Source organism: Lagenorhynchus albirostris, chromosome 10 (genome assembly GCF_949774975.1).
Source record: "Lagenorhynchus albirostris chromosome 10, mLagAlb1.1, whole genome shotgun sequence".
In the NCBI taxonomy this organism is placed as follows: Eukaryota; Metazoa; Chordata; class Mammalia; order Artiodactyla; family Delphinidae; genus Lagenorhynchus; species Lagenorhynchus albirostris.
The window spans coordinates 42,839,261-42,955,128 of record NC_083104.1 but is presented as its reverse complement, the minus strand read 5'-3'; the positions used below and the strand labels follow the sequence as shown (position 1 = coordinate 42,955,128).

The window sequence follows — 115,868 nt, the reverse complement described above, 5'->3', positions numbered from 1 at the left end:
CTTCATTATTCTGATGAGAAAACTGAGGCATGTAGAGTGAATAAGAAGCTTGTTCAAGGCGACGTAACCAATAAGTGGCCCTGACAGAATTCAAACCCAAGCAGTCTGGCTCCAGTGCTTAAGCTATATCACCACTGTAGCACACAGAAACGGTGTGATTGAAGTTGAAGGGAAGGTACAGAGTTTTTCTCGTTATGACCGGCGATCTTTTACTATCCATTTCTTCTCCTCTGGAGACAATGCATGTCTTCAAAGTTCTTACATTGTGGAAACATCCTCTACGTGGGAGGTGCTATGCTTCCTCTCTAAATTTAACAGCCTCAATTCTATGTACTCTGTTCTCTAATACTTTGATGTAGTTTCAATCCTTTTATCATTTTCTCCCTTCTTCTCTAGGCAAACTCTGGTTAATCTATATCCTCTAGCATCTGGCACCCAGGGGGCAAGAGAGGGACTATCCCCTCCCTTTGGACAATATATCCCTATTAACGTAGACTTCAAGTGTGCTAGTCAAACAGTGGTGGTATCAAGAGGTGACAGTGAGGGTGCTGATTTAGTCTTCCTTAATCTCCATCAGTCCCCCAACCCAAGCCACCCTGAACGACCATACGGTCTAACTAAAAGCATTGTATCCTCTGTGCCATTACAGCTTCAAGTCTCCTTACCTCCATCCCATACTCTAAGCTCTTTCTGTATTTTAATATCACTTTTGGAGCCAAAACACAATGATGGCTTATACTCTTTTTCTTTTCCCCCCAGCTCTATTGAGGTGTAATTGACAAATGAAAATTGTATATATTTAAGGTGTACAGCATGATGGTTTGAAATACATATACACTGTGAAATGATTCCCATGGTCAAGTTAATTCTCACATCAATCACCTCACATAGTTACCCTTTTTTTCCTTTTGGTATACTGAGAAAACTTAAGATCTACTCTCTTAGCAAATTTCTAGTATGCAATACAATATCATTAACTACAGTCACTCTAGTGTGTGTTAGACTCCACAGAACTTATTCATCTTATAACTGAAAGGTTGTACCCCTTGACCAACATTTCCCTAATTTTCCCTCCCCACCCCCTACCCCCAGCTCCTGGTAACCACTGTTATACTCTCTGGTTCTATGAGTTTGACTTTTTTAGATTCCACATATAAGTGAGATCATGCAGCATTTATCGTTCTGTGTCTGGCTTATTTCACTTAGCATAATGTCCTCCAGGTTCATTCAAGTTATTGCAAATGGCAGGATTTCCTTCTTTTTCATGGCTAAATGATATTCTATTGTACGTATATACAGGACGTTTTCTTTATTCATCCATTTATGGACATTTAGGTTGTTTCCTTGCTTTGGCAATTGTGAATAATGCTGCAGTGAACACTGGAGTGAAGACATCTCCTCGAGACTGTGATTTCATTTCCTTTGGATATATATTGAGTAGAGGGTTTGCTGGATCACATGGTTGTCTGTTTTGAATTTTTTGAGGAACCTCCATATAGTTTTCCATATTAGCTGTACCATTTTACCTTCCCACCAACAGTGTACAAATGTTCTCTTTGCTCCATACCCTCAGCAACACTTGTTATGTCTTGTCTTTTTTTACAATAGTCATTCAAATAGGTGTGAGGTGATATCTCATTTTGGTTTTGATTTGCATTTCCCTGATGATTAGTGATGTTGAGTACCTTTTCAGGTACCTGTTGGTCATACATATGTCTTCTTTGGAAAAATGTCTACTCAGGTCCTTTGTCCATTTTTTAATTGGGTTGTTTGTGTTTTTGCTATTAAGTTGTATGAGTTCTTTACGTATTTTGGATATTATCACCTTATCTGATACATGGTTTGCAGATATTTTCTTCCATTCTGTAGGTTGCCTTTTCCTTTAGAAAGAAGAAAATGTAAACTAAACTATAGTGACAGAAAGTAAATCAATGGTAATCTGGGGATAGGGGAAGGGTTGGTAAAAAGGGCAGATAAAGGGGCATGAAGAAACTTTGGGGGATGGTGGATTTGTTTACTATCTTGATCGTGGTGGTTTTCATTTGTAAAACCATCAAGTTTTACAAGTGAAAAATATATGTCTAGGGACTTCCCTGGTGGTCCAGTGGTTAAGACTCCACGCTTCCAATGCAGGGGGCACAGGTTCAATCCCTGGTTGGGGAACTAAGATCCTGCATGCCGTGTGGTATGGCCAAATACATACATATATATATATATATTTATATATATATGCCAAAATTTATCAAATTGTACTCTTCAAATATGTGCAGTTTGTGGTATGTCAATTATACTTCAATAAGCCTGTTTAAAAAAAAAGCCCTTGAGTTTTTTGAATCTAAATGGAAGTCTCAGTATGCCTCTGGAGCTCTTATTTTAGCACTAAATCTGAAGGGAGAGGCTGCTGGGGAGACACATCAAACAAAGGTGATATCTTGCCTGGATGTGTAGAGTGGCTGCCTCAATATTTGGAAAGAAACCTTGGGATAAGAATTGGGATAACTCCTTCATTACGGAAAGACAAAGCTCAAAACATTTCAAGACATCATCTTGTATAGCTCCTCATTATACAGATAAGAAAACTGATGCCCAGAGATTGGTTGTGATTTATACCAGGTCCATGATTGATAGTAGGGCAGGTTTAAGGACAAAAAGATGAGTGGACATGGCCAGGGGTTGGGGGGCTGCTCCCTATGAGCAGGGACTAAGTCCTCTGTCCCTTCTCCCCACCCCCGCAGTAGTTACTCATTGCATAGTCGTGACTGCTTAAGGGCCGTCACGCCTTTGAGTGGGTGGTCTTAGCTCCCGTTCCCCACCCCCGAGAATTAGTGAGAACCAGGTGGCCACTGAACACTCAGTATCCTGACCTGCAGTCTCTCCCAGGGCCTCACCCTTCTTCTGCCTCCCAGGGGAGGGCTCCATCCTGCAGCCTGGAAGATGGGCTTTTCTGCACCCCAGACGCTGCCCCAAGAGGCAGGAAATGCCAGGCACTTTCCTTCTCCCTACAGACCTTGTGAGCTCATTCTGGTAAAAGTTTAATGCCTAAAGTCAATTACACTTAAGAATGCTCTGCTGAGCCCCACAGCTCAGTGGCTCTTTTCTCAGAGCCACTGGGGCCTGTAGCTGCCTTCCTGCTCCCTTGATGAGATGCTGAGAAAACTTCCCTGCCCTTCCTCACAGTGCAGCGGGGGCCTGAGCTCTGCTTTGCCACCAACTTGCTGTGTGACCTTGAGCAATGCCCATGCCCTCTCTGGGCCTCACTTTGACACTAACAAAAAGGAAGCTGAGAGGGCATGCTCAACTTGCTCACCCTTGCAGCCCCTCATCTCTGGGTGAGAAGAGCAAGAACAAGAGGACACATCAAGATTGGAGGCCTGAAGGGGAATGGTCAGGAGCAGAAATGCCCAAAATACCCTGAATGGGCTCTGAAGTGCAGCCTGCAGCCCCAGCCAAGTCTTGAGGTGACTGTGGCCCCTATGAACAGCTTGGTGACAACCTCATGAGAGTCAGAAGCACCCAGCTAAGGCACCCCCAGATTCTCATCCTGGAGAAACTATGTGAAATCATAAATGTATATTAAGTTGCAAACTGTTGGGGTAATTTGTAACACAGCAATGGGTAACTAAAGCAACTGCATCCACAGTCTGTAAATAGTCCTTCATTCAAGTTTCCTGAACCACCTGAGGAGGATTCTGCTTTCTGACTAGTACAAGGGCTCAAGGCAGCAGCTACTCCACAACTGGCATGGAAAATATTCAATATCTGATGGCTTTTCTCCCCAAGAACAAAAAAATAACATGGGACTTCTATTTGCTCTAGGACTTGGCTGCTGTGGCTGTACTGATGTGCTCCATATGAATATCTTCTGACCCATTCATCAGATCTGGGCTTCTGGGGCAGAGCTGCTGTCCTTAGTGAGGGCCTTGGACAGGGAGAGCCTATGGATTGAGGAGGGAATAGGGCCAGGGGAGCGGAGGAGGGCGGCGGGCGGGAAGGGAGAAAAAGGAAGTGAAAGGCAGACAGATAGGGAGCTCAGAGGCAGAATAGAAGATTCAGGTCTGAGTTAGTCCACAAGAACCCAGGAAGACATCTTCCCGGTCTCCACCGGCTCATCAAATGGGATCAAGATGAGAGCCAGAGAGAGTCCAGTACAGGTAAGAGTCCCTGGACTGGCAATTCTGTGTGGTTAATTTAGCATTTCTAGGTGAGTTTTCTTCAAGGCGCTAAATCCTGACAGTGTTGGACTCTCAGCCTCACCGTGATGTCTGTCTCTGCAAGCCAGCATGGGCCCCTCAGAGAGCTCCGGCCTAGAGAAGACAGCGTCCCCTCCGTGGGCGGGGCACTTTCCTCCCTGCAGTCAGCCGGCAGCCTCATATTACTGCGCGGGGGTGGGGGTGGGCCCCCGGGTGCCGCCGCCCCCACCCCCCGGGGCCCCCGCTTTGTACAGCTGAGCAGCGTCGGGGCGCCCTCTGTGAGTCATTTCCTGTTATTCTCCTCAGAGAAGTCCTGCCATTCTTTAAAGCAAGATTTGACATTTTTACAGGACTAACTTCTGGGGCCTTTTTGTCAAGAAAAGAAGCAGGGATACTTTCTTTTATATTTACAAAGCCATTAATTGGCTTCTTTATAAAATTAGACTCCATTATAAGCTCAATCAGAGTGGGAGCACAGCTTTATTTAGTCCAAAACATCAAACAGTCTTAAAGGATTCTTTTAAATAACGAAGTGCTCAGGGGCAAGAAGACTAGTGAGGTAGGCTCCGGCCGCCTTCTCCAGCTGAAAGCCGGCAGCATTGACTCCGTGATGCATCTGCTGTTCACCTGTGCATCTCAGGTGTGCCCACCTCTGCCCTGGAGAGGGAGAAGGGCAGGAAGGAGGGGTGGTCCAGAGCCATCACCGGAGCGCTGCCTGCAGCTGCGCTTCTGGCTCCAGGGACCCATCCAGCTCCAGAGAAGTGCCTGATGAGGAACCCCCAAGTCTGATGCCGGCTCCAGACCTAGCCCAGGCACCCACAGTACCAGCCGCGTGGCTCACCACCCTGTGTTCTGCCAGTCACTGAGCTTTCAAAGGGAGTTTATCTCCCCTCAGCCCAACCCAAGAAACTCCAGGAATCAGTGGTCTCCCATCATCCACATCACAGGCTGGGAACCTGGGACCAGTTGCCTAAATGACTTTGATTTCTCATTTCAGAGCACACAGAGCGTCTAGTGCAGGGTTTCTCAAACTTTAGCGTACAGATGCCTCACCTGGGGAGGTTGCCAAAATGCAGACTCTTCTTCAGTCACTCTGGGTTTGGGGGGACTGCTGAGTTTCTGCATTTCTTCCAGGGTAATGCTGATGCTGTTGATCAAGACCATACTTTGTAGAGCGAGGATCTGGTGCAAACCCTTCCTGTAAACGGTTGGGAAGACCGAGGCCACAGGGGGAGAGTGACTTTCCCAAGATACTTCATCAGGCTGGAGGAAGGGTCTCAGGTGAGCACATCTGTCTCCTGTCACCTGGCCTCCCTTGTGATTCAATCCCATGGCTCTAGAGGGAAGTGCATCTGAAACTTTAATGCACCTGAATCACCTGCGGCCTGGTTAAAATAAAGATTCAGTAAGGCAGCAGGGGGACTGAGAATTTTCATTTCTAGCAAGCTCCCAGGTATGCCAGTGCTGCTGGTTCTTAGTGGTGAGGCCATGGACATCATACTTTATGAGGTGCTGTTACATGCATTAGCTCCTCTGAGGCTCACAGCAGCCATGGGACATGGTCAAGCCAAAGGTATTTATTCTCCCCCAACATAGGTGCTTTCCTACCTGAGGCCAGCCCAGAGACGGGCTGTGCTATTGAGGCTGCTGCTAGAAAGAGTTTAAGAGCAGGGCCAGGCTCACCTCAGGCTTCTGATGGTCAAGCCACTTACAGCTTAGTCTCTATGAAAGTGTTCCCCAGGGCTATCCTTAACTACTGGGACTGAAGTAGCCAAGGCAAAGTAAAGTTGTGGCAGAGGTGGTGAGGGGCTTACCCAATATCCACTCTCCTCTTTCGTTAGTAAAAGAAATCTGATTTTATTAGAGGTGTCAAAGTGCCTACCTTAAAAAAAATACGGTTTTAGGGCTTCTCTGGTGGCGCAGTGGTTGAGAGTCTGCCTGCCGATGCAGGGGACGCGTGTTCGTGCCCCGGTCCGGGAGGATCCCACATGCCGCGAAGCGGCTGGGCCCGTGGGCCGTGGCCGCTGAACCTGTGCGTCCGGAGCCCGTGCTCCACAGCGGGAGAGGCCACAGTGGTGAGAGGCCCGCGTACCACAAAAAAAAAAAAAAAAATACGGTTTTAAGTGCCCACCTTAAAAAAATACAGTTTTAATTCTACCTTGAACCTAGGAGTAGACTTGCTCTAAGTTCTGGCCAATGAGTTATTGGGACATTGCTGAATGAGGCTTCTAGATAAGCTCCTTAAAAGAGGGGGCTAAATCAGTTGATATATGCCTTTTTATCCTTTACCACCTCCTCCTCCTACCTGCCTGGAATACAGATGTAATGGTGGGGCTTCAATAGTCATCTTGTGACCATGAGGCGAACTAAAGAATAGAAGCCACATCCTCAGGATGGCAGAGGAGAAAGATAGAAAGAGTGTGAGACCTGAGGGGATCATGGCTCTGCTGCACTAGCTCTGAACCACCTACTTCTGCACATCACATTACGTTAGAGAAAAAGAGATGCAGATTCTTTAAGCCAATCTTTAGCGAGTCTCTGTTTCAAGTGACTGTGGGGAATTTCTAACTGATACAATGGTTCTGTCATCAACTTTGAAGGGTGACACAACATTTCCTATGTATTCCATTCCCAGAATGAAATAATAGAATTTAAATTGAATTTAAAATGACCAGAAATAGATAAATTTGAACCAGAGAGGGTGCCGCTGGGTCTGTGAGTGCAGTCTTCTCCCAGCCCTGTGCCATCCTTATTGCAAGGACTCTGCTGCTGTCTCTGGGCCAAAAACATGGCAGACAATGGCAGCTGCATGGGTCTCACATCCATGCTACCCAATAGTAGCGGGGTGACCTTGGACACAGTCCTCAGTCTCTCTGAGCTTTAATCATTTTAAAAATGAAGACAATAATGACCATACCTATTTCATGAGGCAATTATGATCCTTAAGTGAGATATGGCTCAATTAGTATTAACATTGCTATGTGTTAAGTATTTATTGATGTATATTGTTAGATTTCGAAGGGATTTGATGGGGATACAAAGATGACAAAAGAGTAGTCCGCTTCCCCCAAGGAATCTCCAATCTCATTCCTTTAGTCTTCATTCTTTGACTCTTGTTGCCTGTCTTTGATTGTTAGGAAATCATTTGGATGCTGCCAGAGAAACAGCTCTGCATCCTGGGACCCAGCCCCACAAGCATCTGGATGGACATTCTCCTGAGAGTCCATTTCCCAGGGTCCCTAGGGACTCTGCAAGGTGAGTTCTGAACGGGTTTCTCTAGTGTTCTGGACAGTGCAGAGGTCTTTAAGAAACTGGTCACCTCAGTGTCTTGCCTGGCCTTTCCATTTTGTCTTAGAAAAGTTTGTCCCTAAGTCAGTTTCCTTGGCATTAGAATGAGAAAGATAAAACCACTAGTGACTCAGGGCTGCTGTGAGAGCTCAAGGAGGCTTGTAGGTGAGAGATTGGGTGTGCTGCCCATCACCCGGGGACAGTCAGTGTCCGTCCTCCTTCTGGTGAGTCTGCCTGTGGGTCCTGGCCGCATGCAGCCCTCCTCTGCATCTCTCTGGCTGAGGGTCCACCTGCCAGGCCCCCCTGCAGCTGCCCAGAAGGTTGGTCGTGGAGAAATGCAGTAGCCCCCACGGTGCTGGGCCTAGAGGAAAAGGAAGAAGGGGGAGTCACATGAATAATTGCAGCAAACTGACACTTACCCAAGTAAATGGGTCACTCCCTGGCAAGGCAGTCAGGGCAGCGCTGCCTCTGATGTCTGACTGTTGAGGCCCATCTGTGCCCACCCCAGCACTGCTCCCCAGAGAAATACCTGCATAAGGGAACCTTTCCTTCCCTCTTTTCCGAGAGCTGCCTCGTTCTGCTCCAATGCCTGGTTGGGGCTGTCCCGACACCAGCCAGGTCAGGAAGAGCCCCCCAGGTACGGGAAGGAGGGAGAGCATGGTTTGGGGGCCAGGACCAGCTTCCTTCCCATGCTCTCTCTCCACCCTGGTTGTTTAGCCATGGCCAGAAGGACACATACACACACTTGCTTTTCCCAACCAGGGAGGCTCCCAGGTGATGGCTGAAGGGTTTTGGGAGTGAGTTCAGGGGACGACCCAGAACTTGCTTAGAACATTTCATCAGAGGAACCCGGGAGCCACTCTTGGTCCTCCTGGCCATCCCAGCCCCTCGGATGTCACTCGGCAGCTCCCTTCTCACTCGCAGCTCCACCACCTTTGTCCTCATTTCATTCTGGGAATTAAGTGCAATAACCATGTAAGCCTCTTGGCATGTAATAAGCAGTGTCGGCTGGATCACTGTTAGTGTTGGTGCTATTCTCCCTGCTTTCACCGTCTGTCATGGCCTCAGCCTTCCTCCTTGGGTCAGAACAGCTCACTGGAGAAGTCAGTGCTGACCATGTCCCTGCCCAGGGCAGGGTGCACAGCTGCCGGGTCTCAAAGAAATGCATGAAAGCACTCCCCACTTTCCTAATGGCTCATGGATAAATCTCAGTCAAGCACTGTAGTTTTAATGCTGCTGAGGGAGCGGTCTCTGGATCTTCTCCCCCGACACTGCATCTGGTGGCCACCCATTCCCATTCTGAGCTTGATGGTGAGAGCTGGATGCTGTGGTCCACGCTTATCATTAGAGGGGGGAGGACGTGTGAAGCTGCCCACTGGCCGGGCACCAGAGCTCTGGGCTGGGCTTTTTATCCGATGTCGAGGGAGAACAGGCCTCCCAATGCTGACAGGGGTTACCTTGGTGTCTGAGAATGTGTGCACATATGTATGTGTGTGTACGTATGTTTCCCTAGGGCTTCCAGATCTACCACACATTTTCTGATGAAGTACATGGTAATTTTATGGTTAGTAGAACCAAGTAAATTATAAGATATAGTTGGAGCAGAGGAACCAGGCCCACATCAGATGAGAATGAAAAGAGCAGGGCCAGTGTGGGAGTCATGGGTGTGGGGGATCTGTTCCTGCCCTGGAACCTGCCTGCTGTGTGACCTTGGGCAAGTACCTTCCCCTCTCTGGGCCTCTGTTTCCTCATCTGTGAAACAAGGAAACGGATTAGATGAGCTCTTGGTTCTCTCTAGCGTTGACATTCTATGATCCTCTCATTCTGGTGGAGACACTCTGGATCTCTTTTGGTCCCGTTACTTTTCAGACAGTTAGGAAATATGCTCCCTGGCTCTTTCTTGCCTTCCAGGGCTGGGTGACCCTGCATATTGTGCCTCAGGTTCCAGAGACCTAAATACTCCAAGGGAGCTGGTAGGGATAGACCATTAAACTCTGCAGTACAAACTCTCAGCTTCCACCAAATCACCAGCTTTCACCTGTTCCTCCCAAGCCCCTACCCAAGGAGGAGGTACAGCAGCGTCCCATCACAGGCCTGCTGGGCACAGATCACAGAAGACCTCCCCTCCCAGAGCAGAAGGCATGGAGTGGGGCAGGATCAATGGCCTGGGTCTAAGAACGAAGTGAACATTCCCTGGAACTAGGAAGGGGATTTTCTTGAACGATAGAGACCTCAGTACTTTGTGCACTCTCTTCAGTTTGGCTAGGGAGAAATTTTGAGCTAGGGGTAATGAGGGTGTTCAGAGGTCAGGGCAGAACCAGAGCAAAATACACTTGTGATGTTCAAGGGAAGTTGCGTTCCAGGCCCTAGGTGTCCCAGCCCTGGCAAAAGATGTCTTACCAAGCAGGGCACCAAGCAGTCAGTTGCCACCTTCAAGAGACCATGCAGGTTTAAACAATGAGCATGACCATGGTGACTGGTGCAGGTGCAAGGCCAGGGCACCTTCCCAGATGCTCCAGACCTTGTAAGGAAGGCCTGGAGAGATCACTCGCTCCTGGGAGGAGGTAGAGAGAGGAAGCACTCCAGGGATGACTGAGATGAAGTTCTCATTCCTCGGAGGGATGGACATATGTCATTTAATGTCAGAAAAATAAAGTCATATAGCATTACTTGAGTTATAGTGCAGTAAAACCCCTGCTTGCTACATGCTGATCCTCAAATGGTCTGAAACAGGAGGCAGAACTGACATCAGTCATCTCCCTGCAGAAGATCCTTTGCCAGTCTTGGTCCATCTCACTGAACATCCTCCACCATCCTCGGCCAGGTATCCAGGCCCCAGTTCCCTTCCACAGGAGTGGCACCCACTGTGGACTGGTTTGTGTCCCCCGAAATTCATAGTTTGAAACCCTAACTCCCAATGTGGCTGTATTTGGAGATAGAAGATAATTAAGAAGATAACCAAAGTTACAGGAGGTCGTAAGGATGAGGCCCTAACCTGAGAGTGCTGGACTTCTTATAAGAAGAAGAAGAAACACCAGAGATCACAAGTGCACAGAAGAAAGGCCGGGTGAGAACACTGTGGGAAGGTGGCTGTCGACAGCCAGCAGGCGAGCTCTCACCAGAAACGCAACCCTGCCAGGCTTGATCTGGAGCTTCCCAACCTCCAGAACTGTGAGAAAATAAACTTCTGTTGTTTAAGCCACCCAGCCTGTGGTATTTTGTCATGACAGCCCACGCTAATACAGTATCCAAAGTCTAGTGCTTGACACGCTGCATCGGAATCATCCAGAGTGAAATGCACTTGTGAAAAATGCAGTTTCTTGGAATCAACTGCAAACCTAAAAAAAAAAGAAGAAGAAGAAGAAATCCCTAGAAATAGGGCTCTGGACTATACATTTTAGGATCACCCCTGGCAATTTTGACAGGGGCTGCTGGACAGGATACTCCTGTGAATGACATTTGGCTGCCCCTCTGCTGGTCCATTGCTGGGTCTCCATCCATCCTCGCTCTCTACCCTCCCCATCCAGAGGAGCCCAGATACAGCCCTGCCCCTTCCAGGAAAGCTCCAGCCTGTTCAGCCTGCCGTGACCCCCACTCCAGTGAAATCCTTCAATGAATTTTCTGCTCTGAGTGCCAGGAAGCATACCCTAGGGAGATCTGAGATGGTTTGTCATGTTCCAGTCATTTCTGACCAGTGAGAGGGGTTGTGGGCCAGGATACGCCTTTCTCCTTTGCATTAACAGCTGTTTCTCAACAGACACAGTTCCCACCCATCTGCCAGCTGCCCTTCTTCAGCTCAGCTCCAGCTCTGCTGTTTTATTGGCCACAGATGCAGACAGGTTGTTCTAGAATTACATGTGACAAGTGCATGAACCTTCACAGCCAAAACTGTGAGTTTGTTGAGGGAGAGGTCATCTGAGTGCCTCCCCTGGAACGCCAGCTCCATGCACAACTCCTGATACAGAGAGACTCGGTCCCAGCTGGTTCACCACCCCAGCCTTGCTGACCAGCACCTGTCTTCATCTTTCTCCCAGTGGTTGGGTCACAGGTCAGAAGGGCACCATCTCTGGCCTGGGAGAGTAGGTATCTCACTGCCCCTCACAGGAAACTGTCCCTGACCCAATTCTAATCTTATTCTGACTATTGAAGTAATTTCTTTTCACCGTAGAAAACCTGGAAAGCACAGGAAATTAACTGCATTGTTAAAAGTACATTTTCAGAAACCTCCTCTACCAATGCAACTTCATTTGTTCAATCATTCATTCAGCAAATACTTGAGCTAACAGTTCTTTCCCTAAATAAGCATTAGAGAGGGAGAAAATGAAGGTCACAGAGCAATTCTCTTTCTGCACGGAATCACTAACATCATTTTTGATTTAAGATATGTAGTTTATTTCAATTAAATATATATTATACTGAAATGCTCCTTGGACTCGTATTTCATCTTGGATTGAAATATCCATTAACATCCATTCTGTATTTCCTTTGTCCATTTAGATTAAGTTATATTCAGAGCTCCCGATTCTCCAGGGCCTGGCATAGCTCTTAGAGCACACCCTGCTTCTTCCAGCCCAGCTCTGAGTTTTTCCTCCAGCCGAGGACTAAGAGGTTTGAGATCCCAAATGTTTTCTCTTCTTATAAGAATTTCTTCAGCCAACTTCTACTGAATCCATATCAGGCAATGCATTCTCCTCTGAACAGTGTTTTGTAAAGTGAAATGCCATTGTCTCAGGCTGGTGCTTTCTTATGTCACTGCCATCGCTGATTTAGGCATCTTTTCTTCTACCTATTTTTTTTCTCTTACTTTGAAATTATGAAAGTAGTTATCAATTATGACTCTAAAACAATTGTCATTTTAATGAATGTGCATCTATTTCAGAGATAATGTGAGCAACAGTGCACTTCTCCTGCCAGCACCGCCCCCATCCAATCCTATTGTAGCAAGGAACTCAGGGTACAAAATAAAATCACACCTCCTTTAGTATTCAAATTCATGTAACTCCAAGCTCTGTTCTGTTCCCTTTGAGGGGGTCTTTCTTCCCCAGTGCCACTGGTTCATGCAAACTTCAAGAATCTCAATGGTGATTTCACTGTACTTAGTTCATCCAGCCAACTTGGAACCCCAGGGGAAAAGTCATGGTATCAATCCATTTCCTCCCAGATGACTCCTAGACCCTATGCAAATTGTCCCTCTTTCATCCCAGGCACCTTCCTATATCAGGAGTTTTGGTGGGACGTGGTTCGATGAATCTCAGGCCTGCAGAACCCCAAACCTCCCAAACAAATATCCTGTTATACCTTCCCATAGAGCAATGGGCACTCCAGGTCCTGAAGGGCGTCCTTAGTGCCTATGCCTTACCCCCTTGGGTCTCAGCTAAGCTCCAGGATTTAATCTTGGCTTTAGCACTTTTTAGCTGTGTAAACTCTGGGACTACCTCTCTGATACCAGGCTTATTATCTGTAAAGTCTGCACAGAAAGCATATTGAAAATGGCAGCCACTCCCAGTCATAGCTCCTGGAGCAGGAGGGTCATTTCTCACCTGCCTGAGTCAACAGCGGCCAGCCTTGGGAGAGGGGCCCTGCTTGGGAAGCCGATCTCAGAGTCTCAGAAAGCCGGTTGCTGGGGAGGAGGGGCCCGTGGAAACCACCAAACCAGTGCTCCTCACAGCAGGGCCAGGACCTGCTGCTTGTTAGGAACGGAGAACATGACCCACCCCCGACCTCCCCACCAGAGTCAGAACCGCTGGGGTGGAGCCCAGGAATCTAGTTGAACATGCCCTCCAAGTGATTCTAATGTACACTGAGGTTTGAGAAACACGCTCTAAACCATCCCATCTCATCTTTCCCCTACTGCCACCTCCCTGGCCTTTTTACACCAAGGAACCCCGAGACTCAGCCACAGGAGACCAGGTGTCCTGAGTAGTCCCCAGTGGGGTGCCACTCAGCACTGCCTTCTAAACCTGCTCTTAGACCCCCTGTAATGGTCACCAGGCCAGCTCATCTAAACTGCCCTTTGCCCACAACTCAAACTCCCCCTCTCAAGATTCTGCTTCCGAAGCTCGTCTTGCCGTGGCTTCCAAAACAACCAGGCCCCACATCCCAGTAGCTCTGCATGACTTTCCTCTCCTTCCTGCTGAAGCCCACAAGACTACATCCTTCTCTAATCCTGGCCCCTTTACCTGAACTCTCTCTCAATCCCCTCAACACCACGGTTGAGCAGACAGACTAGTTAGGTTCAAGTCCTGTTCCGCAATGGCTGTGTTACTCAGGCGAGTGACTTAATGCATTTGGGGCTCTATTTACCGCTCTATGAAATGGAGGCGACAGCCTCTGTCTCCCAGGGCTGTTGTGAGAGTGAGATGATGTCCGGGCATAAGCCCTCGCCTGTACTGGCCGCTCAGTAAATGGGGGTGAGCATCTTGCTAAAGAATTAGCTGTCAGGAGGTAGAGAAGGAGGAACAGAGTCCACCTCACAGACGGTGCTTACAAGGGAAGAGAAGGGGATGCAAGCACTGGAGGAAGATTACCAAGTGAGTTACATTTCAGGTCCTCAGTGCTTGGCTCCCCACTCCTCCTCCACTTTGACTGAATGGAATTCTGCTTATAAATCCGACAAGTGCATTTCTCAGTGAGGGTATCTTTTCTTTTATGTGTCACTGCTCCACTCCCTAGACCCCAAGGAGAGTCCCAGGCCCTAGCCATGGATGCTTGAGTAGGCAGTAGGTGGCTGGGGAAGACGTGCTGTAAGCCTCACCCTGGTACCTGGGGCTCCTGGCAGGTAGCGACACCTTGTGGACTGGCCTGCCCTTGCATGACTGTCGCATCGTCGTCCCTCAATCTTCCAGCGCAGTTGTGGGAGCTGCAGTGAAGAAGGAGGCCATTCCACCTGGAGGTGAGACATTCTGCACAGGGACCAGACTCTGCCACTTAGGTGCTGGGGACCTGGTCATTTACTTCACCTCTCTGACGTTTGCAACCTCCTCTTCAAAGTGGGATAATAGGTGTGCCTATCTCATAGGATGAAATGAGATGATATAAGTAGAGTGTGAAGGCCTGGAGTCTGCACACATGTCATAGGCACTCAGTAATGATAGTTATTTTTGCTGTTATTATCATCTCCCTGACTCGGGAGGCACCAAGCCTGAGAGGACTTTCCAGACCTCTTACTCCAGACCCATCAATTTTCCAACTGCGAGAGCTGCCCAGGACGAAGTTGTAGATGTAGGCGAGGTATGAACTGTGCACAAGTCCCCTGCACTGAGGACCCACCGCCCAGCTCTGGCAGTGCTGGAGGCAGAGGCAGCTCCCACCTCTTGGGACAACCTCAGCGGCAGGCAGCTGCCTCCAGGTCCTGCTCTTCTGGGGATGGCCCAGCTCTAGCGACCCACTAAGGGGGGGTGTAAAAACCTGGCCACCTGCCTGATGTAGGACGCCTCTGACGTGCATCTGAGTTCCAGAGGTGCCCATGGGTCGATCACAGCTGACCTTTCCTCCTGCCTAATCCTGCCACCGCCCCTTCCTCACAGGTGCTGACCCAGGGCTCTCCTCCGTAGGCTGACCTCCCTCCCTGAGAGTCTTCCTGACCTGTGGCAGGAGGTGGGCAAGGCATCTGTCAGCGGACGGCCATGTCTCCCGGCTCCTGGTTCCTGCCATCTCCACGCAAAGGTACAGAATTGACGCCTTTGGCCACACCTGGTGGGTAGGAGGCCCCTGACTCTGAAAGATTAGTCACAGCCTCTGCGACCTCACCAGAATTTCTGCAGCCACCTCACTGTCCTCCCCACTGCTAATCTCCTCCTCCTTAAATCGGTCCCTTCACAGCATCCTTGGTGACCTTTCTAAGTCCAGCCATGTTGCTTTCCTGTGTAAAATGACTCCTCTTTCCCTATAAGATATAGCCCGAGCTGGGCTCAGTGCCGGGCTCCTGCCCATACCCCAGCCATGCAGCCTCCTCTCAGCTCTTTCCCCAACACCTGGAACTTTGGTATTTCATACAGCATATTCTTTCCTCTTACATTATTGCAGGAGCCCCTTCCTCTGTTTGGAATGCCTCCTGCTCCCCTTCTGAAATGTTTCCCAGAATTGAGCATCCCTCCGGCTTCTTGTTCTTAGTCCCACATTGCTGGCCCCGATGCACTGTCATTGCTAGCTTGATGGACTGTCTTGCTCGCTCCCCTTAAGGGTGGGGACTGTGCCTCAAGTCATCTTGGTGTCCCCAGGCCCTGGCACAGAGGGAATGCCCTGTACATGACACAGCCCCACCGGGCCAAGTTCTTAAATCCACCTTCGGCTGAGGGGTGGGTTAAAGGACTAAGGCATCTGAAACTCAATCTTTCTTCCAAAGTCTCTGAGCTCGAGAGGAGCTGCCTGAATTGCAGGGCAGTTCTGATCTGGGGATCTGACTGCAGGCAGCGTGTGCCCACTGCCGTCCCCATGGGAACTGTGTCAGGCAAAGCTCCAGCTCAGAATGAACAGCGTGCCTCGGGCCTGAACCTGGCAGGAGCCGATGTGGGCACAGGACTGGCTCGGGTCACCCGCAGCCCTCACCTCAGGGGGCCAGAGAGGGGCTGCAGCTGTAGGGACCGGGTGGGCAGGTCGCCATGGAAACCAAGCTGCTCTTCTTTCCCTGGTACTTGGAGTTCTGACAGGAAGGCCAGACTCCACAGAGCGCCCTCACCCCTGGGCTCCTCCTCACCCTCTCAGTCTGTGTCCAGGGCACATCACAGGCTGGGGCTCGGAGGAGCACGGAGAGCAGAGGGACCAAGAAAGTGGCAATGACTCTCTCCCACTGCCATGATTCCTGGGGATGGTTACTGCCTGAAAGAGTTGGCTTGTCCAAGGAGCAGTAACAAAAGGAGGCAAGAATCACATCTGGCGAACCTGTGGTGTCAAGAGCCTTAGAGTGGGAGACCTTGTGTTCTCATCCTTGTCCTCATACTTCAGAGCTGGGGGTCAACCTCTCCATGCCCAGTCTCCCCACATGTAAAACAAGGGCCATTTGATCCACCAGATGTCCATCAAGTATCATTATTGAAAGTAAAGTATAAGCTACAAAGCCCTCGACCATGTAAGGAATTGGTGCAATAGCAGGCTAAAAACGTCATCTGTATTCAAAACAATTAGATAAATGAAAGCATGACAACTCGCTAATGGATTAAAAGGAACAATTCCTTTATTCCTTCGATTAGCCTGAGCTTAGTACCTCTCTATCCAGACAGGCATGGTGCCAGGGGCTGGAGACCCAGGATAAGTCCTGGACCCTGCCCTGGAGGGCCTCCCAGGCTCACAGAAAGGGTTTGTGTTGACCTACTTTGTGGCCAGCACTGTGAAGCATGCCAGAAGAGACAGCCACACTTTTCTCAAGGAGCACAAATAAAACTTCTTAGGGCGATGAACAGAAGATATATGAAACACAGAAGGAAAGTAGTAACTTACTGGGGAAGAAGACCTCCTTGGGTGTCTACTGAGGAAAGGAAGGTTCCTGGGATGAAATAGAGATTGAGTTAGAGGGGGTGAAAAATAATTCTCTGGTTGTCTACAGCAAAAGAAATCTTTGCAAAATATGTTACTTTCTGGAAAATAATTCTCCTTTAATACACTAAAAGTGAGCACCCAGGTCCAGCGTGTGTGTGTGTAGGTTTCCCTCACATCAACAAGCAAATCTGGTTTGACACCCAACAAGCTGGGTGTCTTGCAGTTCAACTCAATTCTGACACCATCTATGCAGAGATAGCATCAGATTCCACATGCTAAGGGCTCAGACCTGCAAGACTGCCCTCCCCTTTAGATGCCGATTGCAAGCCCAGGCTGTCACTTGTCCTTCTGACCAACTGGCTGTAGAGCAGGGGTTCCCACCACCCTCTCCTTGGGTTGGATTAATTTGCTAGAATGGCTCACAGAACCCAGGGAAGCCATTTGCTCATGAGATCACAGGTTTATTATGAAAGAATATAACTCAGGAACAGCCAGATGGAAGAGATACCCAAGGCAGGGTTTGGGGAAGGGGCACGGAGATTCCATGCCCTCTCCCAGACCCACTCTCCCAAATCTCCATGTGTTCACCAGCAAAGAAGCTCCCCAAACTCACCCCATCCTTTTGGATTTTTATGGCGGCTTCATTACAGAGGCACTACTGATTAAGTCATTGGCCACTGGAGACTGATTCAATCTCCAGCCTACTTCCCTCCCCAGAGATTAAGGGGTGAGATCAAAAGTTCCAATCCTCTCATACATAGATGGTTCTCCCTGCAACCAGCCGCATCCTTAGGTACACTCCAAAAGTCACCTCATTAACATAGCAAGAGACACCTTTATGGCTCTCATCACTTAGGAAATTTCAAGGGTTTCAGGAGCTCTGTGCCAGAAACAGGGAGATGAAGATCAAATATATATTTCTATTATAAATCACATCACATACATGCACCACAATGTTCAAAGCAGCACTGTTTACAATAGCCAAGACATGGAAACCACATAATGTCCATCGGCAGATGAATGGATAAAGACATGGTGTATATATACTATGGAATATTAGCCATAAAAAAGAAGGAAATAATTCTATTTGCAGCAACATGGATGCAACTATTAAGTGAAGTAAGTCAGACAGAGAAAAACAAATACCGTATGATATCACTTATATGTGGAATCTTAAAAAATGACACAAATGAACTTATTTGCAAAACAGAAACAGACTCACAGGCATAAAAAACGAACTTATGGTTACCAAAGGTGAGGGGGGGGAGAAACTAGGAATTTGGGATTAACATATACACACTACCATATATGAAATAGGTAAACAACAAGGACCTACTGTGTAGCACAGGGGACTGTACTCAATATCTTGTAATAACCTAAAATGGAAAAGAATCTGAAAAAGAATATGTATGTATAATGGAATCACTTTGCTGTGCACTTGAAACTAACACAACATTGTAAATTAACTATACTTCAATTTAAAAAATCTTAAAATCACATCACATAATGCATTCACTAATTTCTTAGCTTCTTATTTTCTGCGCCCCCCTCCCCCCAATTTAGAATGTAAGCTCCATGGGAACAGAACTTCATCTTTTCATTTCTATAAGCTTAGCACTCAACAAAGACACATCATAGGTTCTTTTGAAGCACTAGTAAAATAAGTAAATACAGAATGAGGGCAGATAGGTATTGAACAAATGACTTGAAGAAATGCTTTATATTCTCAGTGATGTGAATTGGTCACAGAGTAAAATCCTGTCATCAGGCCTTAAGTGAGTCCCAAAATGTTCAGTCATGTAGAATGTGTGTTGCATTATCACGTCTCACCAAGTGACCAGGATAAGCCAGCCGCCAAGGAGGGGAGCCAATCACTGATCGCTGTCTGTCTGAATTTGTATTTTCATGGGATACCTCCTCACAAGGCACATTATCGTGGTCATTTTCAGAATTATTTGTTCGATGTCTGTCTCCCGATTAGACTGTGCGCCCTTGGCACTTAGTTGGTACTCAATAAATATGTGTTGAGTGAATGAAAAATTTCATATGAGGGTATAACATGAGTTTGGTTTGGAGAGTCAGGGAATCTATTCTCAAGGGAGTAATATTCAGTCTGAGGAAGAAGGGTCACTAGAAATGAGTAAGTGAAGGGAAGAGGAAGAAATGTATAAGAAAGAACATCTGTAGAGTCTCCGAGCTGGAAGACAGTGTGGTGTTTTCAAGCATCTGTTAAGTGACCCAGTATCACTGGGGCATGGAAATGGGGGTGAGGTGGGGGATTGTCACCCTGAGGCTAAGAGGTCATGAGAGCTCACGAGCTACTTCTAGGATCTGGGACTTGCTTGTAACAGCGATGGGCAGACAAGGGGTTTTCGGCAGAGGTGTTTTCTGATCAGATTCTATTATAAAGAACATCCCAGGTGTTGTGTGGAGAGTGTGGAGTGGCAGTGGGAAAAACGAGGTTCAGAGAAATTGGATGACTTGTCCAAGGACACAAACGTACCAGCAGCAGAGCCCACCTTCCCTGATATCAACCCAGAGCTGTTTCCCCAGACGATGCCGCTTCTGAGAATTCTGAAGCCTGGGCTATCAGCTGGGAGGAGGAAAGAAAGTGGGAAAAGGGTGATTTCTAAAAGCAGAGAGCAGCCCTTTTCTTGCTGTGCAGATTCTGTCACGTGGTGATAATGGCACTCAGTCCTGAATGAAAGGACTCCCTGCTCCCAGCCAGCACTCCCAGCTACTCCCTCTTACTCACCAGACCAGGACTTGCAAAACAGAGATCCTGGGAGATGGAGCCCTAACCATGGTCCTCAAATATTGTCTTAAAGTACCGTGTTTATTGTAGAAAAAAAATTTTTAATATGAAGAGAGTTTAAAAAAAAAAAAGGAAAAAAGAAAAATTACTCATAATTCTACAATATACATACAAACACATAAACTTTTGGTGTCTTACCTCCCAGACAACATTCTCTGCAGATAGCTAGAATAGTTTTATATTTTCATAAAATATAACAGCCTGTTGTTAATGCCTTTGTATGAACATGTTTTAAAATGTAAAAAAATTTTATTGAGGTATAGTTGATGTACAATATAGTGATTCACAATTTTTAAAGTTATACTCCATTTATGATTATTATAAAATGTTGGCTATATTCCCTGTGTTGTACATTATATCCTTGTAACTTATTTTATACAAATAGTTTGTACTTCTAATCCCTTACCCCTATATTGCCCCTCTCTCCTTCCCTCTTCCCACTGGTAGCTACTCTATATCTTTGAGCCTGCTTCTTAAAAACTTTTTGTCACAGAGATTCAAGCATACACCAAACTGGAGAGAATAGTGTAATAAATCCTTACCTACCCCAATTCCACAATTATCTACGCATGGTCAATCTTGTTTCATCTTCACCCTTCCCCTCTTGAGTTATTTTGCAGTAAATCCCAGACATTTATGGGTCGAATGACATCATGTCATTCGACCCATAAATACTTTGGAAGTTTCATCTTTTGAGGCAGTTCAGGCAGTTCAGATGCCATTGCCTGGGTGGACCACAGGCGAAGCATCTTTAAGAGGTTGCCAGGGGCAGAAGAAGTGCCATCCTCCTTCCCTACACCCACGGAGCTGTTGTGATGCCCAAACCCTCTAGCCTCCAGCCTTCCTATGAGCTATGCCTTAGAGCAGGGGTGTTGGCCCTTCTTGGCCTGTCCCTTTGAAAGTTTTGGTTCCTGCAGGGGGAGACCAGCATTTCATAAGAACTGAATCCTGACCTGAAAAAGCTGTTTTTTGTTTGATTTGGGAAATTTTGTGTAAATGAAGTTATAATGCAATAAAACATCCAGCCAGTTTCTTGCAGTATAAACTGGACTTGAGGAATGACTCCCACGCCAGCCCAGGGTGAACCAGGCAACCTCAGAGTAGTCAAGATGGGCTGGGACCCCTCGGCTTCACTCCCCTCTCCCTCTTGGTCCATGGCCATGTGGACAGGTTACTTTCTCCTGCTCTTTTCTTTTACCAAATCTGAGGTCTTAGTCCTTTTTGGTAATTTCATTTCAAACTGTTCTTTCATAAGACCTGATCTATTTCTAAGTATACATAAAGAATAGGAAAATTACTCAAATACATTTTTCAATTAAATATTTTCAAAATACAAAAAATAAAATTTTAAAGTTTTAGTTGGGGAAGGGGAACAAAAATATTTTAATAAATGTGAGTGTTTGTTCTGGAGGCAGAATGTAGAGACAAGGAAGACACCCTGTGAATCCGTGCAGCCCTGCTCTCTGGGGTCAACGGTGGGGAGTTGCCTGTCCGGCTATTCGAGGCAGCCTTGCTCCAGCCTGGGCGGCTACTGTGGACGCCAGAGGCACTGTGATCTAAAGTGCAGCTTCTTTGCTTCCTCAGGTTTCAGCATTTCCCATGAGATCATTTAAAATCACATTTGTTACTTTACCATCTAATCACACATAAGCTTCCCCACCCCCTCCCCACGCCCTGCTTCCATCCAAGGAGAACACTTTCTGGAGCACCAGCAGCCAGGGTGGATCTCGTGACGGGAAAAGGGAATGACACCCAAGAAAGCAGGATTCCTTGCACTTCCAGTTGAACGACAGTGAGGTTCCCAGCAGACAGGCTGAACCACCTCCCTGAGGACAAACAAGTGTAAGTCTTCGCAAAACTGGGGGTCCTGGACTTGCCTCCCCTCCCAGAGTCGCTCATAGCCTCCTGGCAGAGCAGACGTCGGTCAGTGTCGTACCATGCTTGATGTTAAGCTGAACGTATATTCCAGGAGCTCATGGTTTCCAGTGGAGGCGATCTGGGGTAGAAGAGGTGACCTCTCATCTAGAAGACAATCAAGATTGAGCAGCAAAGGTATGACTGTGGGACTCGGGGGCCTGTCTATGGCTAATGGTGTAAAGATTTGTTTGGGGTAATATGGGAAGAATTATAGGCTTTGTCCATGATCCAAAAATGAAGCATGTTTTGTAGGCTGTTTGAATACATGACCTTCCCCAAACACCCATAGTTCTTAGAAAATAGTTACAATTAATCTGTTTGTGTAGAAGACTCTGCTGCTTCCCTTCCTCTGAAGAATCAGGGAAGAAATATGGCTAAATCCAAAAACTATCAAATATATATGCCACATTAATGTCAAGCTTATGCTCTTCAAAGAGTCACATTGATATAAAGAGATGTTTTATTAGCCAGTGTAATTTCAGAAATTTTACCAAAGCTGTGGTAACAGAGGACAAATATCCTAGTAGTATTGATGAAACTTTAAATAAGAATGGACATAGAAAGCAGAGAATGGTCTTTGGGTAGGAGGTGATACACTCCTTCAGAGATAAGCTTTGCCTCAAACTTTAGGCAACAAGTCCTCTTGTTAGAGAAATACGAGTAAGGTTAAAAGCAATGGTTTCTGCTCTTGGTCACAAATCAGAATAACTGGGAGAACTTTTTAGAAGCAGACTCCTGGGACCCACTCGAGGCCTACTGAATCTGAAGGTCTAGGAGTGACTGCTAAGAATCTATAATTTTTTCAATGCTCTCCAGAACATTCTGATGGGCAACAAGGTTGAGGAATGCTTGTTTTAAGATTGTGGTGAAAAAAGACAAACCCAGGTGACCAAGGGTGTTTTCCAAGCTTCAGGGAGAATTCATACATGTTCAGAAAGCTGACAACAGGTCGAACCAAAGCCACCTCTACTTCGTTTTTAGCCCCGAATCTGCAATCCAGAAGAATGACCCATTCAGAAGTTTCTATGGTTCTGGCTTTTTTTCCTCCCATAGTTCAAGGGCACTTAGTGTACATTTGATTCTTGATCATGATTTGCTCTTTGAGATTACCTGATTGGATCAGTACCAGAAAAAGAGAGAAAAGTCTGCTATGAGTTTAAAATGTAGTTTGAGTTGGCTTTCCTGGACTTGCAAAATGCAGCAGGCAGAAGCAATCCCACGTGTGTATTCTGAGTAACAGCAGCCTAAAGGTTGAGCTTTCCAGCCGCATGACATGGGAGGAAGGAGAAAATGATGGTGCGAAATGAATTGCTTTCAGTTTGATAGAAGAATTTGTTTTGAAATAGCAGAAAGTTGGTTTCAAATGTTAGGAGGATTTTAGAGTGGTCTTAAAAAGTAATTTACGGGTTCCCTGTCCACTCACTTAGCAATCAAATAATGGTGATAATAATAATAATGATAATAATAATAGTAACGAACAAGCATTTAATGTGAAACATCAGCAATTTTTTTTGCCCCAGGCATAAAAGTGGATCTTTGCAAGGATGGTTTTAAGAAAATCATCATCAGAAGGAAATGGAAAAAGAGAAGGGTCTGTAATGGTAAATGGTGGATAAAGAGTCTTTCACAAACAAATATTGCCAAAGAAATGCTGTTCTAGGAGGAGAAAAAACACTGATCACTGACTCTGGGTGTGCATTCCCTTGTGTCAGAGCCCAATCACGCAAAAAGACTCCTGAAACATCAGCTTTCTTATGAGCAGCAGCCCCATGGTTCCCATTAGCACCCGCTCCACCCCAGAACAGACCTGTCCTGGGTCCCACATACAAACCAACACCATGAGCTTGGAGTCCATGCCTCCTGGGCCCATGGAAGAAACAATATCCCTTCCTCCTCTGCAATTGCTGTGCCCTTTCTGGTACATTGCTCATTAGAGGGCTTGCCCTTTCTGCATAATCACTTCCTGCCCAGATCTTACCTGTCCTTCAAAGTCCTGGATAGACCTCTTTCTCCCCTAAGGCCCTCTTTCCCCTTCTCTGCTTCTGCCTCACTGTTTCATTTATGTTTCTTTGTATGGTGTATGTCCCCTATTACAGCTCCCACCAGAGTGTGAGTTTCTGAATGGCAGGATCTCAGCATCCTTTATTTGTATACCCCCATCACAACTTTGTACACACTAACAGCTCAGAAAGTGCTTCCTGAATAAAAATCATGGCTTGGGGTTCTGGATCATATGGGAAGAAGATTCAAGTACAATAGCACCTTTTCTCACCTTCCTGCTTCAAGCAAATGTGTTCTCTCCCTTGCCTGCTGGTATTAATTCTGGGAGCTTAGAACTCTTTGTCCTTGGGGAAGATGTCACTGTGGTCCATCTTGCTCATTAGACCCCCATGGTCACTCTTCTTTCCTTGCTATTCATTATCGAGCTTTCCCCTGGTGCTCCAGAGAGGACTAGAGTCATGTTTCATGAACTGGATCAGAAGAGCAGGAAGAGGTCACAGTGACCACAGGCAGGTAGAGAGAACAGTGACTAAGAGCACAGGCCTACCGACGGAGCTGGACCTTGGGTAGTGTCCCAGCTTTGCTGTTTATTAGCACATCAGGAAACTCTCCCCCTTCCTTTTGTTTCCTCAACCGTGAAATGGCCATAATAATACCTATTTCACAAGATGATTGTGAATTTTAAACAGTGGTATGTATAAAGGACTTAGCCCAGCCTATTAGCTACTATTCCTAGTATTATTTAGTCCTATGCCCTCATTTTATAATGAAACTAAGACCTGGAATTTCAGTTTTAGTGACTTATTCTTAAAGCCCACCCATTATTTAAGGTCACATAGGTGGTTACTGTCACGAGAAGCAGGGACCCATGTTGTGAGGTATTCCCCCTGCCACGTGGCACTGACTGGCTTCGAGGTGACAAAAGGGGAGCCCTCTTGGAGTTGCTTTGTTCACATTCTGTAGGGAAGGGCCAAGGCACTCAAAGCCCAGCATGTATGCAACAGCAGATGTGAGCTTGACCTTGCATTAGACACAGTCCTAGGGAAAAGGAGATGGAGTGAGTCGCGGCATTATTATTATTATTATTACTATTATTATTGTTTGAGGGGCTCACAGAGCTGACAGGCAGGACAAATTAGGGATGCTTCAGGCAGAGGAAGGCCTTGTATAGTGGGTGGGCTTTAGATAGATAGAGAAGGGGGGTTTACTGTGCACAGAGGAGGGAGGGGTACAGCGAGGAGACATAGGCAAAGAATCAGAGAAACCTAGAAAGTGCCAACTCTGTTGACAAAAGTCAGAGTAGTGGTTACACGGGGGAGTCTTCTGGGGTGAGGGAAATGTGCTATATCTTGGTCTTGGTACTAGTTACACAGGTGTTTGCATATGTTAAAAAAAAAGCATCAAACTGTAAAGTTAAAATGAGTGCCTCTTATTTACTTTGTGTATGTATATATTACCCCTCCATTTTAAAGAAATCACCAAAAATAATCCCCCCAAAGAATCAGTGTTAATATTTTTATTCTTCACCTTCTGGACAGAACAGATAAGAATAATGACTTAAGTCACCAATAGGCTCTGACCTTGGCTATGTCAGCCTGAAGGCTTTAGTGCCTTATCTGTAGAAATGGGTTAATAATGGGGTCAGCTTGGAATGTCCTGGTTGGCCCACTGGTTCAGTGCTCATCCAGATACTGCACTATATCTCCTGCTCCCATCTATTCCAGTCCTGGCTCTGTGGAACATCAGTATGAGGGCAGGATAAAGGGAATCCTGGGGAAACTGACAGCATGATTGATGGATATCTGGGTTGTTGTCCCAGCTCTGCCTCTTTCTAGTTGGAGGACTTGGGCAAGATCCATTATCCACCTGGGTCTCAGAGTCTTTACCTGTCATCTAGAGACAGTTGTCCTTCAGGGAGATTATATGTTTTGATGTGAAATCAGATGGATTATGTAGCACTTCTGGGTCAACTACTTAATAATTATGTTCCCTTGGGGGATACTACTGTTAACAGCAAACTTAATATATGTTTCCTTAATATATGTTCTAGTCATTGCTTTAAGCACTATAGATAAGCGTTGTTCTAAGCACTTATTTAATCCTCGTGATAATCTCTTAGTGCTCTTATTATGCCTGCTTTATAGATGAGAAAACTGAGGACAGAGGAGTTAAGTAAACTTCCCAAGGTCCCACAGTTAGCAATTTGGTAGAGTAGGGATTTAAACCCAGATAGTCTGGCTCCAGAATCCAAGAACTTAGCCATTACACGTTGCCTGTCTACATACCGGTTTCTTAACCAATGGAAAATATTTCATTATACTGAGGGAGAGGTAAAAATGTGTTAAAAAATTTTAGAGAAATTAAATATTAGATGAAATCACACAGTGCATTTTAAAGATCTGAAACACTAAGCATGCACCATATAGGTTTTAAAATGTGACAATTTCACTGAGACCCCATTTTTACCCAGTGACAGTCCTTCATGCTTTACACTGTGCCAGGCACTGGGGGCCACAGAGCTGTGGACAGAATAAATTTGTTTCTGCCCTCACAGGACTTACAATTGACTGAGGCAGACAGGTATTAAACAAACACACAAATAAATTTAATTATAAACTGTGATAAGTGTCAGGAAAGGAAAGGATTCTTTGGGACATCATCTTGAAGGTACCTAATTTAGAAAGGCAAGATCAAGGAAGGCCTCCCTGAGGAAGTGACATTTACTCAGTGGCCTAAAAGGAGACACACTATTTTTGTCAGAATTTGCCAATTGAAAGCAGGATTTGAGGACCAAGTCAGAATGTGATTTGTGGAAAAAAGATTCCTTCAATGCCAAGAGCCACGCAGCAGCACCAGACTTTCTGAGTACCTTTTGCTTCCCTGGAATAAACTGATGGGCTACATTATATTGGTTGGCATTTACATAATATTCACAGTGCTCTTGCCTTAGAAACTTTTCCAAAACCCATTTCTACCTGTCAGAATTTGTATATATTTTCTTTAGAAACCTAGCAAAGAAAAAGGGGGATTATTATTCATGAGAAGCATGTTTGACTCTAAAATAATTAATGTTTAAGAAGAAGATTAACAGCCATAGAATTGCCTCATGGAAAGAGGCCTCATATAGGTGCCACTGCTTTCAGGAGGTGTTCAACCAAGGCCAGACAGAGAGAGAAAATACTCCAGTGGGAGCCATCAGCCTGGGTGTGAATTTGCATATTCTTTAGGGTCTCTTAGCTCACAGTGCACTTGTGCCTCTCCCAGCTAGAGTATGTGACATTCATATTACGATACATACAGTCATAAAAACACTCTAAAAACAGTAAGCCTTCACCAGTTTCTCTCATCTAGGTTGGTCCTGCTCTTCTTCAAAACCTTCAGGCACTTGTCTTTATGGCTTAAAAACTCCATGGTCAGAACCACATAATTTAGCCCTTATTTTTTTCCAATTATTTCCTAATTGTTAGGATTCTTTTCTCCCTGAGAAGTCTGAAAGGCCCCCAGAGCAAGAAACATGGCTTTTTGTCAAGATGGAAGGGCCTATACCTAGGTATAGGGTCTATACCTAGACCAATTCCCTTATTGTACAGATGAGAAAACTGAAATCCAGAGAAAGATAATACGCAACGACTGAGCAAGGTTTATTATAGACCTGTGGCTGCGGTTCCAGTCTTCTAACTTTTGGCCCAGTCCTCTTTCCTCTGCACCACCTCATCTTCCACAACACCTCAAAGAGCTAAATGCATATTAACCCTTTAGCAATTACTAAGAATGGAAGAATTTCTGAATATTTGACAAAATGAGAAAGAGCTAAGTCTTCCTGACTCACCCTGCAACTTCCAGCAGCTCAGCTGAACACTTCCAGGCTATGGCAGTTTGAAGAGAACCTCTGAACCTTAAAAGGCACAAGGCCATGTTCACATTTGACTGTAGCCAAGAGAACACAGATCTGTCGCCTCTTTCCCTAGAGAGTCAAGAAGCAAAATAAATGTGAAAGGCAATCCTCTTATTCCTCCAGGAGTTGCATCCAGAAGGAAACTGAACACATCAATCATGTCAGGGAGAAATACTTCTACCAGGTGCACGATCAAGCCCAATCCTGATGTTTCCTACTGCAAAGTCAACCTGTCCTTAACTAGACAAAACCTTAGCTTCCTCACAAGATCACCCTCAAAATGAGTCAAAGCCATCGTATTACTTCCAGATTCATAAGACACCAGCACTCATGAAATCTCTAGGTTACTTAAATATACCTGGTCATGTTTTAAAAACTATAAGAACTCACAGCGCTTCTCAGCCTCCCTCACCGAAGAATTCTGAAGGTCTGTTAATGATATACTCTGATAGGAACCTGTTGAAGAGGATAGGGATTCTGTTGGGGAGGGTAATAGAAGTAGGAGAAAGAAGAAAGATTCTATATGTTTTTAATAAAAACTCTATCCACAGCATGAATTCCCTTCAAATTTTGAGTATACTGTAATTTGTATTATCTCATTAAATAAACACTTTTATTTTGGGGAGCTGAGCCATATTAAAAAGTATTCATACACTAAAGGTGGGGGATGGAGAAATAAAGTGGAAACATTATGAGTTTTTAATATTGTGTTTAATTGTAAATGATCTCAAATGTTTATTTAGTTTGTATGCTGAGAACTAGTGGTATGGAATTGAAATAGGTTAAATGGCTATTGGCTATTTTATCACACGTATAATGGGAAATTTTAAAGTTACATTGTACCTTTGCACAGCATTTAGCTTACAAAATGCTTTCACATACATTACTCGATTCTCCCAATAACAGTGTCAGATTAGCAGGGCAGATGTTAGCATCTCCAGTTCACAAATCATAGAAATGAGGGTAAGACAATTCAAAAAAACCTAGTTAGTGTCAGAACCCAAGCTTCCTCCCTCCAATTCCAGTGCTATTTTAACAAAACCACACTACTTCTCTGTTTTGTTTTTGTTTGACTAATTATAACTTGAAGTCTCTAGAACTGACTCAATCCACCATCCTGAGTTTCTGGGTCCATAACACTCCAGATCAGGTGATGAGGAACTTGATTTCTTCCTTACTGACAAAAATATTTTCCTTCATTCTGATTCTGTTTTCAGTGGGTTGGGGTTGTGAGACAAAGACCCTGAAGAAAAGAATATTTTTCTCCTCTTCAGCTTCATTTGGATCTCTGTTCTGTTGGGCAGAGATGTTTTGATTAAATGCTTGTTAGGCACTTTCTCCCAAACTTTCACATTCCTTTCTTCCTTGAATTACTCCTTTCTTCCACTTTATCCCTCACAGAAATTTGATTATTCTCAGCACTATAGCCTGACACACTCATTGAACCCTACAGCAGTTACTCACCAAGCCTGGTAGAAAGCCATTCCCACTCAATTCTCTCACCCATCCCCACAGTTCTTGTTCAGCACCATGGACAGCTCAAGGGCATACTAGGCATTGCCTTGCTCTTTCACCAACGACTGATGGTGTATGTCGTTTTCACCACACTGTAAATACTTTTTGTTGTACTCCATCCCTGGACAACAGATCAGCTAGCTATTATCTCTGAATCATTCGGAGGTAAATTATGCTCAGCAAAGATTCCCATAGCCCCATTCCTTTAGCACCAGGGACAGCTCAGGACTATTCAACTTCAAAGACAACTCAGTGATATTTTTCTGTTGTCCCAGATAGCTGAGGCTCAATCTCTGACTACTGGGCAGGAGCATGGATAATGTGGTCTCCCTTCATCACCAGAAACAGCTTATTGCACTTTCCCAGTGGCATCGCTACTTCAAATTCTATCTCTTCTCTGGATAGCTTACTCACATGTCCAGTTTCCCTGTTGCTCCAATCAGATGCCTAACAATTAAAAATTTCAGGGCAATGGACAGCTCAGATAGACACATATCAGTATCACCAACTATCTAAAATGCTGACACTTTAGGGACTGCTCTAAGTCTTCACTAATATGGCCACATCCCTCAAAACAGGGACAATTAATTCCATATTCCCATTAGCATAGAGACCCCAGCAATATCCCTAGCTAGTGCTAAAGCTAGCTAGGTTGCTCATTACACTAACTAAAGAGCCTAACCACACTCTCAGCACCATGCACAATACAGTTTCACTCAGATGTGCCAATCGCTTGGTTACTATTTCTCAGCACCAGCTTAGTCACATTCACAGCCATGAAATGTCCAACCACATTCTCAGTCCTAGTGACATCCTGATAATATGCTTGCTGTTCCACCAGGCATCCAAGTCATGGAAGCAGAACCTGAAGCAGCTTATTATCATGGTTCTACTTTTTGGGTAGCCCACATAGCTAGTTTAATCATGTTTGTAGTTACACCCATACCCAACCACTCTCTTTCAGCAAATCAAGCAATCTAGTCACATCCTTTCCACCCCATGGTACTTACTCATGCTCACCCTGAATCCCCATGACTAAAACCATTCCCACCCCTAGAATAAGGCTTAGCAGTTCTTAAAACTTCTCTTCCTGCTCTTCTATGACACTGACAGATTTTGTTCTTCTTCTTTCTGGCTATAGCATCTCTGTAATGTTCAACACCTCTTCACCCCCATAGACCTCCAGGTTTCAGCCCTCACTGTTCTTCTTCCACCTTGAAGAACAAATTTTATCCAAATCAGGGTGGATTTTAGGAACACCGGCCTTAAGTTGTTAGTGAACAGAAACCACATTTTTCCCCCAGTAACTTGGAATATGGTCAGTTTCTGCCCACCCTGGTCTCACAATCCAAGTACCAGTGCTTTCTCTTCCCTTTTTTCTAAAACTCAAAACCACTATTCATTTAATAAATATCTGCGGAGTATTTACTAAATGCCAGACACTATGCTATGGCCTGGAGAATCAGTGCTGAACAGGATAAATGTGTTCCCTCACTGAGCTTACAATTTAGTGAGAGAAGTAGAAAAGCAAATAGCAATTACAAATCAGAGGTTTATAGAGAAAACACAGTGAGTTACAGCAACACAAAATGGGAAGCCTAACAGAGACTTCATATGGGGTCAGAAATGGAGGAGTTATCTGAAAACCAACAGTAAAAGAATGAGAGGGGATTAATCAGGCAAAGCAAGGTGGGGGAGTAATTTCAGGCAAAGGAAATAGAACATGGAAAGGTCTTAAAATGAAAAAGAATGGGTCAGACTCAAGGAGAAACTAATAAAAATGGTATGCCTGGTAAACAGTGCTGGAGAGGTAAGCACACAGTTTGGGTTATCCTGAGGGCTGTGGGGAGCTTTAGAAGGATTTTAAATAAGAATATAATATAACCAGATTTGCATTTTAGGAAGATCATTTGGTTACAGTTGGAGAATAGATGAAAAAGGACTAAAGGGGAAGCAAATATACATAGGGGGTCATTGGATGACAGTGATTTAACGACCAGTATGATGGAGAAGCTAAAGAGACATGGAGAAAAGATACTAAGGAGATGGAATCAACAGCACTGGATGTCTTATTGGATGTGGGAATGAAATAGAAAGGACATCATGATGATAGCTATGTTATGGACAAGCACAGAAATAGGCTATTGGGGGCCATTCACAGAGGGAGAGAGTCTTAGAGGAGAGACAGGTACTAGAAAGGGGTGGAGAGATGGTAATAAGTACAGTTTGGGACATGTTGAGTTTGAGGTACCCAGTAGACATTCAAGTGGAGATGCCAAATTTGGGTCTGATCCCCATGGGCATAATAAGAGCTGGAGATAAAGACTCAGGAGTCATCTGCATATACATGAGAACTGAAGCCATGAGTATGGATGAGATGCTCTCAGGAGGTGGTGTCAGACAGACCTGGGATTGAGAGTACCTGTCCTGCCACTTATTAGCTATGTGATCTTGGGGAAGTTAATTTTGCCACTCTAGTTTCTCATTTATATATTAGAGATAATACCTCATAGGGTACAGTGATAGTTAATATGTTAATGCGTGCAAATTGCTTAATCCAGAATCTGGAATATAGTGAATCTCTGTAAATGTTATTATCAGTGCTATCGATGTTATTATTATTATTATCATTATGCAGAATTTTAAAAAGCATAATTTAGAGCCCCTAGAGTCATAGTCACATATGGGAGAAAGTGAGGAAAAGAAGATTGAGTGCGTCAGAGCAGTTGAGGAGAGACTGTGTTTCAAGAAGGAGGAAGTAGTCAAAATAACCAATAACCCCATCAAGATAAGAACTGAGTTCTCCCTGAATTTAGGCAGAAGAAGGTCTCTGCTGCCCTTGCAAGGAGGCATTTTAGTGAGGTAGTGGACACAGATGTTAAGCTGCTAAAACTGAAGAATGACCAGAGACAGTGAGTGGAAATGAGTCCTTTATGAAACTCAGTAGGGAATGGGAGGAGAGAAGAGGGAAGAATTGAATGGGCTATGTACTAAGTAAAAAATTTTAAAGTTGAAGGAGACTTGAGCATCTCTAAAGGCTGATAGGAGGGAACCAGCAGACAAATCAGGAAAGAGAAATGAGGTAGTGAGGGGATAAGATCCAAAACAGAAGGAAAAGATTGGCCTTAGCCAGAATGAGGAGTGATGTTCTCCCTGTTGTGACAGGAGGAGGGAAGATAGAAGGGTGTAGATTGCAGGTAAGTTGGAGGTTTGGGGGCATGAAGTTGAAGGAACTGTGTTTTCTTCGTGAGGTAGGCAATGTGGTCATTGTCTTACTGGAAGGGGAAATGGGGAATAGCAGTCAGGAAAGACAAACAGTATTTGAAATATCAGACTAGAAGAAACTGCTGCCTAGCGAAACCATATGATTCCTAAGTGGCATTGTTGTTCCTCATCACCCCTCAACAGTACAGATTCAGAGAAACCTGAGTTAGACTCATTTAGACTGACCTAGGCTGGGTATTTAGGATAAGGACAAGGGAGTGGTCAAAATGGTGGACCACAGGATCTGATCTGGATATGGAAAGAAGTGTTCAGCCACGGACAAAGAGAAAGCAGCCTGAGGAGTCCAAATGGAGTTCAGAGAGGGGGAGAAGCATTGAAAATGTCAATAAAAAAAGGTTGTGATCAGAAAGTAGGAGGAGACCCAAGATAAAGTAGATCATGTACCAACGTCTTTGATGAATGCAGGAGAGTGCCTGCTACTCCGTGGTCATGGAAATGAGGAGAGAGGGCAGTATGGCTGGATCTGGTGGGGGGCAGGGGGTACAAAAATGATGAAGGAACAAAGACTAGAAGCTCATGGACAGCATAGATACCACCCTGAGGTACGTGGAGTAAGATGAACTGACCAGCCTCCCTCGAGAATGCTGCAGGGCAGTGGGGTCCTGGGGGAGCTCAGTGTGAGTTAAGAAAGGAACTGAAGAGGTGGGGGGTCGGGGGGGAAGAGTTCTAGCAAGCAAGGTGGGAGGGAGAGAGCCAGTGGGCAGGCTGTTACCTCTCTGTGGTTATGTCCACTCTCATAAGAGTATAAATTCTTCCTGAAGAAGAATGAGAAGATGGAATTCCCCTCTGGGTCTCTGGAAACTACCAACTTCCATCGATTCACCCCAGAGTCTCTGGTGGAGATTGAAAAACGAATTGCTGCTAAGCAGGAGGCAAAGAAAACCAAAGAGAAGTCCAAGAAACAGAAGGACCAGGAAGAGAAGACTCGGCCCCAGCTTGACTTGAAAGCGTGTAACCAGCTGCCCAAGTTCTATGGCGAGCTCCCAGCAGAGCTGGTCGGGGAGCCACTGGAGGATCTGGACCCCTTCTACAGCACACACCGGGTAAGGGCTACTGGCCGGAATGGCCATTCTCAGCTCTGGGAGAGGAAACCTCTGTCCCACCCAGCCCAGGATTCCTCCTGCACCGTGGGTGATGTGGCTGTCAGCTGGACTCAGTTAGTGAAAAATATATCTAATTCACCTCCTCAATACTATCTTTGAATCTCTATGGTGTTTACGGTGGAGGTTAATTAAATCCAAATCCTCAAAAGCAGTGACAACTGCTGTGGAGTTTTCAGAGGAAGTTGGCTATTCCCTTGGATGAGTTCTGGCCTCAGATCTCCAGAGGTGTTGGCTTTCTATGCAAGTGGGGAGCAGAGATCTTGAGGCTGGGATTGAGAGTACCTGTCCTGCCACGTAGCATAGGGAAGGGGAACCGAAATCAGGATGATTTAAACCAGTGGTCCTCAAAGTATGATCTCAAAACCCCTGGGGTTCCCAAAACCCTTTTAGTGGGTTCAGGAGTTCAAAACTATTTCTTAGTAATACTTAGATGTCATTTGTCTTTTTTACTCACATTCTTTTGTGAACATACAATAGTTAACATAGAGGCTATTGATGGAGGATCACATCTGTCTAACAGCTACTGGAATGTATGCTTGTATACTCCTGTGTTTTAAAAGGTCCTATCTTTTTAAATTTCTAATATTTTATATATATATATATATATATACACACACACACACACACACACATACACACATATGTACAAATATATATATACACGCATATATACACACATATATATACATACACACACACATGGTATAAGCAAAAAGGTATAAACATTAACAAGAGATCATTAAGGTCCTCAGTAATTTTCAAGAGTACAAAAGGGTCCTAAAATCAAAGTTTGAGAACCACCAGTTTAAACAGTTTCATGACAATTACCCTGTTTGTATTTTATCTTGGATGTTCTATACAGCTGAAAAAGTGGTGTGTGCACGTTTGGGGGTTGGGAGGGGCAGGAATCAGCCATCTCAAATATGGTTTGTAGAGAAAATAAAAAAGGCACTGAAATGACTTTCTCCTCTCACCAGCCAAGAGCTGTTATCCCCCACAATGCTCAGAGGAGGGAACAGTAGCGGGTTTAAAAGGGGAGACCTAGGAGGTGGAGAACAGAAGGACCATCACAGACCAGGGATGATCCACTAATCAGAAGAGGAATTAAATGCAACCAGAACTTCACCCCCCTGCTGCCAGAATCCTCTCCCTGGGCATGATGCATCTCACCAACCCTGGGTCAGCTGCCTGTTCACTGGGCAATCTCAGAGGCCCATCTTGATGCAGTCAGCCGCAGGGCCTGGGGTCTTGCTAGAAGGGTGAGGATATGGCTTTTAGCCCCTGATCCTCCCTTACGCTCTGCCCCTCCATTTGCCTCTCATTGACCCGTGGTTCCCAGAGCCCTACTTGCTCCTGAGCCTGAGATGATCTCACTTATGCTCAAACCCATGGCTGGAGGAGGATGCATGTTTCTCACTGGAGATCCACCCTCTGTTGTGGTTTTTTTTTTTTTAATCTTTATTGGATTATAATTGCTTTACAATGTTGTGTTAGTTTCTGCTGTACACAAAGTGAATCAGCTTTATGTTGTGTTTTGTTTTAGACATTTATGGTGCTGAACAAAGGGAGGACCATTTCCCGGTTTAGTGCCACTCGGGCCCTGTGGTTATTCAGTCCTTTCAACCTGATCAGAAGAACAGCCATCAAAGTGTCTGTCCACTCATATCCTTTGCACAGTTGCTCCTTCCACATGTTAGAATCAAGCGGTGCCCACTGTGTCACGTACCTTCTTTGGGGGTTAACAATAGAGCCTTCCTCCAACTGAATCCTAAACAATGAGATCATCAAATTGAAAAAAAAAGTTTGTGTTTTTAGTGTGTTCAACACCCAAAAGCAGTCTCAAGACAGAGGAGGTGTTCATGCAACCCACACCTGGTCTGGGATTCAACTAGACCAGTCTGGACACATGTGTGGATGCACAAGTTGAAAAGGGGAGATTGCTGATACACCCAGGTACATTCTCATCATATGTGGCCTGTTCTACCCACAACATAATAACCAGTAAGAGGGTTCCTAGGCTTCTTTGGGCAGATATGATAGGTGTGGGTTGATATTCTGTGTCCTAGCCATGCTGGAGAGTGATTGCTTATTTGGCAAAAAATCAACTCTTGAGAAGGCAAAGAGAACAGACTGCAACGGGCAGAGCGAAGATTGTCTAAATGGGACCCCACTGGCCATGGGGTACTGCCTACAGCACATTACCCCCAAACTACTGGCCGGTTAAAAATGTCAGTAGTCTGAGGTTCATGCCATTGAGGAACGTAGTAATGGTTAGAAATATGTTGGTCAAATGTCTGTATTAAATTAATTGCTTTATGTAGCTTCAGAAGCTGCCTCGAGCTTTTCTCTTCTTTTTTTTTGTTTTTCAAGACAAGCCAAACTAGGACGAACAAGAGACTTTGGCTTGGTTTCCAAGGATCTTCCCTAGCGACTGTCCAAATTGGAAGTTCCTAATAACAAATTCAGCCTTGGTTTCTCGGAGGTTGATTTGCAAGACCAGCCTTGCCTCAGCTGCCTGTCAGATGGTAGCCAGCCTCTTAGCGGGTGTCTAGTAAAAGGGCTCTTGCCTCGCACTCTGGGGTAGATTGTTGGATTGCTGGACAGCACTCAGTGACCTGGTAGCTCACTACATTACATTTTCCCTTTACATGTTTTACCTTTATGGCCAACCAGTGGGAATCATATTTTCTTAATTCAATCTCGGCTTTCCTAATGCTGTAGAAGAGTATTTAATAATAATAATAGGGGCTTCCTTGGTGGCGCAGTGGTTGAGAGTCCGCCTGCCGATGCAGGGAACACGGGTTCGTGCCCCGGTCCAGGAAGATCCCACATGCCGCGGAGCGGCTGGCCCCATGGGCCATGACCACTGAGCCTGCGTGTCCGGAGCCTGTGCTCCACAATGGGAGAGGCCACAACAGTGAGAGGCCCGCGTACTGAAAAAAAAAAAAAAAAAGTCTCCTATTTGCTAAATACCTCCTAAGCATCAACACTGTCATAGGTACAGAAACCCTTGAAGAAGGAATTAGCACCTCCATCCTACATGTTACTGTTACTCAGAGGCATGAAATTAATTGCCCAAGGTCACACAGCTAGTTAAAAGGTCCAGCCTGCGTCCTGCTTAGGGCAGTATCAGCAATAAGGAAGTAGGCAGTTAATGGAAACGAATTAGGGTAATTTTTTCTCTAAGTATGTCATCTCTACATAGTTTTTTTTTTAATATACAATTACATAAAAATTACAAATAAAGAAAAACAGCAAATATACAAACTCCTTTTCATCCATCCTGGTTGAATTACATCTAGTTAAGTAAGAAACAACTAATTAGAAATAAAACCCCTTTAAAGAACCAAGTAACCAGTAAATATTCCTTTTATCTTGAGATTTGATGAATAAATAATTGCTGGGTGGAGTCACAGCTGGACAGAAAAGCTGTTAAGGGTCTCCTTCTCACAAAAGTCTGAATTTATATATTTAAATCTCATGAACTTTGTAGCTCCAGCCCCCCACATATTATTCAAGGTATGGAATTCTCAATCTCCTATTATTAATATTTCACCAAAATTATAATTCTAATCAAATTTGCTCTGAATGTTTTCACAAGTAATATTATCAGAATATATCATAATTCTTTAAAGGTTTGTGGAGTTGGAGATATGATTTTAATTTAATCCTTGGGTTAACATTTCCCCCCAACCTGAACACATTTCTTAATTTAATTGCAAGTCAACAGGAAAATGTGGTTTAATTAGTAGAATTTCCCTTTTCAAAATAGATGGGTTCCTAAATAACTGTAAAACAGGGCACATTAAAGGCATTTACAGAAAACTAAAATAGATTTAGATACTTCTGCTCAAATTGAAATTATGAAAGATGAGTGGTTCACTCTGTAGGTCAAGCTTACATCTTCAGGCGTTTTCTTTAGGAAGTAATTGTTAGGAATTCAGAAAAATATCCAATGGGGGAAATCTATCTTTGGACTTCTCCACCAACATTTCTGCCCCATCTATTTACCCTCTTCCACTCACCTTACTTTTCAGTGTCTCTATCCCCTTCTTGTAATGCATTTGCCCCCAACCTCTCCTTTAGGATTCTCCCCTCTTGCTATTCAGAGTTCTCCTCAACAGCCTAATCCTGTTTGGGATCTTCTCCTTGAGCCGGCATTTTACTCCCCTGTGCCTGCCTCCATTCCTAACCAGATGTCCATTTCCTCAGTGTGCCTGATCTCAGCTAAATTGGAAAAACAATCTGACAAACCTGATTGCCATGAAAGCGTGTAGCCCTCCCCTTATCTCTAACTTCCTAGGAGTATAGTAGTTCCCCCTTATCCATGGTAGATACATTCCAAAACCCCCAGTGGATGCCTGAAACCACAGACAGTACTGAACCCTATATGTTTTTCCCTATACTTACCTACCTATGAAAAAATTTGATTTATAAATTAAGCAAGAGATTAAATTAGGTATGAGATTAACAACAACAATAATAAAATAGAACAATTATAACAAAATACTGTAATGAAAGTTAGGTGAATGTGGTCTCTATCTCTTTTTTTTTTTTTTTTTGTGGTAAACGGGCCTCTCACTGTTGTGGCCTCTCCCGTTGCGGAGCACAGGCTCCGGATGCGCAGGCTCAGTGGCCATGGCTCATGAGCCTAGCGGCTCCGCGGCATGTGGGATCTTCCTGGACCGGGGCACGAACCCGTGTCCCCTGCATCGACAGGCAGACTCTCAACCACTGCGCCACCAGGGAAGCCCTGGTCTCTCTTTATTGTACTGTATTCACTCTTCTTCTTCTTGTGATGATGTGACATGGTAAAATGCCCACGTGATGAGATGAAGCGAGGCGAATGATGTAGCCATTGTGACAGGACATTAGGCTACTATTGACCTCCTGATGATAAGTCAGAGGGAGGAGCATGTGCTTTGGGTGACCCCAGATCATGGAGCCATGATGATGTCGATGGTTGGGTGTCAGAAGCAAACAATGTTGATGGTTGGGGATCCCTGGTGGGAGGGAGTGGGAAGGCTGAAATGTCATCACATTAACTCAGAATGGTGGATAATTTAAAGCTTATTTTCAGACCACCATTGACCACAGGTAACTGAAACTGCAGAAAATGAAACCATGGATAAGGGAGGCGCTATTGCATTCTCCTTGTCTTTTAGGAAAAAAGAGACATTTGCAGGATGAAATTTCAGGCCATATTGTATAGTGAAATACAGGTGTCAGGGCAGAAGGACATTTTGGAAAAGGGATTCTGTTTCTTTTCATCTTGCTCAGGGTTCTATTTTCAGACAATCTGAGTCCACATCTCAGCGCCATGGTTGACTAGCTATATGACCTTGGAAAAATATTTAAGCTTTGTCAGCCTGTTTGCTTAGCTCCAAAGTGTAGGTAATAATATCCACCTGTAGGTTAGTTGTATTAGAAATAATGTGGACGAAGTATTCAGCCGAGGGTAGGCACTCAGTGTCAGCTGTTATTATGTGACAAGAACATAAAGTTGATCCTAGCTAAAGAGTTATGGATTTAATCAATTCAGCGTCAAGGTGATCAGAAGTGACCTCAGGAAAACGTGGTGACTCTCAGCTTTTCCTTAACACAGGCCTCTCAGGTGGTTCAGTTTATTTATAACCATCACTATTTTGGTCAATTGTGTGGGCATGACCCAAACCGAACTTCCAGAGAGAATGGAGTGAGTAGATTTGCTGTAATTCTTGTGCCTTTCCTTTCTGTCCTCTCCTTCTGTTCCTTCACTGGGCGACTTTTTTCTCTTATTCATCCTGCTTGGTCTCATTTGGGTAATGTGGAATCCTATTGCCTGTCTGACTTTGCAATGCTTAGATATCTTCTCTGTGGACTTTGTTTCATAAACACACATATGATATTCAGCTTCAAAGAGCTATAGATGAGTGGTTCTCAACCTTGGCTGCCCATTGGAATCCCCTGGGGAGATTTAAAAAATATTAATGCCTGGGTCCCAGCCCCAGAGTGTCTGATTTCATTGGTCTGGGGTGGCCAGGGCAGATGAACCCCCTGCCTCCCCGCCCTCACCTGTTAGGTGCACACCTGAATGCAGTTGAGGAAAGTCCTACTCAGAAAGAGAAAGAGATGCAGAACCAAGAACAAATGGTTCTTGAACATATTCAGAAAATAACCCATGAATGAAGCTGTTGGCTGTATACCTCAAAGTGACCATAAAATTCCTGAGATTATTCTATCTCCCTGGGTTAATGATAGAATCTCTGTAGTTTCAGACTGTGAGGCCTTTCCAAAAACATTCTTCACCAAACCATCTGGGAAGGTTGCCCCCTGCCCAGCTCAAGCAGGGCATATTTTTGGTATAATAACAGGAGCTTTGTAGAGCTTTCTCTTTTTCCAACTTTGTAATTTTTGTCTTTTGCTGACTGTAAATTAATACATGCCACAATAGAAAATATGTTCTATTTCTATTAATAAAGAAGAAAAATAAAGTGGTCATATTAATTGATGCTGAAAAGTCATTTGATAAAGTTTGATATCTGTTTATGATTAAAAACTCTTAGAAAAGTAGAAGTAGAAGGGAACTGCTGTACTCTGATAAAGGGTAACCACTTTAAAGAAAGGAGTAAACATCATACTTAATTGTGAAACACAGCAAGCTTTCTCTTTGACATCAGAAGGAAAAAAAGCAAAGATCTCTGTTACATCAGTTGTATTCAGCTTTGTAAAGGAGATCCTAGCCAGTGTAGTAAAGCAAGGAAAAGAAATAAAAGGTATAAGAATAAGAAAAGAAATATGTATAAAATAGATAACTAATAAGAACCTGCTGTATAAAAAAATAAAATTCAAAGAAAAAATAAGAACTACCAAAGATGCCATGATTTATGGATAATATAATTATGTACATAAAATAGCCAATGTAATCTAGAGGTAAACCATTAGAATTAATAAGAGAGTATAGAAAAGTAGCTAGGTACAAATTAATATACATAAATCAATTGTATATATATACTAGCAACAAACAGAAAATAAAATAGTTTTTAAGAATACCATTTACACTGGCAGTTAAAAATATCAAGTTTCTAGAGATAAGACTATCAAAGTATGAGTAAAATCCCTAAAAAGAAAATTATAAAAATATTTAGTAATATTACAGAAACCCCCAAAATGGAGAGATATATTGTATTCTTAGATTCAAAGTCACAATATTGCAAGGCTCCCCAAAATGACTAATAAATTTAACGTGATTCCAATCAAAATCCCAACAGGCTTTTTTTTTTTTTTTTTTTTTTTTGTGGTACGCGGGCCTCTCACTGCTGTGGCCTCTCCCGTTGCGGAGCACAGTCTCCGGACGCGCAGGCTCAGCGGCCATGGCTCACGGGCCCAGCCGCTCCGCGGCATGTGGGATCTTCCCGGACCGGGGCACGAACCTGTGTCCCCTGCATCGGCAGGCGGACTCTCAACCACTGCGCCACCAGCGAAGCTCCCAACAGGCTTTTTTTAATATAACTTGACAAACTGACTCTAAGATTTATATGAAAATGCAAAGAGCCAATTATAGCCAAGACACTTTTGAGACAGAAAAACAAGGTAGGAGAAAATAATGTGCTCTACTGGATATCAAGATTTACTATAAGCTCTAATGATTGAAACAGTATGCCATTAGTATAAGATTAGTCAGACCAGTGGAACAGAATAGTTGGCCCATAAACAGGCCAATGCACATACAAACCTTGAATTGCTGACAAAAGTGGCACTGCAAAACAGCAGGGAAAGGGCAGTCTTCAGTAAATGATGCTGAAGAATTAGGAATCCCAACAGAAAAATTACATTGAACATCCAATTTTACACCAAACACAAAAATCAGTTCTAGGTGGATTAAGATCTAAATTTCTTCGTGAAAGACAAAGACATCAAGCTTTTTGAAGGTTTAAAAACAAAAAAAAACTGGCCTTCCCTGGTGGTGCAGTGGTTGAGAGTACGCCTGCCGATGCAGGGGACACGGGTTCGTGCCCCGGTCTGGGAAGATCCCACATATCGCAGAGCGGCTGGACCCGTGAGCCATGGCCGCTGAGCCTGCGCGTCTGGAGCACAACGGGAGAGGCCACAACAGTGAGAGGCCCACATACCGAAAAAAAAACTAAAATAACTAAAAAAACAAACAACAAAAACCACAGAGAAGTCTCATGACCTCAGGTTAGGGAAAGATTTATTACATATGGTATAAGAAGCACTAACCACAGAGGAAAACACTGATACATTTTAGGATGTTAAAATTAAGAATTTCTGTTCATCAGAAGACAACTTTATGAGAGTGAAAAAGTAAGCCTACTGAGTAGAAGACATTTGCAACACATATACCTCAAAAGTGTTTACATCCAGAATAATGAGCCCCTACAAATCGATTAGAAATGTGTCAGAGCAACCAACTGGAAAATGAGCAAAAAATTAAATAGATATTTCATAAAAGTAGAAATCCAAATAGTCAATAAACATATGAAAATATTCTTAACTTTTTTCTTAATCAAGGAGATGTGAATAAAATCATACTGAGACATTACTATACCCTCATCAGATGAGGAAAATTCTAAATTGTGACAGTACCAAATATTGAGAAAGATATGGAGCAACAGAAACTCATATCTTGCTGGTGGGGATGTAAATTTGTACAACCTCTTTGGAAAGCAGTGAATATTATCAAATAAAGGTGAAAACACACATACACTGTGATCTTTTAATTATACTGTTAGGTACATACACTCAACAGAAATATGTACTTATGGGCACCAGGATACAGCTGCAAAAAGTTCATGAACATTCCACATAAAAGTCAAAAATTGGAAACAACCAAAATGTCCATACATTTTTGAGTATATTAAATATCTGTTATATTCTTAAAGGGGGATAATGTATAGCAATGAATATGAATAAACTATACCTCCACACAACACCAAGAATGAGTCTTAGGAACATAATATTGAACAAAAAAAGCCAGACACAAAAGATTACAAAAATACAATTCCATTTATATGAAAATTCAAAAACAAGAAAACTTAACTATTTTTGTTTAGGAATGCATACTCAGGAGGTAAAAATATAAATTAAAAAAGCAAGAAAAAAATATCAAAACTTAGGATAGTAGTAACCTCTAGGGCAGGAGGTTATGGGTGTTCAAAATGTTCCATTTTGTGACATGACTAGTTGTCACACAGCTGCTCTGGACTGAATAGTGTCCCCCCAAGTTCATGTGTTGAAGCCCTAATTGCCCCCCATGTGACTGTACAGGAGAAGGGGCCTTTAAGGAAGTGATAAAGGTTAAATAAGGTCATAAGGGCAGAGCTGTGACCCAGTAGACCTGATACCTTTATAAGAGAGGAGTGGACACCAGAACTCTCTCTCTACCATGTGAGGACACAGCCAGAAATAGCCATTAGCAAGCCAGGAAGAGGGCTCTCACCAGAACCTGACCACACTGGCACCAGCCCCTACAACTGTGAGAAAATAAATATTTGTTGTTTAACTACTCAGTCTGTGGTATTTTGTTATGGCAGCCTAAGCTGACTAATACACAAGCATTCATTTTACAACTAATTTTTGTTTCATGTGCATTTTCATTATGTATGTTACATATCATAATGAAAAGCTTCAAAACAAAATAAATTTAAAATAAATGGCCATTGCATTAAATACAGAATAGTGAAAAATATGTCAGAAGATAGTAACTATGTAGATAAATTGCTGTTAGAATTGTAGCTTATTATCTCTCTCTCTCTCTCTCTCTCTCTCTCTATATATATATATATATATATATATATACACACACACACACACACATATATATACTAAGATGATATAGCATGTAAAATTTCTATCCTTTTAAACTTCTAATGCAAAGCATTTTCTATCAAAAGTAAGAGTTATTTGGGGATTCTGGTTAAATATGGAAAATAGTATGAATATGTTTTACCCCAACCCTCTCAAAATGCCAATGAAATGACAGCATGGGAATAAGAACAGTATAAATATACAAGAACAAAGAGAAGTAGAAAGGAAAGCACAGAGGACAAAAGATGTCAAAATAATCTCAGAAGACCGAAAGTGGGTGGAGGACGGTAAATGACTCAGCAGACGAGGGCTTGTTAAATGACAGTGCCTGCAGAGGGGGATAAAAATGGGGATCAAGTCATTTTACCCCCTAAAACTCCAGAGGCCCTGAAAATGTTGACATGGTACAAATAGCAAAAACTGGGACTAGAAAGAGGGAAGAACATGGGAGCAGAGGATGTTCACTTATTGTCACTTCTATAGTAGCAAGAAATTAAAGAGCACTCTTTAAAGTTGATACATCAAGGAATGAAAAATAATTACATTTAACAGTACAAAGGTAAGCAGGAAAAAGATATTATTAATACAGTCAGATGATGGATAAAACAGAGGGAAAAGGAAAGAGAATTAATGGAAATCAGAGATATTATTTAAAGAGATAGCATAGTAAAGGCAATGTATTACATAGTTTTGATTATAAACGTATATTTTAAGGCAACTACCAGAACTAAAATAAAAACTCTTCTAAATTCAGAATCATACAGAAAAAAATAAAGCAAATAAAAAATATCAGACAATGAAATATTTTAAAAACTATTAAAAACATAACACAAGGACTTCCCTGGTGGCACAGTGGTTAAGAATATGCCTGCCAATGCAGGAGACACAGGTTCGAACCCTCATCTGGGAAGATCCCACATGACACGGAGCAACTATAAGCTTGTGCGCCACAACTACTGAGCCTGCGCTCTAGAACCCGTGAGCCACAATTACTGAAGCCCACTCGCCTAGAGCCCGTGCTCCGCAACAAGAGAAGCCACCACAATGAGAAGCCCTCGCACTGCAACGAAGAGTAGCTCCCACTCGCCACAACTAGAGAAAGCCTGCGCGCAGCAATGAAGACCCAATGAAGCCAAAAATAAATAAATAAATAACATAACACAAAGTAATATAAACAAAGATCAAATAAATCTATCATGTCAATAAATATAAATGGATTTTACTCATCTGTTTAAAAAAAAAGTCATGTTATATAACAAAGCAGTATTGAACTCTACGTTGACTAAAAATTATACCACTCAAAGTGATACAGAAAGGTCAAAATTAAAGAATGGGCAAAGATATAGGCAAAGGCAAACAGAGCAGGAGGCATGATCTTAACATCAGAGAAGGTAGAATTTAGGCCAAGAATTATTAAACAGGACAAAAATGACACTTTGTAATGCTAAATAATCCATAAAGAGTAATGTATATATTTGCAACAAATAATGTGGCAACAATGTTTATAAACCAAAAATTATATACAAGACAAGAATAAAATAGACAAAAATAGACAAGAATATTGTAGGGATAGGGAAGTGTAATTAATTTCTTTCAGCCCTATGACAGATCAAATGTATAAAACAGTATGTAAAGATACAGATAACTGGAGTAACATAGTAAGATAGATCTAATTAATATCTTTCAAACTATATTCTCTGAAAAATAACTATACAAATTGACCGATATTAAACAACAAAACCTTAACAAGATCCAAAAAGTAAAATAATAAAGAAAATATTCTCTGATCACACTACAATAAAATGAGAAAATAATAACAAAATTAGAAAAAAAAAGAGACCTTCCCACTTGATAATTTTTAAAACCTCTTTTAGAGAACTCTTAGATGGGAAAAAAAAAAACCAAACTAAAATTATAAAATTTCTAGGGAAGAAAAAAATTTTTAAAAACACTATGTATGTATGTATCCATTTCATATATATTTTACTGCTATCTAACATTCCATAATATATTGTCCTGTATTTCCTTCTAAAAGTCATATTTCCTTCTACATTTAGATAATTCATCCTCCCGGACTTTTGAGTGAATGTGTATGATATGTGATAGGCTTCTCATATTTTTCCATAAAGATTATTCCAACACCAATTTTAATAGATTATCATTTCTCTAGTGATTCCTTCTACTACCTCTGTCATGCACCAGATTCCCATGCATACTCAAGTCTGTTTTCCTAGTAAGCTATTTGTCACTCCTGAGTCAACACCATACAATCTAAAAGCTTTATAATAAGATTTGATCTGGTTGATCATAGCAACCCTCCTTATTTGTCTTCTTTAAAATTATCTTGGTTCTTCCTGTTTCTTTACTTTTCCATATCAATTTAAGGGTCAGATTTTCAAGTTCTTTTCTTACAACTCTGTTGAAACTTTGATTGCAAATGCACTGAATTTATCTATTACCACAGGAAGAACTGCCACAATGACATATATAATTGTATCTCCTAATATATATATGCCTTCTTTTATATTCCTCCATAACATTTGACATCTTCTATAAAGTTCTTACATATACTATCTCTAGGTACATTATATATCATTTTGCTTGCCCTTTTGAATATTTATTTTTATTGATAAAATAAATTAATGTTATTAAATTTCTGTACATCGGTTTTGCATTCAGCAACCTTGCAGAACTCTTCTAATAATTCCTATTTGAACAAGTATATCATCTGCAAATAATGATGAACTTGTTTCTTCCTTTATGATTCTTATACCACTTGTTTATTTTTCCTTTTTTATTGAACTGGCCAGGACTTTCATCACAATGCTGAATTGAAGCTATAATAGTGAGCATATTTCTTTTGTTCTTGATTCTAAATAATATGCATGTAGTATTTCACTATTATCATGATAACTATGGGATTCTCATAATTACTCCTTATCAAGTCATGGGATTTTCTTTTCACTTCTGGTTTAAGAGTTTCATTTTGAATGAGTGTTGGTTTCTATCAATATTTCTATATTTATTAAGATTATCAAATAGTCTTTTATCTGTTAATATAGTAGTTTACATTAATAAATTTGCTAATCTCTTTTAATGGTTCTAGCTTAATCAATGCTAGATTCAGTTTGCCAGCACTTCATTTGACCTATCTTGGTGAATGAGGCTGACTTATAATCTTCTCTCATAAGCTGTCTCTTTGGGTTGCTTTTCCATCTCCCTGCCTCACTGTCTTCTTTCTCTCTTGTCCCTGAGAACTCCAAATTCTCACTCTGTTCTGCAGAGCAATTCAGCTCTCTATCCCCTGCAGCGTTTCTCAATAAGTAATAGAAGGATCTCTACTGGTCACTAGAAGGCTCTCAGTAGCCTCTAAAAAATGTGACAGATTCAGAAGAAAAAGCAATGCAATCATTTTATGCACAGATAAGTTAAAAATCTGAAATGTAAGATTATTTGTAATTTACATAGAATTTCTGACTTTTCGTGTTCTTTAGAGCAGCGTATGAACTTCAAGGACTGATAGTTCATACTGGTTAACATGGAATTAATCATGGGTACTTTATCTTAACTAATGTATTTTATTGTCCTATGACATTACATTTACATTTGTTAAACTTGCATTTCTCATCTTTACCACTACATAATATTACAATTCAGAAAATGAACCATCATTTCAAAAGTGGTTTGCAGAAATATAACAATAGTGATGAAAATAGAAAAATAAATCCTATAAGTAATGAATGGACTCTGTCACAGACATAAAGCTTGAATCTGTATGTCATGAGACAAGTGGACAATGGATGTGGATAATCTCACAAAAGCTGATAAAAAATAAATAAAAAAACAGGGAGCATGACAATGAATAATGATAATTAAATTTTATTGGATCAATGAGCCTTTTGTTCTAGTACCTAAGTTATTATCTCAACATTTTATCAAGTAATAATAGAAAGCTACCAAAACTTCCATATTATTTTCTAATAAAGTTTATCAACCTCACTTTTAAACCAACTGTCTCTAGTACAAATATAAAATAAGGATTTCCAGTACAAAATTGTCAAAATTTGATGTTAAAAGTTGAAAGACATGAAAACTATAGAGTCATCATTTGCCCTCATAGCAAAAACAAGCAAAATTATACCCTTGCCAGTAAGATATGAAACCAGCTTCAAAATCAATGGCAAATATTGTAGTTGGAAAAAAAGCGAGAAATAATTGATAGAATTCCTTCATCAGAAATATTGGATTTCTTATAATGTGACTGACATTTAAAAATCAATGACTCTTATGTAGTAAACAAGCAGACATTGTACTTTATAGTTGAATAAAATTGTGAATAAATCAGTTGTCAGTACAGTTTCACCATATATGTGAGAGAGAAGTGATCAATGACTTTTTGTCCTATTTATCATTGAAGCTGATTTTAAAAGATGAGATTTCTGGTTTAATTAAAGATTAGTTTGTAAACTATGAAACAGAGTTAAAAAGGGATGTTAGCTTCTATACCAATGTTCATAGCAGTATTATTCACTGTAGTCAAAAGGTTGTTTCCAAATGTCCCATCAACAGATAAATGGATAAATGTCCATCAACAGATAAATGGATAAACAAAATGTGGTAGGTGCATACAACAGAATATTCAGCTTGAAAAATGAATGAGATTCTGATATATGCCACAACATGTATGAACCTTTAAAATATTATGCTAAGTAAAGTTAGTCAGACACAAAAAGGACTAATATTGTATGATTCCACTTATGTGAGGTACCTAGAATAGGCAAATTTATGGAGACAGAAAGTAGAACAGAGGTTGCCAGGGAGCAGGGGAGGGAGGAATGGGGAGTAGTTGTTTAATGAGTACAGAGTTTCTGTTTGGGATGATGAAAAAGTTCTGGAGATGGATAGTGGTTATGGTTGCACAATTTTGTGAATGCACTTATTGCCACTGAATTGTATACTTAAAAGTGGGTAAAGTAGTAAATTTTATATGTATTTTACTACAATTAAAAAGAAAAGATAGGGCTTCCCTGGTGGCGCAGTGGTTGAGAGTCTGCCTGCCGATGCAGGGGACACGGGTTCGTGCCCCGGTCCGGGAAGATCCCACATGCCGCGGAGCGGCTAGGCCCGTGAGCCATGGCCGCTGAGCCTGCGTGTCCAGAGCCTGTGCTCCGCAGCGGGAGAGGCCACAACAGTGAGAGGCCCGCGTACCGCAAAAAAAGAAAAGAAAAGATAGCTGAATTGATATTGAAGAAGCTCCAGCTAGATGGTCAGCAAGGAAGGTCATCGCTATACCAATGGAAGATGTTGCTTCCAATGTGGTATGTACATTATTTGTGAAAATAGCAAGGGTCCATAGCATACTTCCAGACCCTGATTCGCTGTTGAGGGACATCATGGAAGTTGTGACTACAAACTGATTGTGACCACTTAGTATATGTTTCTTCAGCCTACAGGGCTGAAACAAGTGAGTACAGGATGCTTTTCTACACTGAACTGCTCTGGCTGGCAAGCAAGAAAAGGTTTGCAGTGTTTTCCAGCAAGATATTAAATCTTTTAAAATGACTATTTCTGTGAATACACATGGCATGTCTCAGGAGTACATTTAGGATTTTGAATAGTCTGGATCTTTGACTTCAGGGTCTAAATATCAGAATTTTTAAATGATTAGACATCATGACTTCTTAAAACTTAACAGTGGTGCAAATGGCTCAGTGGCTGAGAGTTTGACTTTTCCCCAGTACCAATGCTTTTCTTCATTCATCAGGAAAAACACTTAAGATATGTCTTTGCATATTAAAAATCACATCCAAATGCTACAACTGAACATGCAGAAATACCTTGTGAGCCAAATGTCACCAGAGAGAGGATGTGACTCCATCAGCTGCTGTCTCCCAAGCCGAGAACTTTAACCTTCTAGCTTTCAGTGGCACTAAGCTGGGACACTTGTCCTCTGGTGAAACACTGAAAATAGCCTTTGGAGAGAACTCTCTCCATAATTTCTGGATCTGCATTTGACCTGAAAGGCCAAAATATCTGCCAAAGCTTCCCAACAACCTATAATTCTGAGTTAAGATTTTCTAATTTAGAAAACATAAAGAGTGGGGGGAAACCCGACAAGCTATGGCAGCTGACAGCTCAGGTTGCTACCCAGGCAGATATAGATTTCTTTGTGAATGATTTCAAACACTATTTCTCCTCTCACAGATAGGAAAGAAACATTACTGCTATGCACTTTTAAATTTAATTTTTACTTTTATTTAAGATATACAGATCCATGGTTTAAAAGGTCACATAGCTCCATAAAGATTATAACAAAAACAGCAATTTCATGTTTCTCATCTCCTCACCCCTAATCCCATATTTCCAGAAGCAACCATTCTCACCATTTGTTTACTGCTTTCTTCTGATACCTCTCTAGCTCTAAAGATATACTCAGACTACTATTTTAAAAAATTTTTCCACATTAGATATTATCTATTAGCTTTCTGTTATGGAAAAAAAAGGGGATTAGGTCCACATACAAACACTCATTTTCTCTCACACTCCTCTTCCCAATATAGTTATATCACAATTTTTGGTTAGATAATCAGACAATATGTACATTTTCTGACTACATATATGATTATATAATAGTATTGCTAAGCAAATACTGTTCACAGCTGTATCATGCAGTATACTTTGGTTACATTTCCTTTTTGCACAATGTTTTTGCTTTCTCTAGAGTTAATAAGGATTTAATTTCTTCATTTGCTCAGTTTTCTGTATATTTATCACTAATTTCTATATTTTATCACTAAACTCTTCTCCAGAGGTTTAATTATTGCTTAAATTTACTTGAACGTATCAGATTATCCATCAGTTTCCATTTTTCTTGGGGAAATCCTTCTCAGAGTCCCTCAACTCCTGCCTCAATCTGGTCTAGATGTTCCCTAGGCCTGATGTACAGCTCTTTTCCAGAGATTTTTCCTTCTCCATCCTCTTTTGGATTCCATTTGTCACTCCCCTCCATCCCATATCTTCCTCGTTATTGTTTACTTCCTTGTTTTGGTGGAGCATATCCTCTGGTAACTTTCTTAGATGGGTAGGTGGGAAATAAATTTTCTGAGACTTGGCATATCTTTATACTAGCCTCATCTAAACAGTTTAGCTGGGGAAGCAGCTATAAATTAGAAATTATTTTCCTCACAATTTTGAAGACATTGTTCCACTGTCTTATAACCTCCAATTTTGCTATTAAGAAATCTGATGGTATTTTGATTCTCAATCTTTTGTATGTGACCTGTGATTTTGACTCCTTCAGAAAAAGTTAGGCTCTTCTCTTTGTGCACAGTGTTCTCAAATTTTGTGATGTTGTGCCTTGATATGAACCTTTTTCATTCATTTTCCTGAACACTCATGGGTATTTTAGCTGAATATTTTGATCCTTCAGTTTAGGGAAATTTTCTTATATTATTTCTTTGGTAATTTTCTCCTGTCTATTTCCTTCTCTGTTTTTCTAGATCTCCTATTTTTTTTTTTGCCACTGCACGGCATGTGGTATCTTAGTCCCCTGACCAGGGATCGAACCTGCGCCCCATGCATTGAGAGAGTGGAGTCTTAACCACTGGGCCACCAGGGAAATCCCTAGATCTCCTATTAATCAGACATTGTACCTATTAGTCTAATTCTCGAATTTTCATATTTTTAATCACCTTTTATTTATTTCTTTTTGTTCCACTTTCTGTGAGATTTCCTCAACTTTATTTCTAGCCCTTCTATTAATGTTTTACTTTTGCTATCATATTTTTGTTTTCAAAAGTTCTCTTTTGTTCTTTGAATATTCTTGTTATAGCCTTCTATATGTATCCAGTATCTTCTCATCTCTTAACTCTCTAAAAATATTAATGATAAGGGTTTTTTCCTGACTCTTCTTCTATCTGCATTGTCTTTTTTTCTTTTTCTTTCTTTCCTGTTTAGTTCTTTTAGTCTTTGGTGTTAGAAGTAGCCTTCAGATTCCTGATGATCATTGGCTGGCTGTCCATATTAAAAGTGCAGCAACTTCTTGAGCTGTTAACCTGACTGACAGGCTTCTAGGAACTTACTGAGGGGAAGAAGTGGGTGGGTGGGAAGGTTGTCTGCCTTTTAGTACATATGTAAATTTTTCCTTTATACTCCTGTTTCAGGATGCAACTCTCTCCCTCTTGTTCAATCCAGTCTATTTCCAGATCAGAGGAGGCAGTTCCTCCCTGAATGGTTGGTGTGGAGGGGGATTTAGAAAGCCCAACTGCTTCTTGTAAAGATTTTCAAACTGCCCTTTCAGCCCCTCTTGCCACTGTCTCCCCAGGCCCCACTTTCAGAGGTATTTAGCATCCCTAAGTCCTAAGGAGCTCTGCCATGTGGGTGGGCTTGCTTCTGGGAACTCCCTACTTTCAGCTAAGGTTTCAGCTTTCTAGGGTCTGCTCTGTCAGTTACCACTCATCCATCTTCACTCTAATTTCCAGAGTGCTGTTATGTTCTCCATTATCATTGCCCTAGTGAATTTATGCTTTTTAAAAAATTCTTTTTACTATCATTTAAGAAGGATTTCCAAAAGGTTGGAGGTAAATACATGTCTTCAATCTGCCATATTCAATCAAAAGTCTTTTCATTTTTCATACCAGGGCTTACATTTAGAATTTTATAATTTTAAAAATGTAATGTATCCAAAATTAGGTGTGATTTATGCATGCATCTGAATCCCTTTGGTCGGTGGTTCTAAAAGTGTAGTTCCTCAGGCCATCAGCATTAGGCTCTGCTGGGAACTTGTGAGAAATGCAAATTCTTGGGCCCTACCCCAGACTTACCGAGTCAGAAACTCTGGACGTGCAGCCCAGAAATCAGATGCTTGAACAAGCTCTCCAGGGGGTCAGATGCGTGCTAGAGTCTGAGAACCACTGCTGTTGGTGATGGAGGGATTTTGAACACTTGAGAAACACTACCCTACTCTCAACCTAAGCTTCAGATCCATCTCTTCAAATCCAAACCCACAAAGTGCCCAGCAGAGTGGCTGTTTTGAGATGACTTCCTCTAACAGGATCCATCCTCCTGAGAAAATGTGTGTGAACTCAGATGCTTTTTTCTTCCATGACACCTAGTTGTTTACTGCCTTAGACAGTAAACAGACCGGGATCCCTGAGGCCAGAAATGCTGGCAGACCAGGCACGGTATGAGAAGAAAAGAGTCAGAAGTAGAGAAGTTTGGAGAGGAGGGATGTAGTTGGGCCTCCTCCCTCTTCCATATTTTCAGCCATCAAAAAGTTGAGAGAGGAGTTGCCAGCTTCCCTCAGGGCAGAAATCCTCGGGGAGCCTCATGGAACAGGAAGAACTTTGTTCTGAACCTCATGGTGCCAGAGGTTCTCAGCTGCCATCGCCCTCTGCCTACCTTCAGAGCAGCAGAGGCTGCCGATCATCCCACCCCACCCATATGTGTGACTCCTCTGAGTTCCTCCGTCTGCGTCTCATCTCCCTACCTTCCCTTCTTCCCCTTCCCCACCTTGGCGATGATCTTTGCACGTTCTCCTTTGGAACAATCACAGCTGCTGTCCCTCTGAGCTCTCTCCAAGGCACAGTTAATACTCCCTTTCCACCTTCCCTCACAGATATGTCTTCACTGTCATTTATACCTTTGAAGCCTTGATAAAGATACTGGCAAGAGGATTTTGTCTAAATGAGTTCACTTACCTGCGAGATCCTTGGAACTGGCTGGATTTTAGTGTCATCACCCTGGCGTGAGTATTTCTCCACACTGACTTGTATGTGCATCTGTGTAGGGCTTGTAGGTGTATCCAAGGCTGCCACTCTGGGGATGTTTCCTTATCTCTGTCCAGCTTCCTCTTTCGGGACTGTGTGGCCTAGGGTTTCTTTGCCAAAGACTGTTGCTTTGGGAGTCATTTTCTAGGGTTAGTTCCATACACTCAGGGAGAAGTTGGAGACCTCAAATCTGAGCTGATAACTGGCCTGTCAAAGTGGATCAGACAAGGCTCAGCCTTGTACCTACCAGATATGAAGGTCTTTATCTGAGAACCAGTACCTGAGAAGATGGGTTGGCCACACCCACATGCTTGAATATCCATCCACACATGTAGCACACGGAGCCTTCTAGATCACAATACATCTTCTCAAAGGGGCCATTCTGGAAAATATTGCCTTAATTAAATCAGTGTTCATGTCAGTCTGTAAGTGGAAGTGCTAGTAGGTTCTCAGTGTCTGTTCTGGGTCCTTCCTAGGCTGGTGTTACCCAAAATTGTCCTTATTTATGCTGCCTGAATTCCCAAGTACCTCTTCTTGCAGAGATGCTGACTGACTTCTGGTCCTACAGGTATGTTGGTGAAGCCATAGATCTCCGAGGGATCTCAGGCCTGCGGACGTTCAGAGTCCTTAGAGCTTTAAAAACAGTGTCGGTGATCCCAGGTGAGCCGCTTTAACCAGTACATTTACTCATAGAGCTTATGTTGGTTTCCACAGCCTAATGTCCCACTTTGATTTCACAAGAGCCCTATAAATTTCTGGGACATGGACTACTGTCCCCATTTAAGAGACAAAGAAACTGAGGCCCAGAGAGTAGAAAACACAATCCCAAATCCTCATCACTAGAGGCATTTGTGACCTGGAAACCTCATGTCCTGATTCTCAGCCAACACTCTGTCCACAGTACCCCATGGTGTCCGTAAAGAACAAGAAGGTCAAGTCTTCGTTTTATGTTCTCATTGTGGGGTTCAGGCAAGCCTCCAGTCAGATTCTCATTTATACTTTAAACCAAAATGTAAACTTGGAAACAGTGAAGAAGGAAAAAGGCAGTCCTAGGCTCTGGTGAGTATCTTCCCCATTTCCATGGATCTGAAAATTTGGGCCTCAGCCCTGTCTTTGGACCCACAGAAGAGAAAATATTAGACAATTCTTGATTACAGGCAATTCAGAAACAAAAATAGTAGACCAGGGCTCATCTTACCAGGCCTCCAATAAGTAGCCCAGTGATACTCCTCATCTTCCACTGGGTTGATGGAGGGGATAGTGAGGCCAGAGACCAGGTAACAGCCCTGAGATGGGACTCAATGCTTCTCCCTTGTGGCCTGATGGGTTATCTACCCTCCCTCACCCCTGAGAACCCATGCCCTCATCTGGGAAATAGAAATACTCACGCTAGAGTAGAAGTCCCTTTCCATGGTTCTGTGACTGGTTCTGCAGGGAACGACTGAAAAGTCTTTGCCAACTTCCACTGGACAAGCTTCTTCATGAAGAAAATCAGAGCAATAAATAGTCAGTTCTGCTGCTTGGTACCTCTCTCACCTACTCCCAGCCAGGAAGACCCTGAGCCTTGTCTACAAGACCTGGCCTGTCCTGACCCTCCTCCTCTCCCTGCCTCATCTGTCTCCTGTACCCACCTCACACCACATTCTAGAATCTGCCTGTGGTTCCACAGACATTCAAAGCTTTTGCTCATTGCCCAGCCCTGGGCCATGCTGTTCCTCTGTCAGGAAATCCCTCCTCCTCTCTTCACTCAACTCATATGCATCCTCAGGGCTCTGCCACGCTCTGACCTCCTCAAGGAGACTCCCTGGTCCTTCCCATCTTCCCCACCCTCCACCCCATCTTACCCCGACTCCCAGGCTTCTGTGAGGGGCTGTTCCTCTGTGTGCCCACCTGCTCAATAATGCTATGGAGTTTCCCCTCACTCATCAGACAGCCCCACCACAGGCCAGTGCCTTAACCATTGCTCGGCTCCCAGAGGGGACCACATGGGGCAGGGGGTGTGCTCAATGGGTTATTTGTTGACCAAAATGAGAATGCAAGGCTAGATCACAGTCTGCTTCCCTGGTTAGAGCTCTTTCTGCTACCTGGGGAGCTGCTTTCCCGAAGAAGGTGTTTTCCTTTGCCAGAGCAACAAATCATCTTTCCTTAAACAAGCAGGGGCCCCATCTTTGCTGCCAGCTGTGCTCCTTCTCAGATTCTGTTTCTTCCTCAGTGACTCTCAGTGTCCCTCATGGCTTCACACTGTTATGTACATCTGTGTCTTTGCATCTCTGTCTCATTCTATCTCCCTTGCATGTCTCTCTCTCCCCCTCTCTCCCTCCTTTCTTCCTCCTCCTCCTCCTCTCTTTCTCTTTCTCTTTCACTCACTCACACACACACACACTCACACACTCACACACACTGAGGTACATGTGTCCCCAGCCTTGAGCTGCCTCCCAGGACTGAGATAAGGACAGAAAAACAGATACCAAATGACTGGAATGAAGTTAGTAGCCTCACGCCTAGTGTAGTGCCTGGAACATAGCAGGTACTCATCAATTACTTTTTAAATTGAATTGCTACTCTCCAGAATTTATTAGCTTTAAAATGAAATGCATTGCCTGGATATCAGTTGCTTCATCTTTACAATGGGACAATAATCTCTGTCTGCCTCTTAGGCTTATTACAAGGTTCAGATGAGAAACGGGGGTTGGAACTGCCCTAGAGTTTGTAAAATACCTCACACCTGTGTGTAGTGAGAGGGTAGGGTGGCTAAGATGCAAGCGTGCCAGGCACACATGTGTGTTCTGCGTGTGGCACCTCTTCCACGTGAGAGTATCAGTGTCATCTTCCCACAGGGCTGAAGGTCATCGTGGGAGCCCTGATCCACTCGGTGAGGAAGCTGGCTGACGTGACCATCCTCACCATCTTCTGCCTGAGTGTCTTTGCCCTGGTGGGCCTGCAGCTCTTCAAGGGCAACCTCAAGAACAAATGTGTCAAGAATTGCACAGTTGTCAACGAGACGGCCAATTACTCTTCTCATGAAAAACGGGAGTGGAATTTCTGTCATAGGGACCCAGGTCTGGTTGGCAGGGGGTGTGAAGCCCCTGCATACCTGTATAGACATATATTTTGATTCCTCTTTTCTGCTGAAATGCTTCTCATGAGTTGTGTTTTACTTTTGGGCCCCCCTATTCTCTGTTGCCAAATTTCCTTTTACAAGGAAATGAGCTATAAATCCAGAGGCAGGTCATTCTGCCTCTGCTGAAGGAAGCTCAAAGCTGAAGCCACTGCTCAGCTTTTCTCTTCCCAGATGAGACATTTCCCCTTCCAGGCGTCTCAGCATATCCAGTGAGGGCACATGGCCAAGGGCTCTCTCCTCACTCTGGCAGAAGACTCAGCGGGTGTTGATTTCACCACTCAAGGCTTGAGTTGAGGGTTGAGAACCATGTGAGGCTTTCAATTCTTCCTTTATTTTGCAGATTTCTACACCAACAAACCAGGCACTTCTGATCCCTTACTGTGTGGCAATGGATCTGATTCAGGGTGAGTACCCAAGCCATGACATAGCACCAATGCCCAGCAGCCCTTTCTCCTTCTTGTCATCAGCTTTTTCTGGGTGAAGCCTGGGTTGCAAGTCCTGAGGAAGATGTAGAAATTAATAAGTCATGGCCTCTGCCATCCCAGGCTCATGAGGAGGGAGTGTATGAGTTAGCTCTTGCTGTGTAACAAACAACCCCAAGATTTTGTGGCCTAAAACACCAGCCATTTACTTAGCTCAGGATTCTGCAGATCTGCACATTGAGCTGAGATCAGTCTACTCTTCTTCTGATATTGACTGGGCTCATTCATGCATCTGCAGACAGTAGATGGGTTAGCAGGGGTCTGGCTGATCTAGGATGGCCTCAGCTGGGGTGTTTTGTCTCTGCTCCATGTGGTCTCTCACCCCCCCATCAGACTAGCCCAGGCTTATTCTTCTGGTGGAGGCAGGATTCCAAGAGAAAGAGTGGAAGTGTTCCAGGTCTCTTGAGGCCTAGGCTTAGAACTGGCATAATGTCACTTCTGTTGTATCCTATTGACTAAAGCAAGGCACAGGCCAGTCCAAATCCAAGGAATGGGGGAATAGACTCCACCTGTTGCTGGGAGAACCTGCGACATCATATTAAAAGGGGTGTGGAGACAGGGATGGGAATAATTGTGGTCATTTTTACAAACAATCTGCCCCAGGAAGGAACAAATATTTATTAAATATGTTTTATGTCAAATGCTCTACATTTAATTACAACTCTATCACATGGGTTTCATTATCCTCACATAGCAGAGGAAGAAACACATGCATCAGACTTTGCAGTTTCAAATTCTTGCAGAGGCCAGACACATAACAACAAATGTGAGGAGTAGGCTGGGTGGGAACCATGATCATGAGAGTTCGTGCTCCATCTAAAGGGGTAGCCACTTCTCAGTTCAGCTTTTGGTTGTCATGTGGAAATGTGGGTCCACTGTTTCCAGAACGTCCAAGTTTTTAAAAGAGAGACAGGAAATTTCAATTTTTATGTAAACTCTCTTAACTATAAACATTGGCTACCAATTTCAGAAAATGTCTACATATTGTGGGCCAAACAAAATATTTTAGCAATGCAAATTCAGCTAGCAATCTGCCAGTTTGTGAGCTCTGATGCATATACATAAAGATGCTATGCTGTGAAGTACAAGTGCTGTCCTAGAGGCTCCCTGGGCTGGGGAAACACAGCGAGGTGATGGTGTGAGGCAGGGAGGATGTCAGGGAAGGTTTCCTAGAGGTGGTGACTGAGGTGAGATTGAAGGGTAAACAGGATGTCTCCAGGCTTGATGAACAAGAGATGGTTTGGATGGAGCCTTTACTTTTTTTATTTTTTTTAATTTATTTATTTATTTTTGGCTGTGTTGGGTCTTCGTTTCTGTGTGCAGGCTTTCTCTAGCTGCGGTGAGCGGGGGCTACTCTTCATCGTGGTGTGCGGGCTTCTCATTGTCGTGGCTTCTTTTGTTATGGAGCACAGGCTCTAGATGCGCAGGCTCAGTAATTGTGGCTCATGGGCTTAGTTGCTCCACGGCATGTGGGATCTTCCCAGACCAGGGCTCAAACCCGTGTCCCCTGCATTGGCAGGCAGATTCTTAACCACTGTGCCACCAGGGAAACCCGGATGGAGCCTTTAGATAGCAGAACAGAATGTGAGACAAAGCAAAGGGGTAGAGGGCCCCTCATGTCTGCCTGCTGCTTTGACCACGGGAACAGGTGTGAGCAGAAAGAGATCAGGCAACAGATCAGAAAGACTCATCCCTCCCATCTCCATGGCGAGGGGGTCTGGAACCCCGAGCCCACACACCCCCTCCCTGAGTGGCTAACAGCCCTATATTGCACGAGTGGAGGTGGGTGGGAACTTTATGGAGTTCTGCCTTCATCAGCTCCCCAGGAAAACAATCTCAGCTAGAGCTGAGGGGTGGGACTAACAGGAGAATTTGAGCAACACAGGCCCCTTGGCCTCTTTCTTCACGAATGCACTTGGCATTTGGTTCTTGAGTTCAGGAAGAGGGCTGTTCTGATGTCAGTTTTTATTTGCATTTGACTTAAATTGAAACCGAGGACCCGTCAGTGTCCTCCTCCTGTCTGGATTATGGCATTTCTCATGAGGATGGTTCCACAGTAGCCCATGCACTGACTGTGGTAAAGCTGTGGGGTCCATCCATGGGGCCCCTCTCCAACTCTGAGAGAGACCAGCTATCCTGCTGCATAGGTCCTGGCCAGGCGGGGAAGGAGTGGATAGGGCTGGGATGTTAAGTAGAGGCCAGCTTAGATGATGGGCAGAGTGAGCCCTGACAGGCATGCTGTGAACACCGAACCTGGGTTCTGTGCTGAGCTGCAGAGAAGCCAGAGCCCTGAGCAAAAGCTCACACTGACCAGTGACACTGCAGGGAGAAAGTCCAGGGTCTCAAAGTAGAGAACAAGTACCAGGCAATACTTGATGATTTTCAGCATTCTTTCACATACATTATTCTAGTCCATCTTTTTGGTAGCTTCAGATTAAAAACACCAAGAAATTTATTTCTGCATTTGACATACAATATTTGCTATGCTGAAGGCATCTTGCAAGAGCCTTTACACCGTGGTCTCATTTAATTCTCTGAGCAGTTAGCTGTTGATGTGTAGCAGCTATAGAGTGTTCTACGGCAGACATAGAAATAGGCTGCCCTTAGTGTTAACTAGCAAACCTACAGGTAATGGGTTAACTAGCTCCTTGGGAGAGCAGAACCAAGAGACTGTCTTTATATGTGGGTCTACAGAGTCTGGAAACTCGCAAATCTTCAACCAAGGTTGGAGACAGAATTGGGATTTAGTTATAATCAAGTTGTCAGGCCCTAATCAATTGTGTGGGTTCCTGGATGTGTGTTTGTATGGATGTCTGGAATAAGAAGACCCCCCAGGTTGGTGTTGGTGGAGGAATCCTGAAGTAGAATCCAGAACTACAAAAAAAGCGTTACTGTCTCCTCAACCAGGCCATCTCACTGGGGTGCAGGGGAGCACTCACATGCCTCATGCTTAGAGATGCTTCGTGATACCAACTCACCCTCTTACTGTGAGAGAGAGGGCAGTGCAGCCCTCGCCATCCCAGTGCTCACCAGGCAGTCATCTTCAATTTGGCCTTCCTTCATAAACTACTTGACAGTTATATTTCTCCTTTTAAATAAATCCATTGGCATCTCTGTCCTTTTAGACAGCTGACTTCTTCTCTCTGAACCCCAGCTTCCACATGTTTCTTTTTTTTTTTACATCTTTATTGGAGTATAATTGCTTTACAATGGTGTGTTAGTTTCTGCTTTATAACAAGGTGAAACACTTATACATATACGTATGTTCCCATATCTCTTCCCTCTTGCATCTCCCTCCCTATTCCACCCCTCTAGGTGGTCACAAAGCACCGAGCTGATCTCCCTGTGCTATGCGGCTGCTTGCCACTAGCTATCTATTTTACGTTTGGTAGTGTATATATGTCCATGCCACTCTCTCACTTTGTCCCAGCTTACCCTTCCCCCTCCCCATATCCTCAAGTCCATTCTCTAGTAGGTCTGTGTCTTTCTTCCCATCTTACCCCTAGGTTCTTCATGACATTTTTTTCCCCTTAGATTCCATATTTATGTGTTAGCATACAGTATTTGTCTTTCTCTTTCTGACTTACTTCACTCTGTATGACAGACTCTAGGTCCATCCAACTCACTACAAATAACTCAATTTCGTTTCTTTTTATGGCTGAGTAATATTCCATTGTATATATGTGCCACATCTTTATCCATTCATCTGATGATGGACACTTAGGTGGCTTCCATGTCCTGGCTATTGTAAGTAGAGCTGCAATGAACATTTTGGTACATGACTCTTTTTGAATTATGGTTTTCTCAGGGTATATGCCCAGTAGTGGGATTGCTGGCTCATATGGTGGTTCTATTTGTAGTTTTTTAAGGAACCCCCATACTGTTCTCCACAGTGGCTGTATCAATTTACATTCCCACCAACAGTGCAAGAGGGTTCCCTTTTCTCCACACCCTCTCCAGCATTTATTGTTTCTAGATTTTTTGATGATGGCCATTCTGACTGGTGTGAGATGATATCTCATTGTAGTTTTGATTTGCATTTCTCTAATGATTAATGAAGTTGAGTATTCTTTCATGTGTTTGTTGGCAGTCTGTATATCTTCTTTGGAGAAATGTCTATTTAGGTCTTCTGCCCATTTTTGGATTGGGTTGTTTGTTTTTTTTTTATTAAGCTCCATGAGCTGCTTATAAATTTTGGAGATTAATCCTTTGTCAGTTGCTTCATTTGCAAATATTTTCTCCCATTCTGAGGGTTGTCTTTTGGTCTTGTGTATGGTTTCCTTTGCTGTGCAAAAGCTTTGAAGTTTCATTAGGTCCCATTTGTTTATTTTTGTTTTCATTTCCATTTCTCTGGGAGGTGGGTCAGAAAGGATCTTGCTGCGATTTATGTCATAGAGTGTTCTGCCTATGTTTTCCTCTAAGAGTTTGATAGTTTCTGGCCTTACATTTAGGTCTTTAATCCATTTTGAGCTTATTTTTGTGTATGGTGTTAGGGAGTGTTCTAATCTCATACTTTTACATGTACCTGCCCAGTTTTCCCAGCACCACTTATTGAAGAGGCTGTCCTTTCTCCACTGTACATTCCTGCCTCCTTTATCAAAGATAAGGTGACATATGTGCGTGGGTTTATCTCTGGGCTTTCTATCCTGCTCCATTGATCTGTATTTCTGTTTTTGTGTCAGTACCACACATCTGTTTTTAAAAAAAGGATTATTGAGATGATTAAATTATAACATTTGTAAAGCACTTAGGAGTGAGAGAGGCACACAGTACGTGCTCAGTTATTGGACAGTGGTTTTTTTTTTTTTTTTTTTTTTTGCGGTACGCGGGTCTCTCACTGTTGTGGCCTCTCCCGTTGCGGAGCACAGGCTCCAGACGTGCAGGCTCATTGGCCATGGCTCACGGGCCCAGCCGCTCCGGGGCACATGGGACCTTCCCGGACCGGGGCACGAACCCGCGTCCCCTGCATCAGCAAGCGGACTCTCAACCACTGCGCCATCAGGGAAGCCCGGAAAGTGGTGTTTTGATTGTTGCATGTAATTGGTCACTGAACTTGGCTAACTGTGAGTCCTCCTTTGAAAGACAACTCTGCAGGTGATGCCAACTGGCTCAGGTTTTACTGACTCTGCCTCCCCTGGTGTCAATTTGCAAAGAGCTCACCATCTTATGGGGTCATGTCTGGGCAGCCAGCTAGCCTTCTCCAGGCCATTTCCCTTTACATGAAACTCTGACGTGAAGGTATTATGTTACCAGGGTGGGGTGGGGCGGGGGGGGGTACCTCTTCTAGGGCCCGAGATGAGATCTTGTCTAACACTCAGAAATGAATCATAGGGACTTCCCTGGTGGCACAGTGGTTAAGAATCCACCTGCCAATGCAGGGGACACGAGTTCGACCCCTGGTCTGGGAAGATCCCAGATGCTACGGGGCAACTAATTCCGTGTGCCACAACTAGTGAGCCTGTGCTCTAGAGCCCGCGAGCCACAACTGCTGAGCCCACGTACCACAACTACTGAAGCCCGCACGCCTAGAGCCCATGCTCCACAACAAAAGAAACCACCGCAATGAGAAGCCTGCGCACCTCAACGAAGAGTAGCCCCTGTTCGCCACTAGAGAAAAGCCCGTGTGCAGCGACGAAGACCCAACGCAGCCAAAAAAGAAAAAAAGAATCGTCTGAGGAAACGTGCATATTGACAAAATAAAACACTTTTTTGTAAATGAGTGTTTGAGCAGACAGCAGCAGGGTAGGGAACCTAGGAGAACTGCTCTGCCTCATGGCTTGCGGTCTCAGGATTTATGGAGGTTGGGTTAACTTTCTGGGTTGTCTCTGGCCAATCATTTTGCTTGTGCCCATATTTGGTCTGACTCAGGGCCTTTCCTGGCTGCACACACATCTCTCAGTCAAGACAGTTTCTATCACGAGGGAGTCTGGGAGGTTTGCAGGACTATTATGGGTTGGCACCTCCTCCGTCCTTTTTTCCCCTCCCAAATTCTTCTGGTTGGTTTTGGTGGCAGCTTGTTGGTTCCATGTTCCTTATTGAGACCTCTTGTTGTGAGACAACTCACGTAAGCGGTTCTAACCTGGCCAGGACGGGTGGTTTCAGTCAGTAATTCCCTAACATTATCGTCCCCATTTAATGGGCAAGAGAAACTGAGACCTAAAGAGACTGAATGTCCAAGGTCACTCAGCTAATAAGAGGTAGGCTAGGCCTTGAACTCCAGTCTTTGACTTCAAACCCTCAGGTCTTCCCACAACTCTGGACTGTCTTGCCCCCAGTAAGTGGGAGGCTGTGCAATTGACAGCCTTCTCTGTTCTTGCTGCAGCCACTGCCCTGAAGGTTATTTCTGCCTTAAAACATCTGACAACCCAGATTTTAACTATACCAGCTTTGACTCCTTTGCTTGGGCTTTCCTCTCACTGTTCCGCCTCATGACACAGGATTCCTGGGAACGCCTCTACCAGCAGGTATTGATCTGCATGTCCCCATACAGACTCAGTTGGAGGCTGGGGCATTGGCTGAATGGCTACATTCTTCCTGGAGGACCCTGACCATGTCAGGGGCCCAAGTTCTCTAGGTACAAGTCTCTCTTCTTTCTTTTGAATCTGCAGACCCTGAGGGCTTCTGGGAAAATCTATATGTTTTTTTTCGTGCTTGTTATCTTCCTGGGGTCTTTCTACCTGGTCAATTTGATTTTGGCTGTGGTCACCATGGCATATGAGGAGCAGAACCAGGCAACCACTGATGAAATTGAAGCCAAGGAGAAGAAGTTCCAGGAGGCCCTTCAGATGCTCCGGACGGAGCAGGAGGTCAGTGAGGGGTGGATCTTTGTGAAATCTGTTGCAGGTTGTACACTGTTGGGCAGATATCTGGACTAGCCTCTTAGAGTAAGACTGTCATTTTAGGGAACCATAGGAAGATTCATCTTATCTCAGGGACCATCTTAGGTTAGATTTTCTCATAAAAAATGAATGAAGAGCCTGTGCAAGTGATTCACTGAGGGGTGCTCTTAGGAGGAGACTGAAGGAAACAGGATGGGACAGGGGAAGAATTAAACAAGGAAGTGGCCTCAGCTAGATACTACCTTTGGCCTGATCCCATGGGGAGCTCCAGGGCATGACTTGTTCCACAGGGTTACCCCTACCTGGAGGCAAGAACGCTGGCCCTTTGTACCTCCATACTTGCTCCAGTCAAATGTATAGTCAAAGAAAGTTTTCTGCAAATCCTGCAGCTGTAACCCATTAGTAACTAACATTCAAGCAGCTTGAGATGAGGGTACTGACCTGGTAAAAGAGATCTGGACAGGGCATCAACAGAGTTTACTACAGGGTGTGAATGAGGGAGGTGACTCTTCCTGCCATGTCTTAATCCAACCACCACCCAGGTCCTAATCCTGATTTCCTCTGGTTTAGATGCCATCACCTCTGTGACACCCCATGTCTGGGGGACACACATTTATGCTAAGCTCATCCAGATACTGCTGTTCTTTCCTTTCAGGTGCTGGCAGCCCTGGGGGTTGACACAGCCTCTCTCCACTCCCACAATGGATCCCCTTTGGCCTCCAAAAATGCCAGTGTGAGAAGGCACAGAATGAAGCCAAGGGTGTCAGAGGGCTCCACAGATGACAACAAGTCACCCCAGACTGAGCCTTACAACGAGCACAGAATGGTAAGGGGCTCAGATTTGTGCCTTAAAGGTGACCCACCTTTCCAGCTGCCATGGACAATATGCTGAAGTGGGAAGAGGTTTGTAGCAGAGAGATATCTGGAGGCACAGAGACTAGGAGGACGTTTTGATAATACAGACCCTGCCTGCCACGCCCCCCAACCAATGGTAGCCTAAACTAGGACAGGGGCATTATGGATGGGGAAAAGGGTAGATTATAAAGACTTTTATGGGGACTCGAGGGAATAAACAAGATTGGGACTGTGGAATGTTGGAAAAGAAGGGAGAAGTCCAAAATGCCTCCCAGGTTTCCAGATTGGGCAGTTAGGTAGGTGGTGATTCTAAGGCAGTAACACTGGAGAAGAACCCTGGATTGTTTGTGACCTTGAACATGCTGACCTTGAGGTGTCTGTGGACCTGTGGACATCAAGGGTCAGCTTCCTTCTGATACTCTGATCTGCAATTCTGGAGCAGGAGTGGGATCCTTGTTCGTGATGCTGAAATCATTTACAAGCTTCTTTCTGACCTCATGCCTCAGCCCCTGCAGCTCAAATTCTCCCCTACTGTTGGCACAGGAGATCCCAGCACCTGTCTCTGTGATAACAATCCAGCCTGGGAATAACTTCAGTACCTCACTTCAGACCCTGTAGCAATTCTCGCCACCATCGTGACCCGCTACCTCCTACTCCAAGATTCCCTGTACTCACCAAGTTTCCTCCCACCAGCTCCTTCTCCCTTGAAAGTCCTATGTACCCCAAATATACCCTTTCCACAGGCCTGAGAGATAATAACCCCTTTGTGGTAGAGTAGATCCCACAATAACAGTATGGGAAAGGGGATCAACATGGCTATTTTTCAAGGCTGCTGACACTTCCCTCCCGATCTCTTTTCCTTGTGCTCCTCTGAAGGATGTTCTACTTTTTGGAATAGGATCTCTACAACCCCCAGACTTCTGTGTGCATGGACATACACAGGCACACTCCCATGCACACTGACCTTAGACACCGACACTTCAGCATTTATCAGAGTCTGTGCCCTTCCCTTCCTTGCTCTGCCTCTTTTGAGCAGCACCTGATATGGACAGGGCACAGTTCAGAAGCTGTTTCAAAGGGGATTTGACTAGGGCTCTGACAACCATGGAACAGGATGAATCACAGCTTCCGTGGACATGTCAGTGACACTCTGAATTGGGCTTTAATTTCTCCTATTCAGTCAGCCTCGCACAGATTAGCACTTGGATGTCCAATAGTTATCTGGTGTGTGTCTGTGTGCTTGTGTCTCCAGCTAGGTTTACCTTCAAAAGGAAAAAGAGGAACCATGTTTTGTTAATTCAACAACACTAGGTGCTTGTTATAAAGAGTTGACTAAAACACCGTCCATTTCCCAAGGACTTCCATTTGGGTGGAGGAGGAAGATATAAAAATAGCTGTGTGTTGAGTGCTTTATTAGGGACACATAGATGGTGTTTGGGGAATAGAAGAGGAAACGTCTACTCTTATGAGGGCGAGGGTGTATCAGGAAAGGCTTCATGGAGGAGGGGATAATTTAAGTGAATAGTAAATAGTGAGTAGGGGTGTCCTCTAGTAATTGAGAACTGGGAGGGTTTGGGGAGGAATATTTTCCAGGCAGAAAGGAGGTCATGTTTATGCAAAGACAGGGAGGCATTGTTTGGGTACTTCCTTAATACTAACTGATTAACTGGAGTCCATTCAATAAGGCATCCTCTTCCTTCTTTCCCAGGTGTGTTATTGTAGTAAATAGACCATAGGAGGTTTTAATAAAAAGCCATTTTCTGACCAGCAGTAATGAGAGAGAGGTTGGGGGTAGCACTTAGCAGAGAGACACAGCAGGGGTTTCAGGGAACACACAGGAAACCAGTTGGTTTGCTTGGAGGATGCATTTTAAAGGCACGTCCGATACTTAGATTCAGAGTTCATTGTCCACCATTTGTCAAATAGGTTAATTGTGAAATATTAGCTGGTGGCCAAGGAGGCACTGCTTGTCAAATACGGGACCAAAATTTTCTTCTTAGTTTCTTGGTTTGCTTAGTGCCCAAGTGCATATAACTCAGTTGTCCCATCTTTAATAAGGATATGCCAATTCTGTTCCTTTGCTTCAAAACTAGGAAGGATTCGTGGATTTTTATGAGTTCAATGTCCTTGGACATATATTCTAGGGAAAAAGCACTGTGTTTTTAAAATTAATTAATTAATTTTTGGCTGTGTTGGGTCTTCGTTGCTGCGCATGGGCTTCCTCTAGTTGCGGTGAGCAGGGGCTACTCTTCGTTGCGGTACGTGGGCTTCTCTTGTTGCGGAGCACGGGCTCTAGGCACGCGGGCTTCAGTAGTTGTGGCTCGCAGGCTCCAGAGTGCAGGCTCAGTAGTTGTGGCGCATGGGCTTAGCTGTCCCATGGCATCTGGGATCTTTCTGGACAAGGGATGGAACCCGTGTCCCCTACATTGGCAGGCGGATTCTTAACCACTGTGCCACCAGGGAAGTCCCTAGTGCTGTGGCGGACTTTAATACTGAATTACAGTGATGGTTGTTGAACAGGACTGGGCTCCAAATGATCAAGAAAGCAAATTTCACTTCTGTGGGAGAGGGGGATAGGTCAGGAGAGCTTTAATTGACAAAGTGTCCCAACTTTAGTAATTTAGTAAATAAAAGGAATTAAGGAAGGGGGAAAAATTCAGCATTATGATCAGAGTTTGATAGGAAGTCAGTATTTAGATTTTAGAAGCACTTTCTATGAGGTGAGGACAGAATTGATAACTTGTCTGGTCAATATCGTGGTCGTGGGAACTAGCTAACCCAGCACACTAACTCTCCAGGAGCTCTGGGCCTCTGAATTAGCTCCTTTCCTCTGGCAACTGTACGCCACACAGTTCCCCCGGAGGAAGATTTTGATGGGAAATGTTTATTGATTTGGAGGAATGGCACTATTCTTCCAGGAAATTAGGCTGCAACTCTCCCTTCAATCTCCCCATTGTTGACTGTTCAACGTTTGCCTCGCGGGATCCTAGAAGCTCATTATATTACAAAGCTCTTATCTCCTCCTTTGCAAAACAAACTCTCACACCCATATAGGCTGGATCTAATGAATTGTCGAGCCTAATTTTCAGAAAATAAGAGCACTCGTTTGTTCAACAACCCTTTACTAAGCTTGTTCCTGTACTGGTGTACATAACTGTCTACTGAAGTCACAACTTTGCATTGAAGCAGGGAACTTAAGATACCTTTGTCCAGCACCATGGCCAAAGGCTGGCAAACAACTGACCCATCTGGGTGACAAGGTTGTCCTCTGACACATCCTTGGCCATGATGACCTATTTGCTGATCTTGAACATCTTGCAATCTCTTTTTGATCTTGGCCCTTTCCCAGGCTGTGTCAAGAATACTCTTTTCCTCTCTTTTCTCCCCATGTATACCTAGAATACCCCATAGGTCTGTGTCTTTAATTTTCTATGGGAAGGTCACGAGGCTGAGGGCAGGGAGGTGGGAGTGGGGGTGGGGGTGGGGGGGGAAGTGTTAGGTTCCAGATTTGCCTGCAGGATGCTCTTCCAGCCTGCCTTCTTTCTTGCTCTTTTGGGGCAATGCCCAGTCTTTCCTAGGCCTCACCTCGGGGAGACACCAGGCTAGCCATGGCAGTGTGTTCCATTTCCAGGCCCCTGGCCGAGACATCTCATTCCCTGATGGGGTCACAGATGATGGAGTCTTTCCTGGAGACTGTCAAAGCCATCGGGGCTCTCTGCTGCTGGGTAGGGATGCAAGCCAGCAAGGCCCCCTCCCTAGGAGTCCACTGCCTCAAACTCCCAGCCCTGGCTTAGGGCGTGGAGAAGATGGACCCCCAACATTGCCCACTGGTGAGCTTGCCACTGGAGCCATCGAAGTCTCGGTGAGTTTGTGAACGCTCCAGACTCTTTGGGGCTGCTCTCCGGCTAGAGGCCTCAGGCCAAGAAGCCCTGAGTGTCACCCGTGGAAGGATCCTTTAGACATCACTCTGCCCAGCACCTCCCATCTACCCCCATTTTACAGACAAGGCAGGTGAGACCCAGAGGGAGTGATTGGGTTTAACTGAGATCAAACAGGTATTCTGGTTTACTCTGCAGGACGGTGATACAGACTATTTTCCAATTGATATCATTTTTTCCCCCAGAGTTTATCTGTCCCTACTCACTATCACGGCTTTAGAAATAGGCCTGTTTGCTTCCTGGACGAGTGTGAAAAAAAATTAAAGGTTCTTCTCTTCTTGCCTGTGACTCTGTGAAAACTACCTTGGGCTTGACAATTAAGACTCAGAGAAATCCTGAGAGGGGCCCCGGACAGATCTTAGCAGAACAAAGTATCCCTGACTTTAGTTGGAGAAGCAATAACTTGCCAAAATGCACCAATTAGGCAACAGTGACTAACTGGCCATAACTCTTAATAGAATAATCACAGAGTGTAATGGCAAATCAGGGACTCCTCATTGGATTGGAGCTGTGATTTAATTTAAGCTCTCCCTCCATCTTCAGTAATGATGCTTCTAGTGTTTTTTCTTTTCTTTTCTTTTCTTTTTTTTTTTTTTCCGGTATGCGGGCCTCTCACTGTTGTGGCCTCTCCCGCTGCGGGGCACAGGCTCTGGGCGCGCAGGCTCAGCGACCATGGCTCACGGGCCCAGCTGCTCCGCAGCATGTGGGATCTTCCCGGACTGGGGCACGAACCCGTGTCCCCTGCATTGGCAGGCGGACTCTCAACCACTGTGCCACCAGGGAAGCCCCATTTTGGTTTTTTATTGTTGTTGTTTTTTGCCCTCTGGCCAGCCCAGGACACACAATGGTTTACAAACCGACTTGTGAGCTGACCATTATATGGCTCTAGTGACTTGGATAAGTCTTACAGTGTTACCTTAGCTCCATCTCTGACTGGATGCATGGGATTCAGGGTCCCAGCAAGAAACAGATGAACCACTGCAGTGGGCAAGTGGAGAGGGTTTATGGAAGTATTTACAGAGATGTGCGCTGGGCTCAGGAACTAAGAAGGGGCAGTGAGGCGCCGAGGAACTAGCCACAGTGGGAAGCTGTAATAAGCCTAGGCTTAAGGGGTGAGGGGAAGGACCAGAGCCCAGCAAGACCTGCCCCTTTATGTGAGAGGCAGCCTGATGGAAGGTGGCCCAGCCACAGCCCAGCAGGGAAGAAGCCAGCTGGCAGATAGCCAGCTCCTCTCCTCCCAGCCTCGGATCTCCTGTCTGTGCCTCCCACTGGCCAAACCTGACCAGAACCAGAGGGTGAGGGTGATGCAGTTTGCTCAGGTCACCCTCCATGGGTACAGAGCAGGGCAGAGATGGTAGAGAGTAGGTCTCCAAGACCTACCAAGAGAATCACCAACCCAAGTCCTCAAGTCAAAGCCAGGCTTCAGGGTCCTCTTGGAGGTACTTTAACTCTCTAGAAAATGCCTCATTCAGGAAACCGTGTTATTACTCTGTGGATTACCACTTTCCTGGATATTCCAGCCTCGATTCATTTTAGTGAAATTATCTGGCTAGTGCAAGATTAACTCTTTAATCCCTTCCATGTCACATGGACCTGAACATCAGTCACAGCTGTGCCATTTACCAAGTGAGCCACCTTTAGCAAGTCCCTTAAATTCTTCAAGCCTCCATGTCTCCCCTTATAAAGACCTTATAAAAAGGTTTCTAAATGGCTGAAGGGTTAAATGGAATCACAAAGTGCCTTCATTTATGTACACATCTGACCAATAACAGCAGTAGATGCTAGAACCTTTTGTTGAGTCCTCATGGTTGAGAAATTTCTAAACTTTCTTTATATGTACTATATACCTATGAGCTTCCCCTACAGCAAATCCTCAATAAATACTTGTTGAATTTGGACTCTGAATGGTTAGTGCAGTGCTGAGTCAGCTACAATGGGCCTGGGACTCCCCACATCCAGGGTAAGTGTGTGACTAGAGTTAGGGCCCTGGCACAGAATCCAGACAGAGCTTCCAATAAAGGCCCAGAGAGAGAAGAGTCAAAAGGATTGTGTCAGAAACTAAGAACTGAACAATCAAGACACAACAACTATTCCCTCAGAAAGAGAGAGACCATGTGGAATAGGAACTGGGTTGTATGTTGGGAAGAGAAATGGGCCTCTTAGGAGGGAGGTCAAGGAAGCCTATCATGGAGTAGGAATTCTCTGTAAATGTCATATGCGCAGCCCGGCAGAAGTCCAATAATGACTGCCTGGCCTGATGCCCTTGCAACTCCCACTACCCTTTGGTAGAAACCTCAGAGACCCTTGAGGCAGCCCCCTCCCCACCCTGGTGCCCAGGAACCTGTCTTAGGGAAGGACTCTGCAAAGCCTCAGGTGAGGCCAGGTCATCTGTTAGCTACGAACTCAGGCTCTGGTTGCACCCCAGCTCCGTGTCACGCTGTTCCTCACATCTGAGCTCTTACCCCAAGTTCATGGAGTAGCCCCTTTACTCCAAGCATGACTGCAGAGGACCGTAGCTTCACTGGGCAGCTCGCAACCACCGAAGAGAGGCCAATAAGAGGCTGAGTGATCTGTTTTTGCCACTGAAGACTTTAGGGGAATGTCTTGACTCTTTTTTTGTCCCAGCAGGCATCTGATGCAGGACAGAAGACTTACTTGACAGCAGAATACTTGAATGAACATTTCCGAACCCAAAGGGCAATGAGTGTTGTCAGTATCATGACCTCTGTCCTCGAGGGTAAGTATTGCTCATTGGAACTTCCACTCACTGTGCCATGAGGAGTCCCCATATGAGCAGAAGATGGGATGCCCCAAACCTGTGTCGAAGAGCACCCATCTCTGTGTCCTGGGATACTCCTCATTTTTATGCCCTTGTCCCCATTACCCTTTATCAGCGTGGTTTTTAAAATGTGGATAAATTTTCAAAAACAATAGAATCCACTGAATGAAATGCTCTAATTCATTTCTTGTTCAAATTAACATCTGCTTCATATGTATTCACAAAACTGGATTTTAAAAAGTGATCCAGCAGGCACAGAGAATTTCAAGCTACCACTCAGGTATGCAAGAAATTTAACAGTCTTTAATTTTCAAACATGGAAAAATTGTTCCCATGTGTTTCATGGCAGTGACTTTTATGGTTATAACTTAATTTCTGTCTCAAGCTCATGCTGAACATTAGAAGGCAGTTTAAGTAAATTAATCCTTCAGTTTAACTAAATCCTTGTCAATTCAGGGTTCCATCAATCAGGTGGGAATCCACTCAGCCTCCCCAGGGATGGATCTAAATTCTAACTGCTTACACCAAGCCACAGGGTGGAGGAAAAAAATGGCCACCTGGCACTCAAGTACCAAAGAGCACGGCTATATCCTTCTCACCCTGAGTATAAGACCTGTCTTCTTATCCAGCCTTTCTTTTGCCTCAGGGCATGGAAAACATGGCCTTAGTCATATCTAGTTATTCATCTCCTCTGGACAAATTTAAAATGTCCTGAGCTGGAGGATGGAGAAAGGAGTTTGGATGTTGGTGTGTCCCTGAGAAGGGGCCCTGTGTACTCTCCTCCCAGCCCTGGGCTGAATTCTAACTGTAGGGGAGGGCATGGTGGACAACAGACAACAACAACAAAATGTTTGAGTGATTTGAAAACAGAACCAACCTGTACCTTACTTTCTAGGTGAAGCTGGAGGCGGCAAGTCTTAGACAGAGACCCTCATGCCTAGTATGACACAGAAACCGTAGGGTAGCATGGGCCAGTAACATGCCTGGGTAGAGAAGAACTGAGGCAGCCTCAAAGGGTGCTCTGTGGCCCCAGCATGACAGGAGAGTATCTGGATGATCACCTTGTTCCCACTGAAGGCTGCAGAAGGAGATGAGTGAGAGACAAAGAGGGAACAGCCATCTCCATGGCTCTCCCACCAGCGACGACCAAATGGGAACATTGATGACTCAAGTGAAATACACTTGGCAATGACTTAGGACCAGCTCAACCCTCCACCAACCTTCAGCTCCCCAGAACTCAGACACAACTTCAGATAACGAAGTAGTAGCAGACGCTGAGTTAACCAAAACAAAGTCCCCTGGTTGGAGACTTGAAGTATAAATTGAATTCAGTTACGGGAGAGAAAACCCCGTAAGCTACATTTCTTGCATAACTGAGTTTGTGTTTTGAGAAATGTGTACCTATGCTAGTAACAACAGTGTTGTTGTTATTTTTGCTCATGGATAACTATTTAATAATTACTCATCAGCAGAGAGTGAGGATTAGAGAGGTGGAGGAGGAGGGAGAGGTTGGAGGAGAGGGAAGGTAGAGAGAAATGCTGGTCTGGAAGATTGAAGGAATGAAATGGAGAAACACAGGGCAGTGACAAGCTGGGACCAGTCAGCGTGGTTGTGGATTTTTCCCAACCAGGTTCAGTTGGTTGGGCGCAGGTACAGAGTCATCTCCATGTTGGGTTTATTCAGAGTTGGGGTTTTGCCAGGCAAGTACAATGGAGGCGGGTGAGGGCAAGGGAACTGAGGTGTCTGCGAGGGAGTATAAAGGGGGTGGACATGAAATGTAAGCTGGGTAAGTTGAGAAGCAAAGACATGCATGACCTTTGCGATGGATGGTTAAAAAGTGTATGGTCCATGGTTTGGAGGACTGAATGGGGACAGAGGTTGGGTTGCACTTGCTAGACTACAGGGGCTCAAAAAGGAGGAAAAGGGTGAGTGCTGAGGTGGAGATGGGAGGTGTTATAAGGTGTTATAATGGGAGTTATAAGTAATGACAAGGTCTAGAAGCTGGCCATGGGGTGGGGGTCTGAGTCCATGCCCGGCTGAGAGCTGTCATTGACCACACCTGTGATGCAGAACTCGAGGAGTCTAAACAGAGGTGCCCACCCTGCTTGACCAGCTTGGCTCGGAAGTATCTGATCTGGGATTGCTGCCCCACGTGGGTGAAGCTTAAGACCCTTCTCTTCGTGATTGTGACGGACCCCTTTGCAGAGCTCACAATCACCCTGTGCATCGTGGTGAACACCATCTTCATGGCCATGGAGCACTACGGCATGAGTCCCGCTTTCGAAGCCATGCTTCAGATTGGCAACATTGTGAGTGCCCTGGCAGCCACTGCCTGTGCTGTCAGATCTGTGGGGCTCTGGGTGGGGTAGCAGCATGCCCTCATTCACTGGAGTGTTGATCTTGCTGGCTGAGAGCAGTGTGGGAGATGTGTAGACACTTAGTGCAGGAAGTCAAGTCTGGAGGACCAGGCTGAGCTGCTGGGAATTGCTTTGGGATGAACGAGCACAGGGAAGTGGACAGAGAGAGCCCTGACCTAGGGGCAGCTAGCCTCCCCTTTGCAGAACTTAGGACAGCCACCTGAATTCTCAGCATTGCAGCTGCCACTACCTCAAAATGATGATAAATGCCACTTTCCCATCTAAAGACAACCTATGGACTTGCAAATTGCCTTCCAATTTTATTGCTTTTGTGACTGCAAAACACAGTGTCTGTGGTTTTTCAATGCTGTCATTTAAGTGCAGAAGAGTGGGGGAGGGAGGGGAAGATAATGAGAGAGAGGGAACCTGGGATCATGCTTGCTGTTGTCACAAAAGTGTCAGGGAGTCAGAACTTTTTTTAAAATCTGGTTCAGACAGGACTTTCCTTTAAATTTTCCTCCATAACTTTGTAGTATAATTTTCTTTGAACAACACAAAGTCCATACTGGATTTCCCTACATGCTGAGTAAAGTGTCAGACTCAGAGGAGAACTGTCCTCAGCCTGTGCCCCACAGGAACAGTAATGATAGCCAACTTTATTTGATCACCTACTCAAGACCAGACATGGCCTCAGATGCTTCTCATGGGTTATCTCATGTTATTGTCACAAAACCCCAATATGGTAGGTACTATTATTATGCCCCTTCACAGATGGAAAAACGGAGGCACAGGAGGTTAACTAATTTGCCCAGGGTGCTAGAGGTGAGTAAGTGACAGCATCAAGATTTGAACCCAGGCCAACTGGCTCTGAAGCTCACACCTCTCAACTCCTGGGTGCTAAACCCCATCACAGGACGTGCTAGTGTGTGTGTGTGTATGTGTGTGCGCACATGCACACAAGAAAAGCAGAAGCTGTGAAGGTCAGGGTCCTGCCTCCATGTCCACACCACTGTCCACTCCACTGCAGGTGGCTTTCTAGTTCCACCAGGACCATACAGCTCTTCTAACTCCTTGTAGGCTGCAGACTTAGGTGGAAGGAGGGGTCCCAGAGGAAATGTGACTGCTCTTCTCTAGAAATCTCCCCCTTTCCCAGAATCCAGGGATGTGAAAATGATGCCAGTAGGTTCTGGGATACTGTGGAGCCAGCATGCCTTACGTTTCAGCAGCACCTAGACTAAGAAGACACATGCTATGTAAAGTTGATACGAAAAGGGGAAATGGAAAGAGAAGGGAAAGCTTATTGCCAAGAAGTCATCATAGACCCCAAAGGGTCAGATGGAAGAGACCTCTGAGCCCGCACCTTGTTTTACAGTTGGAGAAGTTGAGGCAAGAAAGACCAAAGGCCTTTACCACTGTGACAGAGCCCAGTGACATTTTTTAAAAAAGAAAGAAAGGCAGGCACTGTGTGGTGCTTATGATGAGTCAGGTGCTTTATAAGTGTTTTCTCAGCGTCACAACGCGCTATGAGGTTATCACCACCCTCGCAGCACAAAAGAGAGCCTTAAGACTCAGAGAGGTTCAGTATCCTGCCCAAGGTAGCACAGGTGGGGAAGGTGGAGCCAGAGGTGACCCAGGTCTCTCTAGAGCACAGGACCTCATCGCCCCACCCCCACACCAGGCTGACTTGCCTACAAAGGGCACTCAGTAGATGCTCTTTGCATCTCACAGTTGCCGTCTTGTGGCATCAGTCAAGTCCCTTAAACTCTCAGCCACTTCCTTCTCTGTAAAAGGGATGTAACTACCTCTGTTTCCCAGGCTGGCGAGAAGCTCTGATGAGGACAAATGAGAGAAAAACACCTAACTCTGATCTTTGGTTTCTTCCTTACCTGTCACCCTTCCCTGCTGGTTGTTGTGTGATCCAAGCCTGGCCCTGACCTCTCTCAATGTCAGAATTCTATCCTGTTTAAGACCATTAAAGATACTCAGAGCTGAAAGAATCTTAGAGACAATGTATTATTATTGTTTTTACTAATAGCTATTATTGATTAATGAAGTACTGTCTGCCAGGACCTTTGCTAAGAATTACGTATGCATTATCTCACTTAAAGCCCATTATACAGATGAGGAAATTGAGGTAGAGAGGATGTACTCCTTGTCCAAGCTTATACAAGCTAGGAATGGCTGAGTTGACATTTTTCTCTGGGTCTGTGTTGCCCCACGATCCCTGCTTTTAAACTACTGAACCAGATTGACTTCTCATTTACATAATTATATAATAATTATTATCCTAATGATTATCCACTTACTCCATGTCCAACACCATTCAAACGGAAACACTGGAGCATGGAAACACTAATGTGTATTCCCTGAGCACTGATCCAGAGATTTCTCTCTGCTGCCACACTGAGTGTTCCCATCCCCAATCCGTCAGGAGCCTGCAGATAATATAGAAACAGAGTAAAAACGAGGTAAAGGGATTTGCCACTTTATAAACACGACATTTTCCCCCTGCTCTATTTGTCATTGTCACCCGACCCCACAGACCCTGCTGAGATGGATCCCTGTTTCTGTCCGCAGGTCTTTACCGTGTTTTTTACTGCTGAAATGGTCTTCAAAATCATAGCGTTCGATCCCTACTATTACTTCCAGAAGAAGTGGAACATCTTTGATTGCATCATCGTCACAGTGAGCCTGATAGAGCTGGGTGCGGTCAGGAAGGGGAGCCTGACAGTGCTGCGGACCTTCCGCCTGGTAATGTACTCTTTTGGCAACTTGGGGAACCTCCACGTGGACATCCAAGGAGGCTCCCCGCTGGAAATGGACTCTGTCCTTTGGAGACCCCACCAGCCAGCTCCCTCTTCCTCTTCGTTCCCTGTGGGGGGAGGCAGGGCATGGCTCCTGGGAGCCAGAGACGTGGTGCTTTGCACTTACTCAAAGTGGGGGTGTGCCCTTTCCTCTCTGGGCCTGGCTCCCCTCATCTGCGCTAAGAGGAGACTTCCTAGCACCCTCTTGTTCTCTTACCAAATAACAGTAAATGATAATCATAGCAACTACTCTTTCTTGAGTTCTGACGATGCATGAAGCACAGAGCTAAACCCTTAACATAACACATCTCATTTTATGCCTACATCACCCTGAGAGAGTTGCTTTTACTATCACCACAGGTAGATGAGGGAAACTGAGACAGAGTGGTTAAATGATGGCCCAAAGTCTCCCTGCTGCTGAGTGAGCCTCAGACCTGCATTTCAAAGCCAGGCTGCCTGACTCCAGAGTCCCAGCTCTGATCATCCTCTGATTCCCTTGGTCCCCAAATCACAGCCCCAATATCTCACCCACCTCAAAAACTACCTCCTACTAGCCTCCCATCCTGGCTCTTCTCCCAACTCAGCTCCAGGATGCCTTCTGCAGGATGTGTTCCCTTATTCTTAACAAAAGAGATGTCCCCCTGATGTCTGTGTCTGTAAGGCAAGTCACCCACCTTGTTTTATTTCTTCAAGAATATCGTGGCCCCTGCACTTCATTTTAGAATCAATTTGACAAGTTACGTACCCACCTACACACAAAATTGTTGGGTTTGGGGTTTTTTTTTCTATTAGGACTGCAGTAATTTATAGATCAGTTTGGGAAGAAATATAACCTTTATGTTATGTAGTCTTCTGATCCACAAAAATGGCACACAATCTATTTATTTCAGTCTTTCAATAGTTTTATAATTTCTCCAATAAGGGACTTCCTGCATATCTTTTGCTAGATTTATTCCTAGATATTCCCTAGTTCATTACGCTATTTCAAATGAAACCTCTTTTTAAATGTTCTTTTCTGGGGTTTGGGTTGGTTTTTTTTGTTTGTTTTGGTTTTTTGCTAGCACTTTGCTATTTAATATTTTTGGATCCAGATAGCTCTGTTATTAATTCTCATGACTTATCTATGCAATCTTTTAAATTTGTTAACAGAATCATATCATATGCAAATGATGAGTTTTGTTTCTTCTTTTCTAATCCTTATACCATTTGGTTCTTTTTATTACATTTCTGTGCTGGTTAGGACATCCAGTACACTGTAGAAAAGATGTGTTAATAGCCACATTTTTGCTGTTTTCCTGATCTCAGAGAAAATGCTTTCAGTATTTCAGCAAGTCTGATATTTGTGGCAGGTTTTTTAAGAAGATTTTTTTAAAAACTCCTTTATCAGTTTAGGAAGTTCTCTTTTTTGTTTGTTTGTTTTTGTTTTTGTTTTTTTTGCGGTACGGGGGCCTCTCACTGTTGTGGCCTCTCCCGTTGCGGAGCACAGGCTCCGGACGCGCAGGCTCAGCGGCCATGGCTCACAGGCCCAGCCGCTCCGCGGCATGTGGGATCCTCGCGGACCGGGGCATGAACCCGTGTCTCCTGCATCGGCAGGCGGACTCTCAACCACTGCGCCACCAGGGAAACCCGGAAGTTCTCTTTTGTTAAGAATATTAATCATGAACGGATGTTTAATTTTATCAGACAATTGTTCTGCATGATTAAGATAATCACATGATTTTCTCTAATCTGTTAAAGCAGTGAATTATACTAATTGATTTTCTAATGTTAAATAAACTTTGCATTCCTGGGATAAACCCAACGTGATCGTGATACACTTTTTATACATTGGAAGATTCAGTTTGCTAATAATTAGAAAAATATTTTGCCTCCATATTGATCAGTAATATTTGGCCTGTAATTTTCCTTACTTGCATTGTCCTTGCTAGGTTTTAGTATCTAGGCATCAAGGTTATGCTAATCTCCGTAAAAAGAAGTGAGGAATATTCCTCTTCTTCGACACCCAATCTTTGGGTAAGACTGGAATTATTGTTTCTTGTAAGTTTGGTAGAATTCACTAATTAAGCCATCTGCAAGTCAATATTTTTCTTTACTGATTTAATTTTCTTAATGGCTGTGAAACTACTCAGATTTTCAATTTCTCGAATTGGTTTTGGTAAGTTGTTATTTTTCTAAAAAATTTTGCTTCTTATCTAAATTTTTAATTTTATTGACACTAAGTTGTATATGCTATGCTGTTACATTTTAATGCTCCATATCACATGTACTTATGTTATCCTTTTCTTTCTTTAAAAATAGTCATTTGTGCTTTCTTTTATCTATTTTTATTAGTCTCGCCAAAGATCGTCAATTTAATGTCTTTTCAAAGAACCATCTATTAGCTTGTCGATCCTCTCTACTTCATTGGTGTTTTCTATTTCAATTAATCCTTCATCTTATCTTAATTGCAGCTTACATTCCACATATTTTATTCTTTACTAACTTCTTAGGTTGGAATTTTCAGCCTATTTCCTTTTCCAATATATTCATTGAAGACTTCAATTTCCTTCTAAGAACTGCTGTAATATGTAGATTTTTCCTTATTTTATTTATTTATTTTTTAAACTTATTTATTTATTTTTGGCTGAATTGGGTCTTTGTTGCTATGCACAGGTTTCCTCTAGTTGCGGCGAGTGGGGGCTACTCTTCGTCGTGGTGTGCGGGCTTCTTATTGCGGTGGCTTCTCTTGTTGCGGAGCACAGACTCTAGGCGTGCGGGCTTCAGTAGTTGTGGCTCGTGGGCTCTAGAGCGCAGGCTCAGTAGCTGCAGCGCACAGGCTTAGTTGCTCCACAGCACGTGGGATCCTTCCGGACCAGGGCTCGAGCCCGTGTCCCCTGCATTGGCAGGCGGATTCTTAACCACTGTGTCACCAGGAAAGCCCCAGAATTTTCCTTATTGTTTGGTTCTAAATATTTCCTAATTTCAAATTTGATTTATTCTTTGACTCAAAGGCTAATTAGAAGCATGGTTCTTAATTTTGAAATGTATGTGGTATTTCTAGTTATCTTTATGCCATTGAGTTCTAGCTTAATTGTATTATACTCAGAAAACATACACTGTATGATTTTAATGCTTTGAAATTTATTGATAATCTCATTTTGGCTCAGTATAGTGAAAATGTTCCTTATGCACTTGAAAAGAATGCGTCTTCTGCAGTTGTATGGTGCAATACTCTGCATATATATCCATTGGGTAGAGAAAGTTCATTGTGTAGTCCAGATATTGTATATCCCTGCTTATTTTAGCAATTACTGAGATGGTAGTGTATAAAAATATCTTTCACTATGATTACGGCGTGATGTTTCTCCTTACGGTTCTATCTGGAGGCTATGTTATTAAATGCATACATATTTTAAGTTATTATATCTTCCCAGTGGAGCGAAACTTTTATCAGTGAGAATTGACCTTGTTCATCCCTAGAAATGCTTTTTGCCTTAAAAGTCTCTGTTGCCTGTAGTAATTAAACAACTCTGTTTTCTTTTAGTTTGGAATTTGCCTGATATATCTCTATCTATCCTTTTACTTCCAGCCTTTGCATATCTTTAAGGTTGTTATATGTCTACTGTAAATAGTATGCAGTCAGATTTTGGATTCTTATTCAATCCACTCTTTGTCTTCTAACCAAAGCATTTAGTCTACTTATTTTATTGTGAATACTGATAATATTTGGATGTGTGTCTATCATTATATTCTCAGTTTTCTATTTGTTTCCTCTGTTGTAGCATTTTTGTTCTCTCTCTTCTTGATTTATTTTGGACTGTTTGTTTTTCCTTGTTCCATTTTCCTCCTTTATTGGTTTGGAAACTAAATACTCTGTTTCTATTCTTTGAGTGGTTACCTTAGAAATGACAGCATGTATTGTTAACTTAAAGTCAAAAGTTAGCTAAAATCTTTACTTTTCAGGACAACTTTTTATTCCAGTTACCCCTTCCCAACTTACTATCGTGTTAATTATTTTAATTTTATCTTGTTTTTAAAAGCTATATGACTTAATTGATGATAAATAATTCCAGATTTGTACAAACACTTCTGAAAATTCAGTAGCTTAGCCCAATAAAGGTTTATTCCTCATTCATGTCATAGTCTGATGCAAGCCAGTCAACTCTAGGTGGGACTCCTTCTAGAAGTGACTGTGCCATATCTGAAGGCCTGTACAACCTTCAAAGCTTGCCTCCTGCTTGTGGAAAGATGGCAAAGTTTACACAGTCAAAGGCTTTTTTAGTCAGGGCTCATGGTTTCTTTTGCAATACAATTCCTTCAAAACTTAGATGGTTTCAGACCTCTGTGTGTGTTATACATCCAGAGTGCTTTCTATGACAAAGTTCTCAGTTCTGCTTTGTTTCTTTGCTCTCTTGTCCTCCTGCCTCTCTCTGCCTCAAATGGTGGCTACGCCATTAATAGCATCTTTGCTAAGATGTGCTTCATTTCATTGAAAAATTTAACTGGTCTGGAACTCATAAAGACTTAATCCCATTGCTCACTCTTTGAGATCTAAAGCAATGTACTTCCCTAAACCTTCAAGACTCTAAACTTCTGGATTATTTTATTTTATTTAAGTATAGTTGATTTGCAATGTTGTGTTAATTTCTGCTGTACAGCAAAGTGACTCAGTTATACATTAAACTTCTGGATTCTATTTCCTTTTATTTCTTATCAATCAACCAAATATTCCCTGAACTCATCTCTTTCTTGTAATGTCTTGACAAACGTAACCAACTACAACTGACACATGATACTAAGGTTCTGTTTTACAGACCCTTTGCCTAGTGCTACTGGTTCATGATCTGCCCCAGAATTATTGCAGACCATCGTTTTGCCCCTGCAACACAGATCAACACTTTCCAAGGATTCTTCTATCAGTTTCCTTGTTGTACACCACGTGATCACTAAGCCAGTGCCACATATCCAATGTGTTGAAATGGCTCTCTGCAATGTACGAATTTCTACATTACTCAAGAGAAGTACAACTAGTTGTAATGACAATCTCTAAATCTGTGAGTTAACATAATAGAGGTTTATGTTTACAGCATATTCAGTGCTGGTTGGGAAACTCTCCTGGTTTGTCTGCTCCAAGTAGTGACTCAGTGACTCAGGATGGTGTGATGTCACCACCATCTTCAATGGGTGGCCTCCATGGTGGCCATAGGAGGGGAAGAGAAAGTGCATGATGTTTTATGGCTCTGCCTGAAAGTAGTGTACATTACTTCTGTCTCCATCTCCATTCCATCAGCCAGAACCCAATAATATGACCTCAACTGTTTGCAAGTAAAGTGGGAAAACAGTCTTCCTTTGTGTCTGAGAGGAGTAAAAGTGAATGGTGACCATATAGCCAGTCTCTGCCCTACCCCGTGAAACTTTACTGTTGTGTCCATTCAATGTTTGTTTTGATTCACTCTCTTACTTAGCGCTTCCTTGCTGTTTATCCATTCTTGCACATAATACGTTCCTTCTGGGATCACTTTCTTTCCGCCTGAAGTGCATCATTTAGAATTTCTTTCAGTGAGTGCCTTCTGGCAGTAACCTCTCTCAGTTTTATCTAAAATTTGCCGTTCAATTTGCCCTTATCTTTTTTTTTTCTTTTTAATTTGGTTGTGCCGGGTCTTAGTTGCGGCAGGAGGCCTCCTTAGTTGTAGCTCGCTGTCTCCTTGGTTGTGGCATGAGAACTCTTAGTTGTGGCATGCATGTGGGATTTGGTTCCCTGACCAGGGATCGAACCCGGGCCCCTGCATTGGGAGCACAGAGTCTTAACCACTGCGCCACCAGGGAAGTCCCATGCCCTTGTCTTGAGAGATATTTCTTATGGGATCTCGCCTTAATGGTGGGAGAAATTCCTGTTATACTGTCTGCCTTAGGCAGCCCTGGGATGTGTTTCCTGATTGCTGTGCCTCATGAGACCATTAAAACTTATGCTCAGATTCATCAGTTTTGCAAATGTCTTCAGAGAAAAGCTGACTTCAGCGATCTGTTTATATCTCTGAATTCCCGTAGTTCTTTAATTTTTGGCTAAAGAATTACTTACTTTATTGACAGATCATTAATGCACTTAAGATTTTATTATCTAGCATTTTTAGTAACTTTTTGATGGAAAGGGGAACCCAAGGGGGACCCAATGTAGTCTACCATATTAGTCCATCTTCTGATATTCTTCACAATTTCGAGGCCCATTTCATCACCAAGTGGTGACCTCCTCAGTAGCGGGCAGAGGTTAGACTTACCTTGCATTCTATTCCAAAAGTAAAGCATCCTCATTAAAGTAAGTTCCAGATTAGATCTGAGGTGAACACAGACCGCCTCCATCACAAAGAAGAATATGTATGGAGCTTCCTGCGTAAGAGGATTAAACCTTGGGACTTATTGCTATGTTGGGTGATAAAACTGCTGCTACTGTGTCCAGCACAGCATCCCAGCTCCTTGGCCAGTGCCTGGCTCTTAGTAAGGGCTCCATAAATACCCCATGACAGCTGAGCTCATATATTTCTTTCTAACAAATTAGAGAACCACACAAATGTATTTTTTAAATGTTTAGGCATCTTTATGCATGGTGCTTTTGTTCTCCTGTGGGACTTAGCACATTTGGGTTTACAGTGAAGACTTTCTGGGTCTTTGCCTTATCTCTGCAACTAAACCATTAGTTCCATGAAGACAGGAGTCCACAGACTTCTCTCCATATACCTCACAGGCTAGTACAGTGCTATGTATGTACATGGCTGGTGTCCAACAAAGTAGGTAGATTGGTTGGTCAATTAAATAAACATATGAATCCCAGGTTCATGAAATCACAGATACTTGCCATTTCAGAGATGGTGGGGGTAAAAGATGTTGTCCAAGGCCTCAGGATGAGAAATGCCCCAAGATGATGGGTAGCCAATACCTCTCAAATGCAGTGGGTTGTGCCCTACCTGCAGGAAGGTAGCCTCTCTTCAGGTCAAAGGTGGGCTCTTCTCACACATTTATGAGCTCCATCATACCCCACTCCACCCTACAGAATAGATCTACATCCAGGAGGCTTGTGGCTATAGAACAGAGTACACGTCACATGACCAACACCCCAATATGAGACCCCTGACTTTGCCACAGTCAGTGGAGCACATTAGTAGTACATAGGGACCATATAGAGTTGGTCATATTTTTGAGTAACTGGTGACATACGAAGAAAGGTCTTTGAAAGCAGCTTCCCGGGATCAACCCACATTGATGGAATGAGCTACCTTGTGCTTTTTTTGTTTCTGGCCAAGACTTGAGATGAAAGGTGATGGAAGCAGCCACCAGGACCTGACACAGTCTCTGTTTCTCTGCAGCTGCGGGTCTTCAAGCTGGCCAAGTCATGGCCGACCTTAAACACTCTCATCAAGATCATTGGCAACTCGGTGGGGGCTCTGGGGAACCTCACCATCATCCTGGCCATCATTGTCTTCGTCTTTGCTCTGGTTGGCAAGCAGCTCCTCGGGGACAACTACCGTGACAACCGGCGCAAAATCTCAGCACCTAACGAAGAATGGCCACGCTGGCACATGCACGACTTCTTCCACTCCTTCCTCATCGTCTTCCGGATCCTCTGTGGAGAGTGGATTGAGAACATGTGGGCCTGCATGGAAGTCGGCCAGAAGTCCATCTGCCTCATCCTTTTCTTGACGGTTATGGTGCTGGGCAACCTGGTGGTGAGTGCATGGGCAATGCAGGAGACTTCCATATTATCCTAGAAAGTTTGACATTGCACATGTCTTGCCCACATTGTACCTCCCTGACTGAAAAGTCTTCATACTTTTCCAAGTTGTATGGGACACATAAGAGATATCTGTTGGGAAGCAGCTGGAATAAGCCCATATGACAGAGCAGGGAAGACCTGATGTAGAATCCCAGCTCCACCTCTAGTAAAGTTGGGTGACCCAGCACAAGAGACAATCTCCCAAGCTTTAATTTCCTTAAAATCAAGAAAATAGTGCTTACTTATGGGCTTACTGGGAGAATTAAATTACAGGAACAACATACACAAATTGCCTAGTGCAGTTTCTGGGCCAAGGCAGGAAGTCAATAAATGGTAGCTGTTAGTTGTTGAAGGAAAATTTCCCTTCCCCATTCTGGGGTTCTCAGAAGGTATTTCTGTCGGGGGTGGGGGGGAGTAGAGTTACATAGGTTCTAGCTAGGAGCAGGAGGGGAGGCACAATGGGACAAGAGGAAGGAGAGGAGCTGGATCCTGGACAACATCCAATGCCATGACAATAACAAAATCCACTCTCAGGTTTGCGGGGAGCCCCTCTGGAGGCCTTTCTCCCAATTGGCCCCAGTACCCCTTCTCTGGCCCAGTCTGGCTCCTTGTCCTCAGTTGTCTCCACTCCCTCAAGTTCTGGGTGCCTTTGCTCTCCCAGCCTTGACCAGGGTGAGGGGAGGGTGTTATTTTTAGGAACCCCCCCTTTTTTTTTTAATTGAAGTATAGTTGATTTACCATATTGTGTTAGTTTCAGATGTACAGAATAGCGATTTGGTTTTTTTCCATTATAGGTGATTACAAGATGTTGAGTATAATTCCATGTGCTATACTGTAAATCTTTGTTGCTTATCTATTTTATGTATAGTAGTTTGTATCTGTTAATCTCATACTCCTAATTTATCCCTCTCCCCTACCTTTCCCCTTTGGTAACCATAAGTTTGTTTTCTATGTCTGTGAGTCTGTTTCTGTTTTGTATATAAATTCATTTGTATTATTTTTTAGATTCCACACATAAGTGATATCATATAGTAATTTTCTTTCTCTGTCTGACTTATTTCACTAAGCATTATATTCTCTAGGTCCATCCATGTTGTTGCAAATGGCAGTATTTCATTCTTTTTTATGGCTGAGTAATATTCCATTGTATATATAGACCACATCTTCTTAAGCCGGTCGTCTATTGATGGGCACTTGGGTTGCTTCCATGTCTTGCAGGAGCCCCTTTCTTATTGCCTTGGAAGTCAACCAACTTGAATTCTTTTCCCATAAGAGTTTTACAGATAAGAGAAAGCTAAACCAAGAAAGAGGATGAAAAAACAAATCCAGACTCTTCAAAGTCTTTCCCAACAGGGTCCCTGAGCCAGAGGTGCCTTCTGCCTGCTCTCCCGAGTAGGGGGCTGGACAAAACTCCTTTCTTCCAGGCTGAGTTCCCCATCCCTGCAGTGTCACAGAGGCCCCTGACCCTGAGGCAGGAAGTTTGCCTTTCCGAGCACTTTTATATCCTCGTGCCATTTCCTCTCCACAACCACTCTGACGGGTAGGGGGTCCCGAAGGACACGAAGTTGGAAGCAGAGAGGAGATGTGCCCAGGATTCCAGAGTGAGCAATAGAAACCACGGTATGGCTGATGAGGGTGGTCCTGGGCAGGCCCATGCCTGCTCCTCTCTGTTGTCCCTGAATGTCCCTTTGCTCAGCAGGGGTGACCCTCCTCTATGGTGGGTAATGTACTTCCAAGCCTTGTCCACGTGAAGCAAGTTGCTTGGGGCATCCCCGAGGCTCCTCTCAGTTGCTGTCAGAATGTCTATTCCCCCAAGAAGGAAAGCATCTTGGGTGGGCAGGGAGAGGCGCCAGTGTGCCTGTCCTGCCACCCAGCTGCTGACCTGGTGGGCCACGGAGGGGGTCAGCTCATCGATTGAGTGATCTTCCTTTCCTTCTCTCCAGGTGCTTAACCTGTTCATTGCCCTGCTGCTGAACTCCTTCAGCACCGACAACCTCACAGCCCCAGAGGACGACGGGGAGGTGAACAACCTGCAGGTGGCCCTAGCGAGGATCCAGGTGTTAGGCCGGCGCATCAAGAAGGCCCTTTGCAGCTTCCTCAACTGGCCCTTCTTGCTCCCCCGGCCCAAGGCAGAGCCCCAGCTGGTGGTGAAACTCCCACTCTCCACCTCCAAAGCTGAGAACCACATTACTGCTGACACGGCTGCGGGGAGCCCTGGAGGGCTCCTGGCTCCTGGAGGTCCCAGGGATGACCACAGTGACTTCATCACCAATCCTAACATATGGGTCTCTGTGCCCATTGCCGAGGGCGAGTCTGACCTCGATGACTTGGAGGATGATGGTGAGGAGGATGCTCAGAGCACCCAGCAGGAAGTGATCCCCCAAGGGCAGGTGAGAGTTCTCCCACGGGACAGCCACAGGAAGCAGGGTGGGGACTTAGGGCTGGAGTGACAAGGGGCAGTAGGGAAATTTTGATGAAGAGGTTTTCCAACCTCAGGGCTGGCGCAGCCTTGAAGAGCCCCAGGCAAGCCCGGCATGAGACCCCTTCACATAGGAAGCACAGGCCATGCCAAGCTTTCTGGAGGAGGTGACATTTAATCAGAGCCTGGAAGAAAGGCTCAGAATTCACCAGGCAAGCAGGGAGCAGGGGCATTGCTTGAGCCCCAGGCCACTTGGAGTTGCTTGAAATTGTCTTTCATATAGCTGCCCCATTTGCTCCACCCAACCCAGTCTTTGTGCAGGAGGTGCTAATAAGATTGCTCTAAGAACAGGATGTTGTCCAAGAGCAAGTCTCGTCTCATCTTCGCCAGCAGCCTAAAAAGTCCTGATCATTATGTGACTCATTCATCCAGCTTTTCCCGACAGGGGATGTCACAGGGAAATGACACTTGTTCCTTTGGCACCAAAGAATTTGAAGCATATTTTTGGGTAATATAAATATATTTTTAAATGCTTTGCATAGTTCCTTTCTACCTTAAGCTGATAAATCAACCCTCGTTAACCTCTTCTCAACAACTCAGGGCATGCACGTCTCCACAATGTAGGAAGGCAGGGGTCCCTGTGGGACCCGGGGACAGAGCGCTGCTGGCCAGGCCACTAAGTGGCCTCAGACAGCTGTGCTTTGAGTCTGTAGCTCTTCCCTAGCCTCCGTCCCTCGCAGCTGTCACTGCTCTTGTGTTCCAGCAGCTGCTGTTATCAGCTGCCATATTTTACATGCCTTTGTCTGGGTGACAGCCGAGGGCAGGGCGTCACCATCCCCAGAGTAAAGGACATAAACTCTGTGACGCTGTCTCCACTCAGAGTCATTTTCAATTACTTTGGGGGTTCTTGGGGTCTCCAGAGGGCAAAGTTCACTACCACTCTGACCCCTGGACAAGTGATAATGATCATGGCTAACATCTATGGAGCCAAGCACTGCTTGCGAAGTGCTTCACAAGTATGAACATATTTAGTCATCAAAATAACCAAATGAAGTAGATCTTGCCTTCTCAAGTTTTCAGATGGGAAAATGAAAATAAGAAAGGTTAAGTAACTTGCCTAGTGTCACACAACTTGTAAGTAATGACACCAGATATTACACACAGATCTATCTGACTGTATGTATGTATGTTCGTTGCATATATTAGGTCCTTGGCTCTGGCAGATGACTCTTCAAAGTTAGAATTGCTTAGCTGAGGGTGGGCACATGTACCCAAGTTGGGGCTTTCTCTCACTAGCAGGAGCAGCGGCAACAAGTCGGGAGATATGAGGACCACCTGCCACCCAGGAGCTCAGGTTCTGGAATGTCCTCTGAGGACCTGGCTCCACACCTAGGTGAGAAGTGGAAAGACGAGGCTCCTGCTCAGGGCCCTACAGAGGTAGGTATGTGAGCTTCCTGGAGAGGTTAAACAGCGTGCCGGACAATGACCAGTGGGATGGAGGGGACTGGAGGATAGGGCTGGGCGTGGGGTATTCCAGACTACGCTCAACTGTGGAGGCTCATGTCTCATCTTGGGAATTTTTAAAGTCCTTCCAAACCTGTGGGCTAATCAGCATGATTTCACCGGGAAGAATGAGGTTCCATAGACTGGGGGACCGAGGACCTGTTCCTCAACCTCTCTGAGCCTCCGTGTCTCCATCTGGGAAGCTAAGTGGTAATGGCTACTTGGTAGGATTCTTTTGAAGCTTCAGTGAGATGCTGCTTGTCAAATGTTTAGCTCCTGCCTGAAATGGAATAAGTGCCCAGAAAATGACAGCCAAGAAAAAAGGAAACAAAAGACAGTGCACAGAGAAAGTTAAGTATCTTTCAGAGCCAGCAGATAAAAGTCAGAGTTGCTGTGGGTGAGGAAGTCTTCCCTGTGACCATCTCCCACCTCCCACCCCCACTTTCTGTTGTCCACACTGTCTTCTCGGGCCAAAAGCAGACTGGTGCCGGGGAGAGGCTATCTGTACTGAGTGCTGTACTGACAGACTTACATAGACTGAGCAGGAAGAAGATCTTATAAGAGGTAAAAATAAACTTGGTGGTTTCATTACAAATCTTTAAAGAAAACAAGCTACATTGAAAGAGGTATCTCTAAAGATTTAGCATCTGTAATAGCACTGTATTAAATGCAAGAAGTTAACTTGACACCTAGCCACTGAGTGCCGATGGTGACAGGCACCGGGTAAGCAAAGATAAGGAAGACATAATTCATCCCAAAGTTATCAAGCCCATCAGCTTGAGGAGTGCCAGCCACTGGCTGTGTGCCTCTGGGCAAGGCTGACCCAGCGGGGTGAGAGAAGAGGGTGGGATGAGAAGGGATTTGAGGGCTCTGGGTGAACACCAGCCTCTTGGTTCCAGTTGGGTGAGGGTTGCCATCTTCTACACGTGGAGAACATGTTTCTGCTGAGCATTCTAAGGACTCCCCTGGCTAGTTTTCTCTACTCGGTGTTTTCAGTACACTACCGCTGGGGATTGTTTTTGTTTTTGTTTTGATTTTGTCCATGACCCTAGCCAGGCAGGGAGGGTGGGGAGGGTGACAGATGGGGACCCACCCCACCATTTGGGTCCATTAGTCAAGCGATCAGGTTTACTAATATGAGAGCAGCTTCCGCTCCTAATTGAATTCATCTGGAGACATTATAGGGCTGAAGCTGCCAGGAGGGCAACAGGGCCCCTGCAGCATTGCTCCATGATTAAATATTCAAGCCCAGTGAAGGCTGAGAGTCTTTATGGGTGTAATTACTGTGTCTCGGGCCATCGCCAGCCCTCCATCAGGGGCCTGGAGGTTTAAAGCCTCACACAGCTGAACCTCTGGGGCTCTTCAGAGAGCATGACTGTTCTGGGGCTCAGCTGGCAAGGCACCGAAACAGAAGGGACGCCGTGGTGGGTCCAGCCCTGAGGGGCTCTCTCTGCATCTCGGAGCTCTGAGCCAGTCGGACCTGTGGTGACAGTGTGCAGATTCACTGGGCCCCTCAGAGAGCTGGGTTCACTGCCGGGGCTTCTGCCCTGCAGGGAGTGGACGACACGAGCTCCTCAGAAGGCAGCACTGTGGACTGCCTGGATCTTGGGGAGATCCTGAGGAAGATCCCTGAGCTGGCGGATGACCTCGATGAGCCAGATGACTGCTTCACAGAAGGTAGAGTGGCAGCCACAGACCTCCTCCACTTGACATTCATTAGGGCCAGAATCCAGCGCAACAAGTACTCATCTGGTCACCTCTGTGTCCAGGGTTCTGGCCTGGGGTCCAGGGGAGACAGGCAAGGAGTGCCCCTTGCTCCTCACTCCCAAGCTTGAGAGCCCAGCATCAAACACAGATGCCAGACTCGCAGCAGCTGACTGGTGGGATCTGCATCTCATGCCACATCAGACATGGCAAACAGATGCTCTGCCTTCCTCATCACCCTCGAAAACACCTCACTGAGTTATAAACCAGCCCTCTTGAGGTTGAAAGGGAAAAGGTAGCCACCACCATAAACTCTTGACTTGGGACGTAAAAGGACCCAGAGGAGGGCCATGATGCACCTGTGTCCCTGCATCTCCTATGTGACTCTTAAAGGCAGAACCTGCATCTTACTCTTCTTTTTCCTCAATGTTTAGAACAGTGAAGCCTGTTATATTCTCAATAGATATTTGTGCAATAAGTGAATAAACATATAGTTCATGCTATGAAAGTAAGTGTGGCCTAAATAATTAAACAAAGAAACCACTTAATTGAGTTTCCACTTTCACGTGACCCTGAGCTGGGCTGCCCCCAGGCCCCATTCCAGCCATGTGGAGACCCCCCAGTTCAGCACAGGCTCAAGGCATAGCCCCTCAGACACCCCCAGGCTCAGGCCCCATGTCTTGTCAAAGCTCCAGAAAGGGTGGGTTAAGGATAAGGGCTATGTTATCATCTGTAGGGAGGAAGATGCTTGGGAGGAGGTGAGAGTGTGCAAGACCAGTGGTGGAGAGGGACACCTGAAGGGCATGATGGAGAGACCGCCTGAAAGTGACCCCACTTCTCTCATATTCCAGGAAAGAATTCTTTTCCAAAATAGCAGCAAGTGGGTTTCCCTGCAGAGTGGTTTCCCTTCAGGGCTGGAGTCAAAACATGCCTCCTTTACTAGTGGGACATCGCTCACCATCAGTCCCCTCTCCCCACAGGCTGCATTCGCCACTGTCCCTGCTGCAAAGTGAACAGCTCCAAGTTTCCATGGGCCATGGGCTGGCAGGTGCGCAAGACCTGCTACGTCATTGTGGAGCACAGCTGGTTCGAGAGCTTTATCATCTTCATGATCCTGCTCAGCAGTGGAGCGCTGGTAAGCGGAGGTAGGGGTTCCATGCCACAAAGCCCTCCAGGTGGGGTCTCCACCACCAAAGGCCCTGGAGCTGCAGCAGTGGGTTCCCCTGATTCCTGGGCTGAAAGTCCCCAACGTGTGGCTGGAAGGCAAGCTGCAGCCCAGCACGAGGACTCCTCTTAGCAGGAGGGCATGGTAGGTGCTTGAGGGGCCCGTGTCATGGCCTGTTACACCTGACTGCTTGGATTTCAAGCAGTGAGTATATACATCCCACTTCATTGTTGGGAAGACTGACACTCAAAGGATTTATGGGACTTGTCCAAGATTACCCAGCTTGTCAGTAGGAAAACCGAACTTTTCCTTCATTTGATCCCAAAGCCCCTGATTTTCCACCTTCTGACCTCCCAACACACTGCCCTTTTCTGAGGGCCCAGTACAAAAAGGAGCATCCTTCCCTGCCCTATCAAGGTGCTTGCAAGTACTGCTATCACTCACTCAAAGTGCATGGCAAATCATTACAACGGCACTTCTCAAAATTTAATCACCCGGGGAACTTGTTAAAATGCACATTCTGATTCAGTAGATCTGGGGTGGGGCCTGAGAATTTGCATTTCCAACAAGCTCCCACGTGATGCTGACACTGGTCCACAGGCCACACTTTGAATAACAAGGCCTTACAGTCCTCTAGCTTCTGAGTTAAGAGACACTTCCTAAGCCCCTTGCTGGGTGTTGAGCTTTGTAGGACAAGGAAGGATGTTCTCTCTGCACCATGGCGTAGGCTCACTACACAGTCTCAACTAATTTTCCCAATGAACCAAGGTAGACGTAGACACAGGAAGGGACTCATCCTTGGCTGTCCACATTTTATGGATGAGGACGTCACAGCCTAGAGACACGGAGGTACCTGCCCAGGCTCCCAGCTCATTAGTTAAAGGGAGGACTAGCATCCCACTGTCTTGATTCATGGTTTCCAGTGTTTCCACTTGCCTTTTGCTCCCTGTGTGCCATTTACTCCCTGAAAACAATCTGCTGACCATCTGGGCACCCACTTAAATGCCATATTTCCCAGGAAGGGAGCCCAAACTGCTCAGGGTGTTGTCTCAGCCTTAGGGAGGAGCAAAGGTAGGTGAGAAGGTTTGATCTGAGAGGTGGAAGGAAAGCTAGGCCAGCAAGGGCACAAAGCTGAGGGAGAGGAGTCTCACAGAGCAGGCTGGGCTGCCATCTTGGAGGGGGGGTGGCAGCGTCTGATGGTGCCCACTGCCCTGGCACAGGGTGGTGACGGCCCCCCTAGAATAGCAGTCTCAGCACAGTCCTGAGTGTAGAGGCCACACTGCGGGGCAAAGGGAGGCTGGGCAGTGCATTCTCCACACCTGCCCTTCCCTCTATCCTGCAAATGATAACCTCAATCATTTGATGAGGACTAAGTGCTTTCTTCATCACCGCCTTCCCTTGGCCCTCTACTCCCCTTCTCCACACACCCCTGCTGCTCCCCTGCCCTCCCCTCCCAGCAGGGAGCTCACATCCTTAACCAGCTGCTGGCCCCACCCCAGTGTTCTCCCTCCCCTCTCCAGCTCCTTCCCCAAGGGACTGAACTGGCTGGCACCAAATTTAGTCTTATGCTTTTACTTTGAGTACGTTTAAAAAAAAATAACATGAGTTTTTATCTGACAAAGTAAAGGGGAAAAAAATACTTGGAAATTATGGGGAAATGCAAAGAAAAAATATCACCCATTTTCCTATCACTCAAAGAGAATCTCACTTTGAAAACATTTTGGTGCATTTCCTTCCCATCTTTCTTATGCATGTAACACATAAATATTACAAAACGGAAACCACATTTGTGCATTCTGTAATTTCTCAGTAAATTTTCTCAGTAATATGGTCCTCCTACCTCATTAAATGGCTGCAATGTAACTAACCCCCAAGCTCACTCCTAATAAGCATTGAATATCCTATGCGCACTCCTTTGGAAACGTTGGCTTGTTTCCTGTCTTAGGTCTAGCTTTAGAAGTAGAACCAGAAGCAGGAATTCTTGTGCAGTTTGTGGAGGGTGTGCTTTGAGCTGGAGCATGTGAAGGAAGTAGGACAGAACAGGGAATGTAGCTGGGAAAAGACATGGGTTCCCATGAAGCCCAGCCTCAGCCTGATCCCACAGGAACTCTGAAGCATAAAGGGCCTCACGGGACAGTCCCACCTTGAGGCAAGGGGATGCTCAGACACTGGCTGCGGCTGCCCCCAGAGGGGTGATATAGTCTCCTAAGGCGGAGGCACTTCCCTTCAGCCCAGGGACATGTCCTCAGGCAACAGGGGCATTCACCAGCCTTTAGCAACCAACGTTCACAGCAGCTGGGGATGGTCATACTGGCTCCTTAAACAGGATCTAGGTGGGACACCAACAACATCTAGTGTCCTTAGGATACATTCTTGAAGGCAGAATTGCTGGATTTCTAAAAGCTTTGAGTCATATTACCAAGTTGGGGGTCCCAAAAACTGAACCAGTTTTCACTCCGCCCAGCTGTATATGAGAGTAGCTGATTCCCCACAGCCAAACTGACTGCGGGGTTCCCCCCCACCATCCACTCCCACCCATGCCCTTTCCTCTTCATCAATCTGATAAAAGAAAAATGGCCTCTTCTCTTCATTTGAATTTCCTTGATTACCAATGAAATGCAGCATTCTTTTTCAGAGTTCACTGGTGAGTCTTACTTTCACTTTCGCGAACATCCTTTGTTGCTTTTATTTTTAAACTAAGTCACTGTTAGCAGTCCCTTTGGTTCACTTCCAAAATCCAATTAGAGAAGGTTTCCTTTCTCACTTGTGTTCAGCTCCCCTGCAAAGTATAAGCAGGGCTGTGTGTCCTTGTTGGCTCCGAGGAAGTCCTCATTTGTATCTCACAGGGCCTCCTCCACTACCCCACCCTACCTCCCAGAGCAGAGAAAAAAAATGATGCAGGCAAACTGGTTACCAAAGCTCTCTCAGGGGCTGACTGGGTCCTTCCCTGTCCCTGGGCCCCAGTGCTGTGGGTCTAGGCCGCCTACCATTTTGCTCCTTTCCTTCCAGGCCTTTGAAGATTTTTACCTTGACCAGAAGCCCACGGTGAAGGCCTTGCTGGAGTACACCGACAGGGTGTTCACGTTTATCTTTGTGTTTGAGATGCTGCTCAAATGGGTGGCCTATGGCTTTAAAAGTTACTTCACCAATGCCTGGTGCTGGCTGGACTTCCTCATCGTGAACGTGAGTGTCTCAGTGGGCACTTGTGGGCTTTGGGGTCCTTTCCCCTGGCTGATGGCTGCAACTAACGCAAAGGAAGCTTGGAGGCCTGGCCTTCAAGGGTGACTCCAAAGAGAAGTCTTAGCAAGGGGTCTGAGAATAACCCTGCATACCTGTGATCCAGGTAAGATCCAGGCAGTACATGATTCCAACACAACAGCGACACTCAGGTGAGTCTTCAGTTCCTAGGTCTCCATCCAGAAAGACCACTTACTACCTCTGTATTTTACATCCAAAGCAAGATGGCACATGACCTTGCATCCATTGTCAGGGCTTCTAGACCTAGGGATGCGGAGGACTTCCTGGCACAGAGAACCTGTCCTCCCCCTGACTCAATGATCCCCAGCCCTGGCTGCACTTTAGAATCACTTGGGAAGCTCTTAAGAACAGAGTGAACAAACACTACTCTTCCCAGAGATTGGGGTCTTACTGGTCCTGGGTGGAGTCCATGCATCAGTATTTTGTAAAAGCCCCTGGGCATGTCCAATGTGTAGACAGGATTGAGAACCACTGAGCTTAAACCACTGGTGTCTCCCCAGTGGCACTAAAAGGGGCAAAGAGTCCCTTTGGAGAGGTGAGGGGCTGGAGCTCATGTGTTCAGATGAACCTGTGGCCACTAGCCCTGCATTAGGGGATTTACCAAGTGCCTCCCACACATTAAACTTGACATTCCTCAAAGGTGTGAGGAGACCATCCTCAATAAAGTCTCCTAAGAGCTCTCCTAGCCCCCAAAGCCCGGAGAGAGCTCCTCCTCCTCTTAACCATACAGTCCTCTATCTATCCAGGCCCTTGCAGTCTTGGCTTTTCAGGATGGCTGTCTGAGCTATTTGTTCACTGCTGCACGTCTGAGGGTCCCTGCAGGTGGGGGAGGCACGTGCTATGTTTGCCTCTGCTTCCCACACTCCCACAGCCACTGGTGCCAAGGTCTGCACATCAGAGGTGTTAGGAAATGTGTCTGTATTTGGTGCTTGCCTCCTGAAGCTGGATGGGGTCCAGTTCAGAACATTCTGTCCAGCCTCCTGTGTTGGCAGGTCCTCCACAGCAGGTCTGTGCACCTAATTCTCTTCTTTCCTGATACCAGTGCGCTAGCAGCATCAGGCCACTGTACCACAGGAATTAGCTGTGAGGCCTGCAAACTGAGTCACAGGTGATAATTTTGTGCATATCATATAATTATTCATAAATGAAAGGAAAATTTTATTCCAGCTACCCACTCTTGTTAGGGGCAGTCACTCCTAAGTAGGTCTCACTAGTTTCAGTCCTGATCCCCTGATGTGGTCACCCACTCATCCATCCATCCATCTGCCTACTAATTCTTCCTTCTGACCATCCATCCCTCCTTCCATCTATCCAACCATTCACCCTTCCTTTTTCCTTCCTTCCAAACATCCATTCATGTTTACTTCTTCTGTTTATCCTGTCAGTCCTCTCCTTCCATCCAACTATTCTCACTCTTCTTTCCCTCCTCCCTTCTGCCCATCTATTCATCCTAACCTTCCTTCCATCCCTCTATCAATTTGTCCTTAACCCTTCTATCTTTCTATCTTTTGACTTGTCTTTCTATTGAACTATCCAGTCATCTAACCTTCTATTCACTCATTCAAGCACCTTCCATCCAATTTTCCTTCTGTTCACACATTTTCCATCTTTCTATTCTTCCTTTACTTCATCAATCTATCCTTCCTTTCTTCCACCCATCTGTCCACTCACCTCTTTTTCTTCCATTCATCCATCCACCCACCCATTCTTCCATCCAGTCAACCTTCCATCATTCTCTAATCTCTTCCATTCCTCTACCCATCTCTCTATCTTTTCATTCGTCCATCATTTATCCAGCCATCCATCCTTCCCCAATTCATCCATCCCATTCATTCACTATCCATGATTTTATATTTTATCTTTCTTCTTTGCTTTCTTTCTTCCATTCTTCCTTTCAACTCTCATATCCATCTTTGTATCATTTAGTCCATTCTTCTATCCAACCATCATTCAACTTTCCATCAAGATTTCTTCCTTCTTTCTTTCCTTCCTTCCATCCATCCATCCCAACATGCCTCTCTCTATTTTTTCAATTTATCAAATGCTTATTTATATCAATAACTACTGCATATAGGATTGTTTTATGAAGTGCTCTGGGGGGGATAGAAGCCAAGAAATAAAAATTCCCTATCTCCAGGAGTTTATACTTTACTCTTCCAGCAGGTAGGACAGCAGAGAGAAATAAACATATGATGAGGGAGGATGTGGTGAGCACTGCTGGAAATAGTTAGTGTCTTAGGGACACAGAGACATGAACCTGCTTCCACTCTGGGGGTGGGGTTGCTGGGCAGGCTTCATATAGGAGGTGGCATTAGATATAAGGCTTAAAATGAGCAGGAGCAACAAGGTGCAAAAAGGACTGAGGGTGGTCAATCTTAATTAAAGAAGGACCCTGGGCAAAGGCACAGACACAGGTACATTTAGGGAACAACTTGATTTGGGTAGGATACGTGCGTGAAATATGACTGGAAAAGCAGGCTGTGGCCATATAATACAGGCTAAGGAGTCTGGAGCTTATCCTGAGATGATAAAGCATCAGTGAAGGTTGGGAGTAAGAGAGAAACATGATCATAATCAAATTTGCAGAGGAGAATGGATGGGATGGATGCAATACGGGAGCCTAGAGACCAGTTGGGAGGCTTGTGGCTTGAGCAGTGGGAATGGAGCTGGGCTTGGATGGGAGGGCTTTGCTGGAGAGGCCCCAGCTCCTAATTGCCCCAACTGCAGATTTTGCACATGAGGCAGCCTTCCCAGGGGCTGAGCAAAAGACTGAACAGGGTCCAGCATGGAACTGGCCCCAAACCTCCTGCTCTCACTTAGCCAGGCAGCTGGGTGCCACCTGCTGGTGTCTGGAGCCTTGCCTGGTTGGAGGAAGGGGGTTGTTTTCATTCCAGTTTTCTGTCCTGGTGGAATAAGCCACCATTCAGAGAACAGGCATTGTTTGGGGCTCTAGCACCCAAGTGTAAACCCTTCCCTTTCTGACATCCCCTCCTAGCTGTCAAGATAAGCTGAGCCTGAATTCAGCCCACCAGTCGTGGTGCAGTTGGGGGTCTCCCAGGAATGGGTCACAGTCTCTGGCAAGCTCAAGCCAATGCATAGGGTATCTCCCTGGCACCTTCAAAGTTCCTGGAAGGTGTGACCATTTTTCCATGTAAGTTTGTGCCTTTGCAGTCCTTGGTCCAACACTTTAAAAAATGCAAAACTGACCAACCAACGGGGACTCACAACTCAGTCATTATATCTCAGCTATCTGTCAAAGCTGAATCTCCTGGCCCCATGCCAGTCACTCTTCCTGGAAAACTGCAGAGCTGTGAGGGCCTCAGAGTTCTCTTAGTCTGATTCCTCATTTTACAAAGGTTGAAAGTACAACCTGCACTAACAAGGCACTGACCCAAGGTCACAAAAATATCAGGGTTGAGAGGGAACTAGACCCCACCCAGCCCAGGACTCTTTCTTCCCCACTTTTCTCAGCACGTACAATCGAGCCTCACTTTATATTCCTCAAGATAGACTTTCTGCATAACCCCCATGAAGGGCCAGCATCTCTCCAAGTCTCTGAAAGTCAATCAAATTTTAAAGGCTGTTGGGAGCTGGCTGGTGCCTCTAGAGAGGAAAGGGAAGGCTGATTTACCACACTGGGAGCTTGATCACCTACATACAAGGGGGTGGCGATGTGGGAGACTGAGATTTTCTTGGCCAAAAGTTCAGATAAATGATGAATGAAATTTTTAATGAAAGAGAAGAGATTGGACTCTCACTATACGTCTCGTTGGAGTTCAGAATAAGGTGGGAGCCAGGATGATGGCTCTGACAGAGTAGGGAGTGGGAGGGATTTCCTGTCTCCATCCACCAGGGTCAACTTTCTGGAACCCTAGGGTGATGCTTTTGCTCTCTGCCTGCACTCAGATCTCACTGACAAGCCTTATAGCGAAGGTGCTGCAGTATTCTGATATGGCATCCATCAAAGCCCTTCGGACCCTCCGTGCCCTGCGGCCACTGCGGGCCCTGTCTCGATTTGAAGGCATGCGGGTAAGACCTATCTCCTAACTACTCTGGTCTGCAGCACTTGGTACCCATTCCCCCTTTATGCCCTCCATACTACTGACCCTGAGCTCCAGGCCCTACCCCCACAGGTCAGCTCAGGGGTCCCCACTTTCTGCTGTTACGTTGGTGGTGCTGCAGTATCCTAACTCTCCTAGTTATCCTTCAAGTCCCTCTGTAAGCCCGCTTCCCTTCTCACCTCAAACATCACACCTACCAGGACTCAGACCTCACTCTCTCCTGCTCTTAGTGAGGCAATCCTGCTTCACAGCGTCACAAGCATCTCTTACCTCAATCTCCCCACCCTGCCTTTTGTCCTTATTGCCAAAATCTCCGGAACACCCCAAGCTCTTCATCTTTCCATGACAAATGAGCCTTGCCTCTGACACTCCATTTAAATGCAGTGACATCAGCGGCTCAGCAGCTCAGTCACCACCCACTGGAATGCATCTTCTCTCCAACCCAGCACAGTCATTGGGTCCTATGGATTCTCTCCTTTCATCCATCCCTCTCCTCATCCAAGGCTTTCAGCCACCACCTCGCCCTCACTGTCTTCCTCAGGATGGAATGCTCACAAGTCTGGCCCTTGTCTTATGGAGGATGAGGGACTGCTCATTTTCTCCCCTCCCCTTCCACATAATTATGAAAGTCTTCTGGTACAGAAAGCAAGGTTTGCTTTCTTCCTCCACCACTGCCTCAAAGAAGACATCGTACCTTCAAAACAAAAGTGGACTTTTAAAATTAACTTGTATCTTTACAAACGCTAGAAGCTTATGATTGAAGTACTTTGATGTTTATTTTATTTTATCTCCAGGTTGCTAATTTACAAATAAGTTTGTGAATATGGATTTGGGTTTTCACTGATTCTTGACCAAAGCACACTATAAACTGTATTTTATAAACATATAGTTTATAAAATAAAGCAAAGTTCTAGAAGTCTGTATGTGCAAGTACAAAACACACACTGGCACCCCTAAATGAGTATGTATGTGCTTGTAAGTGTGTCCATCTCCTCAATCCTAAGGAGAGACACTGAAACCTGCCCTGAATGAACTTTAGAGAGAATGTATAAACCCATCCTCACTGCCCAGTGTCTCTGTTTTCTGAGTCTGAATTATGGCTCTAATTAACCCACTTCTCTTGCTTCCACTGGCTCATGAAGCAGCCCGAGTGAGGGTAGAAAGAACTGGGATCGGGCAAGAAGGGTGTGGCATCGGTGGGGTTCCAGATCTTTCTGCCTTTCCCCCCAGGTGGTGGTAGATGCCCTGGTGGGCGCCATCCCCTCCATCATGAACGTCCTCCTCGTCTGCCTCATCTTCTGGCTCATCTTCAGCATCATGGGTGTGAACCTCTTCGCAGGGAAGTTTCAGAAATGCATCAACAAGACCAGTGAAGGCTTTCTTCTTGTGCCTTGGACTACTGTGAATAACATGTCTGACTGTGAACGTCAAAACCACACTGGAAGCTTCTTTTGGGTCAATGTGAAGGTCAACTTTGATAATGTTGCAATGGGCTACCTCGCACTTCTGCAGGTGGTGAGTCCTGAGATCAACCGTGTCTCTTCCTTTGGCTGCTCGATAAAGTGGAGGGCCTGGGGTCTCCCAGAAGATGCTATGTGGAGACTTTGCAAGGGGTAGCACTCAGTGTGAAGTGAGATTATTCCCTGTTCCTACAGACTGCACCATGAGGCTAGAGGGCCCTACCAATGAGTGTGATCTCCCAGTAGTGCAATTAGACCAATTTGGGCTAATAGAATAGAATAAAGGGATAGGCCTGCCATGGGGCTATATCAGGTGATGACTTAGAATTCACTACTTGTACAAAATAGACCTGGTATAGCCACACAGACTGAACAGTCTTCTATTGCAGATCGTCTCCTAGAGGGTAATAAATTGTCTATTGTCCAGTCTATTGTAATGATAGATAATGCTTGTGATGATGACAGTCAATAACATTCATGCTTCCACTCATTCATTCATCCTTTGCCTTCATCCACTTGTTCATTCAGTGTTAATGCAATTGCTTATACATTTGTCATGCAGTTACCCACAGCTTCCTGCACTCCACCCTTTGTTCATGCATTCGTTCAACAACAAGTCCCTGAGTAGCTATGGTGTGCTAGGCACTGAAATCAGAGTCATGTCAGAACTGGCTCCAGGGGGGCCAATGCTCTATGAGAAAAACAGACAAATAAGTGAATCAAAACAGAGGCCGATGTAGATGGATGGGCAGACACTGAGTGGCCTCTGTTCCTTGTTTCCAGGCAACCTTTAAAGGCTGGATGGACATCATGTACGCAGCTGTCGATTCCCGGGAAGTGAGTCTCAGCCCGTGGTGACTACCGCCTCCCGCTCTGTGCCTCCCGCCCACATTAGTCTATTTGAAATGGGGTGAAGGTGGCCTTGGTACTGGAAAAGGCGATCACCCAGCAGTCTGGCACTATCCCCCCCTGGAGCAGTGTCCAGCTGGCCTTCTGTTGGATATTTAAGCTGACCTAGTCTCCTAGGCTTCTCAAGTTCTTCCTCCGTTCACCATTGAGGAAATTATCAGATAACCTCTAAAGGACTGTGCATGAGGGCGCTCCCTGGGCAGAGGCAGGGGCAAGGGCAGTGGCTAACTAGAACAGTGTCACGGCAGCCAGGTGGAGGAGATGGGTGCTGTTGGGGAAGGAGAACCCTTTCCTGCTGGGGCACAAGACACCGCTGATGCCCTGGCCCATATCCCCTCAACCCATCCTTTGTTTCTTATTCTGTCTGAGATTTGATTTTCTTCAGTGCCTCAGAGCTGGCTCAGCAGCTCTTCCCCCAAGGGCAGAGGACTTCGAGTCTACAGGGGCAACCCTCACAAATAAGCTCTGGGAGTCTGTAGATAAAAGCTCTCACTTCCCTGTCCCTTGGAGGTACAATTCTGAAGTGTGTTCTACAGTCCTTAGAGCATGGAGTGCCTGTTGCCCATGGTAGTGGTGCTGCCTTTATCCTGTTCCTGCCTCCCCCTCTCTCACTTCTGCTTCCTGTGATCACCTCGCAAATAAGCCACCTGCAGCCAGGTCCTTGTCTCAGGGTTCTTTGGGGGTAAACACAAGCTAAGATGCCCCCTCGTCCCCATGCCCCCACTTGTCTGCTCACAGGTGAACATGCAGCCCAAGTGGGAGGACAACGTGTACATGTACTTGTACTTCATCATCTTCATCATTTTTGGCAGCTTCTTCACACTCAATCTCTTCGTTGGGGTCATCATTGACAACTTCAACCAACAGAAAAAAAAGATAAGTGGGGCTTAGGTGTTTCTGTGGTAGTGATGAGTCTTAGACTTACCTTCGATCCCCGGGCCTCGTGACTGAAGCAACACTAGTCACAGCCCCCATGCCTGACCAGGAGCCCAGTCTTGGCTTTTAGCACCAACACCGACCTTTGCCCCCTGATTGCAGGCTTCACCCCTGTCTGGGGTCTGGGCCCAGAAAGGACTGAAGGCTGCCATCTGGGGGCAATAACAGTGGTGTGTGTTATCCTATCTCTCTGCACTTAGGGGGCCAGGACATCTTTATGACAGAGGAGCAGAAGAAGTACTACAATGCCATGAAGAAATTGGGCTCCAAGAAGCCCCAGAAGCCCATCCCACGGCCCCTGGTGAGCCCCAGAGCTCGCCTCTCTAGCAGAAAGTGTCTGGAAATCCAACCTGACAGCCCATGCCTGTGCTGGTAGGCGTCTGGCCAATGCTCTCTGTGGAGGAGGAGATCTGGGTTGATTTTGAGGATGAGGTAATGAGAGTTCCCAGGCCCAAGGAAGAAAAGTCTGCAAGAAGCAACTCTGATCTTCTGGAGTGAACATACTCCTGCAGGTGTTCCAGATAGGCCTGTTTAGGGAAGTACTTGAGTTGCCCAACAGGCTTAAGTTTCCAGCACCAGATCAGGAACAGATTAGGCTAAATGATAGTAAGGGTGGTTAGAGCCCTGAGATGAAACATTTGTGGTTATGCATTTTGATGTAGGTTGCAACAGATTGCCAGCCTCACCCCACATTCTACCCCATGCCTACAGGAAGACAGAGAGGAAATAGCCAAACCCAACCACCCTGGGATCCTGGGCCCAGTCATGGTCATGGTCAGGTGACACAATAGGAACCAAAAATTATCCTACTCTAGTGTTTAAAGACTGACCAAAACTTAGAGGCATACTCCCCTGTGATTCCTTTATTCAAAAAGATCCATGGCACAGTCCCATTAGCCCTTCCCCACACAAGGGCAAAACCTAAGGACCTTCAGCAAAGGTACAGGCCTTTCCCTAAATGAATCAGGGAGACATACATTCTGTTGGCCAAGACATTCTAATTTCTAAATCAAGGCATGGGGTTTGCATAAGATACTAAAAACTTCATGAGCACAAAGTCTTAAAAACATTTACAGGAGGAAAAGAAAATGCTATGACCTTTCACATGCTTTACTTGGAAACCGTGGTCACAAATGTATTACTATTCTCCATTCTGATAAGAAGTGTTACAATGGGGAGTGATAAGATGTTCAGACCTCTGTAGGGGCAGAGGTGTCCTTCCAAATACCTCGTAAGATCAAGATAACTGGGGTTGAGTTAGCCTGAGGGAGAGTCCCTAAGGCTCAGGGAGTATCCCTCCAATGTCCAGTGGGCAGGAACAGGCTCAAAATTAGAAGATGTAGGTGAAAGGCTGAGCCCAGCCAATCAGAGTCAAGCAGGGGTTACGGGAGAAGGATCCTAAGACCTAATGAGAAGCGAGCAGTTAGGTCCCTGCTGACCTTTTCTGGTGGCTGGACTGATGTTGAATCCACATTTGAACAGACACCAAGGTGTTCTGTGCTGGGGTCAACCCTTGGCAAAATCATGACAGTTTTGGGTACCCTTCCCTACATACTTGCTCCATCTCTCTGTAACATCTCAGCTTCTCCCCTCTCATCAGCCAATCCCACAGGCCACCATAGCTTCCTCCTCTCAAGGAAGACAATTTCCTTGGGACAGGGTGAGCTGCATTTCCAAAAGGGACCCTGGAAAGGACACTATCTTAATATAAAGGTAGGAACCTAATGCTGAAATTCCAGGCACTGCAGTAGGAGTGGAAGTCAGTGGTTGGGCAGGAAGACCTACAACAAAATCATCACGTCTCCTAATCAAGCCATCCCCAAGGTCCTCCAAGGTTGGCACGGGAGGAGGTCTTCCATACGGATAAGCAAAGTGAGACCTCATAGCCCGCCTGTGTTCCTGACATTAGCCATCCCTTTGAATGGGAGGGGGTGTATATTACTAACTAACTAACTATCCACACTATAATAGCTTTAGTGGAGGAACATGGCTCTCTCCTTAATATTCTGGTCCAGGCACGGCAAACATTATTTCCTTTGTTCCCTTTAGCATAGCTGAGGCAAGGCTGGAACATTTAAACAAGACTTTGAGGTTTAGGGATACCAAAAGGGAAACTAGCAGATCAGGGCCCAGGCGGCAATTGCATCTGGCTGCTCTCCAGGGCCCACGAGCCTTGGCCCATCCTAGCTCTTGGCCAGCATCCATATGGCAGGCAACGTCTTGGCACCCACCCCACAGTGGGACCAGCCTGATCATCTGCCCTCCACAAAGTCCAGAGCCAAGAAAGAAGCCCAAGCAATAAGAGAAATGCCCACTCCCACCTAAGACTCACCTTCCCAGCTCCAGTTTCCTCCTCACTAGATTATTGGCACTGGAAAGGCCATCATCTTCCCTGAGGGGTCCCAACAGGTTGAGCTGGTCAGGTAAGCTGAACATTGGCACAGGACTCTGCTCCGCAGGTGCATGGGTGCCAGTTCACGGCAGGGCCAGCCTCGGATGACATAGGGACCTCCAACACAGGCATGTACATACTACTCCTTGCCACACGTGAATCCCAAGTTCTAAATCTTATGCTTCATCCATAGCAGAGCCTAAGGCTTCCACAAGACTGGGAAATTTTATTCTATAACGTTCCCTACTATAGAAATCACTAAAATCAGGTTTCACATACTCCACTTTATAGGAAAATAATAGGCTCCAGAATATCGCATCATCAGTCACCCACTTCATCACCTCTGAGAGCCCCGAGGGTTGCAAAGAAGTGATCCCTGCCCACAAGCTAAGCCAAGAGCAGCTAGAGAGCCGCTCCACTCCCCTGCAGCTGAATATCCAGGGCAAACTTGATGCCCAGAACTTAGCAATGTGGCCTGCTCTGTTTAGTTAGAAGTCATGAATGGGCCTCTTTTTTTTTTTTTTTGCCATTTTCAGTGATGAAATGAAAGCTATTAGTGGCTCAGCATCCCAGAAAAGACATAAGCCAGCAGCTATACCTGGAGCCAGACCCACTCTGATTCTTTGCTCAAACCCTGCAGGGTAGCAACCCATCCCCACCATGAAGCAGAAAGCAGGAACCAGCCCTGTCACAGCCCTTCTCCCCTTTGTGGCTCCTGGGAGCTCCCTGGTGAGACTCATGACAGGTTCCTTTCTCCCTCACAGCCACTCACGCAGAGCCCTGTACACAGTACACATTCAGGAAGTGCCTTTTGTACAGAATTAAATGTAATCAACCTAGTGGAGTGGCTTTATAATTCTGTTTGAAGTGTGTGTAATTCAGAGCTGTCCGTTCTGCCATCCATTCATTCATCTGCCTATTGATCATCTGTTGCATTCCAGATACTATGCAGACCCTGGGGATAGCGCAGTGAGAGATGTTCCTGCCCTCACAGAGATGACAGTCCAGTGACACAGGAAAACAATTAGTAAAAATCACACACATATTAATTCACAGGCTGGAGAAATTGCCAAGGGAGAAAGAATGGCGTGAAGAGCAAAGGGTACATAGGACTAAGCCTTGAGGAACTCTAATATCTAAAGGTTGAGTAAAGAAGACTCTAAAAAGAGCAGACAGAAAGGCAAGAAGAGAACCAGGGAAGTAAGCCCTCTGGGAACCAAGAAAAGAGAGTTTCAAGGCAGAGGGGGCAGTAAGCGATGCCAAACCAGTATGTTGGACGTTACGAGTGATCTTAACAAGCACCATTTCGATGGCAGGATGGGAACAAAAGCTATGTTGGAGTAGGCTGAGGCGTGAATGGGAAACAGTGATTGCACACAACTCCTTCAAGAAATTTAACTGTGAAGTGAAGAGAGAAGTAGGCTGGTAGCTGGAGAGAGATGTGAGATTCAGGAAGATTTTTCTCTAAGTTAGGAAAAACTAAGTCATTAGAGATTTAGGTAAGGAACTGAGAGCTAATAGCCAAGTGTGGCCAAGTGTGGCCAAGAGTCTCACTCATCAGTAATGAAGCAGAGGGTCCAGGAGGTCAGTAAGTGGTAGCGATGAAGAGGGGGCAAAGGAAGGCTAACTTGAAGACACAGGCATCAGAGGAGGAAGGGTTTTACAAGACACCGGAGGAGCAAAGGTCTGGGAGTGACAATGGGGAACAAGAGGGACCTCAGCTCTGCCCCCAGCCCTAGGGTCCATGGCATGAGGAGAGTGAGCAGCCACTGAGTAGGAGGAGAAGTTTGCAGATCAAGGCAGGTGAGTTCCACAGAGCTCAGAAGTGTCTGAGAAGGTGAGGGTGGAGGATGAGGTTGGAATCAAGAGCTCACAGACCAGTAAGATGTTAACAGCACAGGAAAGTCTAGAGGGCCACACCAGGAAAAATTTTTAAAACACCATAAAAATAGCCCCCTAAAAATGATCTCTTGGTTGTCCAGACCACTCTGCCTCTCTCCAAGAATGCAAACAACCAAGACCTGCTTAGACATCTGCACAAAGTGAATCAGCTATATGTATGCATATATCCCCATATCCCCTCCATCTTGAGCCTCCCTCCCATCCTCCCTATACCACCCCTCTAGGTCATCACAAAGCACTGAGCTTATCTTCCTGTGATATGCAGCAGCTTCAAGGCTATGGGGATTTAGGTGGCCCAGAGAAAGGACTGGAGGGGCACTGCAAGTGGAGGGAAGAGCATGGACAAGGACAAAGTGCCTAGTGACTTCGTGGGGCCAGGAGAGGCAATGAGGTAGAAACAACTAAGAGTGAGATTTTGGAGGGTTAAGATTCTGCTTCTGTTGGGATGTGGAGTGTGAGGGAGACAAAAGACACAGACTTTAAAAACCCATCTGTGAAGAACATAGCCTGTCCAGATGCCTGGTTTATGTTGCTAAAAGGCCTGATGTACCATCTCTTGTTTTCTCAGAACAAGTACCAGGGCTTTGTCTTTGACATCGTGACCAGGCAGACTTTCGACATCATCATCATGGTCCTCATCTGCCTCAACATGATCACCATGATGGTGGAGACTGATGAGCAGAGTGAAGAAAAGACAAAAATCCTAAACAAAATCAACCAGTTCTTTGTGGCCATCTTCATGGGCGAGTGTGTCATGAAGATGTTCGCCTTGAGGCATTACTACTTCACCAATGGCTGGAATGTATTTGACTTAATTGTCGTGGTCCTCTCCATTGGAAGTAAGTGGGCATCGCATGTGGTGGGGACACCCAGCCTCTACTTGGTCTTGTTTTGGCTGCTCTTTCAAAACCAAGGGGACAGCTAACAAACTTTTAAAAACCTACGTTGTATGTTAGAGGAGCCCAGTATTTGCTGCTTTGCAAGAGCAGCAGATTTAAAATGCCCCAGGCCTCTCAGTGAAATGCAGAGGTTCCACTAGCCTTCTCCATGCTGCCGTGAAGGGTATTCAGGCACCTACTGTGTGTGCAGCCATCGCCAGAAATTTGGGAGCCGATAGGGAACAATCACGCACAAGAAAACCTAAGATGATGGAGTTTCCAACGGGTCTTATCTTTATGGCCTTCAAAGCAGAGAGTGGGTGCTGTGGTGTGAGGTGAGTCATAAAATACTTTCTGGAAAAGGAGGTGGTTGCCAGAAGAGTGAGGAAAGACCAGGAGGAGATTGTTCAAAGGAGATTCTTAAGTCAAGGGTCTGGAATTAAATCTCTGTATAACTGTCCACTTAGGGAATATGAGTGACAGTAAAGTCAAGGGACCAATGCCAAGAGATCAATGCTATTATGACCTAGTCTGGGTGTTGTTGAATGACAGGCTCAGTATTTGGGGGCCAACGGTGTTCAGAGAAAATGAATGGAGTCAGAGGTTAAAATGGGGATTGGAGCCACCATAATTGAGTGCTTGCTGAGTTCTGAGCACTGGGCTGGGATCCACGGATCTCCACAGCAGCCCTGGGAAGGAGTGTTACTATACCCATTTTATACATTTAATGTGGAGCCTCAGAGATTAAGAAAGTTATGCAAGGTCATATAGTTTGTAAAGGGTGGAGCTGAATTTAGACCATGCTAATATTCTTTTTAATAAACTAACAGCCTCCTACCAAAGACCAAGATACCGTCCCTGGCCTTCGTGTGGTTTAGCCAAAGTTGGATCCTATAAAGGCCAAATCCCAGCACACCAGGTTTACTTTGCTTTGTAAATATATCCTGACCTATTATATCATGACCTCCTTACTTTTCATGTCAGGGCATAGCTGTAGATTTTATTTTCCATTGATTTACTATCAAGAGCTAATAGCATCTGAATACAACAAAGGCGGCACTTAATCTCTCTATCCTGGTGCTGAAACACAGCCTTGGGTTGTGTTTGTTTGGGGAGTTTAAATTTATTTTTGTTTTTTGTTTTGTTTTATTTTCCTATTGCTGCTGGGTTTTCCAGGGGCTGGGGGGGGGGAGGTTTGTTTTGTTTGCCTTCCAAAGTGAGAGACTCTAAAGGCCATTTTTTATTTTATATTAGAGAAGGGAGCTTGCTTATGTGACTTCCCATATCAGTACTATAGAAATAAAATATACTCAGAGTACTCCATTCTATTATGGGGACACCTTAACTACCAGTTCCTATGACCTACACAGCAACACCCGTCACTGGACAGAAATCACTCATAACGACAGCTCGAAAACAAGTGCAAGAACCCACTAGCCATTCTTCCACTCTCCCTCCCTCTCCCCTTCTTCCTTTCCACCTGTAAGACATGTATTGATTGTCTAATTGTTACAAGTATGAAGACTCATTCTCCCTTGTAAAGGTAGGCTAGTTGGCTGGCAGAATCTTAGTAGATTATAAAAACACATATGTATCTCACACTATGGGAAAATGCCCCAGTTAAACTGGACTTTAAGAGAGGGGCTTTCATAAAGATTTCATAATACAAAATTATAATTATCCCAATTCTCCTCCATTTCCTTCCTCCTTCCAACACAATACTGTGACCACCCATATTCATAGGACAAAAGGTGAGTAGGAGAATGGGATCAAGGGCACCCTGGCAAGGAGAGAGAGCTTCTATCATACCCCTCACCATTTCTCCTGAGAGGTTTTGAATCCTGTTTGACCTAAAGGCCTTGCCTAATCTTTGGTGGTCTTAACAGGCCTCCACAGTCCCCAAGACCAAGTTTCACAAAGCTTCAAGTTAGATATCACATAGGGAGATATACACACTCTTGTTCATAGTTCGGGTTAGGGGGCTATAAATGACCTTAAACTAGCCCATCTCTAGGCCCTAACACAGAGTTCAAACACAGCTGGAAATGAAAGAAACAAATAAAATCTATTATGCAGACAGCTGGCCATTCAAAACCATTCTGTTTTAGCTGTCAGCAAGTTGCCCAAGTCCTCAGGCCCTTATAATTAATACTAGGCTCTGTACAATTATCCACAGGACCATGTGCCAGGAACTGAGTCAATCTTCGCAGTAGGAGATAGGGAGATGAATCACAGTGGGTCCCAGCTTTCACAGAGCACAGGACCAGGGTGGAAGTAAAGGCATGACCCAAAGGCTGAATTCTCAGGAAAGAGCCGGGTCTATGTTACAGACGGAAACAGACAAAGGACTGTGAGCATGTGGAACAGGGTGCAATCATTTTCAGCTGAACTAGGCTGCAGAAATTGGGTTTTGACCATGTAGGTTGACTAAGAATGGATCTGGATGGAGGGAAAGATAAGAACATGGTGGGAAAGGTGAGACTTACTCGAGGGAGACAGGATTTATGCAATGGACACTTACTGAGCCCCTACTTTATGCCATCCACTGTGCCAGGCTCAGAGGGTCCAGAGTCCCTGAATATGGGTGCTCACTTGGAGGTCCATACCAGGCAGAGAAGAGGGGGTGTGATCCAGTCAACTTTGTCAGGGCTCGTGGTTGGAAGTACTAATTAGATAATTTCTCTCACTTTTAAAGGCCTGGTGTTTTCTGCAATTCTTACATCACTTGGAAATTTATTCTCCCCAACGCTCTTCCGAGTCATCCGCCTGGCCCGGATCGGCCGCATCCTCAGGCTGATCCGCGGGGCCAAGGGCATCCGCACGCTGCTCTTCGCGCTCATGATGTCCCTGCCCGCCCTCTTCAATATTGGGCTGCTGCTCTTCCTGGTCATGTTCATCTACTCCATCTTCGGCATGGCCAACTTCGCCTACGTCAAGTGGGAGGCTGGCATTGATGACATGTTCAACTTCCAGACCTTCGCCAACAGCATGCTCTGCCTCTTCCAGATCACCACGTCAGCAGGCTGGGACGGGCTCCTCAGCCCCATCCTCAACACGGGGCCTCCCTACTGCGACCCCAACCTGCCCAACAGCAACGGCACTAGAGGGGACTGTGGGAACCCCATCGTGGGCATCCTCTTCTTCACCACCTACATCATCATCTCCTTCCTTATCGTGGTCAATATGTACATTGCGGTGATTCTGGAAAACTTCAATGTGGCCACGAAGGAGAGTACGGAGCCCCTGAGCGAGGATGACTTTGACATGTTCTACGAGACTTGGGAAAAGTTCGACCCGGAGGCCACCCAGTTCATTACCTTCTCTGCCCTCTCAGACTTTGCAGACACGCTCTCTGGCCCCCTGCGGATCCCAAAACCCAATGGGAATATATTAATCCAGATGGACTTGCCCTTGGTCCCTGGAGATAAGATCCACTGTTTGGACATCCTGTTTACCTTCACCAAGAATGTTCTGGGAGAATCTGGGGAGTTGGATTCTCTGAAGGCAAATATGGAGGAGAAATTTATGGCAACTAATCTTTCAAAAGCATCCTATGAACCAATAGCAACCACCCTCCGGTGGAAGCAAGAAGACATTTCAGCCACTGTCATCCAAAAGGCCTATCGCAGCTACGTGCTGCACCGCTCCATGACGATCGCCAATCCCCCGCCTGTGCCCAGGGCTGAGGAGGAGGCTGTGCCACTTCCAGATGAAGGCTTTGTTGCATTCGTGGCAAATGAAAACTGTGTGCTCCCAGACAAATCTGAAACTGCCTCTGCCACATCTTTCCCACCATCCTACGACAGTGTCACTAGAGGCCTTAGTGATCAAGTCAACTTAAGCACATCTAGCTCGATACAAAACGAAGGGGAGGCTGCCACTAAGGAAGCCACTGGGCCCTAGTGAGGACCCTCCAGCATGGGCATGTCCAGCTCTGATGTATCCTTCTGCTCTGTGACAACTTACCACCACCGCCTCACCAACGCATGCCACTGGTCACAATGTCAGAATGGGGCAGGGAATACAGTTGGTACCCACCTTTGGAGAAACCCTCACACACTAACAAGAGTCAGAAGCCAAGGGCATTTCCGCTGTGACTTCCCTTTTAATTTTCAATATCAGATGATGGGTTCCCTTACTTTCCAGAAAATGTCCCTGGAACATTTTATTTTGATGGTGACCAAGACAAACACCTCAGGACCAGAATTTCCAAAGATACATGGCAAGGATGTTGCTAAAGGTCCAAGGTCATCCTCTGTGAAACACCACATAGAGACTGGCAGTGTTATTTAGGATTTTGCATGACTGCATGCTGAGAGCTGCCGGACAGCTGCTCCAGCCCAGGGTAATACCTGTGGTCTATGTCATGAAAGGCCTCTGAGATACCCATTAAAATTAATATTTTTAAAGGTATGTCAAAACCAATGTTATATCCTAAAGCATCATTTTAAAAAATTATGTGACACTGACATGTCATAAATCACGTCTCCTTCACTTTCAGGTTCCTGATATTTTGCAGTTTGGGTTCAGGCTGGGTAGGCAGGAAGGAGCATTGTCCTGGGAGCCTGTTCTCATCCTAACTAACTCTCCCACTGCTTGCCTGGCTGACCTGGGCCAAACTCATTACCCTCTGAACCACTTCCCCATGGTGGCGGGGGGCAGAATGGACAGTCTTTGCAGCCTTTGCATTTCATGTTGTAGAACTCAATGATGCCCTGTCCCAATTCAGACGACGAAAATACTCTCCCCTGAAGCGGCAATGGCCAGACCTTTCTGCTGTATGGCCAAAAGACAGCTTTTGAATATATTCTAGAGGCTGTTTCACATCTCATAGACTTAAGGATGGAGGTTTTCACATTCCCCTCGGACCAGGACTCCATAATTAGTATAATCAAAAATAAAGGAACATTTTGAGAAAGATGATCTGGGAGACAAAAGGTAAGGCCAATACTTTCTTTAACTCATCCTACAAATGTTTTTAAGTACCTATTATATGACAGGCACTGCTCTAAGCACAAGACATAATGAGAGTTAAGCCCCAAAAGATTCACTGGATTTATGCATTGAATGGTGGAACGGTTGCCAAGGGATGATATTCAGGCCAAAGTCACATGGCAGGTCTTGAGATGAAAGAGATTAAGAAGTTCGTGTGATAGCATAAGACATAAAGGGTCTTAATGAGAGCCATGATCGTCTATTAACTCTTGGGACATTCCTTGCCATGATGACAAGGCTCAGGTCAATTCATTGATAAGTATTTTATCGCTTCATAAGATTTCCCGTTTATTCAATTACAAAGACTGAAGACTGGTCCCCCTGACAGGCTTCATGGACACAGATTTTTCTGGGGCCGCACAGAAAAATCTATCCTTTCTCTATCACAGTTGGCCCAGCAGAGGCCAAAGAGGCTTTCGAAATGCTTATTGGGGTTTGCAAGCACCCACAGAAGCAGGTTAATAAGATGATGATGGAATAGCTGAGGGCACAGGCTGACCCAGTACAGATCAGCTGTTCTCTGGATGCTTGGTTTGTATCTAAAAGATGAGTTCAACCAAATGGCACTGGACCAGAGAGCACACATATTCACTGTGCAGCTACTTCAACAGCTAAATCTCATGCAGCCGATGAAAATGCCCTCGGAGAGGATGCTTGCCCAAGTGTTTATAAGACAGCTGGGTGGACAGAGAGCTTAGGGAGTGGCTTACTTTTACAATGTTTTGTGGAAGACTTAAATGTACCCAACCATCAGACTAGTTTTATTAAGTAGATGATATTATTCTCAAATATATTCTTGTTACATATTTTGTCCCAGGTTGTGAGTTGAATTGTGTCCCCCGCAAAAGATAAGGACCCCTACCTAAAACTGTACGGTACCTAGGAATCTGACCTTATTTGTACTTAAAATCAGTTCCAGGTGTATCTATATTTGAAAGGCAAATCTATAAACGTTTTAGAAGATAATATAGGAAACTATCTATGTGACCATAAAATTTTAAAAAGGCTGATAAACTTGACTACATTAAAATTTAGAACATAAATTCATGAAAATAGATCATTAAAAAGAATGAAAAGGCAAGCTGTCAAGTAGATAAAATAAATAAAACACATCCAACAAAAGTCTAATATTCAGAGATTTTTATTAACATCTATAAATCAATACAAAATAGACAACACAGTAGGAAAAATGGCAAGAGATTTGAAAAGGCACATCACAAAGGAGGAAACCTGAATAATCAATAAGCATATGAAAGAGCACACAACCTAATTAGTAATCAGGGAAATTCAAATTAAAACCATAGTGAAATATCACTACACACCTATCAGATTTATAAAAGTTTTAGGATCTAACAAATATCAAGTGCTGGCAAAGATGTAGAGCAACAGGAAGTTTAATGCACTGCTGGAGCATGTAAATTGGTACAACCATTTTGCAAAACAGTTTAACTTAAACTTTTTACATATACTCGTGACTTGGGTTTTCCACTGGTAGGTATGAAACCTAGAGAAATCCATGCACACATGCTCTAGGAGACATGAACAAGATTTCTTATTATCATTGTTCATAATAGACCCAAATTAGAAACAACCTAATGTCCATCAGCAGTAGAATAAATTAATAAATTGTGGTACATTTTTAAAATGTAATTTTATGTGGTAATGAGAATGAGATATAGCCTTGTACAAGTTTATGGATGAATCTTAAAAACATAATATTGAGTGAAAGAAGCCAGTCACCAAACTGTATATACTATATGATTTTATGAGGTTCAAAATCAGGCAAAATTAAATATACTGTTTAGGGATGCATAAAGAAAAGCAGGGATTTGTCCATTAAAGGCAGTGCAGAGGTTAGTAATAGGTGGAAGGAGGCATTGTGACTAGGTCTCTGGCAATGTTCTAATTTCCCCCCTAGGTGGTTCTCTTTATAAGTGCTGTCTTTATAATCATGTGTTAAGCTAAGCATATATATCTAATTGCAGTTTTCTGTGTGTGTGTTATAGCTCACAAGTTAAATTTTTTGAATAGGTTAGGTTAGATTCTCCTCCCTCTTCACAGAAGTAGTCACTATCTGCTGCTTTGAATTGTGGTGTTTCTGTCTTGGACTTGGATTATCTGAGCTGAGTTGTAAAAGGATTAGGAGCTCTATCGTAGATAACAGAAAAGGAAATTCTAGAGAAAGGGAACTTTCGACTATCAACCTTATTCAATGACCATCATCTCTCACAAGTATTATTTCAGTAGCCTTACAGCTTGCCCCCATTTCTACTCTTGTCCCCAGCAGTCTATTCTCAAACAGCAGCCAGAGCTCAAAATCCACCGTGGCTTCTATGTACTCCAAGTAGACGTTATTACCATGGTTTTACATAATTTAGCCCTTACTCCTCTCTGACCTCATCTTCACCCCAACTCTCTGTGCTTCATCCACACTGCCTTCCTTGCTGTTCCTTACACACACCAGGCATGCTCTTGCCTCAGGGCAAAGGCCCTTGGAACTTGCTTTTCCTTCAGCCATTATATCCACATAGGTCACTCCCACATTTTCTTCAGTTCTTCCCTTACCAACCTATCTAATTACCAGCCCCATCCAGCACTTACCGCGCTCTGATATGTTATATATGTACTTTCTCATTGCCTGTCTTCCCCACTAGAATGTAAGCCCTGTGAGAGCATGGACTCTACTTGCTCACGGATGTACCCCCAGCACCAAAAACAATGTCAAAGTAAATTCACAATATTTGGCTAATTTTTTCTTCTTAATCTGTCCAAAGTTAGCTCCTCATGGCCCAGTACCCAAAGGCCAGCCATACCATGGACAATAGCATAGGATAAACATGTTAACTTCAATAAAAATCCCTATTTAGAAAAAGAGGAATTCCTGGCAGTCTAGTGGTTAGGACTCTGAGCTCTCACTACCAAGGGCCTGGGTTCAATCCCTGGTCAGGGAATTAAAATCCCACAAGCTGCATGGCACAGCCAAAACAACAAAAACATTTAGAAAAAGAGAAACCACATCCAGAAGTGCCAGTCCACAGTATACCTGGGAGTATGTACTGCTGGCCTTGACCGTGGAAGGATTTCTTGGTCCTGCTTCTGGGAGCATTCCTCATCCACTGTCTGACTCCCTCACGAGACAGGAGCACTGGGAAGCAATTTCTTCTTATTTCTTCTTACAACGGCTTATTGTACTTTCTGTTGGTTACCAGTGAGCCCTGGAAACTGTTTTCAGGTTTGAGCAATTTTGGGCTGTTATTTCCCTGGACTGAAGTTTCTGTGGCAATACAACTCCCTTGAAACACTAGTATGATTTCTATCTCTTGCATTTTACCAACTCATTAGATCTTGTCAGGTTATGGTCCTTCAATCTAGAATCGGGACTGGATATTACTGCCTTTTAGCAATAGATGATTTGCCCTCCTTCACCCCTCAGCTGAATTGCCTGCATCCTGGCCTCAGGCAGCCACCATACAGAAATATTGTTTAAAAAAAAAAAAAGAATTGGCTTGGGTGTAGAGGCACAGCTTACCCGCCCCTACCCCAGTCTGTATTCCACTGGACAGCTCTTTAAATTAGAGTAATATCTCGTTTGCCCTGTAAGAGTACAGGGACAGGATCCCTTGAGGGAGTGTGGGAGGAGGGGAGAGTGTCAGGCTTCTCCCAGCTCCCATGCTTACCTCTATCGCTGTACTTCCAACCATCAGTATGCTGGTAAATTGTTTAACATTTAGCTCTTCACAAGAAAAAAGAAATCCCTTATTTGTAGCATATTCTGATTTATCTGATGTAAATACTCCCACCATGGCCCACGTCAAGCTACCGATGTGACATCCCTGAAGGCAGATTTGGGAAGAGATGTCGACCTGGGTCAGTATAAGCTGGCTCCAGCACACCAGTTTCCAACCTCCCTGCTTTTCCTCCACCATTATTAGCTTGGGACAGAAACCTGTTTCTTCTACTGTCCAAGGCATGATTATAAGATCTTGGGTTGCTGGCCATAGTTAGAAAAGGCCTCTCTTTCCGCTTTCATATGAGCCAGTTTTGACAACTCTTTTTTTGTGTGCCTTTACTAAGCCTGCAAGAAGTAGCCCACACCTTTCCAAATTCTGTAGATTTTTCTATCAAGGTCCTTCAACTCCTCCTGTGAGAGGTAGGTGGTCTGAATCTCCAGATATAACAAGCTACAGCTAAAAAGCATAATAGAAGTTTCCAGTGTCCCACCCCATTTCATCTCGGCCAATGTCGCACTTTAAGGTCTATTAATATTAATTAACCAGTTTCCATGTATCAATTTCTGTGTTGGTAAGAGT

At 44.7% G+C, this 115,868-nt stretch overlaps 1 protein-coding gene across 1 annotated transcript; it reads left to right on the top strand.

Annotated features, from left to right (window-relative positions):
* Positions 1–21,794: 21,794 nt before the first annotated feature.
* On the top strand, positions 21,795–110,902 carry SCN10A (sodium voltage-gated channel alpha subunit 10). Its single transcript, XM_060164061.1, has 27 exons — positions 21,795–21,819; positions 33,142–33,423; positions 35,027–35,154; positions 39,098–39,178; positions 52,907–53,035; positions 53,626–53,717; positions 55,895–56,116; positions 56,519–56,582; positions 62,983–63,124; positions 63,269–63,466; positions 64,155–64,325; positions 70,921–71,029; positions 73,142–73,380; positions 76,006–76,179; positions 83,570–83,929; positions 85,920–86,366; positions 87,692–87,832; positions 89,452–89,575; positions 90,583–90,737; positions 93,777–93,950; positions 97,932–98,054; positions 99,317–99,601; positions 100,330–100,383; positions 101,194–101,331; positions 101,588–101,692; positions 106,254–106,524; positions 109,259–110,902. The coding sequence occupies exons 2-27, from the start codon at positions 33,154–33,156 to the stop codon at positions 110,464–110,466; spliced, it is 5,604 nt and encodes a 1,867-aa protein (XP_060020044.1). The 5' UTR covers positions 21,795–21,819; positions 33,142–33,153; the 3' UTR covers positions 110,467–110,902.
* Positions 110,903–115,868: the final 4,966 nt, after the last annotated feature.

Excerpts from the sequence above, each read along its gene's own strand:
- SCN10A (XM_060164061.1), top strand. The coding sequence starts at position 33,154 with ATGGAATTCCCCTCTGGGTCTCTGGAAACTACCAACTTCCATCGATTC. Across the intron at positions 56,117-56,518 it reads TTTCTGTCATAGGGACCCAG|ATTTCTACACCAACAAACCA; the intron begins GTCTGGTTGGCA and ends TTTATTTTGCAG. Across the intron at positions 99,602-100,329 it reads ACCTCGCACTTCTGCAGGTG|GCAACCTTTAAAGGCTGGAT; the intron begins GTGAGTCCTGAG and ends CCTTGTTTCCAG.